General features: G+C 47.0%; 1 long non-coding RNA gene across 1 annotated transcript; it reads right to left on the bottom strand.

The window, feature by feature from the left end:
* Nucleotides 1–4,190: 4,190 nt before the first annotated feature.
* LOC132207528 (uncharacterized) lies at nucleotides 4,191–84,608 on the bottom strand. The gene is made up of 7 exons (XR_009443510.1): nucleotides 84,003–84,608; nucleotides 43,793–44,002; nucleotides 40,044–40,205; nucleotides 35,191–35,250; nucleotides 33,514–33,678; nucleotides 28,980–29,092; nucleotides 4,191–4,533 (listed from the first exon to the last, which is right to left on the bottom strand). It is a non-coding gene; the product is annotated as an uncharacterized LOC132207528 (long non-coding RNA).
* Nucleotides 84,609–144,179: the final 59,571 nt, after the last annotated feature.

Raw genomic sequence — 144,179 nt, forward strand, 5'->3', positions numbered from 1 at the left:
CTGAGGACTGACCGTTCGTCCTCAGTCAGTGGGAGGTCTGGGGAGACGGTGAACATGCGGCAGGGCCGCGTGTGGCTGTCTCCTCTGGGGCTGCTGGCTGTGGGCGGAGCGATGAGGTCGTCGGCCTTGGGCGGGGTTCCGTCGGCCGTGGGCGGGGTTCCGTCGGCTTCGGCTGTGGGCGGGGTTCCGTCGGCGTTTGGAGGATCGGGGTGGACGGCAGCAGCTGCGGTGAGGGTGGTGTGTGAGGTGTTGTACCTGGAAGTGGAGGTGGTGAGTGGAGCAGCTCCTTCCAAACAAAAGCTCATTCCCCCCGTCCTGCTCCTTCCCCCACCGTACGGCTCCTTCCCCCCCCGTCCTGCTCCTTCCCCCCCCGTCCTGCTCCTTCCCACCGGAGCCCCGTCCTGGTGCTTCCCGCACGACGCCAGTCCTGCTCCTTCAAACACGTCCTGCATCTTCACACGGGTCCTGCTCCTTACCAGCGGTTCCGGAAGTGGTGTCAGAGATAATGGGAACTGCAGATGCTGGAGATTCCAAGATAATAAAATGTGAGGCTGGATGAACACAGCAGGCCAAGCAGCATCTCAGGAGCACAAAAGCTGACGTTTCGGGCCTAGACCCTTCATCAGAGAGCTTTTGTGCTCCTGAGATGCTGCTTGGCCTGCTGTGTTCATCCAGCCTCACATTTTATTATCAGAATCTGTCATTTGAGAAAGGGATTAGCTGAGAATAAAGTTTACATCATATAGATTTTTGTTTGCATTTCACCAACACAACAATGGTTTTGCTGGTCAAGATCCAGCATTATCTCACCACTGATGTCTATAACATTCTCCATACTTTCCGCTCAGTGATGGGTCCTTTTGTTTGGGAAAAATAGGCACCTTCAAATGCAAATGAATCAAGGTGAGCTTTAGTTTCTCATCAGGCTACATGGCAGTTATTACAAGATGTTCTGAACAAAAGGTGAAGGAGCAGATGAAACCATTCACCAGTCTGGATGATCTTCTTGCCCTCATCCTGAGGAGGCATCACAGATCTTAACTTACACGCAATTCAAATTATTTCATGCAATGACAAGACTGAATGTTCCGGATACTGCAAATGCCATGGCACCTGGCAGCATCCCACAAACTGTACTGGAACAATGTGCCCCAAGGTCGCCACACCAACAGTAAATGTTTTCCAGTACATTTTTAAACACTTGCAACACTCACATTTCAGAGAAAGATGACCTATCACGCAATCGGCAGACAAATTGTCCTGACCAATTATGACCTCAATGTATTCTCAATCATCAGCAAAGTAATGCAACATCTGGATGACAGTGCTATCAAACAGCTGCACACTTAGGCTCAGTTTACTTTTCGTCATGCCACACTTCTCGTAACCTCGTTCAGGATTTACCACAAATATGATCAGAGATCCTGAGCTTGAAAAGGAAGGAAAGTGCAATCTGTCATTTCCACCCTGGCAACTTCTGATTGAATGTGGTGTTAAGCAGAGGAATAGAAAATTGAGTCAGTGGCATTCACTGGATACCTGCACTGGTTGAAGTCATGTCTTCATTTGAACCAAAGTGGAGACATGAACGTTCATTGAATATTGTCCAGGTGTCCAGCAGAATTCATGACTTTTCCAACAGTGAAGTCAACGATGAGAAAATACAGTGAGACTTGGACAACGATCAGGCTGGGCCTGACAAAGCATAAGTAACATTTGCACCACACAAGTGCTAAGCAGCAATCAGCTCCAACAAGAGCGAATATGACCATATCACAAAATTCCATGTCCTTACCCTCACATCATCCTTACATTTTTTTAAATGTGCAAGTGTTATCCAAGCCATACAGGGTAATGGACCAGGTGTTGGAAATGAGGTTAGAACAATTCAGTGCTTGTCTTTGACTCTCACAGAATCCGTGAGCTTAAGAATTTAATTCTCCTGTACTGTCGCCCACTGAGGTGCTTGGCTATCCACTTAATCAAGCTTAACACTGATCTAAAACTAAACTGGAACGGTTATATAATCAGCAGCTGCCAGGTCCGTGGTACAAACCGCCCTGCTGTGGGACAGGGTCAGGCAAATCCAAGTGAGTGATCGTGGTTGGAGACTCATTCGTTGGGGGCATAGTTTCTGTAGCCACATTTGAGATACCAGGGCTGTGTGTTGCTTCCCTGGTACCAAGGTCAAGGACATCTCTGAGTGGTTGCAAGAAATTCTTAAGGGGGAGGGTGAGCAGCCAGAGGCCATTGTGCACATTGGTACCAATGACGTAGGTAGAAAGAGGGATGAGATCCTGTGGACTGTGTACAAGGAGTTAGCAAAGAGGCTGAAAGGCAGGACCTCGAGGGTAATAATTTATGGGTTGCCACGAGTGCCACATGTTAGTGAGTTAAGTCAGAGAAAGATAGGTGAGATGAATGCATTGGTTAAGGAGCTGGTACTGGGGGCAGGCTTTCAGGTTCATGGATAATTGCGACCGCTTCTTGGGCAAGGGGTGACCTGTGTAAGAGGGATGGGTTGCACCTAAACTGAACGGGAACAAATACCCTCACAGGGAGGTTTGCTAGTGCTACTTGGGAGGATTTAAAGACTGGCAGGCAGCTGGGAACCAGAGCAGCAGGTCAGCAAGTAGATGAATTGATGGCAGGTACATGCTAGGACCAATAAATCAGAAAAGAATGGCAGTCAGAGACAGGTACATGAACATGATGGCATGAACAAGCTGAAATATGTTTATTTCACTGCCAGGAGTATTACAGGTAAGGCAGATGAGCTTAGAGCCTGGATCAGTACACGGGACTCTGATGTTGAGGCCATTACAGAGGCTTGGTTGAGACAGAGACCGGACTGGGTGCTCAATGTTCCAGGGTTTCATTGCTTTAGACAAGATAGAGGGGAAGATAAAAGAAGGAGGTGCTCTCCTAACCTGTGGGAAATGTTGCATCTGTACCTAGAAAGGACATTCTGGAGGGCTTGCCCACTGAGGCAACAGAGGTAGCGTTCAAAAATAAGATAGACACAATCACTCTGATCAGATTAAACTAATAGCCTGCTCCCCTTTTGCCACTGACACACTGAGGAACAAATATGTAGGCAGCTTTTGAAACAATGCAATAAGTCAGAGTTGTCACAGTCAGTGAATTTAACCTCCACGGTATTGACTGGGACTCCCTTACAACAAGAGTTTAAATGAGGCTGAATTTGTTAAGTCTATCCAAGAGAGTTTCTTGACACAGTATGTGGATAGAAGATGGGCCATACTGGACTTTGTCCTGGTCAGGTAACTGGTGAGAAGGGTGGGAAAGCATGTTGGAAATAGTGATCACAACTCCTTCAATTTTAAGATTGCTATGAAGAAGTATAAGTCAGGGCCTTGGGGGAGAGTAAATTATATCAATTTTAGGTAGGAGCTGGGGAGTGTTAATTGGGAGGAGCTGTCACATTTGCCATATGGGAATTGTTTAAAGGCCTGCTTATGAGTTTAGGATCAGGAAGGAGGAAGGACAAGGATGGCAAGGTAAAAGACCCTTGGATAATTGGGGAGGTTGTGAAGTTAGTCAAAAGGGAAAAACAAAAATATGTCAGGTTTAGGAAGCTAAAATCGAACAGGGCTGACATAAAGAAAGCAGAAAAAGAAAGGCGATCAAATGACCTTGGCAAGGAGGGTTGAAGGAAATCCCAAGGCATTCTGTGCATACATCGAAAACAAGGGGATAAATAGCAAGAAGGTACGACCATTCAGGATAAAGGAGGGAACTTGTGTTTGGAAGCAGAGGATGTGGGCAAGATCCTAAATTAAGTCCGTGCATCACTATTCACTCAGGCGAAGGGTGTGGAGGATAGTGGGATTTGTGTGGAGCATGCTCATGTGATAACAGCATTTTGAAATCAAGAAAGAGCATTAAGGTGGATAAGTCCTCAGGACCCAATGGTATCTCCTCAAGGTTTTTGAGCGAGGTGAGAGAAGAGATTGTCGGGGCATTCAGCAATATCTTTGTATCCTTGGTAGCCACTGGAGGGGTACTGGAGGATTAGCAAGTTGCTAAATGTTCTTCTTCTGTTCAAGAAGGGAAATAGGGTCAATCCAGGAAACTCTCGACTAGCGAGTTTCTCATCGTTCATTGGAAGCTATTGGAGAGAATTCTAGGGATTGTATTTATCTGTATTTGGAACAGCATGGCCTCATTCGGGACAGTCAGCATGGCTTTGTGCAGGGCAGGTCATGTCTTCCTAACTTGACTGAATTTTTTGAGGAGGTGACGAATGTGATCAATGAAGGTAGAGCAGTGGATATTGTTGACATGGATTTTAGCAATACTTTCAACAAGGTGCCTCATGATAGGATCATCCAGAAAATTAAGATGCACCGAGTCAATGGTGGCTTGGATGCTTGGATTCACAACTGGCTTGCCCAGAGAAGACAGAGGCAAGAGGTGGAATGGTGCTTTTCAGGCTGTAGATCCAGGACGATTGGTGTTCCGCAGGGATCTGTGCTGGGACCTCTGCTGTTTGTGGTCTATACAAAATGACTGAGGTGAAAATATAGATGTATGGGTTAGCAAGTTTGCAGACAATAGAATGATTGGGAGAATCAGGATGAGTGTAGACGTCATAAAAGGATACAGATCAGTTGCAGAAACGGCAAGTGGATTTTAATCCATTAAATGTGAGATGCTCCACTTTGGGAAATCAACTATTACAGAAAAATATACAGTTAATGGCACCCCTCAGTGCAGAATTGTTAAGGTGGGGATGCAGGTGCACTCAATCTGTTCATTGAGAACTGTCGACGTGCTATCACCTCAATTTCTCTGTTCCCTGCACCAAACCCAACCTACGTCCTGCCCAACTGACTGCCCTCCACGCACTCATATCTCACCCTGACTTTGTTATTAAGCCTGCCGATAAGGTGGTGCTGTTGTGGTCTGGTGAGCTGAAGTCTACCTTGCAGAGGCTGAGCGCCAGCTCTCAGATACCTCCTCCGACTTCTCCTGGACCATGACCGCACCGGGCCATTGTATCTACTACAGTAACTGATCTTGGTCTATCTGGTGATCTTCCCCCTCTGTTTCCAAGCTGAAAGGCCACAGCTCCCCACAGGTTGCCCCTACGTCCCCCTAAAAATCCACAAATGAGACTGTCCTGGCAGACCCATTGTTTCAGCCTGTTCCTGCCCCAAAGAACTCATCTCTTCCGACCTTGACTCAATCTTCTGTCCCCTGGTCCAAGCACTGCCCACGTACATCCAGAAATACTCTGACATTTTACGCAGTTTTAAAAACATCAGTTTGCCGGTTCCAGCTGCGTCCTCTTTACCATGAACGTGTAATTCCTTTACACATCCATTCCCCACCAGGAGGTTCTTAGGGCTGTCCCCTTCTTCTTGGAGCAAAGACCTGTACATGCCCCTCCCACCACCACCCTCCTCCACTTGGTCGACCTCATCCTCACCCTCAACAACTTGTTGTTTAACTCCTCTCATTTTCTTCGGGTAAGAGGAGCAGCTCCGGGCACCTGCGTGGGCCCGAGTTAAACCTGTCTCTTCACGGGGTACGTGGAACATTCCCACCCACAACACTTTCTCCGATACATCAATGATATCATCCGGCTGCTTCTCTCTCTTGTCTGAAATTGGAAAACTTCATCAACTTCGCCTCCAATTTCCGTCCTGCCCTCACTTTCACCTGCTCTACCTCTGACTCTACCCTTCCCTTCCTCAACATTTCTGCTTCCATTCCTGGGGGTAGGCTTCGCACTCATATCCATTACAAACTCTCTGACTCTCACAGCTACCTGGTCTATATATCCTCACACCCCACTTTCTGTAAAGACTCCAACCTCTTCTCTCACTTCCTCCATCTCCATCGAACATGTTCTCATGAGGCCAACATCAACAAGGGAGCCTCCAAAATGTCCATCTTCTTCCTCAACTGAGGATTCTCCGGCTCCGTGGTCGACAGGGCCCTCAACTGTGTCCAACCCAGCACTTTTGCCCTCACCTTTTCTCTTCCCTCCCAAGATAGCAATAAGGTTCCACTTGACCTTACCTATCAACCCACATACCCACATCCATACCAACCTCAGGCACCATTTCCACCACCACCAGCAGGATGCCGCCACCAGACACATATTCCCCTCCCCTCCCTTATCCGCCTTAACCGGATCACCAGGAGGAAATGCAAGCAGACACGGGGAGAACGTGCAAACTTCGCACAGACAATTGCCCGAGGCTGCAGTGCGAACCACTGAGCCACTGTGCTGCCCAGAATCTTGGTGGTGTGGATGAGCAGAGAGATCTCGGTGTCCATGTGCGTAGATCCCTGAAAGTTGCCACGCAGATTGATAGGCTTGTTCAGAAGGCGTACGGCGTGTTAGGTTTTATTGGTACAGAGATTGAGTTTCGGAGCCATGAGGTCATGTTGCAGCTGTACAAAACACTGGTGCGGCCGCGCTTGGACTATTGCGTACAGTTCTGATCGCCACATTATCGGAAGGATTTGGAGGGGGTTTCTTAGGATCTTGTCTGGTGTGGAAGGAAGGTCTTATGAGGAAAAGCTTCGGGACTTGAGGCTGTTTTTGTCAGAAGAAGGTGAAGAGGCAACTTAATAGAGACATACAAGATAATCAGAGGATTAGATAGGTGGACAGCGATAGTCTTTTTCCTCGATGGTGATGGTGAGCACGAGTGGAGATAGGTTTAAATTGAGGGGAGATAGATATGGGACACATGTCAGAGGGAGGTTCTTTATTCAGAGAGTAGTATGGGTACGGAATGCCCTGCCTGCAACAGGAGTAGATTGCCATGTTTAAGGGCATTTAAATGAACATTGCTAAATATATGGATGGTAATGGAATAGTGTCGGTTAGATGGGCTTCAGGTTGGATTCACAGGTTGGCGCAACATCGAGGGCTGAAGGGCCTGTACTACGCTGTAATGTTCTATGTTCTATGTCATAATACTTCAGTGAATTCTGGTTACCCTACCGTAGGAAGAATGCTGTTAAACTATACAGAGTGCAAAAATAATTACAAAAGGTCATTGCCGGGACTGGAGGGTTTACGAGGAGTGGTGGATAGGCTCGGACTTTTTCCCTGGAGTATCGGAGATGAAGGGGTGACTTCCAGAGGTGTAAAAAATCATGATGGGCATTGATAAGGGGAATAACCAAGGTAGGGGAGTCCAAAGCTAGAAGGGAGTAGGTTCAAATGTGAAAGGGGAAAGATTTAAAAGTGACCCGACTGGCAACTTTTCCCACACAGAGGGTGGTGCGTGAATGCAATGAGCTGCCAACAGACGTGGTAGAGGCAGATAAAATTTCTGTATTTAAAAGACATTTGGACAGGTACACAATGAGGAAAGGTTGAGACGGATACCAAACGCAGGCAAATGGGACCGGTTAAGTTTGGGACACCTGATCAGTACAGATGATTAGGACTGAGGGTCCTGATTCTGTGCTGTATGACTCTATGAATCTATGACTGAAGAGCTAACTAGGTGTGTGGATGAGGGCAATGCATTTGACACAGTCTACTTGGGCTTCAGCAGAGCTTTTAACAAGATTCCCCATTTGAAGACTGTTAGAACAGGAAACAGTCCATGGGATCTGAGGACACATGTGCACAGGAAATCATAACTCATGTAATTTGAATGAGTTTTTTAAAGTAGTAATGAAGAGCATTGATTGAGGCAGAAACATGGACGTATATGGGTTTCAGTAAGGCGTTCAAGAAGGTTCCTCACAGTAGTCCAGTAGGGAAGTTAAATCACACGGAGCACAGGGAGAGCTAGCCATAGAAGATAGAACATAGAACATTACAGCACAGTACAGGCCCTTCGGCCCTCGATCTTGTGCTGACCTGTCATGCCGATCTCAAGCCCATCTAACCTGCACTATTCCATGTACGTCCATATGCTTGTCCAATGACCACTTAAATGTACCTGAAGTTGGCGAATCTACTACCGTTGCAGGCAAAGCGTTCCATTCCCTTACTACTGTCTGAGTAAAGAAACTACCTCTGACATCTGTCCTGTATCTTTCACCCCTCAATTTAAAGCTCTGCCCCCTCGTGCTCGCCATCACCATCCTAGGAAAAAGGCTCTCCCTATCCACCCTATCTCACCCTCTGATTATTTTATATGTTTCAATTAAGTCACCCCTCAACCTTCTTCTCTCTAATGAAGACAGCCTCAAGACCCTCAGCCTTTCCTCGTAAGACCTTCCCTCCATACCAGGCAACATCCTAGTAAATCTCCTCTGCACCCTTTCCAAAGCTTCCACATCCTTCTTATAATGCGGTGACCAGAACTGTATACAATACTCCAATGCGGCCGCTTCAGAGTTTTGTACAGCTTCACCATAACCTCTTGGTTCCGGAACTCGATCCCTCTATTAATCAAAGCTAAAACACTGTATGCCTTCTGAACAGCCCTGTCAACCTGGGTGGCAACTTTCAAGGATCTGTGTTCATGGACACCGAGATCTCTCCGCTCATCTATACTACTAAGAATCTTACCATTAGCCCTGTACTTTGCCTTCTGGTTACTCCTGCCGAAGTGCATCACCTCACGCTTGTCTGCATTAAACTCCATTTGCCACCTCTCAGCCCAGCTCTGCAGCTTATCTGTGTCTCTCTGCAACCAATCCTTTGTCACGATCCACAACTCCACCTATCTTAGTGTTGTCTGCAAATTTACTAACTCATCCTTCACTGCCCTCATCCAGGTCATTTCTAAAAATGACAAACAGCAGTGGACCCAACACCGACCCTTGCGGTACCACCAGAAACTGGTCTCCAGGATGAACGTTTCCCATCAACTACCACCCTCTGTCTTCTTTCAGCAGGCCAATTTCCGATCCAAACTGCTATATCTCCCACAATTCCATTCCTCTGCATTTTGTACAATAGTCTGTTATGGGGAACCTTATCGAACGCCTTGCTGAAATCCATATACACCACATCAACCGGTTTACTCTCATCTATCTGTTTGGTCACCTTCTCAAAGAACTCAATAAGGTTTGTGAGGCACGACCTACCCTTCACAAAACTGTGCTGACTATCCCTAATCAATTTATTCTTTTCTAGATGATTATAAATCCTGTCCCTTAGAACCTTTTCCAACACTTTACCAACAACTGAGGTAAGGCTCACTGGCCGACAATTACCAGGGTTGTCTCTACTCCCCTTCTTGAACAGGAGAACCACAATTGCTATCCTCCAGTCATCTGGCACTATTCCTGTAGACAATGATGAGTTAAAGATCAATGCCAAAGGCTCGGCAATCTCCTCCCTGGATTCCCCGAGGATCCGAGGATAAATCCCATCCGGCCCAGGGGTCATAGCTGTCTTCACCCTCTGTAGGATTTCAAATACCTCTTCCTTGTGAACCTCAATCCCACCTAGTCCAGTAGCCTGTATCTCTGTATTCTCCTCGACACCTACTTCCAAATCTAACACCTGGCCAGGCTCATGACCCAGTTCCAAATCTGATGCGGTCACTGCGCTCCAATTCCATTAGTCACTACATCCCACTTCCCTCAGTCACTGCATCCCACTTCACTCAGTCACTGCACCCCAAGGCCCGTCAGACACTGCATCCCTATTACCTCATTCACTCCTTCCCATTACATCAGTCACTGCATCCCATTTCACTCAGTGACTGCATCCCATTTCACTCAGTCACTGCCTCCCATTTCAGTGAGTCACTGCCTCCCATTTCAGTGAGTCACTGCCTCCCATTTCAGTGAGTCACTGCCTCCCATTTCAGTGAGTCACTGCCTCCCATTTCAGTGAGTCACTGCCTCCCATTTCAGTGAGTCACTGCCTCCCATTTCAGTGAGTCACACCCTCCCATTTCAGTGAGTCACACCCTCCCATTTCAGTGAGTCACACCCTCCCATTTCAGACAGTCACTGCATCCCATGTCCCCAGAGTCACTGCGTCCCATTACACTCAGTCACTGCATCCTATTTCCCTCAGTCACTGCATCACATTTCACTCAGTCTCTGCTTCCAATTTCCCTCAGTCACTGCGTCCCAGTTCACTCAGTCAGTGTTTCCCATTACACTCAGTCACTGCGTCCCATTTCCCTCAGTCACTGCGTCCCATTTCCCTCAGTCACTGCAACCCATTTCACACAGTCACTGCATCTCCTTCCCCTCAGTCACTGCATCTCCTTCCCCTCAGTCACTGCATCTCCTTCCCCTCAGTCACTGCATCTCCTTCCCCTCAGTCACTGCATCTCCTTCCCCTCAGTCACTGCATCTCCTTCCCCTCAGTCACTGCATCTCATTTCCCTCAGTCACTGCATCTCATTTCCCTCAGTCAGTGTTTCCCATTACACTCAGTCACTGCGTCCCATTTCCCTCAGTCACTGCAAACCATTTCTGACAGTCACTGCAACCCATTTCACACAGTCACTGCATCTCCTTCCCCTCAGTCACTGCATCTCCTTCCCCTCAGTCACTGCATCCTATTTCCCTCAGTCACTGCATCCCATTTCACGCAGCCACTGCACCCCACTTCACTCAGTCACCGCATCCCATTTCACTCAGTCAATGCATCCCATTTCACTCAGTCAATGCATCCCATTTCACTCAGTCACGGCGTCCCATTTCACTCAGTCACGGCGTCCCATTTCACTCAGTCACGGCGTCCCATTTCACTCAGTCACGGCGTCCCATTTCACTCAGTCACGGCGTCCCATTTCACTCAGTCACTGCCTCCCATTTCACTCAGTCACTGCCTCCCATTTCACTCAGTCACTGCCTCCCATTTCACTCAGTCACTGCCTCCCATTTCACTCAGTCACTGCCTCCCACTTCACACAGTCACTGCCTCCCACTTCACACAGTCACTGCCTCCCACTTCACACAGTCACTGCCTCCCATTTCAGTCAGTCACTGCATCCCATTTCAGTCAGTCACTGCATCTCATTTCAATCAGTCAATGCATCCCATTTCACTCAGTCTCAGCATCCCATATCACTCAGTCACTTCATCTCCTTCCCCTCAGTCACTGCATCTCATTTCCCTCAGTCACTGCATCTCATTGCCCTCAGTCACTGCATCTCATTGCCCTCAGTCACTGCATCTCATTGCCCTCAGTCACTGCATCTCATTTCCCTCAGTCACTGCATCTCATTGTCCTCAGTCACGGCATCCCATTACACTCAGTCACTGCATCCTATTTCCCTCAGTCACTGCATCCCAATTCACTCAGTCACTGCATCCCATTTCACGCAGCCACTGCACCCCACTTCACTCAGTCACCGCATCCCATTCCCCTCAGTCACTGCATCCCATTTCACTCAGTCACTGCATCCCATTTCCCTCAGTAACTGCATCACATTCCCCTCAGTCACTGCATCCCATTTCATTCAGTCACTGCACCCCAGTTCACTCAGTCAGTGCGTCCCATTTCCCTCAGTCACTGCGTCCCATTTCCCTCAGTCACTGCGTCCCATTTCCCTCAGTCACTGCAACCTATTTCCCACAGTCACTGCATCTGCTTTCCCTCAGTCACAGCATCCCAATTCACTGAGACAGTGAATCTCATTGAACTGAAACGGCGCATCCCCTTACCCTCAGTCACAGCATTCCATTTCCCAGAGTCACTGCATCTCCTTTCCCTCAGTCACTGCATCTCATTTCCCTCACTCACTGCATCCCATTTCACTCAGCCACTGCATCCCATTTCACTCAGTCATTGCATCCTTTTTCACTCAGTCACTGCATCCCATTTGACTCAGTCACTGCATCCTATTTAATGGAGACGTTGAATCCTATTCAACTGAGACAGTGCATCCATTTCCATCAGTCACCGCACCTGATTCCCGACAGTCACCGCATTCCATTTCCCTCAGTCACCGCATCCCATTTCCCTCAGTCACGCATCCCATTTCACTCAGTCACTGCACCCCATTTCACTCAGTCACTGCATCACATTACCCTCAGTCACGGCATCCAATTACCCTCAGTCACGGCATCCAATTACCCTCAGTCACGGCATCCCATTTCACTCATTCACAGCTTCCCATTTCACTCAGTCACTGCATGCCATTTCCCACAGGGACGGCATCTCCTTTCCATCTGTCAACGCATCACATTTCACTCAGTCACTGCATCCCATTTCATTCAGTCACTGCATCCATTTCCCCACAGTCTCCGCATCACATTTCACAGAGACACGGCGTCCCATTTCACTTCGCCACTGCAACCCGTTACCCTCAGTCACAGCTTCCCGTTTCCACAGTCACTGCATCTCCTTTCCCCAAGTCACTGCATCCCATCTCCACGGTCACTTGCACCCATTTCATTCAATCACTGCCTCCCATTTCCATCACTCACTGCATCCCATTTCCAAAAGTCACTGCATCCTATTTCCCTCAGTAACTGCATCCCATTTCCCTCAGTCACTGCATCCCATTTCCATCAGTCACTGCATCCCATTTCCCTCAGTCAGTGCATCCCATTTCCCTCAGTCAGTGCATCCCATTTCCCTCAGTCAGTGCATCCCATTTCCCTCAGTCAGTGCATCCCATTTCACTCAGTCCGTGCATCCCATTTGCATCAGACACTGCATTTAATCTCCATCAGTCACTGCATTCCACTTCACACAGTCATTGCAGCTCATTTCACTCAGTCACTGCATCCTATTTCCCTCAGTCACTGCATCCCATTACACTCAGTCACGGCGTCCCATTTCACTCAGTCACGGCGTCCCATTTCACTCAGTCACGGCGTCCCATTTCACTCAGTCACGGCGTCCCATTTCACTCAGTCACGGCGTCCCATTTCACTCAGTCACGGCGTCCCATTTCACTCAGTCACGGCGTCCCATTTCACTCAGTCACGGCGTCCCACTTCACGCAGTCACTGCCTCCCATGTCAGTCAGTCAATGCATCCCATTTCACTCAGTCTCAGCATCCCATTTCACTCAGTCTCAGCATCCCATATCACTCAGGCACTGCATCCCATTTCCATCAGTCACTGCATCCCATTTCCATCAGTCACTGCATCCCATTTCCTTCAGTCACTGCATCCCATTACACTCAGTCACTGCATCCCATTACACTCAGTCACTGCATCCCATTACACTCAGTCACTGCATCCCATTACACTCAGTCACTGCATCCATTCTAACGGAGAGAGTGAATCCTATTCAACTGCAACAGTGAATCCATTTCGATCATCACCACACCCAATTCCCCACAGTCACGGCATCACATTACACTCAGTCACTGCATCCCATTACAGTCAGTCACTGCATCCTATTTCCCTCAGTCACTGCATCCCATTACACTCAGTCACGGCGTCCCATTTCACTCAGTCACGGCATCCCATTTCACTCAGTCACGGCGTCCCATTTCACTCAGTCACGGCGTCCCACTTCACGCAGTCACTGCCTCCCATGTCAGTCAGTCACTGCATCCCATTTCAGTCAGTCACTGCATCTCATTTCAATCAGTCAATGCATCCCATTTCACTCAGTCTCAGCATCCCATTTCACTCAGTCTCAGCATCCCATATCACTCAGGCACTGCATCCCATTTCCATCAGTCACTGCATCCCATTTCCTTCAGTCACTGCATCCCATTACACTCAGTCACTGCATCCCATTACACTCAGTCACTGCATCCCATTACACTCAGTCACTGCATCCCATTACACTCAATCACTGCATCCCATTACACTCAGTCACTGCATCCCATTACACTCAGTCACTGCATCCCATTACACTCAGTCACTGCCTCCATTCTAACGGAGAGAGTGAATCCTATTCAACTGCAACAGTGAATCCATTTCGATCATCACCACACCCAATTCCCCACAGTCACGGCATCACATTACACTCAGTCACTGCATCCCATTACAGTCAGTCACTGCATCCTATTTCCCTCAGCCACTGCACCCCATTACACTCAGTCACTGCATCCCATTCCCGTCAGCCACTGCATCACATTACCGTCAGCCACTGCATCCCATTTCACTCAGTCAGTGCATCCCATTTCCCTCAGCAACTGCATCCCATTTCCCTCAGTCACTGCATCCCATTTCATTCAGTCACTGCACCCCAGTTCACTCAGTCAGTGCATCCCATTTTCCTCAGTCACTGCGTCCCATTTCCCTCAGTCACTGCAACCTATTTCCCACATTCACTGCATCTGCTTTCCCTCAGTCACAGCATCCCAATTCACTGAGACAGTGAATCTCATTGAACTGAAACGGTGCATCCCATTACCCTCAGTCACAGCATTCCATTTCCCAGAGTCACTGCATCTCCTTTCCCTCAGTCAGTGCATCCCATTACCCTCAGTCACTGCATCCTATTTAACGGAGACGTTGAATCCTGTTCAACTGAGACAGTGCCTCCATTTCCATCAGTCACCGCACCCGATTCCCGACAGTCACCGCATCCCATTTCACTCAGTCACTGCACCCCATTTCACTCAGTCACTGCGTCACATTACCCTCAGTCACTGCATCACATTACCCTCAGTCACTGCATCACATTACCCTCAGTCACGGCATCACATTACCCTCAGTCACGGCATCACATTACCCTCAGTCACGGCATCACATTACCCTCAGTCACGGCATCACATTACCCTCAGTCACGGCATCCCATTTCACTCATTCACAGCTTCCCATTTCACTCAGTCACTGCATGCCATTTCCCACAGGGACGGCATCTCATTTCCATCAGTCAACGCATCACATTTCACTCAGTCACTGCATCCCATTTCATTCAGTCACTGCATCCATTTCCCCACAGTCTCCGCATCACATTTCACAGAGACACGGCGTCCCATTTCACTTCGCCACTGCAACCCGTTACCCTCAGTCACAGCTTCCCGTTACCACAGTCACTGCATCTCCTTTCCCCAAGTCACTGCATCCCATCTCCACGGTCACTTGCACCCATTTCATTCAATCACTGCCTCCCATTTCCATCACTCACTGCCTCCCATTTCCATCACTCACTGCATCCCATTTCCAAAAGTCACTGCATCCTATTTCCCTCAGTAACTGCATCCCATTTCCCTCAGTCACTGCATCCCATTTCCATCAGTCACTGCATCCCATTTCCCTCAGTCAGTGCATCCCATTTCCCTCAGTCAGTGCATCCCATTTCCCTCAGTCCGTGCATCCCATTTGCATCAGACACTGCATTTAATCTCCATCAGTCACTGCATCCCACTTCACTCAGTCACTGCATCCCATTTCACTCAGTCACTGCATCCCATTTCACTCAGTCACTGCATCCCATTTCACTCAGTCACTGCATCCCATTTCACTCAGTCACTGCATCCCATTTGCATCAGACACTGCATCCCATTTGCATCAGACACTGCATCTCACTTCACTCAGTCACTGCATCCCATTTCCCACAGTCACTGCATCCCATTTCACTCAGTCACTGCATCCCATTTCACTCAGTCACTGCATCCCATTTCACTCAGTCACTGCATCCCATTTCACTCAGTCACTGCATCCCATTTCACTCAGTCACTGCATCCCATTTCACTCAGTCACTACATCCCATTTCACTCAGTCACTACATCCCATTTCACACAGTCACAGCATCACATTTCACACAGTCACTTCATCTCGTTTCCCACAGTCACTGCATCCCATTTCCCATAGTCACTGCATCTCCTTTCCCTCAGTTACTGCGCCTCATTTCCTCACTCAGTGCAACCCATTTCTCACAGTCACTGCAACCCATTTCCCACAGTCACTGCATCCCATTTCCCTCAGTCACTGCATCACATTTCAATCAGCCACTGCATCCCATTTCACTCAGCCACTCCGTCATATTCACTCAGTCATTGCATCCCATTTCACTCAGCCACAGCATTCCATTTGACTCAGTCACTACATGCTATTTAACGGAGACAGTGAATCCTCTTCAACTGCGACAGTGCATCCATTTCCCTCAGTCACCGCACCCTATTCCCCTCAGTCACCGCATCCCATTTCACTCAGTCACGGCATCCCATTTCACTCAGTCACGGCATCCCATTTCCCTCAGTCACTGCATCCCATTTCACTCAGTCACTGCATCACATTTCACTCAGTCACTGCATCACATTTCACTCAGTCACTGCCTCCCATTTTCCTCAGTCACTGCAACCCATTTCCCACAGTCACTGCGTCTCCTTTCCCTCAATCACAGCATACCATTTCACTCAGTCAGCGCATCCCATTTCCCTCAGTCACTGCATCCCATTTCACTCAGCCACTGCATCCCATTTCACTCAGCCACTGCATCCCATTTCACTCAGCCACTGCATCCCATTTCACTCAGCCACTGCATCCCATTTCCATCAGTCACTGCATCCCATTTCCATCAGTCACTGCATCCCATGACCCTCAGTCAGTGAATCCCATTTCACTCAGTCACTGCATCCCATTTCAATCAGTCACTGCATCCCATTTCAATCAGTCACTGCATCCCATTTCAATCAGTCACTGCATCCCATTCACTCAGTCACTGCATCCCATTTCACTCAGTCACTGCCTCCCATTTCACTCAGTCACTCACTCCCATTTCAGTGACTCCCTCCCATTTCCCTCAGTCATTGCGTCCCATTTCGCTCAGTCACTGTGTCCCATTTCTCTCAGACACTACATCCCATTTCACGCAGTCAGTGCATCACATGTCATTCAGTCTCTGCACTCCATTTCACTCAGTCACTGCATCCCATTTCCCATAGTCACTGGATCTCAATTCCTCAGTCACGGCATCCCATTACACTCAGTCACTGCATTCCATTTCACTCAGCCAGCGCATCCCATTACCCTCAGTCACTGCATCCCATTACACTCAGTCAGAGCATTCCATTTCACTCAGTCAGCGCATCCCATTACCCTCAGTCAGTGCATCACATTTCACTCAGTCAGAGCATTCCATTTCACTCAGTCAGGGCATCCCATGACCCTCAGTCACTGCATCTCATTTCCCTCAGTCACTGCATCTCATTTCCCTCAGTCACTGCATCTCATTTCCCTCAGTCACTGCATCTCATTTCCCTCAGTCACTGCATCCCATTATCACTCAGTCACTGCATCCCATTATCACTCAGTCACTGCATCCCATTTCACGGAGACAGTGAATCCTATTCAACTGAGACAGTGAATCAATTTCCATCAGTCACCACACCCTATTCCCCACAGTCACGGCATCACATTACACGTGGTCACTACATCCTATTTCACTCAGTCACTGCATCACATTTCACTCAGTCACTGCATCACATTTCACTCAGTCGCTGCATCACATTTCACTCAGTCGCTGCATCTCCTTTCCATCAGTCACTGCATCTCCTTTCCATCAGTCACTGCATCTCCTTTCCATCAGTCACTGCATCTCCTTTCCATCAGTCACTGCATCTCACTTCACTCATTCACTGCATCCCATTTCACGCAGTCACTGTATCCCATTTCACAGAGTCACTGCATCCTGTTTCTCATCTGATGCTGCATTCAAGTTCCGTCAGGTACTGCATCCCATTTCCTCAGTCACTGCATCCCATTTCCCTCAGTCACTGCGTCCCATTTCACTCAGTCACTGCGTCCCATTTCCCTCAGTCAATGTATCCCATTTCTCTCAGTCACTACATCCCATTTCCAAACAGTCATTGCATCCAATTTCACTCTCTCACTGCATTCAATTTCCATCTGTCACTGCATCCCATTTCACTCAGTCACGGCATCCCATTTCCCTCAGTCACGGCATCCCATTTAACGGAGACAGTGAATCCCATTTAACGGAGACAGTGAATCCTATTCAACTGAGACAGTGAATGTATTTCCATCAATCACCACACCCAATGCCACACAGTCACTGCATCCCATTTCACTCAGTCACTGCATCCCATCTCCATCAGTCAGGGCATCCCATTTCCATCAGTCAGGGCATCCCATTTCCATCAGTCACTGCATCCGATTTCCATCAGTCACTGCATCTCCTTTCCCTCAGTCACTGCATCTCCTTTCCCTCAGTCACTGCATCTCCTTTCCCTCAGTCACTGCATCTCCTTTCCCTCAGTCACTGCATCCCATTTCAGTCAGTCACTGCATCCCATTTCCCTCAGTCACTGCATCACATTCCCCTCAGTCACTGCATCGCATTAACGACAGTCACAGCATGCCATTTCCCACAGTGACTGCATCCCATTTCATTTAGGCACTGCATCCCAGTTCAATCATTCACTGCATCCCAGTTCACTCAGTCGCTGCATCCCAGTTCACTCAGTCGCTGCATCCCAGTTCACTCAGTCGCTGCATCCCAGTTCACTCAGTCGCTGCATCCCATTCCCCTCAGTCGCTGCATCCCATTCCCCTCAGTCGCTGCATCCCATTCCCCTCAGTCACTGCATCCGATTTCCAACAGTCCCTGCAGCCCATTTCACGGTCACTGCATCCCATTTCACTCAGTCACTGCATCCCAGGACACTCAGTCACTGCATCCCAGTTCACTCAGTCACTGCATCCCAGTTCACTCAGTCACTGCATCCCAGTTCACTCAGTCACTGCGTCCCAGTTCACTCAGTCACTGCGTCCCAGTTCACTCAGTCACTGCGTCCCAGTTCACTCAGTCACTGCGTCCCAGTTCACTCAGTCGCTGAATCCCATTCCCCTCAGTCACTGCATCTCCTTTCCCTCAGTCACTGCATCCCATTTCACAGAGCCACAGCACCCCATTTAACTCAGTCACTGCAACCCATTTCACTCATTCACAGCTTCACATTTCACTCATTCACAGCTTCCCATTTCACTCAGTCACAGCATGCCATTTCCAACAGTGTCGGCATCTCCTTTCCATCAGTCAACGCATCCCATTTCATCCAGTCACTGCATCCATTTCCCCACAGTCTCCGCATCACATTTCACAGAGACACGGCGTCCCATTTCACTTCGCCACTGCAACCCGTTACCCTCAGTCACAGCATCCCGTTTCCACAGTTACTGCATCTCCTTTCCCCAAGTCACTGCATCCCATCTCCACGGTCACTTGCACCCATTTCATTCAATCACTGCCTCCCATTTCCATCACTCACTGCATCCCATTTCCAAAAGTCACTGCATCCCATTTCCCTCAGTCACTGCATCCCATTTCCCTCAGTCACTGCGTCCCATTTCCCTCAGTCACTGCGTCCCATTTCCCTCAGTCAGTGCATCCCATTTGCATCAGACACTGCATTCAATCTCCATCAGTCACTGCACCTCACTTCACTCATTCACTGCATCCCACTTCACACAGTCATTGCATCCCACTTCACTCAGTCACTGCATCCCATTTCACTCAGTCACTGCATCTCACTTCACTCAGTCACTGCATCTCACTTCACTCAGTCACTGCATCTCACTTCACTCAGTCACTGCATCCCATTTCCCACAGTCACTGCATCCCATTTCACTCAGTCACTGCATCCCATTTCCCACAGTCACTGCATCACATTTCACACAGTCACTTCATCTCGTTTCCCACAGTCACTGCATCCCATTTCCCACAGTCACTGCATCCCATTTCACGCAGACACTGCATCCCATTTCACGCAGACACTGCATCACATTTCACTCTGTCACTGCATCCCATTTCACTCAGTCACTGCATCCCATTTCCCACAGTCACAGCATCCCATTTCACTCAGTCACAGCATCCCATTTCACTCAGTCACTGCATCCCATTTCACTCAGTCACTGCATCCCATTTCCCTCAGTCACTGCATCTCATTTCCCTCAGTCACTGCATCTCATTTCCCTCAGTAACTGCATCCCATTATCACTCAGTCACTGCATCCCATTTCACGGAGACAGTGAATCCTATTCAACTGAGACAGTGAATCAATTTCCATCAGTCACCACACCCTATTCCCCACAGTCACGGCATCACATTACACGTGGTCACTACATCCTATTTCACTCAGTCACTGTGTCCCATTACCCTCAGTCACTGCCTCCCAAATTCAATCAGTCACTCCCGCCCATTTCACTCAGTCACTACCTCCCATTTCAGTCAGTCACTGCATCACATTTCACTCAGTGACTGCATCCCATTTCACTCAGTGACTGCATCCCATTTCACTCACTCACTGCATCCCATTTAACTGAGACAGTGAATCTCATTGAACTGAGACAGTGCATCCCATTTCCCTCAGTCACAGCATCTCCTTTAACTCAGTCACAAAATCCCCTTTCACTCAATCACTGTATCCCATTTCACACAGTCACTGCACCCCATTTCACAGAGTCACTGCACCCCATTTCACTCAGTCACTGCAGCCCATTTCACTCAGTCACTGCAGCCCATTTCACTCAGTCACTGCAGCCCATTTCACTCAGTCACTGCAGCCCATTTCACTCAGTCACTGCAGCCCATTTCACTCAGTCACTGCCTCCCTTTTCCCACAGTCACTGCAACCCATTTCCCTCAGTCACTGCATCCCATTTCCCTCAGTCACTGAATCCCATTTCCCTCAGTCACTGCATCCCATTTCCCTCAGTCACTGCATCCCATTTCCCTCAGTCACTGCATCCCATTTCACTCAGTCACTGCATCTCACTTCACTCAGTCACTGCATCTCACTTCACTCAGTCACTGCATCTCACTTCACTCAGTCACTGCATCCCATTTCCCACAGTCACTGCATCCCATTTCACTCAGTCACTGCATCCCATTTCCCACAGTCACTGCATCACATTTCACACAGTCACTTCATCTCGTTTCCCACAGTCACTGCATCCCATTTCCCACAGTCACTGCATCCCATTTCACGCAGACACTGCATCCCATTTCACGCAGACACTGCATCACATTTCACTCTGTCACTGCATCCCATTTCACTCAGTCACTGCATCCCATTTCCCACAGTCACAGCATCCCATTTCACTCAGTCACAGCATCCCATTTCACTCAGTCACTGCATCCCATTTCACTCAGTCACTGCATCCCATTTCCCTCAGTCACTGCATCTCATTTCCCTCAGTCACTGCATCTCATTTCCCTCAGTAACTGCATCCCATTATCACTCAGTCACTGCATCCCATTTCACGGAGACAGTGAATCCTATTCAACTGAGACAGTGAATCAATTTCCATCAGTCACCACACCCTATTCCCCACAGTCACGGCATCACATTACACGTGGTCACTACATCCTATTTCACTCAGTCACTGTGTCCCATTACCCTCAGTCACTGCCTCCCAAATTCAATCAGTCACTCCCGCCCATTTCACTCAGTCACTACCTCCCATTTCAGTCAGTCACTGCATCACATTTCACTCAGTGACTGCATCCCATTTCACTCAGTGACTGCATCCCATTTCACTCACTCACTGCATCCCATTTAACTGAGACAGTGAATCTCATTGAACTGAGACAGTGCATCCCATTTCCCTCAGTCACAGCATCTCCTTTAACTCAGTCACAAAATCCCCTTTCACTCAATCACTGTATCCCATTTCACACAGTCACTGCACCCCATTTCACAGAGTCACTGCACCCCATTTCACTCAGTCACTGCAGCCCATTTCACTCAGTCACTGCAGCCCATTTCACTCAGTCACTGCAGCCCATTTCACTCAGTCACTGCAGCCCATTTCACTCAGTCACTGCAGCCCATTTCACTCAGTCACTGCAGCCCATTTCACTCAGTCACTGCCTCCCTTTTCCCACAGTCACTGCAACCCATTTCCCTCAGTCACTGCATCCCATTTCCCTCAGTCACTGAATCCCATTTCCCTCAGTCACTGCATCCCATTTCCCTCAGTCACTGCATCCCATTTCCCTCAGTCACTGCATCCCATTTCACTCAGTCACTGCATCCCATTTCCCGCAGTCACTGCATCCCATTTCCCTCAGTCACTGCATCCCATTTCACTCAGTCACTGCATCCCATTTCCCTCAGTCACTGCATCCCATTTGCATCAGACACTGCATTCAATTTCCATCAGTCACTGCATCTCACTTCACTCATTCACTGCATCCCATTTCCCACAGTCACTGCATCCCATTTCCCACAGTCACTGCATCCCATTTCCCACAGTCACAGCATCACATTTCACACAGTCACAGCATCACATTTCACACAGTCACAGCATCACATTTCACACAGTCACTTTATCTCATTTCCCACAGTCACGGCATCCCATTTCCCACAGTCACTGCATCCCATTTCCATATGTCAATGCATCCCATTTCACGCAGTCACTGCATCCCATTTCACGCAGTCACTGCATCCCATTTCACGCAGTCACTGCATTCAATTTTCATCAGTCACTGCATTCAATTTCCATCAGTCACTGCAATGCATTCCACTCTGTTACTGCATCCCATTTCCCTTCGTCAATGCATCCCATTTCACGCAGTCACTGCATCCCATTTCCCGCAGTCACTGCATCCCATTTCACGCAGTCACTGCATCCCATTTCACGCAGTCACTGCATCCCATTTCACTCAGTCACTGCATCACATTTCACTCAGTCACTGCATCACATTTCACTCAGTCACTGCATCACATTTCACTCAGTCGCTGCATCACATTTCACTCAGTCGCTGCATCTCCTTTCCATCAGTCACTGCATCTCCTTTCCATCAGTCACTGCATCTCCTTTCCATCAGTCACTGCATCTCACTTCACTCATTCACTGCATCCCATTTCACGCAGTCACTGTATCCCATTTCACAGAGTCACTGCATCCTGTTTCTCATCTGATGCTGCATTCAAGTTCCGTCAGGTACTGCATCCCATTTCCTCAGTCACTGCATCCCATTTCCCTCAGTCACTGCGTCCCATTTCACTCAGTCACTGCGTCCCATTTCCCTCAGTCAATGTATCCCATTTCTCTCAGTCACTACATCCCATTTCCAAACAGTCATTGCATCCAATTTCACTCTCTCACTGCATTCAATTTCCATCTGTCACTGCATCCCATTTCACTCAGTCACGGCATCCCATTTCCCTCAGTCACGGCATCCCATTTAACGGAGACAGTGAATCCCATTTAACGGAGACAGTGAATCCTATTCAACTGAGACAGTGAATGTATTTCCATCAATCACCACACCCAATGCCACACAGTCACTGCATCCCATTTCACTCAGTCACTGCATCCCATCTCCATCAGTCACGGCATCCGATTTCCATCAGTCACTGCATCTCCTTTCCCTCAGTCACTGCATCTCCTTTCCCTCAGTCACTGCATCTCCTTTCCCTCAGTCACTGCATCTCCTTTCCCTCAGTCACTGCATCTCCTTTCCCACAGTGACTGCATCCCATTTCATTTAGGCACTGCATCTCAGTTCATTTAGGCACTGCATCCCAGTTCAATCATTCACTGCATCCCAGTTCACTCAGTCGCTGCATCCCGGTTCACTCAGTCGCTGCATCCCAGTTCACTCAGTCGCTGCATCCCAGTTCACTCAGTCGCTGCATCCCATTCCCCTCAGTCACTGCATCACATTCCCCTCAGTCACTGCATCCGATTTCCAACAGTCCCTGCAGCCCATTTAACGGTCACTGCATCCCAGGACACTCAGTCACTGCATCCCAGGACACTCAGTCACTGCATCCCCGTTCACTCAGTCACTGCATCCCAGTTCACTCAGTCACTGCATCCCAGTTCACTCAGTCACTGCATCCCAGTTCACTCAGTCACTGCATCCCAGTTCACTCAGTCACTGCATCCCATTTCACTCAGTCACTGCATCCCATTTCACTCAGTCACTGCATCCCATTTCACTCAGTCACTGCGTCCCAGTTCACTCAGTCACTGCGTCCCATTTCACTCAGTCACTGCATCCCATTTCACTCAGTCACTGCGTCCCAGTTCACTCAGTCACTGCGTCCCAGTTCACTCAGTCACTGCGTCCCAGTTCACTCAGTCACTGCGTCCCAGTTCACTCAGTCACTGCGTCCCAGTTCACTCAGTCACTGCGTCCCAGTTCACTCAGTCACTGCGTCCCAGTTCACTCAGTCGCTGGGTCCCATTCCCCTCAGTCACTGCATCTCCTTTCCCTCAGTCACTGCATGCCATTTCACAGAGTCACGGCACCCCATTTCACTCAGTCACTGCAGCCCATTTCACTCATTCACAGCTTCCCATTTCACTCATTCACAGCTTCCCATTTCACTCAGTCACAGCATGCCATTTCCAACAGTGTCGGCATCTCCTTTCCATCAGTCAACGCATCACATTTCACTCAGTCACTGAATCCCATTTCATTCAGTCACTGCATCCATTTCCCCACAGTCTCCGCATCACATTTCACAGAGACACGGCGTCCCATTTCACTTCGCCACTGCAACCGTTACCCTCAGTCACAGCATCCCGTTTCCACAGTCACTGCATCTCCTTTCCCCAAGTCACTGCATCCTATCTCCACGGTCACTTGCATCCCATTTCCATCACTCACTGCATCCCATTTCCCTCAGTCACTGCATCCCATTTCCCTCAGTCACTGCATCCCATTTCCCTCAGTCACTGCATCCCATTTCCCTCAGTCACTGCATCCCATTTCCCTCAGTCACTGCATCCCATTTCCCTCAGTCACTGCATCCCATTTCCCTCAGTCACTGCATCCCATTTCCCTCAGTCACTGCATCCCATTTCCCTCAGACACTGCATTCAATCTCCATCAGTCACTGCATTCAATCTCCATCAGTCACTGCACCTCACTTCACTCATTCACTGCACCTCACTTCACTCATTCACTGCATCCCACTTCACTCATTCACTGCATCCCACTTCACTCATTCACTGCATCCCACTTCACTCATTCACTGCATCCCACTTCACTCATTCACTGCATCCCACTTCACTCAGTCACTGCATCCCACTTCACTCAGTCACTGCATCCCACTTCACTCAGTCACTGCATCCCACTTCACTCAGTCACTGCATCCCATTTCACACAGTCACAGCATCACATTTCACACAGTCACTTCATCACGTTTCCCACAGTCACTGCATCCCATTTCCCACAGTCACTGCATCACATTTCACGCTGTCACTGCATCCTATTTCACGCAGTCACTGCATCCCATTTCACGCAGTCACTGCATCCCATTTCACGCAGTCACTGCATCCCATTTCACGCAGTCACTGCATCCCATTTCACACAGTCACTGCATCCCGTTTCTCATCTGACGCTTCATTCAAGTTCCGTCAGGTACTGCATCCCATTTCACTCAGCCACTGCATCCCATTTCACTCAGCCACTGCATCCCACATCACTCAGTCACTGCATCCCATTTCACTCAATCACTGCCTCCCATTTTCCTCAGTCACTGCAACCCATTTCCCACAGTCACTGCGTCTCCTTTCCCTCAGTCACCGCATCCCATTTCACTCAGTCAGCACATCCCATTTCCCTCAGTCACTGAATCCCATTTAACTGAGACAGTGAATCTCATTGAACTGAGACGGTGCATCCCATTACCCTCAGTCACAGCATTCCATTTCCCTCAGTCAATGCATCTCATTTCCCACAGTCAATGCATCTCATTTCCCTCAGTCACTGCATCCCATTTCCCTCAGTCACTGCATCCCATTTCCCTCAGTCACTGCATCCCATTTCCCTCAGTCACTGCATCCCATTTCCCTCAGTCACTGCATCCCATTTCCCTCAGTCACTGCATCCCATTTCACTCAGCCACTGCATCCCATTTCACTCAGCCACTGCATCCCATTTCACTCAGCCACTGCATCCCATATCACTCAGTCACTGCATCCCATTTCCATCAGTCACTGCATCCCATGACCGTCGGTCCCTGAATCCCATTTCACTCAGTCACTGCATCCCATTTCACTCAGTCACTGCATCCCATTTCACTCAGTGACTGCATCCCATTTCACTCAATCACTGCCTCCCATTTTCCTCAGTCACTGCAACCCATTTCCCACAGTCACTGCAACCCATTTCCCACAGTCACTGCATCCCATTTCTCGCAGTCACTGCATCCCATTTCTCGCAGTCACTGCATCCCATTTCACGCAGTCACTGCATCCCATTTCACTCAGTCACGGTATCCCATTTCACCCAGTCACTACAACCCATTTCCCACAGTCGTTGCAGCCAATTTCACTCTCTCACTGCATTCAATTTCCATCCGTCAGTGCATTCAATTTCCGTCAGTCACTGCATCGCATTTCACTCAGTCAGGGCATCCTATTTCACTCAGTCGGGGCATCCTATTTCACTCAGTCGGGGCATCCTATTTCACTCAGTCGGGGCATCCTATTTCACTCAGTCGGGGCATCCTATTTCACTCAGTCGGGGCATCCTATTTCACTCAGTCGGGGCATCCTATTTCACTCAGTCGGGGCATCCTATTTCACTCAGTCGGGGCATCCTATTTCACTCAGTCGGGGAATCCTATTTCACTCAGTCGGGGAATCCTATTTCACTCAGTCGGGGAATCCTATTTCACTCAGTCGGGGCATCCCATTTTCCTCAGTCACTGCATCCCATTTCACGCAGTCACTGCATCCCATTTCACGCAGACACTGCATCCCATTTCACGCAAACACTGCATCCCATTTCACGCAGACACTGCATCCCATTTCACACAGACACTGCATCCCATTTCACGCAGACACTGCATCCCATTTCACGCAGACACTGCATCCCATTTCACGCAGACACTGCATCCCATTTCACGCAGACACTGCATCCCATTTCACGCAGACACTGCATCCCATTTCACGCAGACACTGCATCCCATTTCACGCAGACACTGCATCCCATTTCACGCAGACACTGCATCCCATTTCACGCAGACACTGCATCCCATTTCACGCAGTCACGGCATCACACTTCACGCAGTCACGGCATCACACTTCACGCAGTCACGGCATCACATTTCACTCTGCCACTGCATCACATTTCACTCAGTCACTGCATCACATTTCACTCAGTCACTGCATCTCCTTTCCATCAGTCACTGCATCTCACTTCACTCATTCACTGCATCCTATTTCACCCAGTCACTGCATCCCATTTCACAGTCACTGCATCCCGTTTCTCATCTGATGCTGCATTCAAGTTCCGTCAGGTACTGCATCCCATTTCCTCAGTCACTGCATCCCATTTCCCTCAGTCACTGTATCCCATTTCTCTCAGTCACTGTATCCCATTTCCCACCGTCATTGCATCCAATTTCACTCTCTCACTGCATTCAATTTCCATCTGTCACTGCATCCCATTACCCTCAGCCACTGCATCCCATTTACCTCAGTCACTGCATCCCATTTATCTCAGTCACTGCATCCCATTTATCTCAGTCACTGCATCCCATTTATCTCAGTCACTGAATCGCATTTGTTGTTCTCACTTGAATGCAATGGTCATGAATCTCCTCCAATGGCTGGTCATGTATTTCCAATGCAAAATTTTACCAAGTTTTGATTTTCAATTTTGATTACCTGTGTCTCCTCTAATCTATAAGATGCTGCAATAAACTCAAATTTTATAAATCATAATTCAACCACCATTACCTATAGAGTTAATTTCATCAAACAGATCCAATTAGAATTGTCACATTCCCAAATCCTGATTCAAGTTTTTCTAATTATGGGCCACGTGGTTCAGAAAAAAGACACTTAGAGTCAGAGAGATGTACAGTAGGGAAACAGATCCTTTGGCCCAATTTGTCTATGTTGACCGGATATCCTAAATTAATTTAGTCCCATTTGCCAGCATTTGGCCCATATTCCTCTCAACCCATCCTATTCATATACCCATCCACATGCCTTTTAAACGTACAAGCCTCCACCACTTCCTCTGGCAGCTCATTCCATACATGCACCACTATGAAAAAAATCCGGTCCATTTTAAATCTTCCCTCTCTCATTTTCAACCTATTCCCTCCAGTTTTGGATTCCAGCAACCAGGGGAAAAGATCTTGGCTGTTCGCTCTATCCACGTCCCTCATAATTGTATAAACTTCTATATGGTCAGCCCTGAACTCCAAAGTTCCAAGTAATCGCTGCCTGTTCAAGCCCACGGTACACCTTCAACCTCCGATGCTGGTAACATCCTTGTAGATCTTCTCTGAACCCTTTCAAGTTGACAACATACAACAATACAGCGCAGAACAGGCCCTTCGGCCCTCAATGTTACGCCAACATCCTTCCTCTCGCAAGGAGACCAAAAGCGATTGCAGTATTCCAAAAGCAGCCGAACCAACGTCCTATATGGCTGCTAAGTGATCTCCCAACTCCTATACTCAATGCACTGACCGATAAAGGCGAGCACACCAAATGTCTCCTTCATATCCTTTCGACCGGTGGCTGTACTTTGATGGAACTACGAAACTGCACTCCAGCGTCTCTTTATTTAGCAACACTCCCCACAACCTTCAGTGTATACGTGCTGCCCTGATTTGCCTTTCCAAAAGGGAGCACCTCACATTTATCTGACCTCAACTCCATCTGCCACTCCTCAGTTTATTGGCCCTTGTCAATGTCCCATTGCATTCTGAGGTGACCTTCTTGGCTGGCTACTACACCTTCAAATCATTGGGAAACTTACTAACCACACCTTCTATTTACATATCCAAATCATTGCATCACTTCAACTCCCCCTCCCACTCCCTGGACGACATGTCCATCCTGGGCCTCTTCCAGTGTCACAATCACACCACCCAGAAACTAGAGGAGCAGCACCTCATATTCCGCCTCGGGAGCTTCCAACTCAATGGCCTCAATATGGACTTTGCCACCCTCAAAATCTCCCCACCCGTCAGCCTCATCCCAAGACTAGTTCCTCCACTCATCCCCGCCTCCATGACCTGTCCGCCTTCTCTCCCACCTATCCACTCCTCCCACCTCACTGACCAACTCCCACCACTGCTTGGAATTATTCTTCTTTTCACACTTCATCAGCTCGATGTTATTTCTAAAATCTATTTTCCAATTTTGGAAAAAGTGAGATAAAGAGAAGTAAAAGAAGTTACATTCTTACCACTCGTGAAATCTCTGAATATTCTTCTGTTGAAAGGCCGCCAAGGAACAATGCAATTCTTTTGTCACAAACGCTGTGAGGGAGACATCTTTTTCGGTTCCACTAACTCCACCCTAAGGAAGACAAACCCACGTAACATATCTAGTGACTTAAAGCATACTCTATTGTTGCCCAAGGTGGAGAGCTGGATGAACACAGCAGGCCAAGCAGCATCAGAGGAGCAAGAAAGCTGATGTTTCGGGACGAGACCCTACTTCAGAAAATTGGCGCTGGAGAACCTGAGATAACAAGGTGTAGAGCCGGATGATACTGCTTGACCTGCTGTGTTCATCCAGCTTTACACCTTCTTATCTCAGATTCTCCAGCATCTGCAGTTCCTACTGCCTCTATTGTTGCCCTTTCACTTTACTGAACTAATATGAGCCAGTAGTTTTGTTTCGGCCCATGTAATCTTACAGTTATTGGCCTGTACAAAATTCTGAATTAATTTTGATCAACTGACGGGAGGAGCGATTAATTTTATAGAAATTTGTGTTTTCTACCAATTTGCAGAGGGCATCGTGGGCGATTGAAGGACAGTGTTATTATCCTCCAGGTCTGCGGACTGCATCGTTACCAACTTGCCCATTTGCATATACATAAAATATTCATTATGTACCAATGAAACATAATAAACCAATACTGTGTACTAAAAACAACGTTCACATATCAATGGAAAGTTAAATATTTATCATAGAGTTTGAAGGATTGAATTCAATGATACAAAGCAAAAACCAGTGAAGATGAGTGCAGTTGGTCAGCACTTTTGCCACTAAGTGGAGGTTGGCAGTTTGAGGCCACCCAGGAACAAGCAAGCTCTGTCTAACTCCAAGGGCAGCACGGTGGCTCAGTGGTTAGCACTGCTGACTCACAGCGCCAGGGACCCAGGTTCGATCCCACCGTTGCGTGCTTTTCTGTGCGGAGTTTGTACATTCTGCCCATGCCTGCATGGGTTCCTGCTGGGTGCTCTGGTTTCCTCCCACAGTCCAAAGATGTGCAGGCTAGTTGTATGGGCCATGCCAAACTTGCCCATTGTGTTTCGGGATGTGTAGATTAGGTGTGTTAGTCATGGGAAATGTAGGGTTACTGAGGAAAGGGTCGGGGAATGAGTCAGGGTGAGATGCTCTTTGGAGGGTGGCTGTGGACTTGTTGGGTCAAAAGGGGCTTGTTTCCACACTGTAGGGATTCTATGATATGGAAGTATCTTTTGAAGTGGGCATTCATGGGTATGCTGTAACAGAGACCTTGTAATACTACACAACAAATATTTGGAACTAGACTGTCAATTCAGACATAGCATCAAAAAAGGTCATGGAAGTTGTCACCGATATAAAGCAGGATTGATGAAAATCCAGCAGGAAATGGTGTCAAAAGGCACTGTATCTTTTATTCACCTCCAGTTATTTTGTCCAAGGCACTGGATGCTGGCAGGATTGAAACATTGAAGAAATGCTTCACAAATCACATATAAGGACCTGCACATCTTTGAACAATGGGAGGAAACTGCAGCACCTGGCAGAAGCCCCTCGCAGACGCGGGGAGGACATGTCAATTCCACACAGATCGTTACCCAAGACTGGAATCTCAATTGGCTCCCCAGTGCATGAGCAGCTCGAACCACTGACCAACTACCTTGCCCAGAAGGGGTTTTATAAGCGCATACATTATTTCCATTAATAGTTGGGGTAAGACAGATCCAATCCTCTATGTCCAATCAAAATAACATATCGTAGATATCATGACAACAATCATAAATGATTCTGAATAAGTAAATCAAAAAAACAGAAATTGTTTCCAAGCCTAAATACTAGATATGGTGCAGTTAAGATGAATAGCGCAACAACAAAAAGGCCATATTTTATGTGACCATCGGTAACACTTGAAAACTTGCAACAATATAGTCACCAGTAGAGATCTGGAGTGGTTTGATGATGCACTCCTTCATACACTGGAATGAAACTCCAAAGATCACAAATTCTCCTTCAATACCGTGTTGTAACAGTGACTGCATCAACCTGTGTTTATGGGACTGACTGGAAGCCCACACAACACGCACAAACAAAAATATAATCTAAGGTGATAGGAGAAATAAATGTATGTATGCAACGTCTTTGAAAAGCAATCATTTCTAGCAGATGCAAGCCCATAAGGAATCTCGTTTCGCAGATTATATTCATTTGCACTGCAGTTCACGCCAGTCAGAATCAGTTTTCGTTTCATGACAGGTAACTAAAATGTCCAAAACAATGAACTTTGTTTGATCAGAAGATTTTAAGTAAGGACTATGTCTTGTGTGAGCTGACGGCATTAGGGGATGGAGAAGGTACACTCACTGCTGGCATCTTGACACCATTGAATGAGCAAGCGTGGACGCAAAGGTTGTAACAGGTAACAATTGTACAGGCAATATCTTTTGAGCTCCTTCCGAGCAGGCCTGTAATACTCTAAAGCTGTGCTAGACCCTCACTTACTCCACCTTACGTACGCTGCCTTTTTCTTTTCGACAAGAAGCACCTCTGCACCCGTCATCCAAGGCTCCTTAATCTTACCCCTTCTTACCTGTCTCAGAGGAACAAATTCATACATCACTCGCAACAACTGCTCCTTGAACAGCTCCACATGTCTGCTGTGCCCTTTCTGTGGAACAATTGCTCCCAATCTGTAGTTCCCAACTCCTGTCTGATAGCATCAGAGTTTCCTTTTCCCCAGTTCAATGTCTTCCCCTGGTAACTGCTCCTTTCCCTTTCCATGGCTATGGTAAATGTGAGGCTGTTGTAGTCACTGTCGCCAAAGTGCTCTCCCACCACGATATCTGACAGCTGTCCTGGCTCATTGCCGAGCACCAAATCCAAAACGGCCTCCCTCCTCGGCCTGTCCACATACTGAGTAAGGAAACCCTCCTGAACACACCTGACAAAAACGGCACCATCCAAACCATCTGCACTCAGGAGGTTTCAATCTATATTGGAAAAGTTGAAGTCACCCTGAACAACAACCCTGCTACGTTTGCACTTTTCAACTATCTGCCGGCCAATGAGTTCTTTGATCTCTCAACTGCTATTTGGGGGCCGTAGGAAACCCCCAGTGAGGCGACTGCTGCCTTGCTGTTCCGAACTTCCACCCACACTGACTCAGTCGACAAACCTTCCTTGGCAACCTGAGCCCATACCACCTCAGTAGACGAGTCCTCAAAAGGTTCTTTCAGCCGCCGTTATAGTGTCCTTGACCAACAAAGCCACACCTCCCCATCTTTTACCACCTTCCCAGACCTTAATCAAAGATCTAAACCCTGGAACCTGCAACATCCGTTCCTGACTCTGCTCTATCCATGTCTCCGAAATGGCCACAACATCGAAGTCCCAGGTACCTATCCAAGCTGCAACCTCACCTAACTTATTCCGGATACTCCCGGCATTAAAGTCGTCACACTTCAATCCAGCTTGCTGTCTGCCAGCACACTCCTGTGACAGTGAGGTCCTGACCATGTCCTCCCTACGCTCATCCTCCTGTGTACTAGGACTACACCTCAGTTTCCCATCCCCCTTCTGAGCTCGTTTAAATCCACCCGAATGGCACGAGCCAATTTCCCACCCAGGATATTCGTGCCCCTCTGGTTCAAGTGGAGACCGTCCTGTTTGTACAGGTCCCACCTTCCCCAGAATGAGCCCCAATTGTCCATGTACCTGAAGCCCTCCCACCTGCACCATCCCTGCAGCCATGTCTTCAGCTGAAATCTCTCCCTGTTCTTTGCCTCGCTATCACGTGGTACGGGTGACAAACAGAGATGACCACGCTCTTTGTTCCAGCTCTCAGCTTCCACCCTAGCTCCCTCAAATCCTGCCTGGCATCCCTATCCCTCTTTCTACCTACGTCGCTGGTGCCTACGTGGACCACGACTTGGGGCTGGTCACCCTCTCCCCTCAGGACCCTAAACACACTATCCGAGACATCACGGACCCTGGCTCCTGGTCGGCAACACACCAATCGTCAGTCTCTTTCGTTCCCGGCAAATCTTCTATCAGTCCCTCTAACTATTGAGTCCCCAATGACTATCACTCTCTTCCTATCTCCGCTTCCCTTCTGTGCAAGAGGGACAGACTCTGTGCCAGAGACCTGCACCCTACTGCATGCCCCTGCTAAGTCGTCCCCCGGAACAGTATCCAAAACGGTATACTTGTTTTTCAGGGGAGCGACCGCAGGGGATTTCAGGGGAACGACCACAGGGGAAGGTTGGTCGAGCTACACCGGGTAAACGTACATTTTTGGCTGAAGAAACATGTGTTTCAATGTGAGCTAATGGAAGAAGCCATGGAGTCAAAGCTAAACATTTCGACAGTAAGACAACCATTCTTAAAAGCAGCAGACAGCATGAAAAAGAAATCAGCGGCTTTAATATCCGGTTAAAATTTGTGGAATATCAGATGGAATTTTCTTATTGACTCCATTGTGCAATCATATCGATCTAAAAATGTTAACTGCATTAATTAATACTAACCAGAAACGGACTTTGTAGTAAATGGTTTGACTATTTTCTGTATCTGGAACATCCCTTTTCCTTCTCCAACGAAGATCGTACCAACCTATGGTACCAAACTCTGAGTCAAACGGACGGGACTCGTAATCTTTAAGTTCCTCATCAAAACAGTCTAATTGTATGGTTCTGTGTAATAAAAGAGAAAGAATAAACATGTTTCCCACAATTTTGCTGATGTTTGCGAACAGAATGCACAAATTCAACAAGTTTGAGCTGGCATGTCTGCTTCCTCCAGCCTGTTTAAACTGTTCCATTCAATGTGAAATTTGTCATAAGTTTTAGCACACAGGTCTACTTGATCTGCGCCACCACCTTCTATTAGTCATACATGCTTTCCCCACCTTCCTGTAATACATTCCTTGAAGTGTTCAATGAGATTTTGATTTTAAATCTTATCGTCATATTCTTTTGATTCTCAAGCATCAATGAATCTGATGTCGCCGCCATTCCATGCAGTGCATAGCACGTCAAACAGGAGTCTTACTCTTGCCATGAGCACTGAGGGAGTACGGGATCATAACTGTCTCATAGTTCAGAACGAAATTCTACATATAGGGCTATGTAGAGTCATGCAGTTAATTTTATTTGACATGCTATTTCTTTTCTTCACAAATATGCTGGATTTAAAGTGATCTTCACCCTCATTTAAAATGAATCCAATATCCAACCATGTGTAAAACAAGCAGATCCAAATTTTGATTGGAGTTTAGTGTTTCACAAATATATTACTTTCTTAAAAATTATATTTGAGTCAACATTATCATTTCATTCCCTGACAGCGGGTGAACTTACTTTTAAACTCCAATTTTCCTTCGGTATTAACGGAGAGGTGAGCCTTTATGCAAGCACCGAAAGGCTGCACCAGTTTATGCTAAAACTTACGGAACTCTAAGTTTCACAAATATGTTCCTATTAAACACTAATTCCTATTGAAGCAGTACGAAGCCAAATTCATTCAAGTGGACAGCAAAAATGGTCAAGATTTTAAAAGCAAGCAACTATTTTGAAGTCACTCTTTGAACTAAATTCCATCTTGGTGTGTGAGAGTCCATAGGTTCCTCACTCTCAAGGAAACATTCAAACTGTCATGCAATTACTGAAACACACAGACAAAAAACATGAATGTTACCAGTCACTAAGATTTTGAGAGTGATTTGGAATTCATATTCAATACCCGCTGGGGGAAATCTGTTCCAATCTGGATAGTACTCACTTATCACCATCCCACCTACCTTCCCCAGCACCTCCTCCCCCTCCACACTGTTTGTTTCTGAGCTCCCTTCCACCCTCCATTTCTGAGGAAGGGTCCTGACACAAAACCTCACCTTTCTTGAGCCTCTGATGCTGCCTGCCCTGCTGTGTTCCTCCAGCTCCACAATGTGTTATCTCAGACACCAACATTGGCAGTTCTTACTATCTGGATAACTCATTCTCACCTTGTAACAAGTGATTTATACTCATTATCTTTTCAGATTACGCATGTACATGTATATACTTAAATATACATATTGCACTTTTATGCCTGAACCACTAACCTAGAGGATATTTTAAAATAGTCTCTTCATATCTGCATGAAAGAGAAATCATCAAGGTCATAACTTTCATTTTAGGAATAACTCGAACATTCAAAGTACTCACAGTCAGTGTCCCATTTACTTGACCAGTCAACTTGATGTGAATCTTTCTTCCAAGCGGAAGCTATAACAACAATTATATTTGAGAATCAAACTCTTCATTGCATCACCAATATTTCCTTGTCTGTTTGAAACATAAGATAATGAAATCACCATGGACAGATTGCCAAACAGTGTAATTTAATGCGTGTTACAACCATTGAAGTGATCTTTAAAAAGCTGTTGTGACACAACACACCACTTTTTGAGATGCAGTGATGAACATACTTCCTGAGACGTAAATAATATATGCCGAATTAATTCCAAAGAATACATTTACAATTAAAAAGCTAAAAATCTCTTTACATTGTGATGCTTGTCAGATTGCTATTCGTCAATGGAAATCGTTCAGAACAGTTATTTATTCCCAGATGAAAAGGAAGTGTACACATTTCATTTTCAAATCTTATCCAAGAGAGAAAAAAAAACGCCTTCATGAATGCATTGTCAAACAAGAAGACTCAGAAAAAAAGTCATTTGGCCCATTGAATTTCCTCCATCATTCGCTGAGATCATGGTTGATCTCATTACATTTATCACGACACAACATTTCCACCAAACCCACCTTACAGCTAATACATTCCGATCCAAGTCGCATCCTGGTAAATCTCTGTTTCTGTGCCATGCCTTGTCTTTCTAAATATTTTTTCAGTCATCTACAAATTTAGCCACAGCACATGCACCTCTTTCCTCCAAGTCATTAATAAACAAGCACAAGAGCTGTGGTTCCTTCAGCGCGACCTCATTTCTTACTGACAAGCCAACCCTGGCATCTCTGTCCATTTGTATCGGAGATAATGGGAACTGCAGATGCTTCAGAATCCAAGATAACAAAGTGTGGAGCTGGATGAACACAGCAGGACGAACACACAGAAGTAGAAGGGTCTCGGCACAAAACGTCAGCTTTTACGCTCCTGAGATGCTTCTTGGCCTGTTGTGCTCATCCAGCTCCACGCTTTGTTATCTCTGTCCACTTGCCTGTTCTTTCTATCGGACATGAATCATTGGCTATTTCGTTCCCAACACTTATCCCCTAACAACCACCTCTCTGTGATACCCAGAGTGATGTATCTGTCAATTTCAATCTGCTCCACAAACTCATTCACTTTGTTTCATACACTCCCTGCAATTCAATACAAGATCTTCAGTCTGGCATTTACAGCCACCCTTCTTATCTGCTGCAGCTGAAGTGAGATTCCTGACCATTTCGATACTTTTTGTCCTATTACTTGCTCTGGAAACTTTGCTGAGCACTTACCAGCTTCTAACTCTTTCCACAATTTTCCATGCAACTGAGCTCACCCGCTCCACACTTTTTATTTTAACGCCCTACCCCAAGACCGAGCTCTGTATTTTGCCAGGATACTTGTCCCAAAATGATTCTCGTCGAGCCTATAACAACAGAACGACTCCCTCCTTCCCCATACCAATGCCAATGTCCCATGAATTCAAACACATTTCTGCCATGCCACCATTTGAACAATGCATTTGCATCTATAATTATGCTCACACCGTGCCAAATTGCTCAGATAATAATCCAGAGATTATTACCATTCTGGTTCTGCTTTCTCATTCAGCACCTCAGTGCTCATAATCCCTCAGCAGAACCTCTTTCCTCTTTCTTCCATATCAATGGTACCTGTGTGGACCACAAAAGCTGGATTTCTACTCCTCCCACTTCAAGTTCCTTTGTAGCTGAGATGGAATATCCTGAACCTGGGCACCAGGCAGGCAACACTACTTTCGAGACTCTCGATCCTAGTCACAACGAACAGTGCTCATTCCCCAAACTACACTACCTCTGATTATAACTACATTTCACTTTTTATCCCCTCCTGAATGTCCCCCCTGTACCACAGTGCTACAGTCAGTTTCCTCATCTTCCCTATACCCTGCACTCTCATCCACACAGGAAGAAAGAATCTCAAACCTGTTAGATAAGATCAAAGGCCAAGGTTCCTTCTGCACTACATCCTGGATCCTTCCACCTGCCCTGTTCTTTGTCACACTCTCACGTCTCTGGCCACTGACCGAGTTTCAGCTAGTTCATCTAAGGTGTGTGACTGCCTCCTGAAGCACAGCATTCCCTGGTAACTCTGCCCCACATGATTTGTTGATTGGTCGAAACTGAGATTCCAGTTCATCAACCCTGAGCTGGAGTATGGGGTCTGACCACTCCCCCGTCATGTAGGAATAAGTCATCATCTGGCCTGGCATCTCCATTTCAATTACTTCGATCTTAATTTGATTTGAAAACATTCTGGTCTTTTCGTTTGTAGCCTGTAAATATTTCTCCGATTTACTTTCAATCTGAAAGCTACCGATAATAGATTCTTAAACCAGTAGCGATCACCAACCAATGAACCTGGTTCACCCTCTAGGTCCCTGATTCTGGCTTCAATTCACCCTGTCTCAACAAAAACTGCTTACGAACTATCAGGCAAAAAAAAGCAAGCAAATGGCACCTCTTACCCTCTGCGCTGACTTGCCACATTGCCACCAAGTTCCCCAAAATATATATTCATTTGGTGCATTTCACTCGAGATGTGATCTCTCCTTCCAGAACATGCAAAGCATACTGAACCATCGCAATATACTACCTTCAAAACCTCAGCTCTCAGCTTATTACTTTTGAGTACATTCTCAAATGCTTTCTCCAAGTCCAAACACAACACATTTACTGGTTTTCCTCTATTAATTCTCCTTCCAAAACTTCCTCCAAAAGCCAAAACAAATTAGCCATACATAATTTCTCTTTCAGCAGGCTGTGGTGATTCTGTTTGATTAGATTCTGATTTTCCAAATGTCCTGCTATTAATTTCTTCACAGTTGATCACCACATATTTCCAACAATAGATGTTAGGCTGGTTCGGTTGTAGTTATCTTCTTTTTGCCTCTCTCCTTTTTAAATAGGAATGTCACATCAGCATTTTTCCAGCCCTCAGATGCTACTCTCGAATCTAAAACTTTTTGGGAAATTACAATCAATGCATACACCGACTCTGAAGCTCATTGTTCAGAATCTAAGAAAGTAAACCATCACGGCAAAGAGTCTAATCTGCTTTTACTCCATTAGATTGTCTACTACAACTTCTCTCATGGTAGTGATGGTGTGGTAGTGATGTGTTTAATTCCTCCCTGTATTCTTTAGTAATAAGGGGATCCTTGAAGTATCTTCCGCTGGAAAGACTACCCTTTTCTCATTGTCGTTATTCCTTGATTTAAAAATTAACCTGGCCATCTCAGCCGAGCAGAGAATTAATGGCATTACCTCTGAAACCTTCTCTGCCAAAGTGTTCAATAGATTGCTGCAACCTGAAAGAAGTAATTCTTCCCCTAAATTAATAGGCAACCAATTTGAAAATGTGGCCTCTGGTTGTAAAATCTTTCACAATGGGAGTAATCTCTACGGATATACACTATCAAGCCTCTTAAGCATCTTAAATGTTGAAAAAATAAGATTTGTTTCAATCTTATAAACTCCAATGAATGTCGTCCCAGCCCGCCCAACTTTCCTAAGCATGGCAATCCCCTACGCCATTTCCGAAATCAACCCAGTCAACATGAGGTGTACGGCCTCCGCAGCATTCACTCTGTGGCCGTACATGACTTATAAGTTACCATTTTGCTGCTACGACTCTACTTCTATGTACGATGCAGTCCTCTGTCCATCCTAACATACTACGCTTGAACACGTGGGCTCTTTTCTTTTGAGACACCTTATGAGCTGTACCTTATCAAATGCTTTGTTGAAATCTCAATGTACGACATCAACTGGTGGTCCTTCGTCAGTAATGTTTGTTTCCTTCTCAAAGCACTGTAGCAAGTTTGTCAAGTATTATTTCCCCTTTATGAAAGGATGTTAACTCTGTAGGATGTTATAGCACACTAAGTACCCTGTTGTTTCAACTTTCATTGCCGGCATGAACATCTTCCCAGGTTGACCTAAATTGGCAATACTTGCTCACTATTTTATTGAAGTATCTTTGTAATAAAGGTGTTATGTTCACAATCTTTCAATCCTCTGAGAATTTTCCACAATCTAAGGATTCTTGGAAGATTAACATCAGTGCCTCCATTGTATCTGTAGCTGCATTGTTCAACATGAGAGGATACAACTCATCATACCCCTTGAATATTTTCTCTACTGATTGGAGTCATGTTTGGAATTCTGTGCAGTGACATTCACTTTTAACAGTTTGCTAAATACTACCAGGAACAGAAATTGTGATCCAGCTGCAACTAAGCTAACGCTTTCAGCACAGAAGAAAGTCTTTGAATTCATTTTGACCCAAATAACTCCTGAAAAGGGCAATACAATTTGCCTCAGTCCATAAATGTTCTTTCTCCAACATCCTGAGATGCATTATCTGTATTTCTTCAAATTTACCACAGAATCTGTTTCAATCACCCTTTCAGCAATACGCATGACAACAATTCGGCATTCTTCGTCCCCCTGTAGCCTCTGTTGCACATGTGCATTGTTAGCTGATTATTTGTTTGTGTGCCTGCTTTTTTGCTCAAATGGATCAAGTTAAGTTCGTGTTCTTTTGTCATCAGAACTCTTGCCTCCTCACTCTCATCTTCCTTGTTTTATCCCTCTGCTGGAATATTTAATTTGTCGACATATCTGAAATATGTTGTCGAATGGATTGGGTTTTGTGCCATTGCATTCCCCATAGCCCATCTACCCATCCTGTTGCTTGTTCTAACAGTTATTATCTTGCAGAGTGGAAAATGCAGTTTGAAAGCAATGGAACATTATTGATGAAGAAGTTGATGCATAAATTGCTGCGATCTTCCAAACTACAAACTCACCTTCGATTCTTTCTCGGTCAGAGCATTATGCCAGCGCACATGAATCGTGTTCTCAATGGGACTTCCAAAACCATGGAATTGAATTTGCACGTTGATTTCTTCTTCCCTCTTCAGAAATGCAATGTCGTATCATGATGAAGCTTCCAAGGCAATGAGTGTGTCCTTCAATGAAGGGAAAAGTGACTTTTAGATTCATGGAAATATTTCAGTACTTCCACATGCATGAAATGCAAACATTCTCCCTGCATGCTGACCCAACTCCGCAAGGCTAGGGCATGACCCAGTCTCATTTTATGGAATCTTTCTGATTTTACATGCCACGGGATAATCATTGCAGTGTAACAGAAATGTTGATCATGGAAATTTATCAGTGTTTTAATAAATAATGGCAAATTTTCAACATCTTGCAAGTGTATGAAGGCTCAATCTCATGACACCTTGCCTGCTGCACAAAGACATTCTTACACTGCTTTCAATGTTAGGGCTCAAACAAAACACAATCATTACACAAATGCATCAACACGCTACTTTCAATAGGATCTGGCGCAGGCTTGGAGGGCCGAAGGGCCTGTTCCTGTGCTGTAATTTTCTTTGTTCTTTGACCAGATAAAAAGGAAAAGGGAGGTGTATAACAGTCATCAAGGGAACAAGAGTCCCTGTGGACGCACTAACGTCAACCAGGCCAACATCCCCAGCACTGAGGCACTGACCATCCTCGATCAGCTACAATGGGCTGGACACTTCATCTGTATGACTGACACGAGACTCTCCGCATGTTCTCATCCCAGCTTCAAAAAAGCAGGCGAGACCCAGATGTGCAGAGGAAGCACTCGGTGATAAACTCAAGTCCTCAATGGTGAAGTGCGACATTCCTGCAGACACCTGGGAATCGCCGGCCTAAGACGGCCCAAAGCCTGAAGAGCACCTGGGAAGGCATCAAACACTTTGCGGCTTGCCTTTGGAAGCAGCGGAAGCCATGCAGCCACACCAACACCTCCCTCACCCCTTCCCACGACTGCCTTCTGCCCCGAGTGCAACAGAGCCGACGGTAGCTGCATCGGTCTGTGCAGCCGGCGGTCAATTCAGCCTGAGAGTGGGAGAGTGTCATCCATATCTGCGAGAAACCACCATGATGATGATGTATAGTGTGCAGGGGCATCTCGTCACAGCAAATCAGAGAACAAATACAGGGCAACAGAACACTGGTGACCAAGATTAGGATGAGGGAGAATCTCAAAATCTTCTACAAGTGTCTCAGAGGGAAAGAGAAAACCCAGGGAAAACCAGGTCTCATTAGGGATGAAGAGGCAAATGAACGGTTTGAACTGGAGGGCAATGTCAGGTGTTAAACGAGAATTTCACATCAGCTTTTACATGTGAGAAGGAGCACACAATTTTCGGACAGAATTAACAGAGACTGGGGAGATGTTAGGTGTTTTGGTGAATTTAAAATTGGACAAATCCCAGGTTTGGATGAGGTGTATGCCACGATGCCCAGGGAGATGAGAGAAAAAATTCCACTCGCCCTCATACAGAGCTTTCAAAAGTACCAAAGGACTGGAGAACAGCTAACATCGTTCCACTTATCAAAATGCGTGACAAACATAAAGCAGAGTATTACAGACCGCTGAGTATCACATCAGTAGATAGGAAAATATTGGAGAAAATTCTGAACGGCAGACGTAATTTCCATTTCAAGAAGTGGGGTCTGATCAGCGACCGTCAGCATAGCTTTGTCAGAGGGAGGTCACGCCTCACAAACTTAGATGATTCTTTCAAAGAGGTGACAGAGTGTGCAGATGGGAGTTGATGTAGTGAAAATAGATTTCAGCAAAGACTTGGACAGGGTCCCAAATGGGAGCGTGGCAAAGAAGGTAAAGCTCGGGGGGTCCAGGAAAATACAGCAAGTTGAATCCAAAGTCACAGATTGGTCAAATGGGCAGGTCAACGGTAGATGGAATGTTAACCCTGATCAATAAGGCAATTTGGACAAACTAACAAGGCAAGGAATCATTCAAAGAAATGCCAGCACACTAGGAAGATCAGAGGAGTGGTGTGATCTTGGGGTGCTTGTCCACAGATTCCTGAACATGGAATGGCAGCTTAAAGGGACAGTTCAGAAAGGATATGGCTCAAGAGCTGTACAGGACTTTGGTTAGGCCCCAGCTGAAGTGCTCAGTGCAGTTCTGGTCTCTCCATTATAGAAAGGAGGTGTTTGCATTTGAGCATGTGTGGAGGACATTCATCAGGATGTTCCGAGGGGGTGAAGCATTTTAACTCTTTGGAGAGCCTGGATAAGTTTGCGTTAGCAATAACTAGCAATGCTGGAGTCTGAGATCACACAGTGTGGAGCTGGAGGAACACTGCAGGCCAGGCAGCATCACTGTTGCCGATCTCTGATTAAAGGTCTAGGCCTGAAACATCAGCTCTTGTGCTCCCGAGACGCTGCTTGGCCTGCTGTGTCCAGCCAGCTCCACACTTTGTTCTCTTGGATTCTCCAGCATCTGCAGTTCCCATTGTCTCTCGCATCACTGTTTCATCTGGATAAGGTTGGATTGTTTTCTTTCGAGTAGAGAAGGTTGAAGGAGGTCCTGAAAAAATTGTTTAGATTAATATGGGTAGGGGCGAGGTAAAGAGAAGGTCCATAATGGGGTCGGTCGGGGGGCGGTGGTGGGAGAAGAAGAGATACATACATTTAAGCTAAAAGCTCAGAAGGAATTTCAGGAAAGAAAAGACACCCAGAAGGTGCTGGGGGTTTGGAATTCATTGTCTGGGACTTCAGTTGAGGTGGATAATCTTTTCACGTTAAAGAAAAAGGGTTGGTACAGCACGTAAAATGAGATAACATTCAAGGCAATAGGCCTATTGCTAGAACATGAGCCGAATGTCAACTTAGTGTGGCTTCAGTGGTTACAGACACAATGGAATGAAGTGCTTGTTCAATTCTGTACAATTCTCTTATTCTATGATTCTGGAGCAGGGGACAGTGAGTGGACAGCACGGGACAGTTCACCTATCTTCTCCTTTCTCCATCTTCTGTCTGCCTCCCCACTTCTCACTATTTTTTACAGAATCCCCTTCTCCTCCCTGGGTTTTGAAGAAGGGTCTCGATCTGAAACGTCAGCTTTCTTGCTTCTCTGATGCTGCTCGGCCCGCTGTGTTCATCCAGTTCTACACCTTGTTCTCTCAGATTCTCCAGCATTGGCAAGTTCCTACTATCTCTTGAGGAAACTTACTTGTTTTTGCACCCAACCTGTGGTGAGAATGTGGAACGCACCGACTGTGCGGGTGGTAGAGGCAGAAAGCATGATAACATTTAACAAGTCTTTGATTGGGCATTTGCGATGCCAAGGCATACAAGGCTCTGGGTAGAGTGCTGGGAAATGTGAGGAGAATAGTTCGGGACTTGCATCTTGTGAGGGCACATACAATTTGCTGAAGGGTCTGTTCCATTGCCATGGCACTCTATTATGCTGTCCCTCAATGATCCTACGACAAGCAAGTGAAGGTTTACAGAAACAGATAGTTTTCAAGGACAATGCCAAGAGGAAAAGTGATGCACAGGCAAAGTGCATGTAAGAATTTAATAAAGGATTAACACCACTGAAGAACTGGTATTTGTGCCAATGCACCAAACCTGCAGATGAAAATGCAGTGCCCAGTTTGATTGCAAACTGCAACAACCACCAGTTAGTAACATGATCAATGGAAATATCTGAATGCCTGTTGTTGTGATCTCAAGCATTTACCTGCGTCGAGTGAAACCCACCACCATAGTTCTGTTGCATCGTTAGCCACCTCGCAATCCGTGTTGCATAGTCAATATCATTCCTTGACAATGCTTGAAGCAAGGCATAAGCAGTGGTTTCCACAGTCATCGCAGAAGCCCGTGCTGCTTCAATTGGATACGGCTTCTCGTCCTCCAACCATGGAGGCTTTCCAGTTACCGACATCAGAATCTGTCATTTGAGAAAGGGATTAGCTGAGAATAAAGTTTACATCATATAGATTTTTGTTTGCATTTCACCAACATAACAATGGTTTTCTGGTCAAGATCCACCATTGTCTCACCACTGATGTCAATAACATGCTCCATACTTCCCACTCAGTGATGGGTCCTTTTGTTTGTGAAAAATAGGCACCTTCGAATGCAAATGAATCAAGATGAGCTTTAGTTTCTCATCAGGCTACATGGCAGTTATTACAAGATGTTACGAACAAAAGGTGAAGAGGCAGATGAAACCATTCAGAGCATCAGTCTGGATGATCTTCTTGCCCTCATCCTGAGGAGGCATCACAGATCTTAACTTACACGCAATTCAAGTTATTTCACGCAATGACAAGACTGAATGTTCTGGATACTGCAAATGCCATGGCACCTGGCAGCATCCCACAAACTGTATTGGAACAATGTGCCCCAAGGTCAGCACACCAACAGTAAATGTTTTCCAGTACATTTTTAAACACTTGCGACACTCACATTTCAGAGAAAGATGACCTATCATGTAATAGTCAGACAAAGTGTGCTGACCAATTATGGCCTCAATGTATTCCAAATCATCAGCAAAGTAATGCAACATCTGGATGACAGTGCTGTCAAACAGTTGCACACTAAGGCTCAGTTTACTTTTCGTCAGGCTCACACTTCTCGTAACCTCATTCAGGATTTACCACAAATATGATCAGAGATCCTGAGCTTGAAAAGGAAGGAAACTGCAATCTGTCATTTCCACCAAGGCAACTTCTGATTGAATGTGGTGTGAAGCAGACGAATAGAAAATTGAGTCAGTGGCATTCACTGGATACCTGCACTGGCTGAAGTCATGTCTTCATTTGAACCCAAGTGAAGACATGAACGTTCATTGAATATTGTCCAGGTGTCCAGCAGAATTCATGACTTTTCCAACAGTGAAATCAACGATGAGAAAATACAGTGAGACTTGCACAACGATCAGGCTTGGCCTGATAAACGATAAGTAACATTTGCACCACACAAGTGCTAAGCAGCAATCAGCTCCAACAAGAGAGAATATGACCACATGACAAAATTCCATGTCCTTACCTGAACAACATCCTTACATTTTTGTTTTAAATGTACAAGTGCTATCCAAGCCACGCAAGGCTATGCGCCAGGTGTTGGAAATGAGGTGAGAAAAATTCACTGCTTCTCTTTGACTGTCACAGAATCCGTGAGCTTAAGAATTTAATTAAGTCTATCCAAGAGAGTTTCTTGACACAGTATATGGATAGAAGATGGGCCATGCTGGACTTTGTCCTGGTCAGGTAACTGGTGAGAAGTGTGGGAAAGCATTTTGGAAATAGTGATCACAACTCCTTCAATTTTAAGATTGCTATGAAGAAGGATAAGTCAGGACCTTGGGGGAGAGTAAATTATATCAGTTTTAGGTAGGAGCTGGGGAGTGTTAATTGGGGGGAGCTGTCACATTTGCCATATGGGAATTGTTTAAAGGCCTGCTTATGAGTTTAGCATCAGGAAGGAGGAAGGACAAGGATGGCGAGGTAAAGACCCTTGGATAATTGGGGAGGTTGTGAAGTTAGTCAAAAGGGACAAAAACAGAAATATGTCAGGTTTAGGAAACTAAAATCGAACAGGGTCGACGTTAGAAAAAGCAGAAAAAGAAAGGGCGATGAAATGACCTTGGCAAGGAGGGTTGAAGGAAATCCCAAGGCATTCTGTGCATACATCAAAAACAAGGGGATAAAAAGTGAGCAAGTAGGACCATTCAGGATAAAGGAGGGAACTTGTGTACGGAAGCAGAGGATATGGGCAAGATCCGAAATGAGTACTGTGCATCACTATTCACTCAGGCGAAGGGTGTGGAGGATAGTGGGATTTGTGTGGAGCATGCTCATACGATAACAGCATTTTGAGATCAAGAAAGAGCATTAAGGTGGATTCGTCCTCAGGACCCAATGGTATCTACTCAAGGATTTTGAGCGAGGTGAGAGAGGAGATTGTCGGGGCATTCAGCAATATCTTTGTATCCTTGGTAACCACTGGAGATGTACTGAGGACGAGCAAGTTGCTAAATGTTCTTCTTCTGTTCAAGAAGGTAAATCGGGTCAATCCAGGAAACTATTGACTAGAGAGTCTCTCATCGTTCATTGGGAAGCTATTGGACAGAATTCTTAGGGATTGTATTTATCTGTATTTGGAACAGCATGGCCCAATTAGGGACAGTCAGCATGGCTTTGTGCAGGGCAGGTCATGTCTTACTAAATTGATTGAATTTTTTGAGGAGGTAACTAATGTGATCATTGAAGATAGAGTGGTGGATATTGTTGACATGGATGTTAGCAAGGCTTAAAACAAGGCGCTTCACCGTAGGATCATCCAGAAGATTAAGATCCATGGGGTCCGTGGTCACTTAGCTGCTTGGATTCACAACTGGCTTGCCCAGAGAAGGCAGAGGGTGGTGGTGGAAACGTGCTTTTTAGGCTGCAGATCCAGGACTATTGTGTTCTGCAGGGATCTGTACTGGGACCTCTGCTGTTGTGGTATATATATAAAATGACTGAGGTGACAAGATAGATGGATGGGTTAGTAAGTTTTTAGACGATAGAATGATTGGTAGAGTGGTAGTTAGGGTAGAAAGTCATAAAAGGATACAGAAGGATACAGATCCATTGCAGAAATGGCAAGTGAATTTTAATCCATTAAGTGTGAAGTGCTCCACTTTGGGAAATTAAATGTTAAGAAAAAATATACAGTTAATGGCAGGACCCTGAGCAGCATTTGTGTACACAGGGATCTTGGGATTCAGTTCATAGCTCCCCGAAAGGGGCCACACAAGTTGATAGAGTGGCAAAGAAGACGCATGGCATGCTTGCCTTGATTAATTCGGGAATCGAGCACAAGAATCAGGATGTCATGTTCCAGCTTTAGAACACTTTGGTTCGGCCTTAAGTATTGCACTCTTAAGAATTGTATCCAATTCTGGTCGTCATGTTACAGGAAGGACGTGGAGGTTTTGAATACGGTGCAAAAGAGGTTGCCTGGATTTGAGGGCTTGAGCTAGAAAGGAGAGGCTGGAAAGACTCAGGCTGTTTTCTCTGCAGTGGCAGAGGTTGAGGGAAGACTTGATAGAGGTTTACAAATTTATGACATGCATAGACAGATTCTGACTGTAACCCTTCTCCCAGATTTGAAATGTCTAAAACTGGGGGCATGTATTTAAGGTGAGAGCAGGAAAGTTCAAAGGAGATGTCAGAGACAATTCTTATATACAGAGAGTGGTAGGAGTCTGAAAAGCACTGCCGGGGTGGCTGTGGAAGCAGATACAATAGGGCCGTTTAAGACACTTTTATATACGTACATGAATATACAAGGAATGTAGGGATATGAATCAAGGACATTCAGAAGGCTTTAGCTAAATTTGGCATCATGTTTAGCACAACATTGCATGCCAAAGGGCCTGTTCCTCTGCTGAAGTGTTCTTGGATCTATGTTAATCAATGTGACTGGAATCGTAGATCAGAGACAATAGATTCTACAGCAAGTAACTCACTTTGGACTTCTCAACATCTGTCCACTGCCGATAAACTCCAAATCCGGGTGTCAATGAAATACTCTTCACTCAGCTGAACGAGTGCGACTCCGACAACACTATCGATAAACGACAGCAATGCAGTCAAATCATCCCATTGATTGATCCCCCTTCTTACGTAAGGATATAGGAAAACAAGTAGGCCATTCAACCCTTCAAACACTTTCTACCATCCAATGAGGTTATAACTTAATTGTGGCCTACCTCCATATTGCCTTTGGTCCATATCCCTCAATACTGTTTTTCCTTTCGGTCGAACTGAAAATTTACAATTAACAATGGATCTAGAATGAACTGTTGTTTGAGATGGGGAGTTACAATGAGACAATGCACCAATTCATCAAACTCCTTCCACAGTACCTGATAATTGTGTGAACCCTACCACCCAAAAATATTTAAACAGCAGCTCCAGAATCTGCATGTTCCCTGTCAAAATCAGCAGAATCCTGATCTGGAACTGTATGACTGTTACTTCATTTCCACTGAGTAAAAGCAATTCATCTCCTGTCCTCAGTAGTTCATTAATATATTCATACCACGTGCATTGCAGCTATTCAACAGGCCAATTCTCCACAACCTTCTCAACAGCAATTCTGGATGGATAGCAAATGCAGCCCAAGAAAGCAACATCAATGACATGCTCGTGAATTTTAAAAATTATCATGACAATATTTGCGGATTATAACAAATCTCCGACTTCATGACGTCTCAAATCCATTCTCACCCTCTCCCCACTGCTTGGATGTGCATTCATGATTGTGATTTACAAAGAACAGCAACTAATTTGAAACAATTCACTTGCAAAAATAGAACAGAAATCTAGTTTTGTGCAAAACCGATGCAAAACAGATAGTAGCGGATAGCGAAGGGGACTGTTGGAGAATGCAGAATATAGACAGATTGGAGAGTTAGGTGGAGAAATGGCAGATGGAGTTCAATCCGGGCAAATGCGAGGTGATGCATTTTGGAAGATCCAATTCAAGAGCGAACTGTACGGGAAATGGAAAAGCCCTGGGGAAAATTGATGCACAGAGAGATCTGGGTGTTCAGGTCCATTGCACCCAGACGGTGGCAACGCAGGTCAATAGAGTGGTCAAGAAGGCATACGGCATGCTTTCATTCATCAGACGGGGTATCAAGTATAAGAGTTGGCATGTCATGTTGCAGTTTTATAGGACTTTGATTCACATTTGGAATACGGCGTACAGTTCTGGTCGCCACATTACCAATAGGACGTGAATACTTTGGAGATGGTGCAGAGGAGGTTCACCAGGATGTTACCTGGTATGGAGGGCACTAGCTATGAACAGAGGTTGAGTAGATTGGGATTATTTACATGAGAAACACGGAGGTTGAAGGGGGGGACCTGATTGATGTCGACAAAATCATGAGAGGTATAGGCAGGGTGGATAGCAAGAAGCTTTCCATCTCAGAGTGGGGGGATTACTAGACGTCACAATTTCAAGGTAAGAGGGGAAAAGTTTAAGGTATATGAGTGGAAAGTTCTTTATGCAGAGAGTCGTGGGTGCCTGAAACGCGTTGTCAACGCAGGCGTTCGAGGCGGGCACAATAGCGTCATTTAAGATGTATCTAAACAGAAACATGAATGGGCAGGGAGCAAAGGGAACAGATCCTTGGAAAACAGGCGACAGGTTTACAAAAAGGATCTGGAATGGCGCATGCTTGGAGGGCCAAAGAGCCTGTTCCTGTGCTGTAATTTTCTTTGTTCTTTTCCTCTTTGAAACAGTTTGAAGGCTGGCTATCAGCTGGACAACAGCAGCGAAACCTGGGATTCGTCATTAGAAACATGAAGGAGTTTCCAACATCAATTGGAGAGAGAGCGTACTTGAAGATTCAAGTCACTATTTCATCTACAACTTTCCACTCACACCGGTGAAATGCCCTTTCAGAACTACAGTGCACATTAGTCCAGAACCTGCTGCACTCAAGCCACTTCCATTTTTCCACTTCCTGAACTACAATTTGATCCCTTCATTTCCTGGTTTGTTTGCTTTTAATGTTTTTCTCGTCTTGAAGATTTCTACAGTACAAATTTACAGTTGCCCTATTTTAGAAGGATATTATTAAGCAAGAGTGGGCACAGAAGAAATTTACCAGATTGTTGCTGAGCATGGAAGGTTTCAGTGATAAAGGAAGGTTGGGTCAGCTGGAACTTTTTTCACTGGAGCAAAGGGGATAAAAGGTGACCTGATCGAGGTTTATAAATAGGACAAGGCTGAAGGGATATGGGCCACGAAGAGGCAGTTGGGACTAGTTTAGTTTGGGATTATGTTGGACCTAAGGGCCCATTTCCACGCTGTACGACTATGACTCTATAAAATAGGCTGACAAGGTCAAGTAACACATACCGTACCAAAACGAGAAAAAAAAGCACAGCATCCCCTTCAAATTACATCTCACCACAGGACAAGTTAAGGCCAGGCTACTACATAGAACAAACATCAACACTGCATCTCAAACCTCCAGTGGAATTGAATAGTTTTGCATTTATCTTGATAAGTCAAACCACATTCTGTTCTCCAACCCTCTGGTACTTCCCTTGTGAGAGGAATTGAAAAACTGGTCAGGGCCACTGAGATTTTCTTTGAGGTAACAAGGTGTACAGCTGGACGAAAACAGCCGGCCAAGCAGCATCAGAGCAACAGGAAGGCTGACGTTTCAGGCCTAGACACTTCTTCAGAAATGGAGGAGGGAGAGGGGGTTCTGAAATAAATAGGGAGAGAGCGGGAGGCGGATAGAAGTTGGATAAAGGAAAAGATAGGTGGACAGGAGACAGGCAGGTCAAAGAAGCATGGATGGAGTGCAGGTGGGAAGTTAGGGAGCAGACAGGGCAGTCCAGAGAGGACGAACAGGTCAAGGGGGCGGGAAGAGGCTAGTAGGTAGGAGGTGGGGGTGGGGCTTGAGGTGGCAGGATGGAATAGGTGGGTTGGTTTTGGGTTGCGGGAGCAGGAGGGGAGATTTTGAAGCTTGTGAAGTCCACATTGATACCACTGAGCTGCAGGGTTCCCAAGCGGAATATGAGGTGTTGCTCCTGCAATCTTCTGGTGGCACTGCAGGAGACCCAGGATGGACATATAATCTGAGGATTGGGAGGGAGAGTTGAAACGGTTCGCAACTGGTAGGTGCAGTTCTTTCGTGCATTAGTGACTTGCAAAGGTCCCGAAGCCTCCGCTTGGTTTCCCCGATGTAGAGGCGGCTACAATGGGAACAGCGAATACAGTATATCACATTAGCAGGTGTGCAGGTGAACATCTGCTTGATGTGGAAATTTCTTCTTGGCCCCTGGGATGGGGGTGAGGGGGGAGGTATCGAGACAGGTGAAGCACTTCCTGCAGTTGCAGGGAAAAGTGCCGCGTGTACGGGGTGCTGGAGGGGAGTGTGGAGCGCATAAGGGAGTCACCTAAGGTGGCAAGGGAAAAAATGTCTTCGGTGGTAGGGTCAGAGTGCAGATGGCAGAAGTGTCGGCGATGATGCATTGAATCCGAAGGTTGGTGGGGTGGTACGTGAGGGCGAGGAGGACTCTGTTTTGGTTGTTGTTACGGGGAGCGGGTGTGAGGGGTGAGTTGTGGGAAATGTGGGTGACCCGGTCTACGGTGTTTTCGACCACTGCGGCGGGGTGGGGGGTTGTTGCGGTCCTTGAAAACCAAAACTTCTCTTTTAAATCCTCCCACCTCCTACAGGCAAAGTGGGTGGCCAGGGTATCCACATGGGCCCAAGCTATGCCTGCCTCTTTGCAGGTTACATGGAACGATCCCTCTTCCATACCTACACTGGCCCTAAACCCCATCTCTTCCTCCGTTACATTAGTGGCGCCGATACGGTCATCAATGTGGTATGCTGCAAAATGTGCTATGTGGTAATCCTTTCACCATGTATATTTCGTAATCAAACAACAAACTAAAGGAAGACAACAAAATGTGGGGCTGGATGAACACAGCAGGCCCAGCAGCATCTCAGGAGCACAAAAGCTGACGTTTCGGGCCTAGACCCTTCATCAGAGAGGGGGATGGGGAGAGGGCTCTGGAATACATAGGGAGAGAGGGGGAGGCGGACCGAAGATGGAGAGAAAATAATATAGGTGGAGAGGAGAGTATAGGTGGGGAGGTAGGTAGGTGATAGGTCAGTCCAGGGAAGACGGACAGGTCAAGGAGGTGGGATGAGGTTCAGAGGCAGAAAATGGAGGTGCGGCTTGAGGTGGGAGGAAGGGATGGGTGAGAGGAAGAACAGGTTAGGGAGGCAGAGACAGGCTGGGCTGGTTGTGTGATGCAGTGGGGGGAGGGGACGAACTGGGCTGGTTTTGGGATGCGGTGGGGGAAGGGGAGATTTTGAAGCTGGTGAAGTCCACATTGATACCATTGGGCTTCAGGGTTCCCAAGCGGAATACGAGTTGCTGTTCCTGCAACCTTCGGGTGGTATCATTGTGGCATTGCAGGAGGCCCAGGATGGACATGTCGTCTGAGGAACGGGAGGGGGAGTTAAAATGGTTCGCGACTGGGAGTTGCAGTTGTTTATTGTGAACCGAGCGGAGGTGTTCTGCAAAGCGGTCCCCAAGCCTCCGCTTGGTTTCCCCAATGTAGAGGACGCCACACAGGGTACAATGGATACAGTATACCAACTGCACCTCCCAGTCGCGAACCAATTTAACTCCCCCTCCCATTCTTCAGATGACATGTCCATCATGGGCCTCCTGCAGTGCCACAATAATGCCACCCCAAGGTTGTCGTAACAGCAACTCATATTCCGCTTGGGAACCCTGCAGCCCAATGGAATCAACGTGGACTTCACCAGCTTCAAAATCTCCTCTTCCCCCACCGCATCCCAAAACCAGCCCAGCTCATCCCCTCCCCCCACTGCAACCCAAAACCAGTCCAGCCGGTCTCCGCTTCCCTAGCCTGTTCTTCCTCTCACCCATCCCTTCCTCCTACCTCAAGCCGCACCTCCATTTCCTACCTACTACCTCATCCCGCCTCCTTGACCTGTCCGTCTTCCCTGGACTGACCTATCCCCTCCCTACCTCCCCACCTATACTCTCCTCTCCACCTATCTTCTTTTCTCTCCATCTTCGGTCCGCCTCCCCTTTCTCCCCCTATTCATTCCCGAACCCTCTCCCCATCCCCCTCTCTGATGAAGGGTCTACACCTGAAACGTCAGTTTTTGTGCTCCCGAGCTGCAGCTTGGCCTGCTGTGTTCATCCAGCTTCACACTTTATTCTCTTGGATTCTCCAGCATCTGCAGTTCCCATTATCTCCTGGGGGTTACCATTGACTAGAAACTCAACTAGGCTTGGCACACAAATAGATTGGCTACAAGAGCACATCAGAGGCGAGGAATACTGTGGTGAATAATTTACCTCTTGACTCCCTAAAGCCTGTGCATCGTCGACAAGACACAAGTCAGGAATATGATGGAATACACCCTTCTCGCCTGGACAGGTGCAGCTCCAACACTGAAGAAACTTGACACCTTCCAGGACAAAGCGGCATGCTTGATTGGTCCCATATCCTTTCCCACGACTACTGACACTCAGTAGCAGCACTCTGTACTATCTACAAGATGCACTGCAGAAATTCACCAAAGACTCTCAGACAGCACCTTCCAAATCCACTACCAATTCCATCTAGGACAAGCACAGCAAATACATGGGAACACCACCACATGCCTGTTCCCCTCCGAGCCACTCAGCATCCTGACTTGGAAATATATCACTGTTTTTTTTTTCCACTGTTGCTCGGTCAAAAGCCTGGAATTCCCTCCCTAACAGCATTGTGGGTCAACCTACAGCATGCGGATTGCAGTGGTTCAAGAAGGCAGCTCACCACCACCTTCCCAAGGGCAACCAGGGACGGGCAATAATGCTGACCCAGATAGTGATGGCCCACGTGCCACAACTGAATAAAAATAAACATAAGAACACACACACAGTAACATGACAACGACTAGAAAATCTGTTTTTTTTTGTTTGCTTTCATGATACTTATTGTGGGAATAAATCCCAGCCAGATTAGCAAGAAGAATGTCCATGATTACATGTGGGATTTTTTGCATCGAGCTGAGAGGGTTAATGTTTCATCTTAATTACAATACCTCAGGCAGTGGAGCACTCTTTCTGTCGTCCCCTGCTGTGGGATTTGAACCCCTGAACTACCAGGCAATATATCTCATAAATTTCACTTCTGAGGGTAGGAGATAATAACTTGCAGAAACTATCCTGATGTATCAATGGATTTCCCCTTAGACACAGAATCTTTTCATCATGTTTGTGCAGAAATGACCAAGTTTCTGCATTCAAAGGACAAGCAACAGCTAACGCTGCTGGAGAGACTCAGAGAGAGAGAGAGAGAGAGAGAGAGCACCAAAAGATGAAAGCGCCATGTGAAGAAATTTCAGTGAGAAATGCAAAAACGTTCCAAATGAAAATTCAAACACAGAAAGCACAATTGCAGTATTATACTGAACGCTGAATTTAATGGAAGTGATGGACATTAAGCGAAGTTAAAAAACAACACTGAACGGTTTGTGTCTTGTATTTTATAGCTGTACTAGCATGATAGATTTTCATACAGCTCCTGGTCCACTATTAATTGGTGGGTTTTCAGTGATGGTAGCTATACCCATATTTAAAGCCCACCTCTAGCTGCCCGCAGTGAATTGTATTGAATTATTTATTGTCACTTGCAGTGAATAATACGGTAAGATACAGTGAAAAGCTCCGACTGTTTCCGCAATACAGTGCCATTATGGATTCTCTGAGAATAAAAAGAAAGTTTTTGTTCCACTGCCTCCAAGATGACTCTGAGCCGGCTCACCAAAGACATCTGCACTGCCAGCCCTCTCGCGCCGTCTTGCACCATCTGTGCCAGGTCCACCAACATAGGTGTCGCCACTCTTCAGGAGCCTTGCCACGGGGCTCACATCACTGTCACCAAGTCCCGTGCTCAACACATAATCGCCCCACATACGGGAATTCCCGATTGCAATCCGTCGCCACCTTGCCAATAACCAGGGGTCCCTGCTCCAGGCCTGCAATCAGCGGTGCCTGCCCGCACTGCCACCTTGATGATGCCAGGAGTTCCCACTCTAGGCCCACCACATCCAGGAGTCCCTGGCTCTGCTGGCGACCACCTCGCCAAGAGCCTCGCTCTGGCTGCCTTCACCCAAGGTGTTCTCTTGCCGGTGCCGCCATCTTGAAGCGTGCACAGCAGCTGCTGGCCCCACGTGAGGACGTCCCTGATGCCATTGCCATGGTTTCTGACTGCCAGGAAGCAGCTACCAGTCTTCACGTGGCCCGTGCTCACTGCAACGTCAATCCGGGTGACTCACACGCCAAAAAGATAATCCAGGAAAAAAAAGCAGAAATAAAAAGAATAAAAAGTGAAAGAAAACAGCTGGGAGTGGGTGAGCCCCAGGCAAGAGCCCAGACACAACCCTGCTACTCCCTCCTACAAGCAGTGCAGTGGTTTCAGGCACTTGAAGAGTTTGAGTAACAGGCTGAGGTCCAGTTCCTGTTCCTATCTCAGCCAGAGATAACAAGGTGTAGAGTTGGATGAACACAGCAGGCCAAGCAGCATCATAGGAGCAGGGAAGCTGACGTTTTGGGCCTAGGCCCTTCTTCAGAAATTTATGAAGAAGGGCCGAGGCCCGAAACATCAGGTCTCCTGCTCCTATGATGCTGCTTGGCCTGCAGTGTTCATCCAGCTCTACACCTTGTTATCTCAGATTCTCCACCACCTGCAGTTCCTACTGCTTATGTCAACCATCTTGTGTGGAAATGTTGTTCACTGCAGAAAATACAACAAATGCAGACTAGCGTGGTGGCTTGCCTGACAGATATCAGGATGCCATTTAGGAGTTTGCGACAAACCAAAAGCTTTTGTCGTCATTTCCTGATGCCAGTCTGTTGTTTCCAGCATGCACTGAGAGACCACTTACTTACTGATTTTCAGTCATGAAGGAGCCACGGGTTTCCATGAAAGACACTTGGAACATTGAAGGCAACGCCAGGGGCTCATGTCTTTGGAGTGTTCTGCCAGTCATGTCTAAAATAGACCAGCAGGTGAAGCAAAGTGATAATGGGAACTGCAGATGTTGGAGAATCCAAGATAATAAAGTGTGAAGCTGGATGAACACAGCAGGCCCAGCAGCATCTCAGGAGCACAAAAGCTGACACTTGGGCCGAGACCCTTCATCAGAGAGGGGGATGGGGTGAGGGTTCTGGAATAAATAGGGAGAGAGGGGGTGGCACACCGCAGATGGAGAGAAAAGAAAATAAGTGGAGAGGAGAGTATAGGTGGGGAGGTAGGGAGGGGATAGGTCAGTCCAGGGAAGACAGACAGGTCAAGGAAGTGGGATGAGGTAAGTAGGTAGGAGATGGAGGTGTGGCTTGGGGTGGGAGGAAGGGATGGGTGTGGTGCAGTCGGTGGAGGGGACGAACTGGGCCCAGTTCGTCCCCTCCCCCCACTGCACCACACAACCAGCCCAGCTCTTCCCCTTCACCCACTGCATCCCAAAAGTTTAGGGAGGCAGAGACGGGCTGGACTGGTTTTGGGATGCAGTGGGTGGAGGGGAAGAGCTGGGCTGGTTGTGTCGTGCAGTGGGGGGAGGGGACGAACTGAACTGGTTTTGGGATGCGGTGGGGAAACTAAAAAAAAATTATACAGGTTTTAATCAAACAGAGACACAAAAAAGGAGTGGGTTGGAGGTGACGTTGGTGGTAGGAAAGAGCTCAGAGGGGCAAAATCAAATGATGTTACAAAGGGGGAATTGGGCAGGTCTGACTCTACGTTGTGGATAAGTGATTGGAAGCTCATCTCAGAGTCACATATGACACCACCGAGTGCGCAAACAGGCTCCAGCCTCTGACAGACGCCAGGAAAAGGAATTTGTGGCCAGGAAGCGTAGTTTGTTTTGGGTTTGAAGATAATGGTTTGCAATACAGAATAGAATCACGACAAAAGGGAGATGAAAAATCGAGCACAATATCGGATTCCTCATATAACGAAAATATAATAACAATGACGTGATTGCAAGCTTTCAGGATCTCTGCCATATATTCATTAAGTGGTAATGGAAAACAATGTTGCATTGTTTGGATACAAGTGCATTTTTACAGTAGAAACATTAGAAAAAAAATTATACTGCAATATAGACAGATTAGAGAGAAGTTAAAAATAGTCTTCTGAACTTAAGTTGATGAAAGCTCCGTTAAGCCGATGGTTATGGATCTGTGCCGTTCTTTGCATTAAATCTGTCAGTGCTGGAATTTCACAGAATCTCAAACAGGGCTTTGGGTCAGCTTGGATTGAGGTGAAGTCCAAGACAAATATACAGCTATTATCACAATTCTCCAGCACAAAATAGCCACGAAACATTTGGAAGCAAACAAGACCCCATTTTCTGTTGTCAAAATTGGTTCTGCACCAACAGAATATACAGATGCAAAGATGGCATTCTGAAAAGATTCAACACTGACCAGTGGGCCGTCTAAAAACTGGATTGAGGCCATTGGCTATTGTGTGTGAACAGTCCTTCCACCTCTCAGGAAGAAACTTGTGAAAACGGCAAAGGAAATGAGAATGCTTCTTGGCCTGTAGCAATGTAGAACCAATGAGATAAAGGAGAAAAATTGGGTTTCTGATATACAGCGGAAGGGGCAGTATGGTGACTCAGTGGTTAGGCCTCAAGTGCCAGAGACCCAGGTTCGCAGATGAGTGTCTGTGTGCAGTTTGCACGTTCTCCCTCTGTCTGTGTAGGTTTCCTCCAGGTGCTTTGGTTTTCTCCACAGTTCAAACAAGTGCAGGTTAGGTGGATTGGCCATGCTAAATTGTCCATAGTGCCCAGGGATGCGCAAGCTGGGTGGGTTAAACATGGGAAATGCAGGGTTACGGTGATAGGGGGTTGGGTTTGGGTGGGATACTCTTTGGAAGGTCAGTGAGAGCTCAATGGGTCGCATGGTCTGCTTCCATTCTGTGGGCATTCTACGAACTGAATTATCAGTGAGGAGGACCTGATCTTCAAACTTTACATGAGGTATACAAGATAATGAGAGGCATAGATAGAGTTGATAGCCAGAGACTATTTCCCAGGGCAGAAATGGCTAGCACGAGGGGTCATAGTTTTAAGCTGGTTGGTGGAAAGTATAGAGGGGATGTCAGAGGCAGGTTCTTTACGCAGAGAGTTGTGAGAGCATGGAATGCGTTGCCAGCAGCAGTTGTGGAAGCAAGGTCATTGGGGTCATTTAAGAGACTGCTGGACATGTATATGGTCACAGAAATTTGAGGGTGCATACATGAGGATCAATGGTCGGCACAACATTGTGGGCTGAAGGGCCTGTTCTGTGCTGTACTGTTCTATGTTCTATGTTCTATGTTCTATAAATCAAAACATCTTCTAGCCACACTCTGATAAATGAGCACATATCAGAAATCAGCATTTAGCATACAAGAGCAGCTACAGCTAAATGCATTGTTACTGTTGATTACTGGCTTTAGATATGTAGAAGTAGTACATCCAACAGATTTTCATGTAGGCAGTGTGGTATTCTGCAAAGCTGCATTTGGTCAGTTGATGAGGACACTACTTCTACAACCTTCTCTTAAACAAGCAGATCTCTGATCTCCTACAACTCAGGCCTTGTGTGCAAGCCTTACTCCTTTGACCCATTGCTGGTCAAGCATTTAGCCATTTCCAACCTGAGGTTTGGAATGCATTCCAGAGACCTCTTTATCCCTGTCTCCTCCTATAAGATACTTCTCAAACACTTTCTTTCACTCAGTATGGCTCCCTGTTTGATTCTGCTCCTCTGACATGCCTTGGGGCTTGGTAGCTATGGCAAAAGCACTATACAAATGCAACTTTGATTACAGATGGCAAGTGAATGTGAAGTGTACAGAATCTGTTAGTTCGTGCCAGTTTTAGCAGCTCTGCTGATAGGTTCCTAAAGATTAGCCCTTAGGATCATCCAGACACTTGACTGCATTTACTTAATCCTGGAAAGCATCATTTTGGTCCACTTATCAAGAACATTCACACTCGGAGAGAAACAAAAAATGTTGCCAAACCAGAAGTTTGTTGATTTAACAAAACAGAAATAAATCAAGAGTTAAAGAAAAATCTGCTCTCATAAAGACAGATCAGAATATCTGTTTATTTGACAATCATCCAGGACTCTAAGGGCAGAGATCTTCACCTCGTCATTGAGCTAGCTAGGAAAACACATTGCATTGAACGGAACTAATTACAATGGGAAACAAAAACACTTGTCAATAGAAGGGTGACAACTGATAGTCCGCATGTGACATTGCTGTGTTGCTGTTGCCAGGTCTATTTAAGTCACCGTAAACCTTTAGGCTCCTTGTGTCTTAGAAACAGCAGCAGCTTTCCTGAATAAAATACTACAAAGTCATTAGATTTCTGACAGCCTGGAACAGTAGCAAGGCCAGATTTGAAACAATAGCTGGTTGAAAATAGGCCACATAAGAATCGATGCATGAGGTTTTTCTGTACTTGGGATGAAAATCTAATGTCTCATTTAGTTAAAGAACAAAGCAAAACAAAGGTCATTTTAAAAAATTTAAAAATGCAATCAAAGTTCAACAATGAAGAGAAGGAACACTTGCACTCAAACAGGGAAGTTGGTGCTCAATCGTACAAATTGATTGCTTTGGTTTTGTGTGAATTATAATGGCACTTTTACTTCACACTTAATTTTCAACCTTTTGACTGAGGCGGTCAGTCATACACAGGAAAGTTGAGTTGTGTGTGCACGTGCTCCGTTTTATCTGTCCAGAAAATAAGAACAGGAGGCCATTCAGTCCTTGAACTTCTTCCACTGTTCAATTACATCATGACTGTTCTCTGATTTAACTCCAAAAGCCCAACTTGCTTCAATAAGACTCTTATAAAATCTCAATCACCTTCCAAACTGGTGATCACTACTATTTAGATAAACAAGGAGAACTGACTCATGGGAGCACCACCTTAAAATCACTCACTATACGTACTTGGAACTATATCGCTGCTTCTTTGCTGCTGAGTCAGATCCTTCAAACTCCCTCCCTGACAACACTGTGATGTCCTACACCACATCAAAAGCAGACGTTCAAGAAGGCAGTTCATGACCTTTTTCTCAAGCGCAGATAGGGATGAACAATAAATATGCATTCCAAACTCAAACAGACAAAAAGGATTGATCTCCCACCTCGATAGGTTTTGAGGGGAAGAGCTTTCCAATGCTTTCAGCAACCTTTGTTCAAGAAGTACGTCTGGAACAGCCTAGCTCTGATTTCAAGGTTACACGCTCCTTGAGCTGCAATAGGATGAAACTGACATTGAGGGTCCTGAGCACGCTGGGCCTGACATCAGTGAGTTCCAGCTGGTTTCAGAGCTCCATGTGTAGAAATTGCATTGTAAATGCATGTTTTGCAATGAGTTCGGAAACCACCCCATCTATCAGCATCACAGAGCACTTTCACTGCACAAACTGCCAGCAATTCAGCAAGGCAGCCCCTTTCGCAAGTTCAATAAACAATGATCAGCAAATGTCGACTTTGTCACCAACATCCCATGAGTTATTTTTTTACAAAAACACATTGCAAAACATTGAAATTTCTTTTACCAGGATAAAGATCTTTTACCGCATGACTGTCAACCGGAATTGCCACTGAACATATTCTTGGACTATAATCACACAAGATGTCCAAGTACTGGACTGTTTTCCTCTATTTCCAAAATTTGTTTAATTAAGAAATTGAAGTATTTAAAGAAACACCATTTTCAACGTCCCTGGATTTTTCTCTCACAATCTTCAATCCTCAAGGAATTCCAGAGAAATCCGAGAAGGTTGGAAATCCTACTCTAAGCCATGTTGATTACAGTTCAGCCACATGAAGACCCACAGCAGAAATTTGCAATCCTGAGTAGACATCATCCTCAAATGCAGGGATAGCTGATGATGGTGACTAACAATGGTGGGCTTACAATGGAAGTTAGACAAGTACATGAATAAAAAAGGAGCAGAAGGACGTGCTGATAAAGTGAAGATGAGGAAGGTATGAGGACTCATACGAAGTATAAATAGCAGCTTACCCTAGTTGAGCAGAATGGCCTGTTTCTGTGCTGTAAATTCAACATAATTCTCCACAGGAGTCAGGAAATATATCCTGTACGATGAAACATTGAGAAGGCCATGATGAGACTGAGCTGGCAAAAACCAATTCTATCATACTCCCATATTAACAAAACCTGAAGAGTTCTGAGGAATGGTCACTGGACCCGAAACATTAACTCTGTTTTTCCCTTTGCAGATGCTGCCAGACCTGCTGAGCTATTCCAGCATCTTTGTTTTTGTTCTATTATACCCTTTCTGGATAGAAACACAAAAAAATAGGAATAGGAGTAGGCCATTCAGCCCTTTGAGCCAGCTCTGCCATTATGATCGTGCTGGTCATCCAACTCAAGTACCCTGTTCCCTCTTTTAACTATACTATCTCATCCCTTTCACTGCAGGAACTATGCTTGTCTCCTTCTTGAAAATATTCAATGTATTGGCCCCAGCTGATTTCTTTGGCAGTGAATTCCACAGGCTCACCACTCTCTGCGTGAAGGAATCTCTCCTCATCTTCGTCCTCAATGGCCTACCCATATCTTTACATTATCATTCCTGGTTCTGAACTCCCCACTCCTCAGAAATATCCTTTCTTGGGTTTACTCTGCCTATTCCAGTTAGAATTTTACAGGTGTTTCGGACGCACCCCTCCCCCCCGCCCACCCCCAATCTGCTGAACAGCACTGAATACAGTTCTAATTGATCTTGACTCTCTTCATACAACAATCCTGCCATCCCAGGAATCAGTCAATTTCAACCTCAACATTGGATTGAATATTTCATGGTATTATTTCAAGAAATTCAGTAGCAGTGCCCAAGTTTGAATACAGTGTAGGTCAATATTTTTCTCTCAGCTTTGCTTAACAATTCCAGATTATCAGAGGGTATTTGGGATGTTTTTGTCTGCACAATGATATTGGGGCTACAAGAGTTAAAGTGTGGGGCAGGCTGCAAAAACTTGGCTTAATTCCCAAATTTAGAAGATTAGGGAGTTTACAAATTGATCTGCTTAAAATGATTTGATGAGGTATATGAAGAGAAACTATTTTTTTCTGGTCATACAGTCTGAAATAAGGGAATATAATGTTAAACTTAGAGCTAGGCTGTTCAGGCTGATGTCAGAAAGCATTTCTTCACCCACTGCAGAGTTGAATCCTGAAATTGGGACCTCACCCCCACCAACCCAAACCCCATCAAAAAGCTGTTAAATGTGAGGATCAACTGAAAATCTCAAATCTGAGTTTATTTATTTCGGTAAGGGTAGTAAGGAATACAGAATCAAGTTAGGAAATCTATTTTTTTTTAATTCATTCACGGGACCTGGGAATCTCTGGCTACATTAACATTGATTGTTCATCGATAATCACCTTTGACTACCAGCGAAGGTAGTGAGAAGCATTTTTTGAATCATTGCATGTTCTGAAATGTAGAAACACCACATGAAAGGTATTTCCAGGATTTTGCCCCAGTTGACAGTGAAGGAATAATGATAAATATTTCTGAGTCAGGATCATGTGTGACTCGGAGGGGAACCTGCAGGTGGTGGTGATCCTATGTATCTACTGGCCCAATCCTTCGAGCTGGGAGAGGTCGCAGATTTGGAAGGTACTGTCAAAGGAGCTATAGAGAGTATTTCACTGCTTTTTCCACATGGTAGCTGTCACTGTCCATCCTGTGGTTGGAGGGCATGACTGTTGAAGTTGGTGGATGGGGTACCAATCAAGTGGGTTGTTTTAGCTGGGCTGGAGTCACACTGCTCAAGTATTGTCGGGGTTATACTAATCAAGACAGTGGCCCCAGTTTGCTGTCAGCTGTTTGGATGTGCTGGGAAAGCAGAGCTTAGAGCTGATTTGTTTCTGGGCTGACCTTAGCTCTGTCTATCACTGAATGGCATGCAAGTAGTCCCATGTTGTGGCTTCACCAGGTTGACACCTCATTTTTAGCTATGTCTGGCATTGCTTCTAGCATGTCCTCCTGCCCTTTTCACGGAAGAAGGGTTGTTGCCCTAGTTTGATGGTAAGGGTAGAGTGGGGGATATGTCTGGATGTGATTATGTAAGAGTAAAATTCCGCTGCTGTTGATGCCCCTTCTGAATGCCCAGTCTTAAGCTGATGCCCTTTTGGAATGCCCAGTCTTGAGCTGCTAGATGTGTTTGAAGCCTGTCCCATCTACCATGGTGTTAGTGCCACATGACAAAATGGAGGGTACACTCAAAGCCAAAACAAGACTTTGTCTCCGCAAAGACTGTGCAGTGGTCTCTCTCACCAATACAATCAGGGACAGACACCTCTTGGTGAGAACAAGATCAAATAGATTTTTCCCTCTTGTTGGTTCTTTCAGCACCTGCCGCAGATCCAGTCAAGCAGGCTCATCCTTTCAGACTTGACCAATTCGATCAGTAGGGTACTTAATGAAACAGTCCAGAGCAGAGTTAGTAGTGAAGTCCCTCACCCAGAGAGCCCTGTGTGCCTTTAACAACCTCGATGCCACCTCCAAGTGATGTTCAACATGGAGCAGCTGTGGCTTTGAGTGTACCCTCCATTTTGTCATGTGGCACTAACACCATGGTAGATGGGACAGGCTTCAAACACATCTAGCAGCTCAAGACTGGGCATTCCAAAAGGGCATCAGCTTAAGACTGGGCATTCAGAAGGGGCATCAACAGCAGCGGAATTTTACTCTTACATAATCACATCCAGACATATCCCCCACTCTACCCTTACCATCAAACTAGGGCAACAACCCTTCTTCCGTGAAAAGGGCAGGAGGACATGCTAGAAGCAATGCCAGACATACCGAAAAATGAGGTGTAGGTAGTAATCAGTGGGATGTTTCCTTGCTCATGTTTGATTTGACGCCATCAGACTTCATATGGGCTAGAATCAAAACCAGGGACTCGCAGGGTAATTGCTTCTTGGCTGTAGTTTCTGTGCTTCCATCTCTGTCAGGTCTGTCCTGTTGGACCGGGCACACCCAGGGTGGTAATGGTGGTGTCTGGGTTATTGTCTGTCCGGTATGACTCAGTGAGCATGAGAATGACAGGTTGTCGATTGCCTCGTTTGTGGAACAGCTCTCCCTATTTTGGTGCAGATTTTAATAAGGAAGGCTTTGCAGCGTCAGGGGGTGTTAGGTTTACCATTGGTTTGACGCTGACCAGTCAGTCAATCTACTTTAGTCCCTTTGTATGGGCTTTGTAGTAGTTTGACTGGCTTGCCGAGCCATTTCAGGGGGCAGTCAAGAGTGAACCATATTGCAATGGGTCTGGAGTCACATGTAAGCCAGTCCAGGTAAAGACAGCAGATGTCGTATCCTAAAGGACACTGGCAAACCAGCTGAATTTTCATGACAATTAGCAATAATTTGATTGCTGCCATTAGTCTCTTTTTTATCTCCAGATTTTATTGAATTAAAATTTCACCATCTGCTGCCTTGGGATTTAAGGCCAATCAACCTTAATCTGACTGCATAATAGCACCAGCTTTAGAATGATGTGTCTTCTAGATATGATATGGTCTGAGTGCTGTCCTATATGTTAGCTCACATAACATATACCACAAAGACTGGGTACTCCTTGAGACAGATGTCTTGAAGTTCATTAACAACACTAACTATTTACACTGCTATAGCATCCCGTACTCATAGTCTGGTTTCAGTGCTTATTGATGTTACTACAAATTACATGCACGTAGCTGACTGAACATGCCAGACTGACCTAATTGTCTGAGAGCTTGACTGAAGGTGAGGTGGGTATCTTTATGCAAGAGTGTTACACATGATGTCAAGTAACTGTTTTAAAGGTACACTGCCTGTCTGCGCTGGAATCTCTGTAATAACAAACAGAAAAGCTGATTGGCCTACACCAGTTCATATGTCAGACAAGGAAAGGCAGCAAGTTAGCCATTATTTGAAGTTTTTTAGTCAATATGCATCTAGCAGTGCAGTGTAGGCACAGCCATTATACAAAAGCAGTGTTGCACTCCAGTATCCCACAAAGTCTTTAACAGGCTGGTAGAGCTTATAGGCACCACTGCAAAGTATTTAATTTCCATCAGATGGTGTCCTTTCAAGTGCAAGAATTTGTTTGCAGACCATCAGTCAAACCTGGCTGTTAAAATTATCCCCATTACTACAAAACACCAATTCTGCAACACTCTTTAAAAGAACTACTGAGGTGGGAGATCAGCATTTATTCATAGTGATAATGGGAACTGCAGATGCTGGAGAATCCAAGATAATAAAATGTGAGGCTGGATGAACACAGCAGGCCAAGCAGCATCTCAGGAGCACAAAAGCTGACGTTTCGGGCCTAGACCCTTCATCAGAGAGCATTTATTCATACATCTGTTTAAGGTCACGAGTGAGCCGAGTCGAAAAACATCAGGCTCCAAGGTTGGGTACACATAATTCTATGTTTCTTCCCAAATCTGTCCTCCCCGCTACGTCTGCAAAACTATAATTATTCTTGGCATTTAAAAGCCGGAAGAAAAGAGTGGTGTTTAGAAAGGTGGGGGGACGGGGGGGAGAAAGAGGGAGAGCTGCACATCTGATTTGTCATGAAAGGAGAAGCTTCAATTTGAAATTAGATTCAGTGACAGCAGTCGCAAATATGACCATTCTTATCAACAACTCCTCAAGTCAATTAGCTGTAGAGAGCTCTTTTCCAATCGAGTGCTGGGGAGAAAGAGTGATAAAAAGCTGCTTCATTAAAAAAAAGACAGAATTTTAATAGCCTGCCAGAGAAGAGTGGACTCACCTCTTAAAGGAACAATGGCAAACATGGACAGATGATTTTTTTTCAGGCAACTTTAGTTCGTGGGAGTTGTCATGTATTAGAGTGTCATCCCAAACCCTGCAGTAGGTACATTTTTGTTTATTTAAAAATATAATGCTGCTTTATTTGAAATGAAATGTCTGTGTGGATTTCCTCCAGGTGCTCCAATTTCCTTCCACAAGATGTGCAGGTTAGGTGGACTGGCTATTCTACGTTGCCCATAGTGTCCAGGGGTGTGTGGGCTAGCCATGGGAAATGCAGGGTTATAGGGATAGGATGAATTGGGTGGGATGCTCTTTGGAAAGTCGGTGCAGATTCACTCGGCAGAATCTTGGAGGGATTCTATGATTCTAGGAAATTCCAACAAAAGTGAACTTGTGGTTGATCTGAAGTCAAGGACAATGATGTTGTTGTCAGCAAATATGGCTGCAAGAGAAGTCACCCTTTAAAATGAAATAGCCTTTCTGCCAGCATGAAGCTTATTTCTGAATAGAACAATTAAAACTAATAGCAAACTTGCATAAGTATTGCTTAAGAATGTATTTCTTCAGGAGGGAAGTTTCAAATTGACAGTGTACTTGGCAACATTTCTCAGAAATTATTATGTTTTCTATATGCCAGGATGTCTCAGCTGAGAAAAGGAAAGGCTTTCCAGACCTTGCATCTTGTACCAATATCAAGCACTCCTAGGTCAGGTAGAATATGGCTTGATAGTAGGGAATTGGTCCCATACTGAAAATGTATGACATTATCCATCACATGAACTATTGTTTCAGAGATTCTAAGACTGCCAATGCCGTGCCAAGTAATTCCAAATCAGAATTACAGCAGCAATGGTTTACTTTATGTGGACCAATGAATAATCTAATTGCATATATTTGGTGGTTTTCACCACTGTTCTTTTTCAACTAGCATCCTATCCTCCCCATCTGAAATAAGCATCAACCAAATGCACCAAAATGGACCACATCAGCTGAATAGTTAGTTTCTATGCTGTAAAAATCTATGTAAATGTTAAATCACTCCATTCCCTATTTGTGGGATCTTTCTGTGCATGGGTAGCCACCAGCTTTGTCTACGAATTGTCATTGTACTGTAAGATGATCTACTGTAAGAGTTACTTTGAAAGATTTCTGAGGGCTAGGCATGTTTTTTTTCCTTCGAAACTGGCTGGCTCGATGGAAGACATTGGAACATATTCATTGGCTTCCATCATTGTAAAAGATTTCTGACTTCCCATTGCTCACTGAGGACAACTAGTGGCAGAAACTCAGTGCTGCAGCTTTAGCACAGCACTCCATGTGATCTTTCCCAAAATGATCTGAAATGTTGAGGCCACAAGTTCTGAGGTAGGAATGATATTCACAAAGTTCTGACCATGTTCTATCAACTGTGTGCCTATTCTAACAGTTTCCTGTTCTCACAGGCCACCCAACAACTCACAACTTCCCCCAATGACCCCGCACCCATACATGCCTCACAGAGGGGATGCAAGATGTTTTAGGCCTCAAAATGGGTCACAGTGGCAAGATGTTTAAGGAGCACTGCCTCATTGGATCCTAACTCAGTTCCCAGTGTGTACACCAGCCACAGACTCCAGTTTTAGACAAATGTGGCTATCTGACATCACTATTAATATGGCACAGTGGCTCAGTGGTTCGCACTGCTGCCTCACAGCACCAGGGACCCAGTTCAATTCTAACCTCTGGCAAATGTCTGTGTGGAGTTTGCACATTCTGCCCTTTGTCTGCGTGGGCTTCCTCTAGGTGCCCCAGCTTCCTCCCACAGTCCAAAGATGTGCAGGTCGGGTGGATTGGCCATGGTAAATTAAGACCGTAAGACCATAAGACATAGGAGTGGAAGTAAGGCCATTCGACCCATCAAGTCCACTCCGCCATTTAAATCATGGCTGATGGGCATTTCACCTCCACTTCCCTGCACTTTCCCCGTAGCCCTTGATTCCTTCTGAGATCAAGAATTTGTCGATCTCTGCCTTGAAGGCATCCAACGTCCTGGCCTCCACTGCACTCCATGGCAATGAATTCCACACGCTCACCACTCTCTGGCTGAAGAAATGTCGTCTCATTTCAGTTTTAAATTTACCCCCTCTAATTTTAAGGCTGTGCCCACCGGTCCTAGTCTCCCCACCTAACGGAAACAACTTCCTAGCGTCCACCCCTTCTAAACCACACATTATCTTGTAAGTTTCTATCAGATCTCCCCTCAACCTTCTAAACTCTAATGAGCACAATCCCAGGATCCTTAGCCGTTCACCATATGTTAAACCTACCATTCCAGGGATGATCCGTGTGAATCTCCGCTGGACACGCTCCAGGGCTAGTATGTCCTTCCTGAGGTGTGGGGGCCAAATTGACTGTCGTGTCCAGAGATGAGCAGGCTTCGTAAATGCTGGGTTACAGGGATAAGGCAGGTGCGATACTCTGCAAAGAGTTGGTGCTGACCTGATGGGCTGAATAGCCTCTATCAGTACCGTAGGGATTCTGTGGTATCAATTACAAAACTTACACTTCTAAGGGGTTAAGTACAGTAGCTATCTTGAGTTGGACAAGGGACTGAAATTTTGTGCCGTTCTATTTTCAAGGAACTGCCAGAAAACCAGCCCCATTTTACCTCAGTACCAATCACAGACATTAATGCTTTGCTCTGACGTGTTGAAAGAACAAATCAAGTCCTGCTCGGCCCTCTGCAAGTATAGGCAGAATGGTTTTGATCCAGATAGGGAGACCCAGAAACAGTCCAGGGTTCGTTGTTTTGACCATACAGTGGTCTATTCTTTTCTTTAGGTTTTGTCAAATTTTGATGTAACTGGGTGCCTTGCTAAGCCACCCCAGAGAGCAGGCACCCATCGCTGTGGGTATCAAGTCACAAGCAGGGGGCAAGTGACCAGCTAAGAATAGCAGTTAAAGGGTACTAGTGAACCAAATGAGTTTTCACAACATTCAACGTGGTTGCCACTAATTCCATTTCAGTTACTGCCATGGCAGGCTTTGAACCAACGACCTCAGTACATCGCCCTCGTCCTCGGGACTCCTCAGACAGTAAGACTGTCTTCGCCTTGCCGCCTCCCCATTTTCTCAGCACTTCTGTATGATGATGCTTGGCATAAAGGATCCCATGGCTGCTGTTGTCAAGTTTTTCCTGGTATCCTTGCTATTACTGGGATCTTGCTGTGTGCAGCCCTGTCAACCTACATTTCCTCCATCACAACCGCACCTACACTTCAGAAGTGTCTCTTAGGTTGTAACACATCCCAAAATCATGAAATATGCCAAATAAATGCAAGAATTGTCATTTTTTCATCTTTTTGTATAAGGCTAAAACCATGATAAAAGTAAAAGTAGAGGCAAGCTCAAATTAACTTAAATACAAAAGGTTCTGACTACTAGAAGCCACATTGATGCATTGATTAAAATGAATGGCTAGGTCATCAAGCAATAAGGTGAAACACACAAGAATCATGGAGCCAATTAAATTTGTGTTGCATGTGTGACAGGGTCACGGGATCATAACACACTCCTTTACAATGGGCACATATTTCACAGAATGTTACCCGATCAAAATAAGTCAATTTTTTCTCAGATTGATGCTGCATATAATTAACACAATGGTTTCCATCTGGAAGTGTTTTAACACATGAACATTCTATTTTAATATGGGACGGGAGACAAGAACTTCAATAAAGCCAGTCCATACTGGATGTAAATGCTGTTAAATACAACAAGAATAACTTGTTAATAAAATGTGAGACTGGATGAACACAGCAGGTCCAGCAGCATCTCAGGAGCACAAAAGCTGATGTTTCGGGCCTGGACCCTCCTGAGATGCTTTTGGGCCTGCTGTGTTCATCCAGCCTCACATTTCATTATCTTGGATTCTCCAGCATCTGCAGTTCCCATTATCACTCAAGAATAACTTGTTAATATGTAGTGTTTTTAGAGTCCCAAGTTGCTTCACGAGAAGTCATTGGGTAATTTTTTACATTGAGCTACATCGTGATATATTAGGACAAGTGACCAAAAGGTGAGCACTTTAAGTGAGCAGAAACAGATAGTGGAGATTCAGAGAGAGGTTTGTGAGGGAATTACAATGGGAAGGCAGTAGGAACCTGAAGCTAAAACTGCTGGAACAGTGAAGACAAAGCAAAGTTAAGTACATTTAAGACGTCATTGGACAAGCATATGGAATAGTGTAGGTTAGATGGGCTTCAGATTGGTCTGGCTGGTCGGCACAACATCAAGGGCCGAAGGGCCTCTACTGTGCTGTAATGTTCTATGTTATATTCTATGAAATTAAGGATGTGGAAGAAGCCAGATTTGAAGGAATGAAAGAATCACAGAGAGTTTTAGATTTGGAGGGATTGACCAAGATAAGGAGGAATGGGGCCAAGGAGGGCCTTGGACTGTGTAGCCAAAGACCCGAGTAATATTCTGGGCACCTGGATTCATATCCTGCCGTGACAGACGGTGGAATTTGAATGTAATTTAAAAATCTGGAATTAAGAGTCTAAACAATGACCACGAATCCATCGTTGACTGTCGGAAAAAGCCGTCTGGTTCACAAATGTCATTTAGGGAAGGAAACTGCTTTCCTTACCTGGTCTGGCCTACACGTGACTTCAGACCCACAGCAACATGGTTGACTCTGAACTGGCCTCTGGGCAAATAGGGAAGGGCAATAAATACTGGCTTAACCAGCAACGCCCCCACCCTGTGAATGAATAAATAAAAATTTTGTTTCCCGAATCCTTCAGTTCTCTGATCTTTCTTTTTGTTTCCTTCACTGCTTCATAGGAGGCACAGAGCGACCAGTTCACAAATTACAAAGTCTTTGGCTTATCGGTTAAAAGCAACAGCTTACAACAAGTGTTGAGCGAAACAACTGGTTTTCTTTTAGTTCCAAGTATTATTTACTGCAGAGACAAAGAGAGACTCTACCTTCCATTTCTGAGGCCTGAAGGCTTCCACGGTATCATTCACACCCACAAGCTGTTCACTTTCCCAGGAACCAGAGAGCTGTCGTCAGGCTGATGACCTGTAGCATCCACAACTAGTCACAATTCCACAAACCAATCAGCAACCACAGCATGTACTGCATGATACGGCCCAGTCCATAAGCAGCAGGAGGCTGACTTGGGTTTTCAACTTGTGAAAGAAATAGAAAACTGGGAAAGCTAAAGGCAATTTCATTGCATTGAAGAAGGAGTGAATTAGCTGAGAGAATGTGTTTTGAACTTTCATTTCAAAAAGAGGCAAATTATTCCACAGCTAAGTCCATGTAATGGACAGAACATTACAGGTTCAATATCTGCCTCAGTTTCGAATACCTTCCACCCAAAGGTACCAACTTGAGGCAAGACATTTTGCTGAGGGGAATCAACAGATCTCCCATTGCTTCCTGGTATGTGCGGTGATTAAAGCACTCTATTGGGTAGACAGGGGAAAATGAAATAATTGAATAGGCTAATGGCCTTACTAGAATGCAACAGGATAGAAATCATGCTTCAGTGATATGAAGCTCCAGACAGACCACATCTCAAGAGGAGTTTTGGACACCATGTCTTAGAAAGGATATTCTAACCTTGTAAATGTAGGTTTATCAGAATAATACTTCTAAAAACCTACAAGGGTTAAATAATGAAGAGAGATTACACAAACAAGGGCTGTACCTGCTATAATTCAAAAATATTAAGGCATAAATTGATTGAAGATTTTAAAATAATAAGGGGAAAAGTCGTAAAAAGATGTTTCTGCTCATTTGAAAGTCTATGGCGGCGAGCGTCTTCAAAAAATTTGAGTCAGGCCTTTCAGGAATAATTGTTTTATACAAAGGGTGGCTGCATTTAGACCTTACTTCACAATTGTCAATTTTTTTAAAAAAATGATTGATTTATTTTTGTTAGCTGAGGGTATCAAAGAACATAGAGCAAAGGTGGCTATACAGAGTTGGGTCATATATCGGCTATGATTTCACAAAGTGGCAGAACCGGCTTGAGAGACTAAATGGCCTCTTCCTGTTCCAATGTTCCGGCTGTTTCATTTGGTTTGGGAATTCTGAACAACACAGCATAAACGTAACATCAGGGCTAGGTCGATCTTGGGCACCGTCAGGAAGCAGCGTTGTACACAGTGTGACGGAAATCTGGAACTCTGACATCCAAAAAGGTTAAATTTCAATTGAAAGTTTCAGAACTGAGAGACTGGTAGATTTTCATTTGGCAAAATGAAGCAATATGGAATCAGGGCAGGTCAATGGAGTTCGGATTCAGTTTGTCCGTTATCTAAGTTAAAGGTAGAATAAGCTTCAGGAGCTGTAAGGCCTCCTATGATACAGAAACACCAGTTTGTGTGTGTCTGAGCAGTTTGCCTTCCTGCCATTACCTGTTCAATTGATTCAGTGATCCACTGGGGTTTAAATGAACAGAGAACAGGAAAATAATGTGAGAATTCATAGTGATAAGGAGATAGAGCCTTACAGTCATTACAAATGAGGGGGGCGTTCCATCAATAGTACTTAATCATCATCCATGAGTAATTCCTTCAATCTATAGAAATATCATACTGAACAACAGTTAGATTGTACTATTCCGATAATTAAAATATAATACTTGAGGCATTTGGAGCCTGAAGAGCATATGAAGCAGACACAGGGCACACAGTAATTCCATCAGAATTATAAAGCAATCAAATAGAGAGAAAATAACATCTAAAATCCAGGTTCACCTATTTTAGTTCTACTGTAAAAATTTGGCCCAATATAATTTTAAAAATTAATATAACGAAAAGCATCATATTAAGTTGTCAAAACATAGTCTTTGAAATTAACCTCGAGCTACAGGGAAAATTTGGCAATATTCTACAGTGGTGTATGAATAATATATGTTTTCCAGGAGCAAAGCAGAGTCCTCCCACTGAAATACTAATGCACACCTTTTTTTTTAATCTTTTCCGAATAAAGGCAAAAGTCTATGGTATTTGCATGCAATAGAAAACACCCTGACCTATGTATCGTACACACATTGTTTGAGCATCTTATATCACAGAAAAACAAATACTTTATTCTTCCTGTAATTTAAGGTATTATAACGGGCACCCTTGCATTTAGTCTTCACATCGTCAACTTTTTCACTCCTCACCAGTGATTTCTTTGCTGACATTTACAGTAGCATGTAGATGTCCTTGGTTTACTACGAATCGGAAACAAAGGCACCCAATGACATGAATCAGTTTCAATTGTGGGTTGACTGCTGATCACAAGTTTTATTGACCATAACTGATATGTGTCAGAGTAGTCAGTTCATCTTATGTCCGTTGAGATTATCATGGGTTTTATATCACATTGATGTTGCCAATTGAAAATACTATTGTATCTGAGCCCGAGTACATACTGAGTTAATTTGTTTACATTGCTTTATTTTAAAGTTCTGTCTTTCTCAGTTTGAAGAGATTAAAGCAAGACGTCATCACCTTGAAACCTCTATGTGATGTACACGCTTCACAAATAATGTTCATTAAAACATTCAAATAGGCCGGCTCCATCATTCAATTGGATTATTGATGATCCCAGCTCAATTTCATCTTCCCACGCTTTGCTCTAAATTCCTTCAAAACCTCACTGAACAAAAGAAAACTCTCAGAAAATTTTTTCAGAGATAGTAGGAACTGCCGATGCTGGAGAATCTGCTGTGTTCATTCAGCTTCACACCATGTTATCAGAAAATTTGAAATGATGCACAAACACAGCCTTCTGGAGAGAATTTCAGATTTCCCCTCTCTTCTGTATAGACAGCTGCTCCTGCTCAGCTTGGGTTCCAATATTAAGTATTAATCTTTTGTTCTGGATTCACCCCAAGAGGAAACAGTTCCTCTATATTTATCCTAATGAATCTATTCATCATGTTAAATATTTTGTTGAGATCAATGTGGACCATCGAAACTGAAGAGATAAGCTATGTCCAGACAACCGGTCTCCATAACTTGACTCTTTAAGCCCTGCTATCATTCTGGTGAATCTACAATTTACCTCCTCAAAAGGCCTTCTCTGAGGCATGCTGACCAAAACTGAACATTGAATTCCAGATGCAGTCTGGCCAAGCTTCATGAATTTGAACTGCCTTGAGATAAAAGCAATCTTTTCTACTTGAACTCTATCCTGTAATAGTCTGTTTGTCTTGACACACCAATCTTTTAAAGCTCCTGGTCTCATCATTAAGGAGATCGGCCTCAGACTTGTCCACATTGCGATGCTTTGACCCATTCCCCTTCTTTTTGTTTCTGCGCTGTATCCTCCTGACTTTTGAAGAGATAACTCGGTGAAAATGCAGAATTTCCTATTGACAGCTTTGTTTTTTCAAATATTATTGAAATTACAACTTCTCCCTGGCATACAGTCCTTCACGGTAAACTCAGCCGGTACAAGAATCGGACTCACACTATTGGTATCATTTTGCATCCCAAACCAGCCATCCAGCCAACTCAGCTAACCAACCAAGTATATGCTGAAATATTTCAAGTTGAATGTAATGGAAAGTGCATTAGAATTCAACTTTCCTCCTTACAACATATTCCGCTCTGAGGCATTTCAGAGCAATTTCCGTACTATTAGTATTTACTTCATACATACCATGCCAAACGTACAACCTTCGGGAATCTATGTCGTTTTGGCCACTAGGGTAGAATAGCTAAAAGGCTATGGTGATCCTTCCCCAGTACCATCTTTATTTTATATCCACCAAAGGCTCAGGCAGTACAAAAACTGTCTGGTTTGGAACTGAATGACACAGACCAGTCTGTGATATGTTATCGGATCTAAGTGATGAAGAAGACATTACTAGTAATCTCTGCATGCCAGATTAAAGGAAGGAATGGGAATCAGAGCTACCCACAACCGCTGCTCATAAGTGATATCTCTTTTCAAAAGGTTGCTATGCACAGTCACTCGGAGATATCAAGAGCTGCAGATGTTGGAGTCAGAGTCAACACAGTGTGGAGCTGGAGGAACATGAGAGGTCGGGCAGCATAAGAGGAGCAGAAAAATTGACGTTTCAGATTTCGAGCCCTGATAGAATGTATGGTCACTATTCTGTGCCCTGTGATGCTCCCACTGAGAACAAGTCAATTCTTGGTCTCATGACACTCCTGCAAATAGTGGGTGCTCAATTGGAGAACCAAATCCTGGCAGCTGGTGTTCTTTCTCAAATGTTGGCCTCATATAAGATGTGTGAAAGATATGCGAGCCCTCCGATGTTTGTTGGATGAGTGTGCATTCTGCTACATTCAAATACCATGACTCTTAACCTTAATCTTGAATAACTTATACAAAGGGATAATGCAATGATGCACATTAGTATTTAAGACTGCAGACTCAGCTTTACTCGTGAAAAAATACATTGCTCATACTTTGCAGTACTGCCTCATTTTAGCTTGTAATTTAATTGTAAAAGGCTACGTTTTGACTAATCATCGTTTCTTAACATAGAACTTCTATTTCACTCCACAAGAAAGGATCTTCAATGCAGCTGAAAGCTGGGTGAACTTCGCTTTGAAATGGTATTATTTCTCTGTCATTTGATAGTGATTGGTTCATCATGAACCACAGCTCTGGTAAATGCCAGTGTCTTCAGTCAGGGAAAAGGATTGGTTTTGTGCCTTCATACATGTGTTCCAATATGGTTATGAAATGCAATTGCGATATTAAAAAGACACATCCACCAGCTCTGCCTATTGGATGTCACAGTCATTCAAATTCACTCACAAGTAATTGGCTACAGCCAGTCATCAAGCATCAATGGGCAGGAGTCTCTTGCTTCTGTCAGGGAGGATCATTCACTCTTCAAACACCAATAAAACATGTCACTCAATGATACAAACTCATCTGATGTTTGTCTGATAGTTCAATAGAATAAAGCACTTTGTTTTCTTTGCCAGAAATTCTTCACTGAACTATAACCCACATTAACCATCCGGATTGTGAGAGTGTGGGGTAGAAATTACATGTAATTCATTCATTTTATGACAGCATCTGGTACTTTCATAACTTTTCTTTCCACTGGTAGATAGGTCAACACATTGAAATATCAAGCACTACTCTGGTTTGATAAGCTCCAGGCTTCTGGAAATAATAATAAATACAGATAAAATAAGGCCAGCCTCCTCCTCCCATCCAATCGCCACTCCAAATACAATGAGCATCTCTGTATTTTCGATCATAGGATGACTCTGTAAAGCTGCACCTACTCATCCAAATTACACTTAACTGCTCGATGTACCCCACATTATTAAAAAGCACGTAATTTGTATTATCATGACTTCTGCAAAGTGAAGCATGGTATTTAGTTATTAAATATGGTTGTAATCTCATCATTTTTCTAAATGAAATTATACTATGTCCAATATTATACAAGCCACTGGAGAATCCTCATGCAACAGAATTCCTCTTCTTTCATTTTTAAAAAGATGAACAATACATAGTGCCTTATAGGGCATCAAACATTTCAAGAATAGATTGTAAAATTTGAAAGTTACGAATATTAGCTTCAAATCACACAGAAGAATGAGCTGTTGAGAAAATATAACTGGAGCCAACTCTCCGACAGAAATCCACAAATAACTTGCCTTTATATAATCTCTCTCTGAGCTTCAGGACATCTCCAAAGCATTTTTTTCAGCCAAATAAGTACAATATTTGGTGAAGGCCAAACCTTAACTTAATTTCTCACCCAATAAAAAGTACCTCTGACATTGCAGCACTCCTTCAATACTGCAGTGAAACGTGCTCATATCTCGAGAAAGTGACTTGAATCCACAACCTTTTGACTCAATGGTGATATTTCTACTAAGCCAATACAGTAACAATGGAATCTGTCATGTACCTTCACATCACAGCTATTTCTTTTCTCCATGACTTCATCTTGATTGGCAGCTTGTCAACAGTCAGCACCATACAATACTAGCATAGTAAGTGGCTCCCTACACGCAGAATAGAGAATCTCGAATGAGGATGCAAGTAGATGCCTTAAAGTGGATGCTCCAACTGGAATCTACAAGATACAGTGCAGTAACGCAACAACATTTCTTCAAAGGTTTCTCCAGAACCCACAACATCGACCAACCAGCAGGGCAAGGACAGCAGGCACACGGGGGCATCACTTCTCAGTTTCCCTCCAATCTTTGGATGTACACACAATCCTGACATGAAAATGTTGCCATTCCATCATCTTTACTGATTGAGAATTCTGCAGCTCCCTCCTTATCATTGCTTTGGGAATACTGTGGTTTTGAAAGGCAGCTCAGGAGCATCTGCTCATGAGCAATTAATGCTGGCCCCGTATCAGTGATGCCCACATTCAATATTTTAAAAAGAGGCATTCAGAATGAATCACCTCTCTTGCCACCCACTTTGCCAATAGTGTTTCTAGGGCAACCCAAGCAGCACAATGAAAGCAAGATGCTCTGAGGCAGGAGGAATGAAGTAGTTTAAAATGGGAACTATTTGCAGTGGTGCAGAGAAAACAGTGGGAAGTGGGGCAGATCAGAAATCTCTTTTCGCCAGTCAACCCAGGCATAACGGATTGAATGGACTCATTCTGTGCTGTACAATTTTATGATTTTAACCATTATGGAAAGTGGATGGCAAAGCACAAAGCCATCTATACAAAGTCTAAGTGTTTCAACAAGCAGCTAGGCTGCCACATTACTTTCTGATTTATTGTGCAATTCCATTTCTTTGGTTTAATAGCTTTTTTAAAAAATAAATCTGTATGTACTTACAATGTGTTCTGCAAAACCCACAGCAATTGCTATTCTCCTTCCTTGAAGTTATAAGCAGTTTTACGACAAGGTACAAGAGGCAAGCAAAATCAATAAGGCCATACAAAGCAACCAATTCTGTTCAGGCCAGCATTCATTTCCTCAATCTGAATACACCTTTTACTTTCCCTCACCATGATACAGTACATTCCACATGCACCCACAAAAAAACTATTCATTTCCTGAGTTAGATGCTATAACACTTAAAAGACACTTAGAATCGTACATGAACAGGAAAGATTTGGAGAGTTATGGACCAGGAGCAGGCAGGTGGGACGAGTTTAGCTCGAAAATATGTTTGGCACGGGCTGGTTTGACTGAAGAGTCTGTTTCCATGCTGTATGATTCTATGACTCTGTTTCTCAAGCAGTTCTCAGAAATATTATAAAAAGATTGAATCTCAAATGAGAAGAACTAAAGGTACTCATATATTCCTTTTTCCTCTCTCCAAGTTTAAGAAGTGACACCCAGAAAAAAAGGAGTCACAATTTTGGCTATTTGATCTGAGCTTACAAGCTAAGAGATTCTGGACAGCAGCAGGAAGAGGGGTCAACCTATGTGCAGTTGGATGATGGATGTTAGAACGGAATATAGGAACATGTCATTTGAGAGCAACAGAAAGCCATTCAGCCCTTTAACACTGCTCCACCATTCAGTGGCTGATCTGCTTGTGGACTCAAGCCCCTCTGTCCCTTTTCCCCAACCCCTCGTCTCCCACATCTATCAAAAAACCATCTAACTCAACCTAGAATAAAGTCAATGGTACAGCCGCCAATACTTTTTGGGGAAGAGAATTCCACAGACCCATACCCCTCTGATGGAAATCCTCCTCGTCTCCATCATAGAAAGAAGACCTCCTGTTCTTAAATTGTACCCCCTTTTTTGAGATTCCCTCACAAGAGGAAACATTTTCCCTGTACACAATGTATCAGGTCCCCTCAGGATTTTATATATTGCCATAGGATCAATTCTCATTCTTCTAAGTTCCAACTGGTACAGATCCAACCTTTCCTCACAGGAGAACCCTATCTTCCCAGGAACAGGTCACAGAGTGGTGTCACAGAATGGCTGCCAACAAACCACAACCGATGTATGAGGGTGGCATAAGACAGACAGAATTGGCACACCATGACTGCAGGTCTCCTGGCAGGAGCGGCTACAAGCAGCAGCTTAATAAGAAGGTGCACTCGCAATCTACTGGCAAGTTTCTGAAAATTTGCTCCGAGTGAGTGAATGAGAGCAGGCTGCACAGTGTGGTGTTTACACCATTTTCCTTTCACTCACTATACAGATCAATCATTGGATATTAGCTGCAGCTCAGTGGGTTTCACTCCAACCGTTAAGACAGAATGTCATTGTTCAAGTCAGGATCTATGGACCTGAGAAGAAAATCTAGGCTAACATATCCAGTGGTCCATTGTCGGAGGTGCTGACCTTTGGATGATACCATTCGAACCAACACTCTACCCTTGGAAATTGTGGCTTCAGGTGTCTAGTTGTTAAATACTCGTATTCCCTCTCAGGTAATATAATGCCTCTGTTGTCAAGCAGAGTTATCCTGGTGTTTTGGTCAATACTAAGCTCTGAACTGATATTACTGAAGGGGTTTTCTGGTCACTGTGATGTTGCCGTTTGTGAGATCTCACTGCGCACAAATGGACTGCCATGTGTTCACATTACGACAGTGACTCCATTTCTCAACTATTCTCTTGGCCAGAAGTTGTTTGGGATATCCTAAAGCTGTGAAATGCACAATGTTAAGAAAGAAAGCCTTCTCTTTCTTCCCTTTCATGACCTCAGCACATTACAAAGCACTTTACTGCCAATGAAGTATTTTGGCAGTAATCAGTTGGTAATACAGAACTTGAAAAAATACATTTTGTTTATCCTTTTCATCTTGCACTTATTGGGGCAATTTGCAAGAAGTGAAGGGAAAAGCTGTACACAAAGAGAGTGCTGATTCATTTGGAAGTGGAACCACATCAATATTTAGCAACAGGTACAGCAAATGGTTGAAGTAAAGATGAATAAAGCAATTACAGTGGACTCTGAGGTGTTTCCACAGGGAAAACACCAGGACTCACTTCTTATTTACTATAATAGTTGATCCTTTTACATTCTATTTGATGTGAATTGTCCTGTTAAGTGCAAGTTGAAAAGCTGTAGCAATATATGCCTTTTCTCAGCAGTATTCATATTTTGGAAGTGTAGTCACTATTGCAATGTCAGGAAATGCAGCAGTCAATTTAGGCACAGCAAGCTGCTACAGTTAACAAAGCAATAGTGAGAAAAATTTATTCCCTCCACCAGTGATGGGAAGTAGCAGCTGTGCACATCATCTACAAAATCCCCTGCATAAATTCACCAAGGCTCTTTAGAAACCAACACTTTCATAAATACTACCATCTAGAAGGATAAGGGCAGCAAATTTGTGGGAATACCACCACCTGCAAGTTGCCCTCCAAGCCATGGTTCAAGAAGGCAGCTCACCAACACCTTGTCAAGGGCAGCTATGAGTGGGCAATAAATACTGGCCAGCCAGCAGCAGCTCCATTCTAAGAATGAATACAAAAAAACCCCAGGTAATTTATTCAGTGCCAGTTCTTCCTTTCTTTAATGACTATTTAAAGTCTCTATTGATGGTATAACTAAAGCAGCACAAGCCCTTGTTTCCAACTGCTGCATCAAACACATAGAGTTCAAAATGTGCAACCAGAATTAATGACTGAACAGGCAGCCAAGTCAATATTTAGGAATAGGTTAAGCAAGTGGTCAAAGTAAGGATGAATAAAGCATTCACTGGAACAGAGTGGGCACATGGGATTAAGACTCATGTCCATGTAGAGGGTAAAATCTTTATACAAAAACGTTGGTTAGAGTGAGTGGCAACTGTTTGCCTTTATTCACGTCTTTAATGGATTCTAAGGCATGTCTCAGAAACTGATACTGCAATAACAAGTAGATAGTAGCAAGGGGAAGAGGTAGGTTTTCATCAGACTGATGCTCTATGTCATTAGCGAACTTCTGGAAGAGCTTTACATTCTACTTCAATATTCAAAGGGGAGACCAAAACCTCTCCAAAGTAACGCCACTGATTATATCAAATATCACAAGGTTCACACACACACACACACAGTATCCATATTGTAATTTCCACGTCATTTTCATTGTGATTGTGTTGAAGGTCAAAAGGCATGGAATTGTCACAGCAAACCTCAAACTGCTGAAGTCTGGCAGAAATCCAAGAATCATCCCAACTGAAATAAAATGCACCTTTCAATCTGTAAAGACATGTTACAGCACAGGAGTTGACATAGGTGCAGTTGGAATTTTGAGTTTTATCATTAAGAGAATAAAAATGTCTCATGATTTTAATTTGTCATACCAACTTGCAGAGAAATCATGTACTACACATCTGGCACGATAGTAAAATAACAGTGGGACACATAGATGCTCTACAATGGCGATAACAAGGTGTACAGCTGGATGTACACAGCAGGCCAAGCAACATCAGAGGAGCAGGAAGGCTGATGTTTCAAGCCAAGACCCTTCTTCAGAAATCTTTGACATGATTTTGGAGTATCGTGGAAATTTGCAGCAATGGAAGGAGAGCATTTGGCCCAGCGCATCTTTGCCAGCCAAATTAAAACTATCAAGTTGAATCCTGTTTTCCAGCTCTTGGCCCTCTACATTAATGTTAGTTCAAATACAGATCCAAGTTATTTTTAAACTCTAGCAGCTTTTATGTCTTCAGTTGCAAAACTTTATGGACCCTCTCGACACTCTAAATATTTTGTCTCATCCTCTCCGAAAAACACTGCTTCGTGTTTTTGGCTGCAGAGTAAGTGACCACAGTCTCAGCCAAGAAACCAATCAGTCAGTACCTTGTATTATCATGGGAGGTGGAGACAGAACACTGGGCTTAGCCAGGATCTGTACTTCCATTAGCATTGCACACACCACACAGAGTTCCCAATTTAATAAAAAAAAAGTTCTAATTATGTGGATTATGCTGGCAAAGTCACCATTTTATTGCCCATTTTTATGAACTATTTGCTATACTACTTCAGAAGGGAAGTAAGGGTCAACTGCCTCAGGGCTGAATGACACAAGACTCTGGGTTCCGCACCTCTTTGACTAAAAGCACAGAGGTGGGGAAGTCTGCCAAGCTCTGCAACCATCTGATGGGTTGATTGCTCCGCTTACACATGAAGATGTCCTGCCTCAGAGAGATTCAGGCCAGTAAGAGATTGGCAGCATTCCAGCACTGTACCAGCAGCACCACCAGAAGACGTGATCATTACTGGTATTGCACTTGGGACTTAGACAATTGTTCCAGATTCAGCTCACCAAGTGAGAAGAATTGGTAGGCCCTAGTGAGGATATGTTGGGGAGTTGGGGTGTTGTCAGAATTTTGAAGACTGGTGATAAGCAAGGCATTACATATGATCCTCGAATGGGAGCATGGGCTAATTTAGAAGAGACAGTCACCATCTGCCACCCCACCCTCAAACCCAGCCCCAACACAGCTACCTGCTGGGTATTTGGCGTTAGGCCTCTCCAGCCATTTAAATCCCAATGATACCGCACCCTCCCACCTCGACTTATTGTCTAATAACAACAGCATGTATGCATCTTGCATTGCTAAAAGTAAAATGTCTCACAATATTTCATAGGAGGAATGATCTAATCAAACGTGACACTGGCGATATCAACACAGGTAACCGCTCTGGTATTTTATAACCAATAATGTAAAGGAGAACATGGTTGGGGGGGGGGTGTGGTAAAGGAGTGGTGAGGTTTATGGAAGAAATTCCAGAGCTTAAGGCATTGTCAGCTGAAGGCATGGTCACCAGTTATGGAGCACCAATAGACACGAAGACAGACTTTGTGAAGCATGGAGATTTTCATTATCTGTCCCAAGGAAAATAGCATCATCATCACAGATATGATCATTATTGGTCAACATTGATACAGTGTTGCATTCAGTCAGTGAACTTAGAGAACCAATAGAGAGAAATCCAACAAATGCACAGGCCACGCATTCAAAATCTAAACTCAACAGGGATCATGAGGTCAAAGGGAGAGTCAACCCACAAAGGTTCTCAACACCAGAGAATAAGCCAGAAAATTACAAATCAAAGTACTGTGTGTGACATGATAAATCAGTAAGAAACTATTTTTAAAAGGGACATGGTGTCTTCTCCTGAAAGACTTCCACTGCATCCAACAATTGGAGTCTTGTAGAACACAACTACAGCAGCTCTTCATAACTGGATAGCAGAGCAGCGCATCTCCAGACTATGACAGAATCTCATCCTGGCAAATAATGCTTTTAGTTTATTCCATCATCCTTAATCACAATATGTTTTACTCATGTAGGAGCAAGTCACATCAAAATAAATTAACATTTTCCCACGATTTACTCACAGTGTACCCTTCAAATCCCATTATTCTTTTATTTTTAACAAAATATCTGGAGTGAAGCTTTCGGCAAATATAGAACTGAATAAGATTCCCCCTCCCACATTGTGGCGTACATTATCAAGTTTCCAGTTAAGCGATACATAAATGTTTCAGAAATCCTCACTGTGCCTTGTTCGGAAAGGGTTGCCTTTTCCTCCTCCTTGCAGCCAGGATAGCTGGGAGAGACATCACTCCTGCGTCTCAGACAATCTTTCCGAAAATACTGTTATTACTACATCATAGATCAGCCAGCTCGAGGTCTCCCCCGTTTAATCCTGGTTAATTTTAGAATTGAAATCTATCAATTAAAGCGTCTCCCAGCAAAACTGCTTCTAATTACCAGATTGGCAGCATCTATTGCTTTGTCATCAACAGGCACTTGTCAGCCCATCAATCAAGGGGTTAAATTTAAAATAGCCCCGGTTGTTTGGGGCGTGCGAGCCAGTGAGCATCCGGCAGTAAGGGAACAGCGTCAGAGGGCTGCAAGCTAACGGGGTCCGAATCATGTTGCCAAACCACTGCCCGGGTGTGGAGTCACTGCATTTGTCACATCCAAGTCCCCGCTCACGTCTCTAGGCTCTCTTTGCAACACAGCAACAACCTGCACAGAGTGGGTCAAACAAGATCTCCAGTTTGCACTTCCTCAGAAGCGAGACTGAGCTATTACCTTCTTGACAGCTTTCCACTAGAATTAGCTGTTTAACCATCTTAGTCACTGGCCTGATATTCTCTGGTCGGGCATTTTTTTGCCGAAACAGAACAGTGCAAACCTCCAGAACCACCTTTCCCCTTATGCGAACTGATTCTGTGCGTTGTATCTCAACCGTGGATTCGCTACAAACCATCTGCAATCTCTTGCCCGGTTGATAGGGAATCTAGGATTCCCAGTATTGACCTTATCAATCCTCAACGTCCAATCTGCGCTGTTAGGAGCAGAAAGCGCCGGCTTGTGAAGCTAAGGGATGCAGGGGAGCTGTCTGAGGGAGAGAGAACGCACTATTCAGGCTAATGCTACATTCCCACCGATTGCACTGTATCAAGAGTCACTAACAGCATCGGTCAAGATAGGAGAGCCCATATTGAACAACAGACCAAACTCCCTCCCCTCCTACTCCACAATAACAGGACATTTGCAAAACACACACACACAAAAAAACGCAGGCACATTCACATCAGCCAATGGAACGGTGTGTAAAGGGTACTCACTCGCTTTGCCTTGTTTCGGCCTTGGCAACAGCTTCTGCACTGCAGCCACATCTTCGGTTTTGACAGCTTGCAGTAATTCCTGATCTTTCTCCATGGCTTGTTGATGTGTGTGTGTGTGTTTATGTGCGTGTTTTTATATCCGATGCATCTTAGGTTTTTGGAGCTGAAGCGAGAGAGAGAGAGACACACACACACACACACACACACACACAGAGGGAGGAAAACTATGCCTGGCAGAGTGTGTGCATAGAGGCAGGGACAGGAGGAGAGCTACCGATGGGTGAAAGGCATAGACAGCCTCGTCTCTTGTATCACAAACCAAAACAGCTCTCTCTCCTAAAATAATAAAATGTGAGGCTGGATGAGCACAGCAGGCCAAGCAGCATCTCAGGAGCACAAAAGCTGACGTTTCGGGCCTAGACCCTTCATCAGAGAGGGGGACGGGGAGAGGGAACTGGAATAAATAGGGAGAGAGGGGGAGGCGGACCGAAGGTGGAGAGGAGAGAAAAGGTCAGTCCAGGGAAGACGGACAGGTCAAGGAGGTGGGATGAGGTTAGTAGGTAGCTGGGGCTGCGGCTTGGTGTGGGAGGAAGGGATGGCTGAGAGGAAGAACAGGTTAGGGAGGCAGAGACAGGTTGGACTGGTTTTGGGATGCAGTGGGTGGAGGGGAAGAGCTGGGCTGGTTGTGTGGTGCAGTGGGGGGAGGGGACGAACTGGGCTGGTTTAGGGATGCGGTGGGGGAAGGGGAGATTTAGCATCCCTAAACCAGCCCAGTTCGTCCCCTCCCCCCACTGCACCTCACAACCAGCCCAGCTCTTCCCCCCCACCCACTGCATCCCAAAACCAGTCCAACCTGTCTCTGCCTCCCTAACCGGTTCTTCCTCTCACCCATCCCTTCCTCCCCCCGACAAGCCGCACCTCCATCGACCTACTAACCTCATCCCACCTCCTTGACCTGTCCGTCTTCCCTGGACTGACCTATCCCCTCCCTACCTATACTCTCCTCCCCACCTATCTTCTTTACTCTCCATCTTCGGTCCGCTTCCCCCTCTCTCCCTGTTTATTCCAGTTCCCTCTCCCCATCCCCCTCTCTGATGAAGGGTCTAGGCCCGAAACGTCAGCTTGTGTGCTCCTGAGATGCTGCTTGGCCTGCTGTGTTCATCCAGCCTCACATTTTATTATCTTGGAATTCTGCAGCATCTGCAGTTCCCATTATCTCAGCTCTCTCTCCCCTTCCCCACCCCGGATTATTGCAAATAAAAAGGACAACACAAAATCCTCCTTGCTGTCCTCCCCCGAGAGCCTGGTGGCTGCACTAAGTACACAGCGGCGATGCCATGGTTCTTCAGTCCGTCCTCACTCCCATCGCGTTTCGCAGCCGCTGCCTCACGCTCTCTCTCTCTCTCTCCCCCTCTCCACAAGAGCTGAGATCTGCTTTCAATGCTCCTACCCTGCCGCATGGCGGAGGAAGATTGTACAGGAGCCAAATCATCACATCCCTCTCATACCAAAGAGGACAGATCCTGAGCCAAGGCAGGTTTATTTCTGGAAGCGCTCTGAAAGGAAACCCCTACCAAAGAGTGCGTGTTGGGGGTGGGGTGGGGTGGGAAAGGGGTGGAACTAATCCTTTTAAAATCTCTGGTTTGTAACTATTTTCTGAAAATAACACCGCTTTGCTTTCTAACATCCCGCTAATCCTTCCCACCATTGCAATATCTGTATTTATTGGTCGATAGACAAGAATTGAACAGGTGAAACTGCACATTTAAACATTATGCTCGTCACAATATTAACTGATGGAAATGGATGCTGTAACTTCAACTTGGCCGGGACTGTTCCAAACTCTCTATCATCCTGGATTAAGAGCTGCAAGGTGATGCAGCGTTGGTACCTGGTCCCTTTTCACTGGGGGTTGCCAACCTGCTGTCTCAGGAGTCAGCATAACATTTGGCGATTGCAATTTTACGCTGCAAATAGCGCCAATTTGAAAATAATAACGGCGTCTCCGGAAGTGAATTAAACTTGGACAAGAAGCAAATGCGGCTTCCATCAATCATTCCACCCGCCACCACAGCCCTCTCCCACTTCTTACGCCCCTTCAATTATACTTAACACACAAATACAGCTCAATTCCGATTAGCACGTCTCGTTATTTTTTCACTCCCTTCCCCGCCATGTTAACCAGTTATCATTGAGCACCCTGGCTGGTTCCTTATCTGGTCAATCCATAATTGTACATCCCATCTATGGTCTGGGATCAAGCTAGTTATTTGGGAATTATCTCCACACCTGTCTGAAAGGCAGTGTCTTGTTCTCCCTGGGTTATTTTTAATCTGGAAGCAATGCTAATGATGCTGTCTGACTTGGGGTCATGCTTGTCATCAAGATTTGTATGTGCACTCTGCGCAGGGTGGCAATTAACTCGGAAATGTTTTCAGCTAGCGGCTGAATGGCTCTAAGTGTCTGCACCCCTCTCATGTGCGTAAATTATCACCGACATGTAAATCTCTGATTGTTCTAATTTGGGATACCACATTATCAATGAGTTATTTTCCGTGTCTTAAGATCCAATAACGTCAGTATCCACTTGCCCACATCATTTGGATGCTTGAGATAGTCGCAGGTAACAGAGAAGGTTGAAACGGACAAAGATGCTGTTGTGCTGTGCATGGGCTATCCAAAAGCATTTCGTACAATTTTTGAAGAAAATCTCGAATGAAAGGGACAGCAGCAAAATGGATCCAAAATTGTCTGTGGGATAAGAAAGAGAGTGTAATATAACAAAGTGTGTAGCTGGATGAACACAGCAGGCCAAGCAGCATCTCAGGAGCACCAAAGCTGACGTCAGCTGCTGTGCTCCTGAGATGCTGCTCAGCCTGCTGTGTTCATCCAGCTACACACTTTGTTATCCTGGATTCTCCAGCATCTGCAGTTCCCATTATCTCTGATCACAAGAAAGAGAGTGTGATGGGTGTTTTTCTGATTGAGAGGATGTTTGTTGTGGAGTTCCCCTGAGGCTGGTATTGAGACCCTTGCTTTCCTGATATGTACATAAATGATCTAGGCTTGGGTGTGCAGGGGACAACATTGTACTGTGCAGATGACACAAAACTCCAATGTACTGCAACCTGTTATGAGACATAGAGTCATAGAAATGTACAGCACAGTCGTTGGTCCATTTCATGGGCGCCATTAGACTTTCATTCCGGGGTGTTGTTTTTAAATTGAAATCGGATTCAAACATGCGTCATGGTGAAAGTTGATTCTGATTACCTGAATCTGCGGATTACTAGTCCAGTGATGTTGTCACAACGCCTCCATTTATGAGAATGATTCTCAGGGATGAGAAACTCAGTTATGAGGATTTTTTCAAGGTACTGGGACTGCTTTCCTTGGAAACTTGATAGAAACTTTCCAAAACCATGAGTGCTCAGGAGAAAGCAGATAGGAATAAAATGCTTCAGAGATAGTAGGAACTGCAGATGCTGGGGAATCTGAGATAACAAGGTGCTGAGCTGGATGAACGCAGCAGGCCCAGCTGCATCAGAGGAGCAGGAAGGCTGACATTTCAGGCCTAGACCCTTCTTCATTTTTCTGAAGAAAGTTCAGAAAGCTCTTCATCCAGTTCTACACCTTGTTATCTAGGAATAAAATGTTCCCACTCCTAAAATGAATCTAGAACCAGAGGGCACAGTTTCAAAGATGCTAACAAAAGAAGCAAATGGGCAGTGAGAAAAAATACTTTATTCAGCCAGTGAGTGATCTGGGCCTGGAATCCACTGCCCGGAAATGTGGTGGTGGCAGATTCAGCGAAGGCACGCAAGAGGGATGGTTACTTAAACAGAAAAAAAAATACATGCAGGGTTTTTGGGAAAAGGTAGAAGATTGCCCTTAAATTAGAGTGCTCAGAGAGCTTGGCAAGTATGATGGGCTGAATGTCTTCCTTCTGCGTTGTAGCAATTCTGCGTTTCTGCCAGGTTCACTCTTCTGTTGTGGGCAGTGATGGATGGCATTTTTGCAGGCAATCACGTAGGTGCTGGATTTTGTACATGACGGGTAGAATTTAACACCCCTCTCTTTATGCGGGGTTTGAGCTGGAGAGTGTAAGTACGGACCTGACTGTCTTTCAAGTTTTACCCTGATGCAGTCTCGATTGGGAAGGCTGGTAAATGGTCTTTACTCCCCTGAGTGGGCAATTAATAACTTAGGCTGAACAAATATCACACAGAAAGTTTGAGAAGTAAAACTCTTAATTATAGAATCCCTACAGTGTACAATCAGACCCTTTGACCCAACATTGACCTTTGCAGCATTCCACCCACACCCATTCCACTATAACCCACCTAACCCACACATACCTGGACACTCTTAGCAACTTAGCATGGCCAAGCCATCTAACCTGCACATCTTTGGACTGTGGGAGGAAACTGGAGCACCCAGAGGAAACCCATGCAGATATATACAGAATGTGCAAACTCCACACAGACAGTCACCTGAGGTTGGAATTGAACCTGGGTCCCTGGAGCTGTGAGGCAGCAGTGCTAACCATTGATCCGCCATGTCATATTAGTAGCGATGGCAAACAGATAGCACCTGACTACCTTTTCTTACAACCTCCTGATTCCCTGGCCAGAAAACCTCTCCCACGACCCCAATTTGTTCATGACTCACTAATAGCATTGGATTAATTGCAGTACCAGCATCAGCCACCCTTCCTGGTGGCACCACCTGCAATGGCGAGGCACTAGTCTCTGTTTGGCCAGCATCTCTCAGTGAGTGGGGTTTTAGCCACAGACTGCCCCCGAATGGTAAGTGCTCGGTTGGCACTTCATTCACTGGAACTTTCCTGACAAGGTAACCTGGGGTTTCTGTCAGTTCTCCAAGGGCTAGGTATAATCCCTGTCATCTGATTCACATTCTGATGGAAGTATGCGTAATGCTGCTTGGATGCTAATGGTATATGTTTTGACCTCAGTATTCCAGTTACAATCCTCTCTTAATCCAGTGCAGTGAGGATAGAGATATCACCAACTACTTACAGGTTAGATGCAAGTGGATTTCCGCTGACTCTTGTAAAAGTGTTTCGTGGTTTTCAGAGCTGTTTAAGCCAGCTGAAATCTCTCAGGAATGGGGAAGCATTCCCTGACTGTGAGGATACTGCACAAGTCAACAACAGGGCTACAGTAGTGGCTATCCCCTCAGACAAGCATGACTGAGAGAATGGACAGAAATCACACAGAGCAGGACAGGTGACTGGAATAAGGTGAATGATGAAGGAGACAACGATTCTCAGTGGGATACCTGAATCTCCAGAGTCTGAATGGAGCCATTTTTCCCGTCGTGAAGAACTGTGCGTGAGCTTTCACCTTAGTACAGACATCCTCACTGGAATTGATCACTTCTGAAACTGTAACTACAACCTCCAAGCAGGGTCACAAGGTCATGGCCAGAGGATGGGAAGATTCCAGGCTGGCCCAAAGATTACTTGCAAAATTTTCCAGCTTGTCATTTTTCCTGTTCCCATAAGGACCTGTAATGGGAATCAAAATTACATGAAAATCAAGTACATTTCAGTTTTCCTTGTCAGAGAGCAGCAGGATACTGAACAGAAGACTTTGTAATAATTCTTCAATATTCTGCCCTGCCATCCTCATTTGAACAACTTGAAGTAATGAGGAGGTGACAAGAGCCTTTGTTTGATGACGTGGTCCATATGGGAGTGTGTATTACACACTCAGAGGGGCTGCATAAAGTACCACAGGAAATGTAATGGTGCAGACCACTGGAGTAGTTCAATGTTGCTTCTGCTGCCTGGAGCACTCTGGGGCAGTCCTGCAGTACAGAGAAGGGCCGGTGTCGTCATGATTCTTGATAGTCTCCAACCTTGGCATCATGAGGGTACGCTGTCGCTGCCAGTGATCGGGCACCAGCTGAGAAAGAGGAGGAGTTGGAAGCAGTGACGAGGTAACCATTGCAGCTTTTTTGTTGCCAGACTTTCTGTGATCCACTCGACCAACTGTAATACAGGTAAATGTAAGCTCAAATTCCACTAACAAGGCTGAACCTTCCCTCTCCTTGGCTGTTGACTACCACTGCACCACTTGTCTACAAACAACAGTAAATGCCGTCACAATATCGATATTTCAAAACAATAATGTTGAACAATCTATGCCATAATGCATGCAAATATCAACTGCCCTCATTTATTTCCTTCATACCAGTATTACAGGTGCCTTTTTCTTGCTTAATGCTCCCACAGAGTGCGATCCCTGTGACTGTGGCACTGCAGGTGAAAGCTGATGATTTTTCTTGTGTTTATCCTGAGTAACTCGAGCTCCAGAAGGGCCCACCCACGACTGTACCACAACAGCAAGGTGTGGCAGAAATCAGGGCTGGCTGGCTGACCAGCAATGTTCGCAAGGGCACTAACAAGGCAAAGGATTGGCAATAAGGGAAGGACACTTGCAGACAGGTGCTTCATGACCCATTGCATCACTGCCACTTCTTGCTGTGACTGTCACCCCCACCACCACCCCACCCCGCCCCCGCACCCCCCCCCCCCCCACCACCCAGCCCTGGGCAGCAGTGCTGGAAATGCACTACACTTTGAGCACTGGAATTGCTGGGCATGATGACATGAGTCTGACCTTGCAGCCATTTCATTGGCTTCTGCTTTTTCTGGAGCAGAGATACCAATCATGACTCAATCTGTAACTGTTCCCATCAGGTTGGCCACAACTCAGTGCTGGAGTGGATGGGTTCCAAACACTGCGCCAGATTGAAGCCAGAGTCTTTCATGCTCCGTGATGTTAATGGCAGGCTTTCTAACCTGCCAATGCACCAATCCTTCTTCTGTCGGCCACCCCATCCCCATTGCAGTTCTCATCTGAATCCCCTGTAGCTGAAATGGAGTGTGACTTCATCCTCTGGTGAACTGACTCCAATTCTTTGAGACCTCACTGCAGGTCACTCATGCTCAGTGTCTGAAAAGAGGAATAACTGGTTGAGGGACAGAGTGGTTGAGGAAAGAAATTCCAGTGTTAGTACCTTGGCAGCTCACAGCAATGCCACCTGTGAGCTAACTACAACTGGAAATGTTCAGGAATGAGTTAGTGTAAAACTGTAGATAGCTCTGAAAACTAGGAGACTGGAGGGGATTACAGAGATTAGGGGAGGGATTCAAGACCGTGGAGGGATTTGAAACCGAAACTAGAGTTTATTAATTAATATTAAAATTGAGGATTTGCTGAACTTGGAATTGATGCAGGTCAAGGGGCACAGGATGTGCTATGAACGGTTAACATAAACAGCAGAAGACCCTGATTTTATCGAGAATAGAAAGCGGGAGGTGCGCAGGGTGCATTGGAATAATTCAGTGCAAAGGGACCAATAGCAAGAATGTCTGTTTCAGCAACAAATAAACTGGGATTGGAACAAAGTAAGATGTTACAACAGCATTCGTTTGATCGTTCTTTGTGAAAGGGGTGGGGAGCGGTTGTGAGGAAAGAAGGGGTGAGGGCAGGACATTTCCATAATTCTTCTTTCTTTCAATTAGAGTTTCTTTATTTAGTTTTACTGTCTTCTGTCCCTGTAGAGTGCACTGGGTTAATGGCAGGAAATGTACAAGGAGAAGTCCCCTCAGTGACAGCCAACTGTGTGACAGCAATTAAAAGAGGAATTAGTAAATAATGGTTACTAAATCTGGAGAACTATGATTTTGATTACTAATGAGATTTATCAGCTCTGGTTTCTTTCAGTTGACAGCAAGAGGTTTGTTGATGAATCTCGAACATTCACAGCTTTGACTTTCAACCAACTTTCCACAAGGGGTGGGGTGGGGGGGGTTCGTGAATGGAAGGAGCTGCCAACAGATGTGGTCGAGGCAGATAAAATTGCTGTATTTAAAAGACATTTGGACAGGTACACAATTAGGAAAGGTTTAGACGGATACCAAACACAGGCAAATGGGACCGGTTAAGTTTGGGACACCTGATCAGTACAGATGATTGGGACTGAAGGTCCTCATTCTGTGCTGTATGACTCTATGAATCTATGACTGAAGAGCTAACTAGGTGTGTGCATGAGGGCAATGCATTTGATACAGTCTACTTGGGCTTCAGCAAAGCTTTTGACAAGATCCCCCATTTGAAGACTGTTAGAACAGGAAACAGTCCATGGGATCCGAGGAAACATGTGCACAGGAAATCATAACTCATGTAATTTGAATGAGTTTTTTAAAGTAGTAATCAAGAGCATTCATTAAGGCAGAAAGATGGACGCATACGGGCTTCAGTAAGGCGTTCAAGAAGGTTCCTCACGGTACTCCAAGAGGGAAGTTAAATCACACGGAGCACAGGGAGAGCTAGCCATAGAACATAGAACATTACAGCACAGTACAGGCCCTTCGGCCCTCGATCTTGTGCCGACCTGTCATGCCGATCTCAAGCCCATCGAACCTGCACTATTCCATGTACGCCCATATGCTTATCCAATGGCGACTGAAATGTACCTAAAGTTGGCAAATCTACAACCGTTGCAGGCAAAGCGTTCCATTCCCTTACTACTCTCTGAGTAAAGAAACTACCTTTGACATCTGTCCTATATCTTTCACCCCTCAATTTAAAGCTATGCCCCCTCGTGTTCGCCGTCACCATCCGAGGAAAAAGGCTCTCCCTATCCACCCTATCTAACCCTCTGATTATTTTATATGTCTCAATTAAGTCACCTCTCAACCTTCTTCTCTCGAATGAAAACAGCCTCAAGTCCCTCAGCCATTCATTCTAAGACCTTCCCTCTATACCAGGCAACATCCTAGTAAATCTCCTCTGCACCCTTTTCAAAGCTTCCACATCCTTCTTATAATGCGGTGACCAGAACTGTATACAATACTCCAAGTGCGGCCGCACCAGAGTTTTGTACAGCTTCACCATAACCTCTCGGTTCCGGAACTCGATCCCTCTATTAATAAAAGCTAAAACACTGTATGCCTTCTTAACAGCCCTGTCAACCTGGGTGGCAACTTTCAAGGATCTGTGTTCATGGACACTGAGATCTCTCTGCTCATCTATACTACTAAGCATCTTACCATTAGCCCTGTACTTTGCCTTCTGGTTACTCCTACCAAAGTGCATCACCTCACACTTGTCTGCATTAACCTCCATTTGCCACCTCTCAGCCCAGCTCTGCAGCTTATCTATGTCTCTCTGCAACCAATCCTTTGTCACTAAAAACAACTCCACCTATCTTAGTGTCATCTGCAAATTTACTGACCCATCCTTCAAGGCCCTCTTCCAGGTCATTAATGAAAATGACAAACAGCAGTGGACCCAACACCCACCCCTGCGGTACACCACCAGTAACTGGTCTCCAGGATGAACGTTTCCCATCAACTACCACCCTCTGTCTTCTTTCAGCAAGCAAATTTCCGATCCAAACTGCTATATCTCCCACAATTCCATTCCTCTGCATTTTGTACAATAGTCTGTTATGGGGAACCTTATCGAACGCCTTGCTGAAATCCATATACTCCACATCAACCGGTTTACTCTCGTCTCCCTGTTTGGTCACCTTCTCAAAGAACTCAATAAGGTTTGTGAAGCACGGCCTTCCCTTCACAAAACCGTGCTGACTATCCCTAATCAATTTATTCTTTTCTAGATGATTGTAAATCCTATCCCATATAACCTTTTCCAACACTTTCCCGACAACTGAGGTAAGGCTCACTGGCCGATAATTACCAGGGTTGTCTCTACTCCCCTTCTTGAACAGGGGAACCACAATTGCTATCCTCCAGTCATCTGGCACTATTCCTGTAGACAATGATGAGTTAAAGATCAATGCCAAAGGCTCGGCAATCTCCTCCCTGGATTCTCAGAGGATCCGAGGATAAATCCCATCCGGCCCAGGGGTCATAGCTGTCTTCACCCTCTGTAGGATTTCAAATACCTCTTCCTTCTGAACCTCAATCCCACCTAGTCCAGTAGCCTGTATCTCTGTATTCTCCTCGACAGCATTGTCGTTTTCTAGAGTGAATACTGTTGAAAAATATTCATTTAGCGCTTCCCCTATCTCATCTGACTCCACACACAACTTACCGCTACTATCCTTGATTGGGCCTCATCTTACTTTTGTCATTCTTTTATTCCTTAAATACCGAGAGAAAGCCTGAGGGTTTACCCTGATCCTATGTGCCAACAACTTCTCATGTCTCCTCCTGGATCTTCTGAGCTCTCTCTTTCGGTCTTTCCTGGCTACCTTGTAACCCTCAATCACCCTAACTGAGCCTTCACATCTGAAAGTAACAGAAGCCTTCTTCTTCCTCTTGACCAGAGATTCCACTTCCTTCGTAAACCACGGCTCCCGCACCCTGCAGCTTACTCCCTGCCTGACAGGTACATACCTATCTGGGACACACAGCAGCTTTTCCTTGAATAAGCTCCACATTTCTCTTGTGCCCATCCACTGCAGTTTCCTTCCCCATCCTATGCTCCCTAAATCTTGCATAATCTCTTCGTAATTACCTTTCCCCCAGCTATAACTCTTGCCCAGTGGTGTACACCTATACCTTTCCATCACTGAAGTAAACATAACAGAATTGTGATCGCTATCACCAAGGTGATCAACGACTTTGAAATCAAACACCGGGCCAGGATCATCACCCAGTACTGATGTGGTCACTGCACCCCAATTCCATCAGCCAATACATCCCATTTCACTCAGTCACTGCATCCCACTTCCCTCAGTCACGGCATCCCATTTCACTCAGTCACTGTATCCCGTTTCTCACTGAGGCTGCATTCAATTTCCGTCAATCACTGCATCCCATTTCCGTCAGTCAAGGCATCCCATTTCCCATAGTCACTGCATCCCATTTCCCTCAGTCTCTGCATCCCATTTACCTCAGTCACTGCATCCCATGTCCCTCAGTCACTGCATCCCATTTCACTCAATCACTGCATCTCCTTCACCACAGTCACTGCGTCCAATTTCCATCAGTCACTGTTTCCTATATCTCACAGACGCTGCATTCAATTTCCCACACTCACTGTATCCCATTTCCCATCGTCACAGCATCTCCTTTCCCTCAGTCTCTGCATCACATTTCACTCAGTGATTGCATCCCGTTTCCCTCAGTCACTGCATTCCATTTCCCTCAGTCACTGCATCCCATTTCCGTCAGTCACTGCATCCCATTTCACTCAGTCACTGCATCCCAAGTTCCTCGGTCACTGCACCCCAAGCCCGCTCGGGCACTGCATCCCTATGAACACACTCACACATTCCCAGTACCTCAGTCACTGCATCACATTTACATCAGACACTGCAACTCATTTCACTCAGTCACTGCAGCTCATGTCACTCTGTCACTGCATCCAATTTCCATCAGTCACTGCATCTCATTTCACTCATTCACTTCATCCCATTTCATGCAGTCACTGCATCCCATTTCACTCAGTCACTGCATCCGATTTCCCTCAGTCACTGCATCCCATTGCCCTCAGTCACTGCATCCCATTTCATTCAGTCACTGCATCCCATTACCCTCAGTCACTGCATCCCATTAACTTCATTTACAGGATCCAATTTCAAACAGACACTGCATCACATTTCCGTCAGTGACTGCATCCCATTTCCCTCAGTCACTGCATCCCATTTCCCTCAGTCACTGCATCCCATTTCCCTCAGTCACTGCATCCCACTTCCGTCAGTCACTCCATCCCATTTCACTCAGTCACTGCATCCCTTTTCCCTCAGTCGCAGCATCCCATTTCCCACAGAAACTGCTTTTCCTTTCCTGAAGTCACTGCATCCCATTTCACTCAGTCACTGCACCCCAAGCCCGCTCGGGCACTGCATCCCTATTAACTCAGTCACTCCTTCCCAGTACCTCAGTCACTGCATCCCATTACCCTCAGTCGCAGCATCCCATTTCCCACAGACACTGCATTTCGTTTCCCTAAGTCAATGCATCTCATTTCCACCAGTCACTGCATCCCATTTCACTCCCCACTGCATCTCATTTCACTTATTCACTGCATCCCATTTCACGCAGTCAGTGCATCGCATTTCACTCAGTCACTGCATCCCATTTCACTCAGTCACTGCATCCCATTTCACTCAGTCACTGCATCCCATTCCACTCAGGCACTGTATCCCAATTCCCTAAGTCACTGCACCCCAAGCCCGCTCGGGCACTGCAGCCCTATTAATTCAGTCACTCCTTCCCAATACCTCAGTCACTGCATCGCATTTCACTCAGTCACTGCATCCCAGTTCACACAGTCACCGCATCCCAGTTCACACAGTCACCGCATCCCAGTTCACACAGTCACTGCATCCCATTTCAAACAGTCACTGCATCTCATTTCACTCATTCAATGCTTCACATTCCACTCAGTCACCGCTTCCCATTTCCCACAGTCACTGCATCTCCTTTCCTCAGTCACTGCATGCCATTTCACTCAGTAACTGCAGGCCATTTCCCTCAGTCACTGCATCCCATTACCATCAGTCACTACATCCCATTACTCTCAGTCACTGCATCACAGTACGCTCAGTCACAGCATCCCATTTCCCTCAGACACTGCATCCCATTTCCATCAGTCACTGCATCCCATTTCCATCAGTCACTGCATCCCATTACCCTCAGTCACTGCATCCCATTTCACTCAGTCACTGCATTCCATTTCCCATAGTCACTGCATCTCCTTTCCTCAGTCACAGTATCCCATTTCACTCAGTCACTGCATCCCATTCCCCTCAGTCACTGCATCCCATTACCCTCAGTCACAGTATGCCATTTCCCACAGTCACTGCATCTCCTTTCCCTCAGTCACTGCATCCGTTTGCCAACAGTCAATGCAATCCATTTCCAACAGTCACTGCATCCCGTTTCCAAGAGTCAGTGCATCCCATTTCACTCAGCCACTGCATCCCATTTCCCTCAGTCACTGCATCCCACATCACTCAATCACTGCAGGCCATTTCACTCATTGACTGCATCCCATTTCACTCTGACACTGCGTCCCATTTCCCTCAGTCACTGCATCTCATTTCACTCAGTCACTGCATCCCATTTCCCTCAGTCACTGCATCTCATTTCACTCAAGCACTGTGTCCCATTTCACTCACTCACTGCACCCCAAGTCCACTCGGGCACTGCATCCCCATGAACTCAGTCACTCCTTCCCAGTACCTCAGTCACTGCATCCCATTTCCATCAGGTACTGCATGACATTTCCATCAGACACTGCAGCTCATGTCACTCTGTCACTGCATCCCATTTCCCTCAGTCACTGTATCCCATTTCACTCAGTCACTGCATCCCATTTCCCTCAGTCACTGCATCTCCTTCACCACAGTCACTGCATCCCATTTCACGCAGTCACTGCATCGTATTTTACTCAGTCACTGCATCCCATTTCACTCAATCACTGCATCTCCTTCAACACAGTCAGTGCATCCCATTTCCATCAGTCACTGTTTCCCTTATCTCACAGATACTGCATTCAATTTCCCACACTCACTGCATTCCATTTCCCATCGTCACAGCATCTCCTTTCCCTCAGTCTCTGCAACGCAATTCACTCAGTGATTGCATCCCATTTCCCTCAGTCACTGCATCTCATTTCACTCGGTCAGTGCATCACATTTCACTCAGTCACTGCATCCCATTTACTCAATCACTGCATCTCCTTCACCGCAGTCACTGCATCACATTTCCATCAGTCACTGTTTTCCGTATCTCACAGACGATGAATTCATTTTCCCACACTCACTGCATCCCATTTCCCTCAGTCACTGCATCCCATGTCCGTGTGTCACTGCATCCCATGTCCGTGTGTCACTGCATACCATGTCCCTCAGTCAGTGCATCCCATGTCCGTGTGTCACTGCATCCCATGTCCCTCAGTCACTGCATCCCATTTTACTCAGTCAGTGCGTCCCTTTTCGGTCAGGCACTGTATACCATTTCCCTCAGTCACTGCAACCCATGCCCGCTCGGGCACTGATTCCCTATTAACTCTGAAACTCCTTCCCAGAACCTCTGTCACTGCAGCTCATTTCACTCTGTCACTGCATCCCATGTCCCTCAGTCACTGCATCCCATGTCCCTCAGTCACTGCATCCCATGTCCCTCAGTCACTGCGTCCCATTTCACTCAGTCACTGCATCCCATTTCACTCAGTCACTGCATCCCATTTCCATCAGTCACTGTTTCCCGTATCTCACAGACAGTGCATTCAATGCTTCTCATTACACTCAGTCACTGCAGCTTTTGTCGCTCTGTCACTGCATCCAATTTCCATCAGTCAGTGAATCTCATTTCACTCAGTCACTGCATCGCATTTCACTCAGTCACTCCTTCCCAGTACCTCAGTCACTGCATCCCATTTCCCTCAGTCACTGCATCACATTTCAATCAGACACTGCATCTCATTTCACTCAGTCACTGCACCTCATGTCACTCTGTCACTGCATCCAATTTCCATCAGTCACTGCATCCCATTTCACTCAGTTACTGCATCCCAATTCACTCAGTGACTGCATCCCATTTCACTCAGTCACAGCATCCCATTTCACTCAGTCACTGCAACTCCTTCAACACAGTTACTGCATCTCCTTCAACACTGTTACTGCATCCCATTTCCATCAGTCACTGTTTCCCGTATCTCACAAACGCTGCATTCAATTTCCCACACTCAGTGCATCCCATTTCCCATAGTCACAGCATCTCCTTGCCCTCAGTCTCATCATCTCATTTCACTCAGTGATTGCATCCTTCTTCCCACAAATACTGCACCCCATTTCCCTCAGTCACTGCATCCCATTTCCGTCAGTCACTGCATCTCATTTCACTCGGTCAGAGCATCCCATTTCCCTCAGTCACTACATCCGATTTCACTCAGTCACGGCATCCCATTTCACCCAGTCACTGCAACCCATTGCACTCAGTGATGCATCCCATTTCACTCAGCGACTGCACCCCATTTCACTCAGAGACTAAATCACATTTCACTCAGTCACTGCATCCCATTTCCCTCAGTCACTGCATCCCATTTCAAGCAGTCACTGCATCACATTTCACTCAGTCACTGCATCCCATTTCACTCAATCACTGCATCACATTTCCATCAGTCACTGTTTCCCGTATCTCACAGACGGTGCATTCAATTTCCTACACTCACTGCATCCCATTTCCCATAGTCACAGCATCTCCTTGCCCTCAGTCTCATCATCTCATTTCACTCAGTGATTGCATCCTTCTTCCCACAAATACTGCACCCCATTTCCCTCAGTCACTGCATCCCATTTCCGTCAGTCACTGCATCTCATTTCACTCGGTCAGTGCATCCCATTTCCCTCAGTCACTGCATCCGATTTCACTCAGTGACTGCATCCCATTTCACCCAGTCACTGCATCCCATTGCACTCAGTGATGCATCCCATTTCACTGAGCGACTGCATCCAATTTCACTCAGTGACTAAATCACATTTCACTCAGTCACTGCATCCGATTTCACTCAGTCACTGCATCCCATTTCCCTCAGTCACTGCATCCCATTTCAAGCAGTCACTGCATCCCATTTCCCACAGTCACAGCATCTCCTTTCCCTCAGTCTCTGCATTGCATTTCACTCAGTGATTGCATCCTCCTTCCTACAAATACTGCATCCCATTTCCCTCAGTCACTGCATCCCATTTCCCTCAGTCACTGCATCGCATTTCACTCGGTCACTGCATCGCATTTCACTCAGTCACTGCATCCCATTTCACTCAGTGACTGAATCACATTTCACTCAGTCAGTGCATCACATTTCACTCAGTCAGTGCATCCCATTTCCCTCAGTCACTGCATCACATTTCCCTCAGTCACTGCATCCCACGTCCGTGTGTCGCGGCATCCCATGTCCGTGTGTCAGTGCATCCCATGTCTCTCAGTCACTGCATCTCATGTCCCTCAGTCACTGCATCCCATGTCCCTCAGTCACTGCATCCCATTCCCCTCAGTCACTGCATCCCATTACCCTCAGTCACAGTATGCCATTTCCCACAGTCACTGCATCTCCTTTCCCTCAGTCACTGCATCCGTTTGCCAACAGTCAATGCAATCCATTTCCAACAGTCACTGCATCCCGTTTCCAAGAGTCAGTGCATCCCATTTCACTCAGCCACTGCATCCCATTTCCCTCAGTCACTGCATCCCACATCACTCAATCACTGCAGGCCATTTCACTCATTGACTGCATCCCATTTCACTCTGACACTGCGTCCCATTTCCCTCAGTCACTGCATCTCATTTCACTCAGTCAGTGCATCCCATTTCCCTCAGTCACTGCATCTCATTTCACTCAAGCACTGTGTCCCATTTCACTCACTCACTGTACCCCAAGTCCGCTCGGGCACTGCATCCCCATGAACTCAGTCACTCCTTCCCAGTACCTCAGTCACTGCATCCCATTTCCATCAGGTACTGCATGACATTTCCATCAGACACTGCAGCTCATGTCACTCTGTCACTACATCCCATTTCCCTCAGTCACTGTATCCCATTTCACTCAGTCACTGCATCACATTTCCCTCAGTCACTGCATCTCCTTCACTACAGTCACTGCATCCCATTTCACGCAGTCACTGCATCGTATTTTACTCAGTCACTGCATCCCATTTCACTCAATCACTGCATCTCCTTCAACACAGTCAGTGCATCCCATTTCCATCAGTCACTGTTTCCCTTATCTCACAGATACTGCATTCAATTTCCCACACTCACTGCATCCCATTTCCCATCGTCACAGCATCTCCTTTCCCTCAGTCTCTGCAACGCAATTCACTCAGTGATTGCATCCCATTTCCCTCAGTCACTGCATCTCATTTCACTCGGTCAGTGCATCCCATTTCACTCAGTCACTGCATCCCATTTCACTCAGTCACTGCATCACATTTCACTCAGTCGCTGCATCCCATTTACTCAATCACTGCATCTCCTTCACCGCAGTCACTGCATCACATTTCCATCAGTCACTGTTTTCCGTATCTCACAGACGATGAATTCAATTTCCCACACTCACTGCATCCCATTTCCCTCAGTCACTGCATCCCATGTCCGTGTGTCACTGCATCCCATGTCCGTGTGTCACTGCATACCATGTCCCTCAGTCAGTGCATCCCATGTCCGTGTGTCACTGCATCCCATGTCCCTCAGTCACTGCATCCCATTTTACTCAGTCAGTGCGTCCCTTTTCGGTCAGGCACTGTATCCCATTTCCCTCAGTCACTGCAACCCATGCCCGCTCGGGCACTGATTCCCTGTTAACTCTGAAACTCCTTCCCAGTACCTCTGTCACTGCAGCTCATTTCACTCTGTCACTGCATCCCATGTCCCTCAGTCACTGCATCCCATGTCCCTCAGTCACTGCATCTCATTTCACTCAGTCACTGCATCCCATTTCACTCAGTCACTGCATCTCATTTCACTCAGTCACTGCATCTCATTTCACTCAGTCACTGCATCCCATTTCACTCAGTCACTGCATCCCATTTCCATCAGTCACTGTTTCCCGTATCTCACAGACAGTGCATTCAATGCTTCTCATTTCACTCAGTCACTGCAGCTCATGTCGCTCTGTCACTGCATCCAATTTCCATCAGTCAGTGCATCTCATTTCACTTAGTCACTGCATCGCATTTCACTCAGTCACTCCTTCCCAGTACCTCAGTCACTGCGTCCCATTTCCCTCAGTCACTGCATCACATTTCAATCAGACACTGCATCTCATTTCACTCAGACACTGCATCTCATTTCACTCAGACACTGCACCTCATGTCACTCTGTCACTGCATCCCAATTCACTCAGTGACTGCATCCCATTTCACTCAGTCACTGCATCCCATTTCACTCAGTCACTGCATCTCCTTCAACACAGTTACTGCATCTCCTTCAACACAGTTACTGCATCCCATTTCCATCAGTCACTGTTTCCCGTATCTCACAGACGCTGCATTCAATTTCCCACACTCAGTGCATCCCATTTCCCATAGTCACAGCATCTCCTTGCCCTCAGTCTCATCATCTCATTTCACTCAGTGATTGCATCCTTCTTCCCACAAATACTGCACCCCATTTCCCTCAGTCACTGCATCCCATTTCCGTCAGTCACTGCATCTCATTTCCCTCGGTCAGAGCATCCCATTTCCCTCAGTCACTACATCCGATTTCACTCAGTCACTGCATCCCATTTCACCCAGTCACTGCAACCCATTGCACTCAGTGATGCATCCCATTTCACTCAGCGACTGCACCCCATTTCACTCAGTGACTAAATCGCATTTCACTCAGTCACTGCATCCCATTTCACGCAGTCACTGCATCCCATTTCAAGCAGTCACTGCATCACATTTCACTCAGTCACTGCATCCCATTTCACTCAATCACTGCATCACATTTCCATCAGTCACTGTTTCCCGTATCTCACAGACGGTGCATTCAATTTCCTACACTCACTGCATCCCATTTCCCAAAGTCACAGCATCTCCTTGCCCTCAGTCTCATCATCTCATTTCACTCAGTGATTGCATCCTTCTTCCCACAAATACTGCACCCCATTTCGCTCAGTCACTGCATCCCATTTCCGTCAGTCACTGCATCTCATTTCACTCGGTCAGTGCATCCCATTTCCCTCAGTCACTGCATCCGATTTCACTCAGTGACTGCATCCCATTTCACCCAGTCACTGCATCCCATTGCACTCAGTGATGCATCCCATTTCACTGAGCGACTGCATCCAATTTCACTCAGTGACTAAATCACATTTCACTCAGTCACTGCATCCGATTTCACTCAGTCACTGCATCCCATTTCAAGCAGTCACTGCATCCCATTTCAAGCAGTCACTGCATCCCATTTCCCATAGTCACAGCATCTCCTTTCCCTCAGTCTCTGCATCGCATTTCACTCAGTGATTGCATCCTCCTTCCTACAAATACTGCATCCCATTTCCCTCAGTCACTGCATCCCATTTCCCTCAGTCACTGCATCGCATTTCACTCGGTCACTGCATCGCATTTCACTCAGTCACTGCATCCCATTTCACTCAGTCACTGCATCCCATTTCACTCAGTGACTGAATCACATTTCACTCAGTCAGTGCATCACATTTCACTCAGTCAGTGCATCCCATTTCCCTCAGTCACTGCATCCCAATTCCCTCAGTCACTGCATCCCACGTCCGTGTGTCACGGCATCCCATGTCCGTGTGTCAGTGCATCCCATGTCTCTCAGTCACTGCATCTCATGTCCTCAGTCACTGCACCCAATGGCCCTCAGTCACTGCATCCCATTTCACTCAGTCAGTGCGTCCCTTTTCGGTCAGGCACTGTATCCCATTTCCCTCAGTCACTGTGCCCCAAGCCCGCTCGGGCACTGATTCCCGATTAACTCAGTCACTCCTTCCCAGTACCTCTGTCACTGCAGCTCATGTCACTCTGTCACTGCATCACATTTCCATCAGACAGTGCATCTCATTTCACTCAGTCACTGCATCCCATTTCCCACAGGCACTGCATCTCCTTTCACCGAGTCACTGCATCACATTTCACTCAGTCACTGCATCCCATTTCCCTCAGTCACTGCATCCCATTTCACTCAGTCAGTGCGTCCCTTTTCGGTCAGGCACTGTATCCCATTTCCCTCAGTCACTGTGCCCCAAGCCCGCTCGGGCACTGATTCCCGATTAACTCAGTCACTCCTTCCCAGTACCTCTGTCACTGCAGCTCATGTCACTCTGTCACTGCATCACATTTCCATCAGACAGTGCATCTCATTTCACTCAGTCACTGCATCCCATTTCCCACAGGCACTGCATCTCCTTTCACCGAGTCACTGCATCACATTTCACTCAGTCACTGCATCCCATTTCCCTCAGTCACTGCATCCCATTTCACTCAATCACTGCATCTCCTTCACCATAGTCACTGCATCCCATTTCCATCAGTCACTGTTTCCCTTATCTCACAGACGCTGCATTCAATTTCCCACACTCACTGCATCCCATTTCCCATCGTCACAGCATCTCCTTTCCCTCAGTCTCTGCGTCGCAATTCACTCAGTGATTGCATCCCATTTCCCTCAGTCACTGCATCTCATTTCACTCGGTCAGTGCATAGCATTTCACTCAGTCGCTGCATCACATTTCACTCAGTCACTGCATCACATTTCACTCAGTCACTGCATCACATTTCACTCAGTCACTGCATCACATTTCACTCAGTCACTGAATCTCATTTACTCAATCACTGCATGTCTTTCACCACAGTCACTGCATCACATTTCCATCAGTCACTGTTTCCCGTATCTCACAGACGATGAATTCAATTTCCCACGCTCACTGCATCCCATTTCCCTCAGTCACTGCATCCCATTTCCATCAGACACTGCAGCTCATGTCACTCTGTCACTGCATCCAATTTCCATCAGTCACTGCATCCCATTTCACCCAGTCACTGCATCCCATTTCCATCAGTCATTGCAACCCATTTTCCCTCAGTCTCTGCATCCCATTTCACACAATCAGTGCATTCCGTTTCATTCAGTGAGTGCATTCCATTTCCCTCAGTCACTGCATCCCATTTCCCTCAGTCACTACATCCCATTTCCATCAGTCACTGCATCACATTTCACTCAGTCACTGCAACCCATTTCACTCAGTCACTGCATCCCATTACCCTCAGTCACTGCATCCCATTTCACTCAGTCACTGCATCCCATTTCCCACAGGCACTGCATCTCCTTTCACCGAGTCACTGCATCACATTTCACTCAGTCACTGCATCCCATTTCCCTCATTCACTGCATCCCATTTCACTCAGTCACTGCACCTCAAGCCCGCTCGGGCACTGCATCCCTATTAACTCAGTCACTCCTTCCCAGTACCTCATTCACTGCATCCCATGTCCCACAGTAACTGCATCACATTTCCATCAGGCACTGCAGCGCATGTCACTCTGACACTGCATCCAATTTCCATCAGTCACTGCATCTCATTTCACTAATTCACTGCATCCCATTTCCCTCAGTCACTGTATCCCATGTCCGTGTGTCACAGGATCCAATGTCCCTCAGTCACTGCATCACATTTCACTCAGTCATGCGTCCCTTTTCGGTCAGGCACTGTATCCCATTTCCCTCAGTCACTGCAGCCTCAGCCCGCTCGGGCACTGATTCCCTATTAACTCAGCCACTCCTTCCCAGCACCTCTGTCACTACATCCCATGTCCGTGTGTCACTGCATCCCATGTCCCTCAGTCAATGCATCCCATGTCCCTCAGTCACTGCATCCCATGTCCCTCAGTCACTGCATCCCAAGTCCCTCAGTCACTGCATCCCATTTCACTCAGTCAGTGCGTCCCTTTTCGGTCAGGCACTGTATCCCATTTCCATCAGTCACTGTACACCAAGCCCGCTCGGGCACTGATTCCCTATTAACTCAGTCACTCCTTCCCAGTACCTCAGTCACTGCATCCCATGTCCCTCAGTCACTGCATCCCATGTCCCTCAGTCAGTGCATCCCATGTCCCTCAGTCAGTGCATCCCATGTCCCTCAGTCACTGCATCCCAGTTCACTCAGTCACTGCATCCCATTTCGCTCAGTCACTGCATCCCATTTCGCTCAGTCGCAGCATCCTATATCCCACAGACACTGCATTTCCTTTCCTTAAGTCACTGCATCCCATTTCACTCAGTCCCTGCACCCCAAGCCCGCTCGGGCACTGCATCCCTATTAACTCAGTAACTCCTTCCCAGTACCTCAGTCACTGCATCGCATTTCACTCAGTCACTGCATCCCATTTCACTCAGTCACTGCATCCATTTCCATCAGTCACTGCATCCCATTACCCTCAGTCGCAGCATCCCATTTCCCACAGACACTGCATTTCCTTTCCCTTAGTCACTGCATCTCATTTCCACCAGTCACTGCATCCCATTTCACTCCCCACTGCATCCCATTTCACTCAGCCACTGCATCCCATTTCACTCAGCCACTGCATCCCAGTTCACACAGTCACCGCATCCCAGTTCACACAGTCACCACATCCCATTTCACAGAGTCACCGCATCCCAGTTCCGTCAGTCACTGCATCCCAGTTCCATCAGTCACTGTATCCGATTTCTATCAGTCACTGCATCCCATTTCACTCAGTCAGTGCATCACATTTCACTCAGGCACTGTATCCCATTTCCCTAAGTCACTGCACCCCAAGCCCGCTCGGGCACTGCATCCCTATTCACTCAGTCACTCCTTCCCAGTACGTCCGTCACTGCATCCCATTTCACTCAGTCACTGCTTCCATTTCCATCAGTCACTGCATCCCATTACCCTCAGTCACTGCATCCCATTTCACTCAGTCACTGCATCCCATTTCACTCAGTCACTGCATCCCATTTCACTCAGTCACCGCATCCCATTTCACTCAGTCACTGCATCCCATTTGAAGCAGTCACTGCATCACATTTCATGCAGTCACTGCACCGCATTTCACGCAGTCCCTGCACCACATTTCACACAGCCACTGCTTCCCATTTCACTCAATGCTTCACTTTACACTCAGTCAGGGGATCCCATTTCCATCAGTCACTGCGTCCCATTTCCTCAGTCACTGCATCTCCTTTCAACAGTCACGGCAATCCCATTTCACTCAGTCACTGCATCCCATTTCACTCAGCGACTGCAACATGTTACACTCAGTGACTGAAACACATTTCACTCAGTGACGGCATCCCATTTCATGCAGTCACTGCATCCCTTTTCCCTCAGTCACTGCATCCCATTTCACTCAATCACTACATCTCCTTCACCACAGTCAATGCAATCCATTTCGATCAGTCACTGTTTCCCGTATCTCACAGACGCTGCATTCAATTTCCCACACTCACTGCATCCCATTTCCCAGAGTCACAGCATCTCCTTTCCCTCAGTCTCTGCATCGCATTTCACTCAGTGATTGCATCCTACTTCCTACAAATACTGCATCTCATTTCACTCATTCACTGCATCCCATTTCACGCAGTCACAGAATCACATTTCCATCAGACTCTGCATCTAATTTCTGCTTCGCATTTCACTCAGTGATTGCATCCCATTTCGCTCAGCCACTGCATTTCATTTCACTCAGTCACTGCATCCCATTTCCCACAGGCACTGCATCTCCTTTCACCGAGTCACTGCATCACATTTCACTCAGTCACTGCATCACATTTCACTCAGTCACTGCATCCCATTTCCCTCATTCACTGCATCCCATTTCACTCAGTCACTGCACCTCAAGCCCGCTCGGACACTGCATCCCTATTAACTCAGTCACTCCTTCCCAGTACCTCAGTCACTGCATCCCATGTCCCACAGTAACTGCATCACATTTCCATCAGGCACTGCAGCGCATGTCACTCTGTCACTGCATCCAATTTCCATCAGTCACTGCATCTCATTTCACTAATTCACTGCGTCCCATTTCCCTCAGTCACTGCATCCCATGTCCGTGTGTCACAGGATCCGATGTCCCTCAGTCACTGCATCACATTTCACTCAGTCAGTGCGTCCTTTTTCGGTCAGGCACTGTATCCCACTTCCCTCAGTCACTGCACCCCAAGCCCGCTCGGGCACTGATTCCCTCTTAACTCAGTCACTCCTTCCCAGTACCCCTGTCACTGCATCCCATGTCCCTCAGTCACTGCATCCCATGTCCCTCAATCACAGCATCTCATTTCACTCAGTCACTGCATCCCATTTCACATAGTCAGTGCGTCCCTTTTCGATCAGGCACTGTATCCCATTTCCCTCAGTCACTGCACCCCAAGCCCGCTCGGGCACTGATTCCCTATTAACTCAGTCAGTCCTTCCCAGTACCTCTGTCACTGCATCCCATGTCCCTCAGTCAGTGCATCCCATGTCCCTCAGTCACTGCATCCCATGTCCCTCAGTCACTGCATCCCATGTCCCTCAGTCACTGCATCTCACTTCACTCTGTCACTGCATCCCATTCCACTCACCCACTGCATCACAGTTCACTCAGTGACTGAATCACAGTTCACTCAGTCACTGCATCCCATTCTCCTCAGTCACTGCATCACATTTCCATCAGTCACTGCATCCCATTTCCCACAGTCACTGCATCTCCGTTCCTCAATCACTGCATGCCATTTCACTCAGTCTCTGCAGCCCATTTCACCTCAGTCACTGCATCCCAGTACGCTCAGTCACAGCATCCCATTTCCCTCAGACACTGCATCTGATTTCCATCAGCCACTGCATCCCATTTCCCTCAGTCATTGCATCCAATTTCCCACATTCACTGCATCTCCTATCCCTCATTCACTGCATCGCGTTACCCTCAGTCACTGCATCACATTACCCTCAGTCAGAGCATCCCATTTCCCACATTCACTGCATCTCCTTTCCCTCAGTCAATGCGTCACATTCCACTGAGTCACTGCATCCCATTCCACAGTGTCACAGCATCCCATTTCACTCAGTGACTGCAACCCATTACCCTCAATCACTGCATCCCATTTCCATCAGTCAATGCGTCCCATTCATCTCAGTCACTGAATCCCATTTCCCTCATTCACTGCATCCCATTTCCATCAGTCACTGCATCCCATTTATCTCAGTCACTGAATCCCATTTCCCTCAGTCACTGCATCCCATTCCCCACAGTCACTGCATCCCATTCCCATCAGTCACTGCATCCCATTTCCATCAGTCACTGAATCCCATTTATCTCAGTCACTGCATCTCATTCCCCACAGTCACTGCATCCCATTCCCCAGTCACTGCATCCCATTCCCCAAAACACGGCATCCCATTCACTTGAGTCGCAGCATCCCATTTCAAACAGACACTGCAACTCCTTTCCCTCAGTCACTGCATCCCTATTCACACAGCCACTGCATCCCATTTCACACAGCCACTGCATCCCATTTCACACAGCCAGTGCATCCCATTTCACACAGCCACTGCATCCCATTTCACACAGCCACTGCATCCCATTTCACTCAATGCTTCACTTTGCACTCAGTCAGGGCATACAATTTCCAACAGCCACTGCATCCCATTTCACACAGCCACTGCATCCCATTTCACTCAATGCTACACTTTACACTCAGTCAGGGCATCCCATTTCCATCCGTCACTGCGTCCCAATTCCTCAGTCACTGCATCTCCTTTCCACAGTCACGGCAATCCCATTTCACTCAGTCTCTGCATCCCAATTCACTCAGTCACTGCATCCCATTTCACAGAGTCACTGCATCTCCTTTCCATCAGTCACTGCGTCCCATTTCATTCAGTCACTGCGTCCCATTTCCTCAGTCACTGCATCTCCTTTCCACAGTCACGGCAATCCCATTTCACTCAGTCACTGCATCCCATTTCACAGAGTCACTGCATCTCCTTTCCATCAGTCACTGCGTCCCATTTCACTCAGTCACTGCGTCCCATTTCCCATAGTCACTGCATCCCATTTCCCAGTCACTGCATCCCATTTCCCTCAGTCACTGCATCCCATTGCCCTCAGTCAATGCATCCCATTTCACTCAGTCACTGCATCCTGTTACCCTCAGTCACTGCATCCCATTACCTTCAGTCGCAGGACCCCATTTCCAACAGACACTGCATTCCATTTCCGTCAGTCACTGCATCCCATTTCTTCCAGTCACTGCATACCATTTCCATCAGTCACTGCATCCCAGTTCACTCAATCTCGGCATCTCATTTCCCTCAGTCACTGCATCCCATGTCCCTCAGTCACTGCATCCCATGTCCCTCAGTCACTGCATCTCACTTCACTCTGTCACTGCATCCCATTCCACTCACCCACTGCATCACAGTTCACTCAGTGACTGAATCACAGTTCACTCAGTCACTGCATCCCATTCTCCTCAGTCACTGCATCACATTTCCATCAGTCACTGCATCCCATTTCCCACAGTCACTGCATCTCCGTTCCTCAATCACTGCATGCCATTTCACTCAGTCTCTGCAGCCCATTTCACCTCAGTCACTGCATCCCAGTACGCTCAGTCACAGCATCCCATTTCCCTCAGACACTGCATCTGATTTCCATCAGTCACTGCATCCCATTTCCCTCAGTCACTGCATCCCAGTTCACTCAATCTCGGCATCTCCTATCCCTCATTCACTGCAACCCATTACCCTCAGTCACTGCATCCCATTTCCATCAGTCAATGCGTCCCATTCGTCTCAGTCACTGAATCCCATTTCACTCAGTCACTGCATCCCATTTCACTCAGTCACTGCATCCCATTTCACAGAGTCACTGCATCTCCTTTCCATCAGTCACTGCGTCCCATTCCATTCAGTCACTGCGTCCCATTTTCTCAGTCACTGCATCTCCTTTCCACAGTCACGGCAATCCCATTTGACTCAGTCACTGCATCCCATTTCACAGAGTCACTGCATCTCCTTTCCATCAGTCACTGCGTCCCATTTCACTTCGTCACTGCGTCCCATTTCCATCAATCACTGCATCCCATTTCCCAGACACTGCATCCCATTTCACTCAGTCACTGCATCCCATTTCACAGAGTCACTGCATCTCCTTTCCATCAGTCACTGCATTTCCATTTCCCAGTCACTGCATCCCATTTCCCTCAGTCAGTGCATCCCATTGTCCTCAGTCACTGCATCCCATTGCCCTCAGACACTGCATCCCATTTCACTCAGTCACTGCATCCCATTTGAAGCAGTCACTGCATCACATTTGATACAGTCACTGCACCGCATTTCACGCTGTCCCTGCACCACATTTCACGCAGACACTGCATCCCATTTCACTCAGTCACTGCATCCCATTTGAAGCAGTCACTGCATCCCATTTCACTCAGTGATGCATTCCATTTCACTCAGTCATGCATCCATTTCACTCAGTCACTGCATCCCATTTCCCTCAGTCACTGCATCCCATTTCACTCAGTCACTGCATCCCATTTGAAGCAGTCACTGCATCACATTTCACGCAGTCACTGCACCGCATTTCACGCAGTCACTGCACCAGATTTCACGCAGTCACTGCACCAGATTTCACTCAATCACTGCATCTCCTATCCCTCAGTCACTGCATCCCTGTTCACACAGTCACTGCATCCCAGTTCACACAGCCACTGCATCCCATTTCACACAGACACTGCATCCCATTTCACACAGCCAGTGCATCCGATTTCACGCAGCCACTGCATCCCATTGCCCTCAGTCACTGCATCCCATTTCCCACAGTGACTGCATCCCATTTCCCACAGTCACTGCATCCCATTGCCCTCAGTCACTGCATCCCATTGCCCTCAGTCACTGCATCCCAGTTCACTCAGTCACTGCATCCCATTTCCTCAGTCACTGCATCTCCTTTCCACAGTCACGGCAATTCCATTTCACTCAGTCACTGCGTTCCATTTCACTCAGTCACTGCATCCCATTTCCATCAGTCACTGCATCCCATTGCCCTCAGTCACTGCATCCCATTGTCCTCAGTCACTGCATCCCATTGCCCTCAGTCAATGCATCCCATTGTCGTCAGTCACTGCATCCCATTTCACTCAGTCACTGCATCCCATTACCCTCAGTCACTGCATCCCATTACCTTCAGTCGCAGGATCCCATTTCCAACAGACACTGCATTCCATTTCCGTCAGTCACTGCATCCCATTTCCCTCAGTCACTGCATACCATTTCCATCAGTCACTGCATCCCAGTTCACTCAATCTCGGCATCTCATTTCCCTCAGTCACTGCATCCCATTTCATTCAGTCACTGCGTCCCAATTCCTCAGTCACTGCATCTCCTTTCCACAGTCACGGCAATCCCATTTCACTCAGTCACTGCATCCCATTTCACTCAGTCACTGCATCCCATTTCACAGAGTCACTGCATCTCCTTTCCATCAGTCACTGCGTCCCATTCCATTCAGTCACTGCGTCCCATTTCCTCAGTCACTGCATCCCATTGCCCTCAGTCACTGCATCCCATTGTCCTCAGTCACTGCATCCCACTGCCCTCAGTCAATGCATCCCATTGTCGTCAGTCACTGCATCCCATTTCACTCCGTCTCTGCATCCCATTACCCTCAGTCACTGCATCCCATTACCTTCAGTCGCAGGATCCCATTTCCAACAGACACTGCATTCCATTTCCGTCAGTCACTGCATCCCATTTCCATCAGTCACTGCATCCCAGTTCACTCAATCTCGGCATCTCATTTCCCTCAGTCACTGCATCCCATTTCATTCAGTCACTGCGTCCCAATTCCTCAGTCACTGCATCTCCTTTCCACAGTCACGGCAATCCCATTTCACTCAGTCACTGCATCCCATTTCACTCAGTCACTGCATCCCTTTCACAGAATCACTGCATCTCCTTTCCATCAGTCACTGCGTCCCATTCCATTCAGTCACTGCGTCCCATTTCCTCAGTCACTGCATCTCCTTTCCACAGTCACGGCAATCCCATTTGACTCAGTCACTGCATCCCATTTCACAGAGTCACTGCATCTCCTTTCCATCAGTCACTGCGTCCCATTTCACTTCGTCACTGCGTCCCATTTCCCTCAGTCAGTGCATCCCATTGTCCTCAGTCACTGCATCCCATTTCACTCAGTCACTGCATCCCATTTCACAGAGTCACTGCATCCCATTTCCCTCAGTCACTGCATCCCATTTCCCTCAGTCACTGCATCCCATTGCCCTCAGACACTGCATCCCATTTCACTCAGTCACTGCATCCCATTTGAAGCAGTCACTGCATCACATTTCACGCAGTCACTGCACCGCATTTCACGCAGTCACTGCACCAGATTTCACGCAGCCACTGCATCCCATTGCCCTCAGTCACTGCATCCCATTTCCCACAGTGACTGCATCCCATTTCCCACAGTCACTGCATCCCATTGCCCTCAGTCACTGCATCCCATTGCCCTCAGTCACTGCATCCCATTGCCCTCAGCCACTGCATCCCAGTTCACTCAGTCACTGCATCCCATTTCCTCAGTCACTGCATCTCCTTTCCACAGTCACGGCAATTCCATTTCACTCAGTCACTGCGTTCCATTTCACTCAGTCACTGCATCCCATTTCCATCAGTCACTGCATCCCATTGCCCTCAGTCACTGCATCCCATTGTCCTCAGTCACTGCATCCCATTGCCCTCAGTCAATGCATCCCATTGTCGTCAGTCACTGCATCCCATTTCACTCAGTCACTGCATCCCATTACCCTCAGTCACTGCATCCCATTACCTTCAGTCGCAGGATCCCATTTCCAACAGACACTGCATTCCATTTCCGTCAGTCACTGCATCCCATTTCCCTCAGTCACTGCATACCATTTCCATCAGTCACTGCATCCCAGTTCACTCAATCTCGGCATCTCATTTCCCTCAGTCACTGCATCCCATTTCATTCAGTCACTGCGTCCCAATTCCTCAGTCACTGCATCTCCTTTCCACAGTCACGGCAATCCCATTTCACTCAGTCACTGCATCCCATTTCACTCAGTCACTGCATCCCATTTCACAGAGTCACTGCATCTCCTTTCCATCAGTCACTGCGTCCCATTCCATTCAGTCACTGCGTCCCATTTCCTCAGTCACTGCATCCCATTGCCCTCAGTCACTGCATCCCATTGTCCTCAGTCACTGCATCCCACTGCCCTCAGTCAATGCATCCCATTGTCGTCAGTCACTGCATCCCATTTCACTCCGTCTCTGCATCCCATTACCCTCAGTCACTGCATCCCATTACCTTCAGTCGCAGGATCCCATTTCCAACAGACACTGCATTCCATTTCCGTCAGTCACTGCATCCCATTTCCATCAGTCACTGCATCCCAGTTCACTCAATCTCGGCATCTCATTTCCCTCAGTCACTGCATCCCATTTCATTCAGTCACTGCGTCCCAATTCCTCAGTCACTGCATCTCCTTTCCACAGTCACGGCAATCCCATTTCACTCAGTCACTGCATCCCATTTCACTCAGTCACTGCATCCCTTTCACAGAATCACTGCATCTCCTTTCCATCAGTCACTGCGTCCCATTCCATTCAGTCACTGCGTCCCATTTCCTCAGTCACTGCATCTCCTTTCCACAGTCACGGCAATCCCATTTGACTCAGTCACTGCATCCCATTTCACAGAGTCACTGCATCTCCTTTCCATCAGTCACTGCGTCCCATTTCACTTCGTCACTGCGTCCCATTTCCCTCAGTCAGTGCATCCCATTGTCCTCAGTCACTGCATCCCATTTCACTCAGTCACTGCATCCCATTTCACAGAGTCACTGCATCCCATTTCACTCAGTCACTGCATCCCATTTCACAGAATCACTGCATCTCCTTTCCATCAGTCACTGCGTCCCATTCCATTCAGTCACTGCGTCCCATTTCCTCAATCACTGCATCTCCTTTCCACAGTCACGGCAATCCCATTTGACTCAGTCACTGCATCCCATTTCACAGAGTCACTGCATCTCCTTTCCATCAGTCACTGCGTCCCATTTCACTTCGTCACTGCGTCCCATTTCCCTCAGTCAGTGCATCCCATTGTCCTCAGTCACTGCATCCCATTTCACTCAGTCACTGCATCCCATTTCACAGAGTCACTGCATCCCATTTCCCTCAGTCACTGCATCCCATTTCCCTCAGTCACTGCATCCCATTGCCCTCAGACACTGCATCCCATTTCACTCAGTCACTGCATCCCATTTGAAGCAGTCACTGCATCACATTTCACGCAGTCACTGCACCGCATTTCACGCAGTCACTGCACCAGATTTCACGCAGACACTGCATCCCATTTCACTCAATCACTGCATCTCCTATCCCTCAGTCACTGCATCCCTGTTCACACAGTCACTGCATCCCAGTTCACACAGCCACTGCATCCCATTTCACACAGCCACTGCATCGCATTTCACACAGCCAGTGCATCCGATTTCACGCAGCCACTGCATCCCATTGCCCTCAGTCACTGCATCCCATTTCCCACAGTAACTGCATCCCATTTCCCACAGTCACTGCATCCCATTGCCCTCAGTCACTGCATCCCATTGCCCTCAGCCACTGCATCCCAGTTCACTCAGTCACTGCATCCCATTTCACTCAGTCACTGCATCTCCTTTCCACAGTCACGGCAATCCCATTTCCCTCAGTCACTGCATCCCATTTCCTCAGTCACTGCATCTCCTTTCCACAGTCACGGCAATTCCATTTCACTCAGTCACTGCGTTCCATTTCACTCAGTCACTGCATCGCATTTCCATCAGTCACTGCATCCCATTTCCCACTGTCACTGCATCCCATTTCCCACTGTCACTGCATCCCATTTCCCAGTCACTGCATCCCATTTCCCTCAGTCACTGCATCCCATTTCCCTCAGTCACTGCATCCCATTTCACTCAGTCACTGCATCCCATTTGAAGCAGTCACTGCATCACATTTGATACAGTCACTGCACCGCATTTCACGCAGTCCCTGCACCACATTTCACGCAGACACTGCATCCTATTTCACTCAGTCACTGCATCCCATTTGAAGCAGTCACTGCATCACATTTGATACAGTCACTGCACCGCATTTCACGCAGTCCCTGCACCACATTTCACACAGACACTGCATCCCATTTCACTCAATCACTGCATCTCCTTCACAACTGTCACTGCATCCCATTCCCCACAGACCCGGCATCCCATTCACTTGAGTCGCAGCATCCCATTTCAAACATACACTGCATTTCCTTTCCCTCAGTCACTGCATCCCTATTCACACAGTCACTGCATCCCAGTTCACACAGCCAGTGCATCCCATTTCACACAGCCACTGCATCCCATTTCCCTCAGTCACTGCATCCCATTTCCCTCAGTCACTGCATCCCATTGCCCTCAGTCACTGCATCCCATTTCACTCAGTCACTGCATCCCATTTGAAGCAGTCACTGCATCACATTTCACGCAGTCACTGCACCGCATTTCACGCAGTCACTGCACCAGATTTCACGCAGACACTGCATCCCATTTCACTCAATCACTGCATCTCCTATCCCTCAGTCACTGCATCCCTGTTCACACAGTCACTGCATCCCAGTTCACACAGCCACTGCATCCCATTTCACACAGCCACTGCATCGCATTTCACACAGCCAGTGCATCCGATTTCACGCAGCCACTGCATCCCATTGCCCTCAGTCACTGCATCCCATTTCCCACAGTAACTGCATCCCATTTCCCACAGTCACTGCATCCCATTGCCCTCAGTCACTGCATCCCATTGCCCTCAGCCACTGCATCCCAGTTCACTCAGTCACTGCATCCCATTTCACTCAGTCACTGCATCTCCTTTCCACAGTCACGGCAATCCCATTTCCCTCAGTCACTGCATCCCATTTCCTCAGTCACTGCATCTCCTTTCCACAGTCACGGCAATTCCATTTCACTCAGTCACTGCGTTCCATTTCACTCAGTCACTGCATCGCATTTCCATCAGTCACTGCATCCCATTTCCCACTGTCACTGCATCCCATTTCCCACTGTCACTGCATCCCATTTCCCAGTCACTGCATCCCATTTCCCTCAGTCACTGCATCCCATTTCCCTCAGTCACTGCATCCCATTTCACTCAGTCACTGCATCCCATTTGAAGCAGTCACTGCATCACATTTGATACAGTCACTGCACCGCATTTCACGCAGTCCCTGCACCACATTTCACGCAGACACTGCATCCTATTTCACTCAGTCACTGCATCCCATTTGAAGCAGTCACTGCATCACATTTGATACAGTCACTGCACCGCATTTCACGCAGTCCCTGCACCACATTTCACACAGACACTGCATCCCATTTCACTCAATCACTGCATCTCCTTCACAACTGTCACTGCATCCCATTCCCCACAGACCCGGCATCCCATTCACTTGAGTCGCAGCATCCCATTTCAAACATACACTGCATTTCCTTTCCCTCAGTCACTGCATCCCTATTCACACAGTCACTGCATCCCAGTTCACACAGCCAGTGCATCCCATTTCACACAGCCAGTGCATCCGATTTCACGCAGCCACTGCATCCCATTGCCCTCAGTCACTGCATCCCATTTCCCACAGTAACTGCATCCCATTTCCCACAGTCACTGCATCCCATTTCCCACTGTCACTGCATCCCATTTCCCAGTCACTGCATCCCATTTCCCTCAGTCACTGCATCCCATTTCCCTCAGTCACTGCATCCCATTTCACTCAGTCACTGCATCCCATTACCCTCAGTCACTGCATCCCATTACCTTCAGTCGCAGGATCCCATTTCCAACAGACACTGCATTCCATTTCCGTCAGTCACTGCATCCCATTTCCCTCAGTCACTGCATACCATTTCCATCAGTCACTGCATCCCAGTTCACTCAATCTCGGCATCTCATTTCCCTCAGTCACTGCATCCCATTTCATTCAGTCACTGCGTCCCAATTCCTCAGTCACTGCATCTCCTTTCCACAGTCACGGCAATCCCATTTCACTCAGTCACTGCATCCCATTTCACTCAGTCACTGCATCCCATTTCACAGAGTCACTGCATCTCCTTTCCATCAGTCACTGCGTCCCATTCCATTCAGTCACTGCGTCCCATTTCCTCAGTCACTGCATCCCATTGCCCTCAGTCACTGCATCCCATTGTCCTCAGTCACTGCATCCCACTGCCCTCAGTCAATGCATCCCATTGTCGTCAGTCACTGCATCCCATTTCACTCCGTCTCTGCATCCCATTACCCTCAGTCACTGCATCCCATTACCTTCAGTCGCAGGATCCCATTTCCAACAGACACTGCATTCCATTTCCGTCAGTCACTGCATCCCATTTCCATCAGTCACTGCATCCCAGTTCACTCAATCTCGGCATCTCATTTCCCTCAGTCACTGCATCCCATTTCATTCAGTCACTGCGTCCCAATTCCTCAGTCACTGCATCTCCTTTCCACAGTCACGGCAATCCCATTTCACTCAGTCACTGCATCCCATTTCACTCAGTCACTGCATCCCTTTCACAGAATCACTGCATCTCCTTTCCATCAGTCACTGCGTCCCATTCCATTCAGTCACTGCGTCCCATTTCCTCAGTCACTGCATCTCCTTTCCACAGTCACGGCAATCCCATTTGACTCAGTCACTGCATCCCATTTCACAGAGTCACTGCATCTCCTTTCCATCAGTCACTGCGTCCCATTTCACTTCGTCACTGCGTCCCATTTCCCTCAGTCAGTGCATCCCATTGTCCTCAGTCACTGCATCCCATTTCACTCAGTCACTGCATCCCATTTCACAGAGTCACTGCATCCCATTTCCCTCAGTCACTGCATCCCATTTCCCTCAGTCACTGCATCCCATTGCCCTCAGACACTGCATCCCATTTCACTCAGTCACTGCATCCCATTTGAAGCAGTCACTGCATCACATTTCACGCAGTCACTGCACCGCATTTCACGCAGTCACTGCACCAGATTTCACGCAGCCACTGCATCCCATTGCCCTCAGTCACTGCATCCCATTTCCCACAGTGACTGCATCCCATTTCCCACAGTCACTGCATCCCATTGCCCTCAGTCACTGCATCCCATTGCCCTCAGTCACTGCATCCCATTGCCCTCAGCCACTGCATCCCAGTTCACTCAGTCACTGCATCCCATTTCCTCAGTCACTGCATCTCCTTTCCACAGTCACGGCAATTCCATTTCACTCAGTCACTGCGTTCCATTTCACTCAGTCACTGCATCCCATTTCCATCAGTCACTGCATCCCATTGCCCTCAGTCACTGCATCCCATTGTCCTCAGTCACTGCATCCCATTGCCCTCAGTCAATGCATCCCATTGTCGTCAGTCACTGCATCCCATTTCACTCAGTCACTGCATCCCATTACCCTCAGTCACTGCATCCCATTACCTTCAGTCGCAGGATCCCATTTCCAACAGACACTGCATTCCATTTCCGTCAGTCACTGCATCCCATTTCCCTCAGTCACTGCATACCATTTCCATCAGTCACTGCATCCCAGTTCACTCAATCTCGGCATCTCATTTCCCTCAGTCACTGCATCCCATTTCATTCAGTCACTGCGTCCCAATTCCTCAGTCACTGCATCTCCTTTCCACAGTCACGGCAATCCCATTTCACTCAGTCACTGCATCCCATTTCACTCAGTCACTGCATCCCATTTCACAGAGTCACTGCATCTCCTTTCCATCAGTCACTGCGTCCCATTCCATTCAGTCACTGCGTCCCATTTCCTCAGTCACTGCATCCCATTGCCCTCAGTCACTGCATCCCATTGTCCTCAGTCACTGCATCCCACTGCCCTCAGTCAATGCATCCCATTGTCGTCAGTCACTGCATCCCATTTCACTCCGTCTCTGCATCCCATTACCCTCAGTCACTGCATCCCATTACCTTCAGTCGCAGGATCCCATTTCCAACAGACACTGCATTCCATTTCCGTCAGTCACTGCATCCCATTTCCATCAGTCACTGCATCCCAGTTCACTCAATCTCGGCATCTCATTTCCCTCAGTCACTGCATCCCATTTCATTCAGTCACTGCGTCCCAATTCCTCAGTCACTGCATCTCCTTTCCACAGTCACGGCAATCCCATTTCACTCAGTCACTGCATCCCATTTCACTCAGTCACTGCATCCCATTTCACAGAATCACTGCATCTCCTTTCCATCAGTCACTGCGTCCCATTCCATTCAGTCACTGCGTCCCATTTCCTCAATCACTGCATCTCCTTTCCACAGTCACGGCAATCCCATTTGACTCAGTCACTGCATCCCATTTCACAGAGTCACTGCATCTCCTTTCCATCAGTCACTGCGTCCCATTTCACTTCGTCACTGCGTCCCATTTCCCTCAGTCAGTGCATCCCATTGTCCTCAGTCACTGCATCCCATTTCACTCAGTCACTGCATCCCATTGCACAGAGTCACTGCATCCCATTTCCCTCAGTCACTGCATCCCATTTCCCTCAGTCACTGCATCCCATTGCCCTCAGACACTGCATCCCATTTCACTCAGTCACTGCATCCCATTTGAAGCAGTCACTGCATCACATTTCACGCAGTCACTGCACCGCATTTCACGCAGTCACTGCACCAGATTTCACGCAGACACTGCATCCCATTTCACTCAATCACTGCATCTCCTATCCCTCAGTCACTGCATCCCTGTTCACACAGTCACTGCATCCCAGTTCACACAGCCACTGCATCCCATTTCACACAGCCACTGCATCGCATTTCACACAGCCAGTGCATCCGATTTCACGCAGCCACTGCATCCCATTGCCCTCAGTCACTGCATCCCATTTCCCACAGTAACTGCATCCCATTTCCCACAGTCACTGCATCCCATTGCCCTCAGTCACTGCATCCCATTGCCCTCAGCCACTGCATCCCAGTTCACTCAGTCACTGCATCCCATTTCACTCAGTCACTGCATCTCCTTTCCACAGTCACGGCAATCCCATTTCCCTCAGTCACTGCATCCCATTTCCTCAGTCACTGCATCTCCTTTCCACAGTCACGGCAATTCCATTTCACTCAGTCACTGCGTTCCATTTCACTCAGTCACTGCATCGCATTTCCATCAGTCACTGCATCCCATTTCCCACTGTCACTGCATCCCATTTCCCACTGTCACTGCATCCCATTTCCCAGTCACTGCATCCCATTTCCCTCAGTCACTGCATCCCATTTCCCTCAGTCACTGCATCCCATTTCACTCAGTCACTGCATCCCATTTGAAGCAGTCACTGCATCACATTTGATACAGTCACTGCACCGCATTTCACGCAGTCCCTGCACCACATTTCACGCAGACACTGCATCCTATTTCACTCAGTCACTGCATCCCATTTGAAGCAGTCACTGCATCACATTTGATACAGTCACTGCACCGCATTTCACGCAGTCCCTGCACCACATTTCACACAGACACTGCATCCCATTTCACTCAATCACTGCATCTCCTTCACAACTGTCACTGCATCCCATTCCCCACAGACCCGGCATCCCATTCACTTGAGTCGCAGCATCCCATTTCAAACATACACTGCATTTCCTTTCCCTCAGTCACTGCATCCCTATTCACACAGTCACTGCATCCCAGTTCACACAGCCAGTGCATCCCATTTCACACAGCCACTGCATCCCATTTCACACAGCCACTGCATCCCATTTCACTCAATGCTTCACTTTACACTCAGTCAGGGCATCCCATTTCCATCAGTCACTGCGTCCCATTTCCTCAGTCACTGCATCTCCTTTCCACAGTCACGGCAATCCTATTTCACTCAGTCACTGCATCCCATTACCTCAGTCACTGCATCCCATTTCCCTCAGTCACTGCATCCCATTTCCCTCAGTCACTGCATCCCATTGCCCTCAGTCACTGCATCTCTTTGCCCTCCGCCACTGCATCCCAGTTCACTCAGTCACTGCATCTCCTTTCCACAGTCACGGCAATCCCATTTCCCTCAGTCACTGCGTCCCATTTCACCCAGTCACTGCGTCCCATTTCCATCAGTCACTGCATCCCATTTCCCACTGTCACTGCATCCCATTTCCCAGTCACTGCATCCCATTTCCCTCAGTCACTGCATCCCATTTCCCTCAGTCACTGCATCCCATTTCCCTCAGTCACTGCATCTCCTTTCCACAGTCACGGCAATTCCATTTCACTCAGTCACTGCGTCCCATTTCACCCAGTCACTGCGTCCCATTTCCATCAGTCACTGCATCCCATTTCCCACTGTCACTGCATCCCATTTCCCAGTCACTGCATCCCATTTCCCTCAGTCACTGCATCCCATTTCCCTCAGTCACTGCATCCCATTTCCCTCAGTCACTGCATCCCATTGCCCTCAGTCAATGCATCCCATTGTCCTCAGTCAATGCATCCCACTTCCCTCAGTAAGGGCATCCCATATCACTCAGTCACTGCATCCCATTAACTTCAGTCGCAGGATCACATTTCAAACAGACACTGCATCCCATTTCCGTCAGTCACTGCATCCCATTTCCCTCAGTCACTGCATTCCGTTTCCCTCAGTCACTGCATCCCATTTCCCTCAGTCACTGCATCCCATTTCCCTCAGTCACTGCATCCCATTTCACTCAGTCACTGCATCCCATTTCACTCAGTCTCTGCATCCCATTTCGCTCAGTAACAGCATCCCATTTCCGTCAGTCACTCCATCCCATTTCCCTCAGTCGCAGCATCCTATATCCCACAGACACTGCATTTCCTTTCCTTAAGTCACTGCATCCCATTTCACTCAGTCCCTGCATCCCAAGCCCGCTCGGCCACTGCATCCCTGTTAACTCAGTCACTCCGTCCCAGTACCTCAGTCACTGCATCGCTTTTCACTCAGTCACTGCATCCCATTTCACTCAGTCACTGCATCCATTTCCATCAGTCACTGCATCCCATTACCCTCAGTCGCAGCATCCCATTTCCCACAGACACTGCATTTCCTTTCCCTTAGTCACTGCATCTCATTTCCACCAGTCACTGCATCCCATTTCACTCCCCACTGCATCCCATTTCACTCAGCCACTGCATCCCAGTTCACATAGTCACCGCATCCCAGTTCACACAGTCACCACATCCCAGTTCACAGAGTCACCGCATCCCAGTTCCGTCAGTCACTGCATCCCAGTTCCATCAGTCACTGTATCCGATTTCTATCAGTCACTGCGCGCATTTCACTCAGTCACTGCATCTCATTTACTCATTCACTGCATCCCATTTCACGCAGTCACTGCATCCCATTCCACTCAGTCACTGCATCCCATTTCACTCAGTCAGTGCGTCACATTTCACTCAGGCACTGTATCCCATTTCCCTAAGTCACTGCACCCCAAGTCCGCTCGGGCACTGCATCCCTATTAACTCAGTCACTCCTTCCCAGTACCTCCGTCAGTGCATCCCATTTCACTCAGTCACTGCATATCCTTCACAACAGTCACTGCATCCCATTCCCAACAGACCCGGCATCCCATTCACTTGAGTCGCAGCATCCCATTTCAAACATACACTGCATCTCCTTTCCCTCAGTCACTGCATCCCTATTCACACAGCCACTGCATCCCAGTTCACACAGCCACTGCATCCCATTTCACACAGACACTGCATCCCATTTCACACAGCCACCGCATCCCATTTCACTCAATGCTTCACTTTACACTCAGTCAGGGCATCCCATAACCATCAGTCACTGCGTCCCATTTCCTCAGTCACTGCATCTCCTTTCCACAGTCACGGCAATCCCATTTGACTCAGTCACTGCATCCCATTTCACAGAGTCACTGCATCTCCTTTCCATCAGTCACTGCGTCCCATTTCACTTCGTCACAGCGTCCCATTTCCATCAATCACTGCATCCCATTTCCCAGTCACTGCATCCCATTTCACGCAGTCACTGCATACCATTTCCCTCAGTCAGTGCATCCCATTGTCCTCAGTCACTGCATCCCATTTCACTCAGTCACTGCATCCCATTTCACAGAGTCACTGCATCTCCTTTCCATCAGTCACTGCATCCCATTTCCCAGTCACTGCATCCCATTTCCCTCAGTCACTGCATCCCATTGCCCTCAGACACTGCATCCCATTTCACTCAGTCACTGCATCCCATTTGAAGCAGTCACTGCATCCCATTTCACTCAGTGATGCATTCCATTTCACTCAGTCATGCATCCATTTCACTCAGTCACTGCATCCCATTCCCCTCAGTCACTGCATCCCATTTCACTCAGTCACTGCATCCCATTTGAAGCAGTCACTGCATCACATTTCACGCAGTCACTGCACCGCATTTCACGCAGTCACTGCACCAGATTTCACGCAGACACTGCATCCCATTTCACTCAATCACTGCATCTCCTATCCCTCAGTCACTGCATCCCTGTTCACACAGTCACTGCATCCCAGTTCACACAGCCACTGCATCCCATTTCACACAGCCACTGCATCCCATTTCACACAGCCAGTGCATCCGATTTCACGCAGCCACTGCATCCCATTGCCCTCAGTCACTGCATCCCATTTCCCACAGTGACTGCATCCCATTTCCCACAGTCACTGCATCCCATTGCCCTCAGTCACTGCATCCAATTGCCCTCAGTCACTGCATCCCATTGCCCTCAGCCACTGCATCCCAGTTCACTCAGTCACTGCATCCCATTTCACTCAGTCACTGCATCTCCTTTCCACAGTCACGGCAATCCCATTTCCCTCAGTCACTGCATCCCATTTCCTCAGTCACTGCATCTCCTTTCCACAGTCACGGCAATTCCATTTCACTCAGTCACTGCGTTCCATTTCACTCAGTCACTGCATCCCATTTCCATCAGTCACTGCATCCCATTTCCCACTGTCACTGCATCCCATTTCCCACTATCACTGCATCCCATTTCCCACTGTCACTGCATCCCATTTCCCAGTCACTGCATCCCATTTCCCTCAGTCACTGCATCCCATTTCCCTCAGTCACTGCATCCCATTGCCCTCAGTCACTGCATCCCATTTAACTCAGTCACTGCATCCCATTTGAAGCAGTCACTGCATCACATTTGATACAGTCACTGCACCGCATTTCACGCAGTCCCTGCACCACATTTCACGCAGGCACTGCATCCCATTTCACTCAATCACTGCATCTCCTTCACAACTGTCACTGCATCCCATTCCCCACAGACCCGGCATCCCATTCACTTGAGTCGCAGCATCCCATTTCAAACATACACTGCATTTCCTTTCCCTCAGTCACTGCATCCCTATTCACACAGTCACTGCATCCCAGTTCACACAGCCAGTGCATCCCATTTCACACAGCCACTGCATCCCATTTCACACAGCCACTGCATCCCATTTCACTCAATGCTTCACTTTACACTCAGTCAGGGCATCCCATTTCCATCAGTCACTGCGTCCCATTTCCTCAGTCACTGCATCTCCTTTCCACAGTCACGGCAATCCTATTTCACTCAGTCACTGCATCCCATTACCTCAGTCACTGCATCCCATTTCCCTCAGTCACTGCATCCCATTGCCCTCAGTCACTGCATCTCTTTGCCCTCCGCCACTGCATCCCAGTTCACTCAGTCACTGCATCTCCTTTCCACAGTCACGGCAATCCCATTTCCCTCAGTCACTGCATCCCATTACCTCAGTCACTGCATCTCCTTTCCACAGTCACGGCAATTCCATTTCACTCAGTCACTGCGTCCCATTTCACCCAGTCACTGCGTCCCATTTCCATCAGTCACTGCATCCCATTTCCCACTGTCACTGCATCCCATTTCCCAGTCACTGCATCCCATTTCCCTCAGTCACTGCATCCCATTTCCCTCAGTCACTGCATCCCATTGCCCTCAGTCAATGCATCCCATTGTCCTCAGTCAATGCATCCCACTTCCCTCAGTAAGGGCATCCCATATCACTCAGTCACTGCATCCCATTAACTTCAGTCGCAGGATCACATTTCAAACAGACACTGCATCCCATTTCCGTCAGTCACTGCATCCCATTTCCCTCAGTCACTGCATTCCGTTTCCCTCAGTCACTGCATCCCATTTCCCTCAGTCACTGCATCCCATTTCCCTCAGTAAGTGCATCCCATTTCACTCAGTCACTGCATCCCATTTCACTCAGTCTCTGCATCCCATTTCGCTCAGTAACAGCATCCCATTTCCGTCAGTCACTCCATCCCATTTCCCTCAGTCGCAGCATCCTATATCCCACAGACACTGCATTTCCTTTCCTTAAGTCACTGCATCCCATTTCACTCAGTCCCTGCATCCCAAGCCCGCTCGGCCACTGCATCCCTATTAACTCAGTCACTCCGTCCCAGTACCTCAGTCACTGCATCGCTTTTCACTCAGTCACTGCATCCCATTTCACTCAGTCACTGCATCCATTTCCATCAGTCACTGCATCCCATTACCCTCAGTCGCAGCATCCCATTTCCCACAGACACTGCATTTCCTTTCCCTTAGTCACTGCATCTCATTTCCACCAGTCACTGCATCCCATTTCACTCCCCACTGCATCCCATTTCACTCAGCCACTGCATCCCAGTTCACATAGTCACCGCATCCCAGTTCACACAGTCACCACATCCCAGTTCACAGAGTCACCGCATCCCAGTTCCGTCAGTCACTGCATCCCAGTTCCATCAGTCACTGTATCCGATTTCTATCAGTCACTGCGCGCATTTCACTCAGTCACTGCATCTCATTTACTCATTCACTGCATCCCATTTCACGCAGTCACTGCATCCCATTCCACTCAGTCACTGCATCCCATTTCACTCAGTCAGTGCGTCACATTTCACTCAGGCACTGTATCCCATTTCCCTAAGTCACTGCACCCCAAGTCCGCTCGGGCACTGCATCCCTATTAACTCAGTCACTCCTTCCCAGTACCTCCGTCAGTGCATCCCATTTCACTCAGTCACTGCATATCCTTCACAACAGTCACTGCATCCCATTCCCAACAGACCCGGCATCCCATTCACTTGAGTCGCAGCATCCCATTTCAAACATACACTGCATCTCCTTTCCCTCAGTCACTGCATCCCTATTCACACAGCCACTGCATCCCAGTTCACACAGCCACTGCATCCCATTTCACACAGACACTGCATCCCATTTCACACAGCCACCGCATCCCATTTCACTCAATGCTTCACTTTACACTCAGTCAGGGCATCCCATAACCATCAGTCACTGCGTCCCATTTCCTCAGTCACTGCATCTCCTTTCCACAGTCACGGCAATCCCATTTGACTCAGTCACTGCATCCCATTTCACAGAGTCACTGCATCTCCTTTCCATCAGTCACTGCGTCCCATTTCACTTCGTCACAGCGTCCCATTTCCATCAATCACTGCATCCCATTTCCCAGTCACTGCATCCCATTTCACGCAGTCACTGCATACCATTTCCCTCAGTCAGTGCATCCCATTGTCCTCAGTCACTGCATCCCATTTCACTCAGTCACTGCATCCCATTTCACAGAGTCACTGCATCTCCTTTCCATCAGTCACTGCATCCCATTTCCCAGTCACTGCATCCCATTTCCCTCAGTCACTGCATCCCATTTCCCTCAGTCACTGCATCCCATTGCCCTCAGACACTGCATCCCATTTCACTCAGTCACTGCATCCCATTTGAAGCAGTCACTGCATCCCATTTCACTCAGTGATGCATTCCATTTCACTCAGTCATGCATCCATTTCACTCAGTCACTGCATCCCATTCCCCTCAGTCACTGCATCCCATTTCACTCAGTCACTGCATCCCATTTGAAGCAGTCACTGCATCACATTTCACGCAGTCACTGCACCGCATTTCACGCAGTCACTGCACCAGATTTCACGCAGACACTGCATCCCATTTCACTCAATCACTGCATCTCCTATCCCTCAGTCACTGCATCCCTGTTCACACAGTCACTGCATCCCAGTTCACACAGCCACTGCATCCCATTTCACACAGCCACTGCATCCCATTTCACACAGCCAGTGCATCCGATTTCACGCAGCCACTGCATCCCATTGCCCTCAGTCACTGCATCCCATTTCCCACAGTGACTGCATCCCATTTCCCACAGTCACTGCATCCCATTGCCCTCAGTCACTGCATCCAATTGCCCTCAGTCACTGCATCCCATTGCCCTCAGCCACTGCATCCCAGTTCACTCAGTCACTGCATCCCATTTCACTCAGTCACTGCATCTCCTTTCCACAGTCACGGCAATCCCATTTCCCTCAGTCACTGCATCCCATTTCCTCAGTCACTGCATCTCCTTTCCACAGTCACGGCAATTCCATTTCACTCAGTCACTGCGTTCCATTTCACTCAGTCACTGCATCCCATTTCCATCAGTCACTGCATCCCATTTCCCACTGTCACTGCATCCCATTTCCCACTGTCACTGCATCCCATTTCCCAGTCACTGCATCCCATTTCCCTCAGTCACTGCATCCCATTTCCCTCAGTCACTGCATCCCATTGCCCTCAGTCACTGCATCCCATTTAACTCAGTCACTGCATCCCATTTGAAGCAGTCACTGCATCACATTTGATACAGTCACTGCACCGCATTTCACGCAGTCCCTGCACCACATTTCACGCAGGCACTGCATCCCATTTCACTCAATCACTGCATCTCCTTCACAACTGTCACTGCATCCCATTCCCCACAGACACGGCATCCCATTCACTTGAGTCGCAGCATCCCATTTCAAACATACACTGCATTTCCTTTCCCTCAGTCACTGCATCCCTATTCACACAGTCACTGCATCCCAGTTCACACAGCCAGTGCATCCCATTTCACACAGCCACTGCATCCCATTTCACACAGCCACTGCATCCCATTTCACTCAATGCTTCACTTTACACTCAGTCAGGGCATCCCATTTCCATCAGTCACTGCGTCCCATTTCCTCAGTCACTGCATCTCCTTTCCACAGTCACGGCAATCCTATTTCACTCAGTCACTGCATTCCATTTCCCTCAGTCACTGCATCCCATTTCCCTCAGTCACTGCATCCCATTTCCCTCAGTCACTGCATCCCATTGCCCTCAGTCACTGCATCTCTTTGCCCTCCGCCACTGCATCCCAGTTCACTCAGTCACTGCATCTCCGTTCCACAGTCACGGCAATCCCATTTCCCTCAGTCACTGCATCCCATGACCTCAGTCACTGCATCTCCTTTCCACAGTCACGGCAATTCCATTTCACTCAGTCACTGCGTCCCATTTCACTCAGTCACTGCGTCCCATTTCCATCAGTCACTGCATCCGATTTCCCACTGTCACTGCATCCCATTTCCCAGTCACTGCATCCCATTTCCCTCAGTCACTGCATCTCCTTTCCACAGTCACAGCAATTCCATTTCACTCAGTCACTGCGTCCCATTTCACCCAGTCACTGCGTCCCATTTCCATCAGTCACTGCATCCCATTTCCCACTGTCACTGCATCCCATTTCCCAGTCACTGCATCCCATTTCCCTCAGTCACTGCATCCCATTTCCCTCAGTCACTGCATCCCATTGCCCTCAGTCAATGCATCCCATTGTCCTCAGTCACTGCATCCCACTTCCCTCAGTAAGGGCATCCCATATCACTCAGTCACTGCATCCCATTAACTTCAGTCGCAGGATCACATTTCAAACAGACGCTGCATCCCATTTCCGTCAGTCACTGCATCCCATTTCCCTCAGTCACTGCATTCCGTTTCCCTCAGTCACTGCATCCCATTTCCCTCAGTCACTGCATCCCATTTCCCTCAGTCACTGCATCCCATTTCACTCAGTCACTGCATCCCATTTCACTCAGTCTCTGCATCCCATTTCGCTCAGTAACAGCATCCCATTTCCGTCAGTCACTCCATCCCATTTCCCTCAGTCGCAGCATCCTATATCCCACAGACACTGCAATTCCTTTCCTTAATTCACTGCATCCCATTTCACTCAGTCCCTGCATCCCAAGCCCGCTCGGCCACTGCATCCCTATTAACTCAGTCACTCCTTCCCAGTACCTCAGTCACTGCATCGCTTTTCACTCAGTCACTGCATCCCATTTCACTCAGTCACTGCATCCATTTCCATCAGTCACTGCATCCCATTACCCTCAGTCGCAGCATCCCATTTCCCACAGACACTGCATTTCCTTTCCCTTAGTCACTGCATCTCATTTCCACCAGTCACTGCATCCCATTTCACTCCCCACTGCATCCCATTTCACTCAGCCACTGCATCCCAGTTCACATAGTCACCGCATCCCAGTTCACAGAGTCACCGCATCCCAGTTCCGTCAGTCACTGCATCCCAGTTCCATCAGTCACTGTATCCGATTTCTATCAGTCACTGCGCGCATTTCACTCAGTCACTGCATCTCATTTACTCATTCACTGCATCTCATTTACTCATTCACTGCATCCCATTTCACGCAGTCACTGCATCCCATTCCACTCAGTCACTGCATCCCATTTCACTCAGTCAGTGCGTCACATTTCACTCAGGCACTGTATCCCATTTCCCTAAGTCACTGCACCCCAAGCCCGCTCGGGCACTGCATCCCTATTAACTCAGTCACTCCTTCCCAGTACCTCCGTCAGTGCATCCCATTTCACTCAGTCACTGCATATCCTTCACAACAGTCACTGCATCCCATTCCCAACAGACCCGGCATCCCATTCACTTGAGTCGCAGCATCCCATTTCAAACATACACTGCATCTCCTTTCCCTCAGTCACTGCATCCCTATTCACACAGCCACTGCATCCCAGTTCACACAGCCACTGCATCCCATTTCCCACAGTCACTGCATCCCATTTCCCTCAGTCACTGCATCCCACTGCCCTCAGTCACTGCTTCCCATTTCCCACAGTGACTGCATCCCATTTCCCACAGTCACGGCATCCCATTTCCCTCAGTCACTGCATCCCATTGCCCTCTGCCACTGCATCCCATTTCCTCAGTCACTGCATCTCCTTTCCACAGTCACTGCATCCCATTTCACTCAGTCACTGCATCCCATTTCCCTCAGTCACTGCATTCCGTTTCCTCAGTCACTGCATCTCCTTTCCACAGTCACAGCAATTCCATTTCACTCAGTCACTGCGTCCCATTTCACTCAGTCACTGCGTCCCATTTCCATCAGTCACTGCATCCCATTTCCCACTGTCACTGCATCCCATTTCCCAGTCACTGCATCTCATTTCCCTCAGTCACTGCATCCCATTTCCCTGAGTCACTGCATCCCACTTCCCTCAGTCAGTGCATCCCATTTCACTCAGTCACTGCAACCTATTTCACTCAGTCACTGCATCCCATTTCGTTCAGTCACTGCATCCTATTTCCGTCAGTCACTCCATCCCATTTTCCTCAGTCGCAGCATCCCATTTCCCACAGACACTGCATTTCCTTTCCTGAAGTCACTGCATCCCATTTCACTCAGTCACTGCACCCCAAGCCCGCTCGGGGACTGCATCCCTCTTAACTCAGTCACTCCTTCCCAGTACCTCAGTCACTGCATCGCATTTCACTCAGTCACTGCATCCCGTTTCACTCAGTCACTGCATCCATTTCCATCAGTCACTGCATCCCATTACCCTCAGTCGCACCATCCCATTTCCCACAGACACTGCATTTCCTTTCCCTAAGTCACTGCATCTCATTTCCACCAGTCACTGCATCCCATTTCACTCCCCACTGCATTCCATTTCACTCAGCCACTGCATCCCATTTCACTCAGCCACTGCATCCCAGTTCACACAGTCACCGCATCCCAGTTCACACAGTCACCACATCCCAGTTCACACAGTCACCGCATCCCAGTTCCGTCAGTCACTGCATCCCATTTCCCTCAGTCACAGCATCCCACTTCCCTCAGTAAGTGCATCCCATTTCGCTCAGTCACTGCATCCCATTTCGCTCAGTAACAGCATCCCATTTCCGTCAGTCACTCCATCCCATTTCCCTCAGTCGCAGCATCCTCTCTCCCACAGACACTGCATTTCCTTTCCCTTAGTCACTGCATCTCATTTCCACCAGTCACTGCATCCCATTTCACTCCCCACTGCATCCCATTTCACTCAGCCACTGCATCCCAGTTCACATAGTCACCGCATCCCAGTTCACACAGTCACCACATCCCAGTTCACAGAGTAACCGCATCCCAGTTGCATCAGTCACTGCATCCCAGTTGCATCAGTCACTGTATCCGATTTCTATCAGTCACTGCGCGCATTTCACTCAGTCACTGCATCTTATTTACTCATTCACTGCATCCCATTTCACGCAGTCACTGCATCCCATTCCACTCAGTCACTGCATCCAATTTCACTCAGTCAGTGCGTCACATTTCACTCAGGCACTGTATCCCATTTCCCTAAGTCACTGCACCCCAAGCCCGCTCGGGCACCGCATCCCTATTAACTCAGTCACTCCTTCCCAGTACCTCCGTCACTGCATCCCATTTCACTCAGTCACTGCTTCCATTTCCATCAGTCACTGTACCCCATTACCCTCAGTCACTGCATCCCATTTCACTCAGTCACTGCAACCTATTTCACGCAGACACTGCATCCCATTTCACTCAGTCACTGCATCCCATTTCACACAGCCACTGCATCCCATTTCACTCAATGCTTCACTTAGTCACGGCAATCCCATTTCCATCAGTCACTGCGTCCCATTTCACTCAGTCACTGCATCCCATTTCACTCAGTCACTGCATCCCATTTTGCTCACTCACTGCATCCCATAACACAGAGTCACTGCATCCCATTTCCCACAGTGACTGCATCCCATTTCCCACAGTCACTGCATCCCATTTCCCTCAGTCACTGCATCCCATTTCCCACAGTCACTGCATCCCATTTCCCTCAGTCACTGCATCCCATTGCCCTCAGTCACTGCATCCCATTTCCCACAGTCACTGCATCCCATTTCCCTCAGTCACTGCATCCCATTGCCCTCAGCCACTGCATCCCATTTCCTCAGTCACTGCATCTCCTTTCCACAGTCACGGCAATTCCATTTCACTCAGTCACTGCGTCCCATTTCACACAGTCACTGAATCCCATTTCCCTCAGTCACTGCATCCCATTGCCCTCTGCCACTGCATCCCATTTCCTCAGTCACTGCATCTCCTTTCCACAGTCACTGCATCCCATTTCACTCAGTCACTGCATCCCATTTCCCTCAGTCACTGCATCCCGTTTCCTCAGTCACTGCATCTCCTTTCCACAGTCACAGCAATTCCATTTCACTCAGTCACTGCGTCCCATTTCACTCAGTCACTGCGTCCCATTTCCATCAGTCACTGCATCCCATTTCCCAGTCACTGCATCTCATTTCCCTCAGTCACTGCATCCCATTTCCCTGAGTCACTGCATCCCACTTCCCTCAGTCAGTGCATCCCATTTCACTCAGTCACTGCAACCTATTTCACTCAGTCACTGCATCCCATTTCGTTCAGTCACTGCATCCCATTTCCGTCAGTCACTCCATCCCATTTTCCTCAGTCGCAGCATCCCATTTCCCACAGACACTGCATTTCCTTTCCTGAAGTCACTGCATCCCATTTCACTCAGTCACTGCACCCCAAGCCCGCTCGGGGACTGCATCCCTCTTAACTCAGTCACTCCTTCCCAGTACCTCAGTCACTGCATCGCATTTCACTCAGTCACTGCATCCCGTTTCACTCAGTCACTGCATCCATTTCCATCAGTCACTGCATCCCATTTCCCACAGTCACTGCATCCCATTTCCCACAGTCACTGCATCCCATTTCCCACAGTCACTGCATCCCATTGCCCTCAGCCACTGCATCCCATTTCCTCAGTCACTGCATCTCCTTTCCACAGTCACGGCAATTCCATTTCACTCAGTCACTGCGTCCCATTTCACTCACTCACTGCATCCCATTTCCATCAGTCACTGCATCCCATTTCCCACTGTCACTGCATCCCATTTCCCAGTCACTGCATCCCATTTCCCTCAGTCACTGCATCCCGTTTCCTCAGTCACTGCATCTCCTTTCCACAGTCACAGCAATTCCATTTCACTCAGTCACTGCGTCCCATTTCACTCAGTCACTGCGTCCCATTTCCATCAGTCACTGCATCCCATTTCCCACTGTCACTGTATCCCATTTCCCAGTCACTGCATCTCATTTCCCTCAGTCACTGCATCCCATTTCCCTGAGTCACTGCATCCCACTTCCCTCAGTCAGTGCATCCCATTTCACTCAGTCACTGCAACCTATTTCACTCAGTCACTGCATCCCATTTCGTTCAGTCACTGCATCCCATTTCCGTCAGTCACTCCATCCCATTTTCCTCAGTCGCAGCATCCCATTTCCCACAGACACTGCATTTCCTTTCCTGAAGTCACTGCATCCCATTTCACTCAGTCACTGCACCCCAAGCCCGCTCGGGGACTGCATCCCTATTAACTCAGTCACTCCTTCCCAGTACCTCAGTCACTGCATCGCATTTCACTCAGTTACTGCGTCCCGTTTCACTCAGTCACTGCATCCATTTCCATCAGTCACTGCATCCCAATACCCTCAGTCGCACCATCCCATTTCCCACAGACACTGCATTTCCTTTCCCTAAGTCACTGCATCTCATTTCCAGCAGTCACTGCATCCCATTTCACTCCCCACTGCATCCCATTTCACTCAGCCACTGCATCCCATTTCACTCAGCCACTGCATCCCACTTCACATCGTCACCGCATCCCAGTTCACATAGTCACCACATCCCAGTTCACACAGTCACCACATCCCAGTTCACACAGTCACCGCATCCCCGTTCCGTCAGTCACTGCATCCCATTTCCCTCAGTCACAGCATCCCACTTCCCTCAGTAAGTGCATCCCATTTCGCTCAGTCACTGCATCCCATTTCGCTCAGTAACAGCATCCCATTTCCGTCAGTCACTCCATCCCATTTCCCTCAGTCGCAGCATCCTATATCCCACAGACACTGCATTTCCTTTCCCTTAGTCACTGCATCTCATTTCCACCAGTCACTGCATCCCATTTCACTCCCCACTGCATCCCATTTCACTCAGCCACTGCATCCCATTTCACTCAGCCACTGCATCCCAGTTCACATAGTCACCGCATCCCAGTTCACACAGTCACCACATCCCAGTTCACAGAGTCACCGCATCCCAGTTGCGTCAGTCACTGCATCCCAGTTCCATCAGTCACTGTATCCAATTTCTATCAGTCACTGCGCGCATTTCACTCATTCACTGCATCTCATTTACTCATTCACTGCATCCCATTTCACGCAGTCACTGCATCCCATTTCACGCAGTCACTGCATCCCATTCCACTCAGTCACTGCATCCCATTTCACTCAGTCAGTGCGTCACATTTCACTCAGGCACTGTATCCCATTTCCCTAAGTCACTGCACCCCAAGCCCGCTCGGGCACTGCATCCCTATTAACTCAGTCACTCCTTCCCAGTACCTCCGTCACTGCATCCCATTTCACTCAGTCACTGCATCCCATTTCACTCAGTCACTGCATCCCATTTCACTCAGTCACTGCATCCCATTTCAATCAGTCACTGCATCCCATTTCACTCAGTCACTGCATCACATTTCATGCACTCACTGCACTGCATTTCACGCAGTCTCTGCATCCCATTTCACTCAGTCACTGCATCCCATTTCACACAGCCACTGCATCCCATTTCACTTAATGCTTCACTTTACACTCAGTCAGGGCATCCCATTTCCATCAGTCATTGCGTCCCATTTCCTCAGTCACTGCATCTCCTTTCAACAGTCACGGCAATCCCATTTCACTCAGTCACTGCATCCCATTTCACTCAGTCACTGCATCCCATTTCGCTCAGTCACTGCATCCCATTTCACAGAGTCACTGCATCCCATTTCCCACAGTCACTGCATCCCATTTCCCTCAGTCACTGCATCCCATTTCCCACAGTGACTGCATCCCATTTTCATCAGTCACTGCATCCCATTGCCCTCAGTCACAGCAGTCCCATTTCCCTCAGTCACTGCATCGCTCTTCACTCAGTCACTGCATGTCCTTTCCACAGTCACGGCAATTCCATTTCACTCAGTCACTGCGTCCCATTTCCATCAGTCACTGCATCCCATTTCCCACTGTCACTGCATCCCATTTCCCACTGTCACTGCATCCCATTTCCCTCAGTCACTGCATCCCATTGCCCTCAGTCACTGCATCCCATTGCCCTCAGTCACTGCATCCCATTTCACTCAGTCACTGCATCCCATTTCACTCAGTCACTGCATCCCATTTCACTCAGTCACTGCATCCCATTTGAAGCAGTCACTGCATCACATTTCATGCAGTCACGGCACCGCATTTCACGCAGTCCCTGCACCACATTTCACGCAGACACTGCATCCCATTTCACTCAGTCACTGCATCCCATTTCACTCAATCACTGCATATCCTTCACAACAGTCACTGCATCCCATTCCCCACAGACCCGGCATCCCATTCACTTGAGTCGCAGCATCCCATTTCAAACATACACTGCATCTCCTTTCCCTCAGTCACTGCATCCCTATTCACACAGTCACTGCATCCCAGTTCACACAGCCAGTGCATCCCATTTCACACAGCCACTGCATCCCATTTCACACAGCCACTGCATCCCATTTCACTCAATGCTTCACTTTACACTCAGTCAGGGCATCCCATTTCCATCAGTCACTGCGTCCCATTTCCTCAGTCACTGCATCTCCTTTCCACAGTCACGGCAATCCTATTTCACTCAGTCTCTGCATCCCATTTCGCTCAGTAACAGCATCCCATTTCCGTCAGTCACTCCATCCCATTTCCCTCAGTCGCAGCATCCTATATCCCACAGACACTGCATTTCCTTTCCTTAAGTCACTGCATCCCATTTCACTCAGTCCCTGCATCCCAAGCCCGCTCGGCCACTGCATCCCTATTAACTCAGTCACTCCGTCCCAGTACCTCAGTCACTGCATCGCTTTTCACTCAGTCACTGCATCCCATTTCACTCAGTCACTGCATCCATTTCCATCAGTCACTGCATCCCATTACCCTCAGTCGCAGCATCCCATTTCCCACAGACACTGCATTTCCTTTCCCTTAGTCACTGCATCTCATTTCCACCAGTCACTGCATCCCATTTCACTCCCCACTGCATCCCATTTCACTCAGCCACTGCATCCCAGTTCACATAGTCACCGCATCCCAGTTCACACAGTCACCACATCCCAGTTCACAGAGTCACCGCATCCCAGTTCCGTCAGTCACTGCATCCCAGTTCCATCAGTCACTGTATCCGATTTCTATCAGTCACTGCGCGCATTTCACTCAGTCACTGCATCTCATTTACTCATTCACTGCATCCCATTTCACGCAGTCACTGCATCCCATTCCACTCAGTCACTGCATCCCATTTCACTCAGTCAGTGCGTCACATTTCACTCAGGCACTGTATCCCATTTCCCTAAGTCACTGCACCCCAAGTCCGCTCGGGCACTGCATCCCTATTAACTCAGTCACTCCTTCCCAGTACCTCCGTCAGTGCATCCCATTTCACTCAGTCACTGCATATCCTTCACAACAGTCACTGCATCCCATTCCCAACAGACCCGGCATCCCATTCACTTGAGTCGCAGCATCCCATTTCAAACATACACTGCATCTCCTTTCCCTCAGTCACTGCATCCCTATTCACACAGTCACTGCATCCCAGTTCACACAGCCAGTGCATCCCATTTCACACAGCCACTGCATCCCATTTCACACAGCCACTGCATCCCATTTCACTCAATGCTTCACTTTACACTTAGTCAGGGCATCCCATTTCCATCAGTCACTGCGTCCCATTTCCTCAGTCACTGCATCTCCTTTCCACAGTCACGGCAATCCTATTTCACTCAGTCACTGCATCCCATTACCTCAGTCACTGCATCCCATTTCCCTCAGTCACTGCATCCCATTGCCCTCAGTCACTGCATCTCTTTGCCCTCCGCCACTGCATCCCAGTTCACTCAGTCACTGCATCTCCTTTCCACAGTCACGGCAATCCCATTTCCCTCAGTCACTGCATCCCATTACCTCAGTCACTGCATCTCCTTTCCACAGTCACGGCAATTCCATTTCACTCAGTCACTGCGTCCCATTTCACCCAGTCACTGCGTCCCATTTCCATCAGTCACTGCATCCCATTTCCCACTGTCACTGCATCCCATTTCCCAGTCACTGCATCCCATTTCCCTCAGTCACTGCATCCCATTTCCCTCAGTCACTGCATCCCATTGCCCTCAGTCAATGCATCCCATTGTCCTCAGTCAATGCATCCCACTTCCCTCAGTAAGGGCATCCCATATCACTCAGTCACTGCATCCCATTAACTTCAGTCGCAGGATCACATTTCAAACAGACACTGCATCCCATTTCCGTCAGTCACTGCATCCCATTTCCCTCAGTCACTGCATTCCGTTTCCCTCAGTCACTGCATCCCATTTCCCTCAGTCACTGCATCCCATTTCCCTCAGTAAGTGCATCCCATTTCACTCAGTCACTGCATCCCATTTCACTCAGTCTCTGCATCCCATTTCGCTCAGTAACAGCATCCCATTTCCGTCAGTCACTCCATCCCATTTCCCTCAGTCGCAGCATCCTATATCCCACAGACACTGCATTTCCTTTCCTTAAGTCACTGCATCCCATTTCACTCAGTCCCTGCATCCCAAGCCCGCTCGGCCACTGCATCCCTATTAACTCAGTCACTCCGTCCCAGTACCTCAGTCACTGCATCGCTTTTCACTCAGTCACTGCATCCCATTTCACTCAGTCACTGCATCCATTTCCATCAGTCACTGCATCCCATTACCCTCAGTCGCAGCATCCCATTTCCCACAGACACTGCATTTCCTTTCCCTTAGTCACTGCATCTCATTTCCACCAGTCACTGCATCCCATTTCACTCCCCACTGCATCCCATTTCACTCAGCCACTGCATCCCAGTTCACATAGTCACCGCATCCCAGTTCACACAGTCACCACATCCCAGTTCACAGAGTCACCGCATCCCAGTTCCGTCAGTCACTGCATCCCAGTTCCATCAGTCACTGTATCCGATTTCTATCAGTCACTGCGCGCATTTCACTCAGTCACTGCATCTCATTTACTCATTCACTGCATCCCATTTCACGCAGTCACTGCATCCCATTCCACTCAGTCACTGCATCCCATTTCACTCAGTCAGTGCGTCACATTTCACTCAGGCACTGTATCCCATTTCCCTAAGTCACTGCACCCCAAGTCCGCTCGGGCACTGCATCCCTATTAACTCAGTCACTCCTTCCCAGTACCTCCGTCAGTGCATCCCATTTCACTCAGTCACTGCATATCCTTCACAACAGTCACTGCATCCCATTCCCAACAGACCCGGCATCCCATTCACTTGAGTCGCAGCATCCCATTTCAAACATACACTGCATCTCCTTTCCCTCAGTCACTGCATCCCTATTCACACAGCCACTGCATCCCAGTTCACACAGCCACTGCATCCCATTTCACACAGACACTGCATCCCATTTCACACAGCCACCGCATCCCATTTCACTCAATGCTTCACTTTACACTCAGTCAGGGCATCCCATAACCATCAGTCACTGCGTCCCATTTCCTCAGTCACTGCATCTCCTTTCCACAGTCACGGCAATCCCATTTGACTCAGTCACTGCATCCCATTTCACAGAGTCACTGCATCTCCTTTCCATCAGTCACTGCGTCCCATTTCACTTCGTCACAGCGTCCCATTTCCATCAATCACTGCATCCCATTTCCCAGTCACTGCATCCCATTTCACGCAGTCACTGCATACCATTTCCCTCAGTCAGTGCATCCCATTGTCCTCAGTCACTGCATCCCATTTCACTCAGTCACTGCATCCCATTTCACAGAGTCACTGCATCTCCTTTCCATCAGTCACTGCATCCCATTTCCCAGTCACTGCATCCCATTTCCCTCAGTCACTGCATCCCATTTCCCTCAGTCACTGCATCCCATTGCCCTCAGACACTGCATCCCATTTCACTCAGTCACTGCATCCCATTTGAAGCAGTCACTGCATCCCATTTCACTCAGTGATGCATTCCATTTCACTCAGTCATGCATCCATTTCACTCAGTCACTGCATCCCATTCCCCTCAGTCACTGCATCCCATTTCACTCAGTCACTGCATCCCATTTGAAGCAGTCACTGCATCACATTTCACGCAGTCACTGCACCGCATTTCACGCAGTCACTGCACCAGATTTCACGCAGACACTGCATCCCATTTCACTCAATCACTGCATCTCCTATCCCTCAGTCACTGCATCCCTGTTCACACAGTCACTGCATCCCAGTTCACACAGCCACTGCATCCCATTTCACACAGCCACTGCATCCCATTTCACACAGCCAGTGCATCCGATTTCACGCAGCCACTGCATCCCATTGCCCTCAGTCACTGCATCCCATTTCCCACAGTGACTGCATCCCATTTCCCACAGTCACTGCATCCCATTGCCCTCAGTCACTGCATCCAATTGCCCTCAGTCACTGCATCCCATTGCCCTCAGCCACTGCATCCCAGTTCACTCAGTCACTGCATCCCATTTCACTCAGTCACTGCATCTCCTTTCCACAGTCACGGCAATCCCATTTCCCTCAGTCACTGCATCCCATTTCCTCAGTCACTGCATCTCCTTTCCACAGTCACGGCAATTCCATTTCACTCAGTCACTGCGTTCCATTTCACTCAGTCACTGCATCCCATTTCCATCAGTCACTGCATCCCATTTCCCACTGTCACTGCATCCCATTTCCCACTGTCACTGCATCCCATTTCCCAGTCACTGCATCCCATTTCCCTCAGTCACTGCATCCCATTTCCCTCAGTCACTGCATCCCATTGCCCTCAGTCACTGCATCCCATTTAACTCAGTCACTGCATCCCATTTGAAGCAGTCACTGCATCACATTTGATACAGTCACTGCACCGCATTTCACGCAGTCCCTGCACCACATTTCACGCAGGCACTGCATCCCATTTCACTCAATCACTGCATCTCCTTCACAACTGTCACTGCATCCCATTCCCCACAGACACGGCATCCCATTCACTTGAGTCGCAGCATCCCATTTCAAACATACACTGCATTTCCTTTCCCTCAGTCACTGCATCCCTATTCACACAGTCACTGCATCCCAGTTCACACAGCCAGTGCATCCCATTTCACACAGCCACTGCATCCCATTTCACACAGCCACTGCATCCCATTTCACTCAATGCTTCACTTTACACTCAGTCAGGGCATCCCATTTCCATCAGTCACTGCGTCCCATTTCCTCAGTCACTGCATCTCCTTTCCACAGTCACGGCAATCCTATTTCACTCAGTCACTGCATTCCATTTCCCTCAGTCACTGCATCCCATTTCCCTCAGTCACTGCATCCCATTTCCCTCAGTCACTGCATCCCATTGCCCTCAGTCACTGCATCTCTTTGCCCTCCGCCACTGCATCCCAGTTCACTCAGTCACTGCATCTCCGTTCCACAGTCACGGCAATCCCATTTCCCTCAGTCACTGCATCCCATGACCTCAGTCACTGCATCTCCTTTCCACAGTCACGGCAATTCCATTTCACTCAGTCACTGCGTCCCATTTCACTCAGTCACTGCGTCCCATTTCCATCAGTCACTGCATCCGATTTCCCACTGTCACTGCATCCCATTTCCCAGTCACTGCATCCCATTTCCCTCAGTCACTGCATCTCCTTTCCACAGTCACAGCAATTCCATTTCACTCAGTCACTGCGTCCCATTTCACCCAGTCACTGCGTCCCATTTCCATCAGTCACTGCATCCCATTTCCCACTGTCACTGCATCCCATTTCCCAGTCACTGCATCCCATTTCCCTCAGTCACTGCATCCCATTTCCCTCAGTCACTGCATCCCATTGCCCTCAGTCAATGCATCCCATTGTCCTCAGTCACTGCATCCCACTTCCCTCAGTAAGGGCATCCCATATCACTCAGTCACTGCATCCCATTAACTTCAGTCGCAGGATCACATTTCAAACAGACGCTGCATCCCATTTCCGTCAGTCACTGCATCCCATTTCCCTCAGTCACTGCATTCCGTTTCCCTCAGTCACTGCATCCCATTTCCCTCAGTCACTGCATCCCATTTCCCTCAGTCACTGCATCCCATTTCACTCAGTCACTGCATCCCATTTCACTCAGTCTCTGCATCCCATTTCGCTCAGTAACAGCATCCCATTTCCGTCAGTCACTCCATCCCATTTCCCTCAGTCGCAGCATCCTATATCCCACAGACACTGCAATTCCTTTCCTTAATTCACTGCATCCCATTTCACTCAGTCCCTGCATCCCAAGCCCGCTCGGCCACTGCATCCCTATTAACTCAGTCACTCCTTCCCAGTACCTCAGTCACTGCATCGCTTTTCACTCAGTCACTGCATCCCATTTCACTCAGTCACTGCATCCATTTCCATCAGTCACTGCATCCCATTACCCTCAGTCGCAGCATCCCATTTCCCACAGACACTGCATTTCCTTTCCCTTAGTCACTGCATCTCATTTCCACCAGTCACTGCATCCCATTTCACTCCCCACTGCATCCCATTTCACTCAGCCACTGCATCCCAGTTCACATAGTCACCGCATCCCAGTTCACAGAGTCACCGCATCCCAGTTCCGTCAGTCACTGCATCCCAGTTCCATCAGTCACTGTATCCGATTTCTATCAGTCACTGCGCGCATTTCACTCAGTCACTGCATCTCATTTACTCATTCACTGCATCTCATTTACTCATTCACTGCATCCCATTTCACGCAGTCACTGCATCCCATTCCACTCAGTCACTGCATCCCATTTCACTCAGTCAGTGCGTCACATTTCACTCAGGCACTGTATCCCATTTCCCTAAGTCACTGCACCCCAAGCCCGCTCGGGCACTGCATCCCTATTAACTCAGTCACTCCTTCCCAGTACCTCCGTCAGTGCATCCCATTTCACTCAGTCACTGCATATCCTTCACAACAGTCACTGCATCCCATTCCCAACAGACCCGGCATCCCATTCACTTGAGTCGCAGCATCCCATTTCAAACATACACTGCATCTCCTTTCCCTCAGTCACTGCATCCCTATTCACACAGCCACTGCATCCCAGTTCACACAGCCACTGCATCCCATTTCCCACAGTCACTGCATCCCATTTCCCTCAGTCACTGCATCCCACTGCCCTCAGTCACTGCTTCCCATTTCCCACAGTGACTGCATCCCATTTCCCACAGTCACGGCATCCCATTTCCCTCAGTCACTGCATCCCATTGCCCTCTGCCACTGCATCCCATTTCCTCAGTCACTGCATCTCCTTTCCACAGTCACTGCATCCCATTTCACTCAGTCACTGCATCCCATTTCCCTCAGTCACTGCATTCCGTTTCCTCAGTCACTGCATCTCCTTTCCACAGTCACAGCAATTCCATTTCACTCAGTCACTGCGTCCCATTTCACTCAGTCACTGCGTCCCATTTCCATCAGTCACTGCATCCCATTTCCCACTGTCACTGCATCCCATTTCCCAGTCACTGCATCTCATTTCCCTCAGTCACTGCATCCCATTTCCCTGAGTCACTGCATCCCACTTCCCTCAGTCAGTGCATCCCATTTCACTCAGTCACTGCAACCTATTTCACTCAGTCACTGCATCCCATTTCGTTCAGTCACTGCATCCTATTTCCGTCAGTCACTCCATCCCATTTTCCTCAGTCGCAGCATCCCATTTCCCACAGACACTGCATTTCCTTTCCTGAAGTCACTGCATCCCATTTCACTCAGTCACTGCACCCCAAGCCCGCTCGGGGACTGCATCCCTCTTAACTCAGTCACTCCTTCCCAGTACCTCAGTCACTGCATCGCATTTCACTCAGTCACTGCATCCCGTTTCACTCAGTCACTGCATCCATTTCCATCAGTCACTGCATCCCATTACCCTCAGTCGCACCATCCCATTTCCCACAGACACTGCATTTCCTTTCCCTAAGTCACTGCATCTCATTTCCACCAGTCACTGCATCCCATTTCACTCCCCACTGCATTCCATTTCACTCAGCCACTGCATCCCATTTCACTCAGCCACTGCATCCCAGTTCACACAGTCACCGCATCCCAGTTCACACAGTCACCACATCCCAGTTCACACAGTCACCGCATCCCAGTTCCGTCAGTCACTGCATCCCATTTCCCTCAGTCACAGCATCCCACTTCCCTCAGTAAGTGCATCCCATTTCGCTCAGTCACTGCATCCCATTTCGCTCAGTAACAGCATCCCATTTCCGTCAGTCACTCCATCCCATTTCCCTCAGTCGCAGCATCCTCTCTCCCACAGACACTGCATTTCCTTTCCCTTAGTCACTGCATCTCATTTCCACCAGTCACTGCATCCCATTTCACTCCCCACTGCATCCCATTTCACTCA

Source organism: Stegostoma tigrinum, chromosome X, assembly GCF_030684315.1.
Source record: "Stegostoma tigrinum isolate sSteTig4 chromosome X, sSteTig4.hap1, whole genome shotgun sequence".
Classification (NCBI taxonomy): Eukaryota; Metazoa; Chordata; class Chondrichthyes; order Orectolobiformes; family Stegostomatidae; genus Stegostoma; species Stegostoma tigrinum.